Raw genomic sequence first — 116,883 nt, forward strand, 5'->3', positions numbered from 1 at the left:
TGCACCATCATCAGATTCATCACCCATTAAGGCTTCACCTATAAAGATGAAATATGGTTTTTAGGACCATGAACGTTAACAATCGTGATCGAAGCCCACACTATGAGAACGGAGAACATGGCCCCCCTAATTATTCTCTACGGAGGATATGGGGACCAGCATAACACCCTATTAAGTACATACTTCCTTCGTTTCATAATAGATGACACATTTCATTTAGACATGCTATTCAATGCATAATTTCTAATGCAAATATCCTTGATTACGTGATAGATGTTGAGACGGATCTAACAAGATCCCACCTGACTACTTTATCTCAAAACAAAATCATAAAATGAAGTCAAAGCAAGTTATGTGAATAGTGTACAAAGTCAAACTATGTCATCTAATTCGGAACGGAGGAAGTACATGACAATTCTATGTACCGAGGGGTCAAGTTTGAGAGCCTAAGCAAGCTCATGGTCCGCCCCTTGCATAGAAAAAGCCAAGGTGTTTTAGATAATTAAGTGGGTGATCTTTGGAGAAATTACATAAATCACAATAGCTTTTTATTATTTAGAATTTTAAGCAATTGGAAATTACTTTTACACCATAATATAATGCTCACGAAACACACACTACACACACACACACAACAATGGTACACAAACCATCCATAATAAGCAAGCGTAATTATTACTTAAGTGGCTCCAAGCATGCAGTTAATTATGCTTAAGTGGTCATTAATTAACCCCCCGTTTTCAGATTAGAAGAAGGATGAAGAGTCGGAATTACAAGCAAGTGATTTTTCCTCTTCATTGTCAAACCAAAAGATTCATCCATGTCTAGATCTTGTGGTTGCATTTCATCTGGTAACTTCCAATCGAAATGATAGAGCAACATAGCAAGTGGTAGCTCAACCATAGCTACACCTAATGCCATGCCAGGGCACCCTCTCCTACCCGCGCCAAAGGGAAGCAACTCGTAGTTGCTTCCCTTGTAATCTACCAATGAATCTTCAAACCTTTCGGGATAAAACTTCTCAGGCTTAGGCCAATACTCGGGATCCCTTCCAATAGCCCATACATTAATAATGACACGTGTTTTTGCTGGAATGTCATACGGATATATTTGGCATCTCTCCATCGATTCTCTAGGAGCTAAAAGAGGAACCGGAGGATGTAGTCGTAAGGATTCTTTAATTACATGTTTTAAGTACGTAAGTTGGTTTAACCTCGACTCATCAACTGCCCCTTGTATGTCTTTGTATACTCGTCGTACCTCAGCTTGTGCCTTCTCTAAAGTTGTTGGGTTTCTTAGGAGTTCCGACATTGTCCACTCAATCATTGACGATGAATTTTCAGTTCCTCCCCCAAGTAGCTCCTATAAATTAAACATGCGAATAAACATTATGAATTTCGACGTCAAGTAATCCAATCAATTAATAAGGTAATAAACATGAAATTAATGAACTTATTGGCTTGTATATATACACTAACCTCTAGTTGTTTAGAATAAATAATACAGTCAAACTTGTCGATGCAATATTTTGACTTTATTTTTATATAACTAGATGTTAATGAAAATTATTAAAAAAAAGTTTTATTATGAATCTTTATATCAATATATGTCTAACTTAGAATAAATAATGCAGTCAAACTTTATACACATGCTATATTTTGACTTTATTTTTGTATACTAAATATTAATGAAGATTATATATATATATATATATATATATATATATATATATATATATATATATATATATATATATATATATATATATATATATATATATAAAAGGTTATATTATGAAACTTTATATCAATATATGTCTAACAACATATTTTATGATAGAATATATTTTTATATGATAATAAAATATTATGTTAAAGTTAATATATAAATAGTGTAAAAAAAAAGTTCAAGGTGTTAGTTATTTAGGGTTGGAGGGAGTAACATTTTGCCTTTCTCAATTGTTTTGTATATTTACAATTTTGTACATTATTATCTCCACTTTTATTTACAAATTTGAACGTGATTATCTCCACTTAATTATTTGAAAAGAATAATGTATAATAGGTTGATATTCTATATAAAATACATATTTAATTAGTTAGATGAATCAAATAATTAAAAAAGAAAAGGATCACATGACATTTTCGTAAGTAAACCAACAACTTTATTCAATTGTGGAGCTCACAATAATAAAAAAAATGGTTGATTTATTCACGAAGATGCCTTCATGAGAAACAAATTTCGTTTCTCAATATGAGAAACAGAGAATTTCCCCCAAAAAAAAAATAACCACCCGTATAAATTACAAACGATGAACAAAGAAAATTAACAATTAGTTGTACTTACCATTATAACTCCTTTTATATTATCAGTAGTCATAGAAAATTGATCGGGATTATTGATATTATCCACATGATGTCTTAAAAGAACATCAACCAAATCTTCATCCTTTGGATCTAATGTTTTATAAGATTTATGTTCCTCAATAATAGGATCAAATATCCTATTTGTTTCCTGAGTAATTATTTGAAAACTTCTTTTCATTCCACTGATTCTGTGAAGAAATGGTATAGACGGATAAAGGTCTGCAATACAGAAACCCGTACAATGCTTCGTAACGCTTGATAATAATTTTCTGAATGGCTCTTGCTCGTTGCCTTTCGTACTGAAAGCTGACCTGATGTATGAATTGAAATAACTGATTAGTTGTATTATTGTATACTCGTATTCGGATATATGCAGCATGTGAGAAATATGTACTACCTCTGTTCTTATTACTTGCAACAAATTTAAGGATATCCTCTGTTGCAACTTAAATAATCAAGGGCGGAGGGAGAGGGGTATAAGGGGAGACACTCCCCACCCCCCACCCCCCACTTGTAAAAAAATTCAATTTGTAATTGTTTGATCATTAATTTTTTATATGTATGTATGAATTATTTTAAACTATTTAAGCTGTTTTGTTAAGATGTAAATCACACACTTGTTTTAAATAGAATCATAGAATTTATTACTTTATTAAAAAGGGAAATTCCTTGTTTCTTATATTGAGAAACGAAATTTGTTTCTCATGGGACATTTTCGTGAATAAATCAACAACTTTTTTATTATTGTGGGCTCTATAATTGAATAAAGTTATTGGTTTATTTACGAAAATGCCATGTGAAAAAACATATTTTGTTTTTCACTATGAGAAACTGAGGCACATTAAAAAATTAGGGTTGTTCAGTTGTAACTTTTTAATTTGTGTTAAATGTAGAATTTTTTTTGAAAGAAATATTATTTATAATTTCAATTGTATGATATGATGATTGATTATTGATTTATATTTTTTAATTCAATTATGACATGTCAAATGTTCACTCAATTCAAACGATTCTAAGACAATGGGAAAACTACAAGATCTTTGACAATTTGTGTTTAAAAGAATGGTATCCCAAAAAAATGATTTTCTTCATTTAATTTCCCACAAACTCAAAAAAAAATAAAATGATATGGAAATAAATGGTTCAAGTACTAATTAATAAGTACCATCGGAGGAGGAAGAATTGACTTATATGATGTTTAACTTCTTCCTCATAATCCGAGAAAAAAAAGAGTAAACATAATAGATTATCCCACAAATCAAAGAAATATTCTAAGGAGAATTTGATCCCAAAAAAAACCTTGCCAACCAAAAACACATGACTATCCTCATAGATAAGTGTCTAATTTATTAATTTTTTTTTTCATTGTTTTGGATTGTATGAGCAAATATATTGGATACTATTTAACTATCTATATGTCAAGATTTTTTATTTATTTATTTATTTATTTTGCTACATTTTTGTAAAAATTATACAATGTCCAATCCATTTGTCCCCCCAGTATGAAATTTCTGGCTCCGCCTATACAGAGTATTTTAGTTGATTTGTTTCATTCATCTCACTTGTCAATACAAAACTTTATTTATCATTAGCTTATTGTCATGAATCTAACAAGATTTCACATAAATATATATGTAATTAGTCCCTCCATCTCCTTTCCCCCCCCCCCCTCTCTCTCTCTCTCTCAAGTGATAGGGTTATGTTAGAGGACCAGCTCAACCAAAAGTTAAGCAGGTCGAAGTCAGGATTATGTTTTATACTCCATCATACTCCCTCATATGAGATCAACGGGCTTAAAGTGTGGATGCAGATTTCACTTAAAGGTGTTGGGGGGGTGGATGAGATTTGAATCTATGACCACTATGTCATGTTAACTCCAATATCATGTTAGAGGTCCAACTCAATCAAAAGTTTAAACTGATGGTGGACGTCCAGAATTATGTTTTATATTCTATCAAGTTCGATTATTTCTCACAACCCCTCATTCATATAATAGGTTGGGGGGCCGTCCTCGTAATTTATCGTTAAAAAAATGTAATTTATAAAAGGCAATCAAATGAAGGATGGTGAATATATATTGTAAAAGTCAAAGCGAGTCAAGTAATAATAAAAATAACAGAGGAAGAATATGATGTATACAAACCTTGTTAATGTATCACAAGAAAGAAAAAATGCTTTTCTGGTGAGATCAACAACCCGGCCTTGTTCGGAGGCTAAGGAGTTGATGAGATTAGTAACCTCTTCGACTCGAATGGGCTGAAACGACTGAACTCGCTTGGAGGTAAAGAGCTCGAGAACGGAGATCTTACGTACATTCCGCCAATACTCGCCGTAGGGAGCCAGTCCGATATCGGTGCAATCGTAAAACACTTCTTTGGCAATCATAATAATAGGACGATTACAGAAGACAGAGTCATGAGTTTTCATAACTTCCTTAGCCATATCGGCGGAAGACACAATGATGGTCGGCACTTGGCCTAGTTGAAGCTGCATCACCCTCCCGTATCGCTTCGCTAGCTCGGCAAAGCGGCGATGCGGGAGTGTGTGTTTGGATGCGACTTGGTGGAGGTTGCCTATCAAGGGGAGTTTTGGAGGGGATGGAGGTGATTTTGGTGATGTTTTTTGTATGGATTTTATCATATAATACATGAATATTATTATTGCTATTAACATAATAAACATTTGATTCTCCATGTTTATAATACGAGTAAGAGATTATTTTTCAAATTTTTTTTAGGAAATTGATTGCTGAAAATAGCTATGTTGTGTGATCTATTAATGGAATTTCCTGTCGTGTTTTATGGCAGAATTGGAGCAAGTGGGTCACATTAAAATATACTCACCATTTCCAAATTTATAAGTATGTAGTACTATACACCTATGTTAGATAATAAAAACACATGTTTGGAAAATTTGCAAATTGCAGCCATTTAAATTTCATATTTTGCAAATTGCAGCTATTTAAAAAAAATTGCAAATTGCGGCCCAAAAGTTCGTATAAATTGTAAAGCGCAGCCCAATTCAACTTCGAATCGGTTTACATGTCAAAAAAATTTCGGTTAAGATTTTAGGGGTCATTTTAGTCCTTAAAGATCCGAATCGAGCTCGAAATTAGCAAAAAAATAACGTAAGTGTCTCATTTTTACAGTTTCTCACTAATCGATACATTTTAATTATGCAAAACGAGGCACTTGGGTTATTTTTTTGCTAATTCTGAGCTCAATTCGGTTCCTTAAGGTCTGAAATGACCCCTAAAACCTTAACCGAAGATTTTTCGACATGTAAACCGATGAAAAAGTTGAATTGGGCTGCAATTTACAATTTATACGAACTTTTGGGCTGCAATTTGCAATTTTTTTTTAAATGGCTGCAATTTGCAAAATACAAACTTTAAATGGCTGCAATTTGCAAATTTTCCCACATGTTTAAATAAATGTTTTATAATACTCCTATAATAATTGACGCAGTTTGACTTTTTGCATTACTCATACGAACTCCTTTCATGTTTAAATAAACGAATGTGACCATATTAAATACTACCTCCGTTACATATTAGTTGCAACTTTGGAATATTTTATTTCTCACAAAATAATACTCAAAGTTACAACTAATATATAACGGAGGTAGTAAAAGAAACGTTTTCTTATTTTTTATGAATTTCTTTCTATTTTTTTAAATAGTATTCTCTCTACGCTTTTAATAATGTTTTACTATCTAATGTTCCCCACAAACCCCCCTTACTTTCTTGAGTAAATTAAAGTAAAAATACGTTTTCTAAATTTTGCCAAAAGTTTGATTTTGGTCCCTCAACCACCATTGACTTATCAATTGTGCTGGCTAGTACAATGAGTCAGCAAAGTTTAGGGACCTTGTCATAATTAATTGCTGACCGAATAAAATGTTCAGGGACTTTTATTGCTAACTAGACAAAAGTTTAGGGACTTTGCTTTTTTTTTTTTAATTATTATTTAATTGCTACTAAATATGTTAATCAACCATATATACTTTTAATTAGTCTAATACCATATGTATAGAGGTGATCAATGGGTGAGCCGGACCAAGATAAAAAATATGCCCATTTATCAGGCCGGGCCAAAAAATGTGTGCCCAAACCCACCCAAACTAGGCGGGCCATGCGGGATTTTCGGGCCGGGCCAAAAAATCAACTAAAATTGCATAAAATTGATTTCCCAAGTCTGTCCAAATTTTTAAAAAAAATCGGGCTTGGCTCGATTTCAGGTTGAAAAAAGTTGTCTGAAGCCAGACCAAAATCGGGTCGGGCACAACTTGATCACCTCTACATATATACCATTCCAATCTTGAATTTTAATAACTTTATGTTTCTCTCTCCTCAACTTCTTACCTTCCCCATTTTTAAAGCTCCACCACCTTACATATAAAACCTACTTCTACCGGCACCACCCTCTTCCACCGAAAACAACCTAAACCTCCATCGAAACCACCAAATTTCCCATCGTACCACTCCCACTGAAATCACCCAAAACCCAACCACTCCCTATGTTACTTTAGAAGAATACTACAAGAGGGGGGTGAATTGTAGTTTGGGAGGAATTAGCTAACTTTTTGCGGAATTGATAAAACTAAGCTAAAGGAACTTTAAAGTCACACAAAGAGATTTTACGTGAAAAAACTTATTGGCCCTAACAAGAAGAAAAACCACGACCACTTGGGATTTTAGGAAAGATTCTGTACTAAAATAGGGCAATCAACCTATTACAAGCTAAAGATTCTATCTTCAAGTTTCTCAATGAACTCGAAGTTCCCAGCAGCAAGTCCTTTTACTCGCTGCTATTCTCTTTTCTTTTTCTTCTCTCTCTTTCTCTTCTGACTTCACTTAGAGTTCACTCAAACTCCCAATCCCCAATTACAAGTCGTGAAAGAAAATACTCTAATGAAAGTAATTAAGAAAGTTAACAACTTAGGTAGAATGCGACTCTTGACTCTTTTAGAAAACAAAGAATATAGAAAGTATGATTGAGCAAGGGTGAAGTTTTTCCAGAAAATAACTTCAATATTTATAGAAAAACTTGGCTTGAAGAAAACGCCATTACTCCCTCCACTTATACCACTACTGCTGCATATCAACGCCACTAAACTCCACCACTTCTATTACTTTAGTCGTATCCTAAAACTCAGGGCACGTTGAACTACATAGAAATTAAGCAGTTTCCTTGTTTAGTGGGAGACTTAATTAAACACTGGTGGGGCAAGTATAGGAAGTTAGTTGCAATATTTTTGAAAGATATTTTCCGAAAAATAAAAAGATATTTATTTAAATATCAAAACAGAAAAGATTTTTTTCCAAAAACTGATTTTCCTATACTTAAGCAACCATAAAATTCTATCTTTAAACTCAATTCAGATCGCATTCTACTAGCCATCAACTTCTAATTATTTTCACTTACATAAAACCTAGACATAAAATATTCTAGACTTTATAGATCCCTTAGGAAGTGTCTGCTCCGAGCCTTCATTATCCAGCTTCTATTCCGAAACTTTTGTTCCTTCAAAGGAACACTGCAACAAGTCTTCTGTTTGTTTAAGCTCTTGTTCCTTTACCTCGAATTAATCTTGTAACTTGTCAAAACAAACTACACAACTTATCAAGGCATTAGTCCATTTATTTGACTTGTGTTATCATCAAAACATGAAGAGCAAAACCCTACGAAAAACCACCGAAAACCCTATCTACACCATCAATGAACCACCAACACTTTTCCCATCGAAAACGAACAACAAAAACTATCACTACCCCAATTGAAAACCACCAAAACCTCTATCACTCTCACTAAATCCATCACCAATCACATTGAGAATGACCAATACCCCCACGGCCCCACCAATCTTAGCGAAAACCACCTGCACTGCCACCACTCTCATTCAAAACCACCACCTTTAAATCTTCAAGCCTTAAAACCTAGGGCTGTCAAAAGCTGACACGACACGACAACTCGACACGAACCCGACACGAGATAAGCGGGTTTGGGTTAAGAATTCTCAACCCGTTTAAATAATTGGGTCAACACGAACCCGACACGAAATTAAACGGGTTAGGTTTGGGTTAAAATTTTCAACCCAAAACCAACGCAAATAACCTAATTATAATAATAGGTAGAGCGTCAACCCGTTCACCTGAATTCGACATGCTTGACTTGCCTATTAAATTAGTCAAGATAATTGAATTTTTTTAATGCCAATCTTACTAACACTCCTAACTACATAATTTAGTAGTATACATATATTAGCACAAACTTTTAGTGGGGAAGTTTTTTTATTTAGGTGGACAAATTTTAACTATTGTTCCCCTTTAAAGTCTTTTATAATTAATAGAATAAGTGGGTAAAAGGTTATACACATAACCATTTTAATAAGCGGGTTAAGTTTTGGTCAAGGGTTTCAACCCGTTTAATAAACGGGTTAGGTTTGGTTTGAGGGTTTATCAACCCGTTTAATATTGACACGATCACGAACCCGACACGACACGACAAGTTTGACAGCCCTATTAAAACCTACCAATGTGTCCAGACCTATAACCCATAAAATTAAAAGCATTATATTCTCCAAACTTCAAGGTGGTGGTCGTGAACTTGACATTGGTTAATCCTTTAATTATTTTTTTCTTAAATTCAAAACTAATTGGTTTCCAATTTGATATATATTTTTTTTTGGTTAAATTTGACTGGCTTTTTTAGATTTGTTTAAAATTTTGATTTTTTAGCTTTAAGATAGTTGTGGTGTTATGATGGGGTTGTTTATGTAGTGGCGGTTGCTATGGTGGTGGAGGTGACTATTGTGGTTATGTTTAGGTAATTGGCAGGGATAAATTATTGAGTGGGTTAGGTGATTAGAAAGGTCATGGGTTGGGTTATGTTTAGATAATTGGCAGGATGAATTATTGAGTGGGTTGGATACTCAAGTTATTAGAGTTTCCCTCCCAATTATAGGAGATTTTGGAATCGATTTTCACTTCCGTTCTTGTGGCTCTCTAAACACCAAAAATTATTAGATTTGAATATTTTAGGCTCTTACCTAGCGCCTTAGGGCGCCCGTTAACAATATCGATCGAACTAACATTAATCTAAGTGAATTAGGTGTATAATACAAAAAGTCAAGAAGTTTCACAAAAGAGTATGTGTATATGTTTTATTTTTTTTAATAATTATTCTTTATAACTTTACTAGTTTTGTGACCAGACGATGCCCAAATTGTTGATAAAATTTAGGATAAACTTTTTAGCTTGAATGTTCATTAATACGGTCATGTAATCCCTTTTGATAATGCAGAATATTTAGACATACAATATCCTATCGCTTATTTATAGAATAATGTAATTTTTGTAGTTTTGTTTATAAAGAGATATTTATATTATTATTGACTTGAAATTATTGTTATTGAACTCAAATTATTTTTACCGTACTAAAGTATTTTTGCCAAACCAAAATTATTTTTACTGATTAAAACTTACTTTTACTAATTCTATATTTTTTTAACTAAATTAAATATATTTTAAATGAATCTTATTTTGAAGAACTTTTTGGAACGAATTTTAGGATGGAAATAAATCGAGTTATAGTATATTTATTAAAATTTATGATTAATTTTGTATATGTGAAATATTAGAAGTATAGTGATAATAAAACTTTATACAACATTTTTATCATAAAAAATCTATCCAATCGCTTACTTAATATCATATATGTCACAATAATACCTATTTGGCGCCTACATAGCACGGCACTTGTGAAAAAATTAGAATGTCAAGTGTCGATATCTCGTGGTTTGGCTATGAGACGAGCTTAATTTATTAGTGATATGAATCATATGATTGCCAGCCATATTTTGTTTTTATTTTTATTTTTCCTTATAACTTTATTTCTAGTTGTATTTTTAATTTTTTATTATGTCACGTATTCACATGCATAGGCGCATTTACTATTTTTTAATTTATTTTAATTTAATAAATGAGAAGTTCACGTGATATTTTTTTTAATTAAATATAAAAGGTTGCACTGTTGCACATGCACATCACTGGTTGTAAATAGAGTATAATATTGGTAAATTAATTACTCTATTTGTCCATTTGAAAGAGAAGGGGACATGCATACACCTAAGTGACTCAATAATGTGTAGTTACTTTATCAAAAAGTAAAAAAAAAAAATTAAAAAAATAATAATAAAGTTACAGAAATGAAGATATGAATAATTCCGTAGAACTGGGCCGACTTAATGACGATGTTTATTAGGTGGATTTGACGGGATCATGTCGGGTATAATTCTACAATTATTTGATTAAAAATTATACTCCCTCCGTCCCCAAATGATAGTCCTTTATGGGCAAATATCACGGGAATTAAGAAACTTAAATAAAAGTAGTAAAATTACATTGAAAAGATAAATTTACATTGGGTATGTAAAATAGTAGAGAGAGAAAGTAATAAAAATACATTGAAAAACATAATTTACATGGGAAAGTTAAATTTGCACAAATATTGTTGTAGTTGGAGGAAATTTTGATAAAAAAATTGATATTAATGGTACTTGAAAAAAGCAAATGGGACTATCAATTTGGGACTAAAAATAGGCCATAAGGGACTATCATTTGGGGACGGAGGGAGTACTTATTAGTTAGTTCCTCTGTTTTTAGATACTTACTTCACTTTCTATTTTCAGTCGTTTTTAAATACTTGCTTAACTTCCTTATTTGAAAATCTTTTATAATATTAATTTATTTCTCTCACTAAATGAACCCAACATAAATCATATTTTATTAATTTTATATTCTCTCTCCTCCAATTTTGTCAACTACTTTTGTTTTTTACAATTTTTTATTTTTCCAACAAACTCACTACCTCCCAGTCAAAAAAAAAAAAAAAAAAAAAAAAAAACAAATCACTATCTCTATATTTTATTACTTTCTCCAATTTCTCCTAAGACTCCACGCATGGAGAAATAAAGCAAGTATTTACGAACAGAATGAGTATAACTAACCACTAAAGCACACTAGCACCCATGTGATGCATCATACGACAAATTAAACTTACTTGATTTAATGTCATGATATGACATAACATAATTGTCCTAATTAAAGTCGAATTTGTCTAATATTGTACACACGGACTCGTAGCAATCGACCTCTAAATTGAGAGCACTTTCGAACAATGCTCAAAGAATAGCGAAAGTGAAAAATCATTTTTTGTGAGAAAGGAATTTTGTTTATACTTTTCTCTTGTTTCAAAAATGAAGGAGGACGATTTATATAGCTGTAAGAGTGAATCAGATACAACGAATCTGTTCACAAATTAGACCAAAAATGGCTAGCATTTAAATCTCTCAATAGCAATTTGACTAATTGAGCATAAATCAAGGAATTGACTTAGGCCCTGTTCACTTCACCTTAAAAAAAATATTAAGTAAAAATAATTTCAGTTTAGTAAAAATAAGTTCAGTTCAGTAAAATTAATTTTAGTTCAGTAAAAATAATTTCAGTTCAGTAAAAATAAGTTCAATTCAGTAAAATTCAATTTTCTTAAAGAAGAATTATAATAGAAAATCAGTAAAAATAATTTCAGTTCAGCAAAAATAATTTCATTTTAGTAAACTTAATTTAAGTTCAGTAAAAATAATTTAAGTTCAGCAAATATAATTTTGTTTCAGTAAAAATAATTTCAGTTCAGCAAGATAAAATGAACGGGGCCTTAACTTAGGAAGCCATGAAAAATACTATATGCAATATTTAACAAAGGAGAAATTAATTTTTTTTGAAGCATAATTTATTCGGAGTTCTCTATTAAAACTCCAACATTCCCCTACATGATTTAAATGAAAGATAAATATAAAGAAATTGAGTATTGGATATATAGTTTTACAAGTATCAATGTTTTGTGGACTTGATTTGCTGCCCACTACTTACAATTATATGTTACAATCATGTCAGGTGGACTTTGCCTTGAACCTATCACAGTTGCGTACTAAACTTTTCTCAAATCAAAGGTGTTCTCGCGAAATTAAAAATGCTTCACATTACCTAGATTTTCATAAATGCTCTAGAGGTCCTAGCCTTTGGAACCTCGTAGGGGGTCGGGCGTAGCCTCTACGGGCCTGTTCACATTTAGTGAACTGAGCTGATCTGAACTGAATTGAACTAACTGAACTGAATTGATTGGAGCTGAACTGAACTGAAATGATTATTTTATGAGAGAAAAAATTAGGAGCTGAACTGAACTGATTGGAGCTGAACTGAACTGAAATTAAGCTGAAATAAACATGTCGTACATTCACATAGGTAAGTTCATCAAGTTTGTACTTCCACAAACACCTTTATTAAGGCTATAAACTTATTAAGAGTTCTTAAATTCAACCTTATATACATAACAACAGTAAAAAGTACCACATCTCTTTAGGAATGGTCGTGGTACTATACTTGAATTCTTTTGTGACTTCCTTTGTCCCATTGAACTTAGACATTTGTAAGATGGGTATTAATTACAATTCACTCCTCATAGACTTAATTAAGCTGATTCATTGTGTTGACTCCAGCACCAATTTTTTCTATAAAGGCCTTTGTCGAGGGAATCTTTAATATTCCTCTCACGCCACGTGATCATATTCACTAATAGAAAAAAATGCTATGTGTAACTAACAAGAACTAGCTTTTTGTAACCAACATTGGGGGTTACAACTGCTGGGGTTACAAATAGTCTAGTCATTTGTAACGGACGTTGTTCGTTACAAATAGTTACCTCCATTCTAAACTCCATTGAAACCCCCTCCCCCACTTCGGAAACCTCCAACCGCCACTTTCCTCACCTCGAAACCCTAGTGGCTAGGGTATTTGATGGCGGGGAAGGGGTTGTTGGGGGATTCAAGAGTAGGGGAGGGGTTTCAAGGGAGTTACGAATGGAGGAAAGAGGTTTAAAGGGAGTTTCGATTGAGGCGGAGAACTGAAAAAGGAGGGGATTAGGGGTAGGGCTGGGTCGCAACACCGACGTGGGGGATGGGGGGGAAACCGACGCACATCAGGGTAAGGGAAGGGAGGGGTGGGTGCGATCGGCCCGGGTGTCATGGGGTGAAAAGGGTGGTCTGATCCGATAGGGATAAGGGGTTTTCTGGTTTTTTTTTTTAAATTTTTTTTTGGATCAATTATAACTTGAGATGTGGCACATGACCTGTTATAATAGGTCATTGTCTTTTATTGATCGGTTTGGGATTGAAGAAAGTAAACAGCCTCTAAAGTTGAGATTATTCCAGAATAACCCATAATTGAGATTATTAAAAGAAAAATAGAGTAAAGTTTGGATTATTAATAGGCAGAATTGGCCACAACACCCTGAAGTATGGCTTAGGTGCACTGAGCACCCTGAACTATGCGTAGTTGCCAAAACACCACCAACTATGGTGTTAGGTGCGACGCGTGCCTTATATGAAAATTTTATGCCACTTATTTCATTGGAGGAGGTGAATCCATGCATGTTAATTGGATGGAATGCTACATAACTGTTATAGAGAGTGAAGATTCACCTCATCCCGATGAAATAAGTTGCCGGAAATTTTCATTTATGGCATGCGTTGCACCTAATACCATAGTTGGTGGTGTTTTGGCTACTATGCAAAGTTCAGGGTTCTCAGTGCACCTAATCCATGCTTCAGGGTGTTGCGGCCAATTTTGCGTTAATAATTCCTATTAAAAAAATATATTTGTCTTAGATCAGATGATATCATTCGTTGTTTGGAAGATATCAGTAATTACTTGGATGATATATATTAAGTATCTAGGTTAGATTATATATTTAATTGGTTGGATAACTTAATTCTTTGGATGATATGATGATTAATTGGTTGGATGACATTATTAATTGTTTGGATAATATGATTGTTATCTGGATGTTACCATTCGTTGTTCTGATGATATCATTTATTATGTAAATTTTGTAAAAAAAAACCTTTTATAAGAAATTTTTTGCAAGAAACCACCTTATATTTTGCAATGACATACCTTAATCAATTTTTTTTTTCACAATGACACACCTTAATCAATTTTTCCTTTTTTTTTTGCAATGACACACCTTTGGCCAAAAAAGACGGTTTGACCCTGCTTTCCGTCATTCCGACCACGTGCGAGACACGTGACCTCTTAAAACCACTCTCCAACTATGCCACCCACCAGAACGCCACCGAAACCGCCATACCCGCTCTCTATCTCCTCTAAAGGCGGTTTCGGTGGCGTTCTGGTGGGTGGCGTAGTTGGAGAGTGATTTTAAGTGTTCACGTACCTCACACGTGGTCGGGTCAACGTCAGAAAACAGGGTCAAACCCTCTTTCTGGCCAAAGGTGTGTCATTGCAAAAAAAAAATTGATTAAGGTATGTCATTGCAAAAAATAATAAAATAAAAAATTATATATATATATATATATATATATATATATATATATATATATATATATATATATATGGTTTCATGCAAAAACTTACTTATAAAAGGTGGTTTTTTAGCAAAATTTCCTTATTTAATCCATTATTCTATCTCTCTCTCTTTTTCTTTCTTTTTTTTTTTTTTTTTTGAACAATTATCTCATATTTAGTTTTGTCATTGGTAAAAGTAGATTATTAAACAACCTTTTCTTTGTCGTGGGATCGACCATGACTCACCCTACTACATAATTAAGAAGTCTAGTTAGGCATTATTTTTGGTAGGTGCGCGACACGCATATCTAATTTTAAGTTAATTTGACATCGGTCGAAGCTGTCAAAATTTATTTATTCTTGTAGTTTAATATGTGCATGTTAGTCAATCTATTATTTTATTATGTATTACATACCCTCTTCCTCAACAATATCTTATCTTCCTGTACACACAAAACCAAAATAGAGAAAAAAAAATCTTGTATTTGATGAATGAGAGCCTGTTTTGTACACCCGGGTTATTTACTCATTTTATAAATGAGCAAAAAAAAAAATTACTCATTTATTAAATAAGCAAATTACCCGGGTGTACGGTACACCCGGAGTTATTTAACAAATTCTATTGATGAATCACAAATTGTACTATTCTAACTAGGGGTGAGCAAACCGGGTACCCGGTCAAAATTTTAGGACCCGGACTTGGAATTGGTTGGAACCGGGTCCTAAAATTCGGAACCGGAATTGGAATTGGTTTAACCGGGTTCTAAAGTTTAGGAATTGGAATTGGAACCACCGGGTACCGGTTCCGGTTCCGGGTACCCACTTATGTATGTAATTGTTAAAATATAATACAAATTACAATTCTTATTTTAATTAGGTTCATTTTTAGCGTTTAATACTTATATTTATGTATGCATTAAGTTATTTGTATTTATGTTAGGTATTAACAATACTTTTTTATTTTACAAATTATATGCATTCAACATATTTTAATTATTTAAAATTTATTTAGTTTATAATATATTGGGTAACCGGGTACCCAACCGGTTCCGGTTCCAAAAAGTTGAGAATTGGAATTGGAATTGGTTATAACCGGGTCCTTAATTTACTACCCGGAATTGGAACCACCGGGTCCAATTTCAGTTCCGGACCCGCCAGTTCCTAACCGGTTCCAATTCCAATTCCGGGTACCCGGAATTTTTGCTCACCCCTAATTCTAACTTCGCTGTATTTTGTGATCAATAATACCAAAAAAAATTATTATATATGGAGTGAAACATGTGCACTTTTATAATTCATTATCGCAATAAAAAATTATATATAGCAGATCGAATATAGTGGTTATGTCATATGTCTGATTCAGTCTGATTTGCACTCGTTGTATGTTTGTATCCTTTTGATTATACTAATAATGTTGGGATTCCTTAGTCAAGAATCAAGATATATAATCTTAGAATGTGACGCACCTTGTTATTTTGAAATTAATAATTGAATACTCAGAAATTATTTTTATGGATTGAAAATAAACCTTTTTTTAAAAAAACTAAAAAAATCAAGATACATATTTTCTAAAATGATCTAAATCAATTTTATGTGAACTTTATAGTGGTTTTTGAAGTTGTAGGAAATGATTTTGTCTACACGTCGTATCTAACATGGACTTATTTTAGCTACTACCTCTGATTTTTTTTAGTTGCAACTTTGAGGTATTATTTGAAATATATAAAATATATAAAGTCATCAATATGGAGGTGGTATTTTTTTTCCTTAATTTGTTTAAATAAATCAAAATTCGTCAAAAAAATTGGTGTTAGATTACCCTACTAATATTATGGCTCTCAATTTTTTTTATTGGTTAAAAGGCTTACTTAAACATTGCTAAAAGTAGCAAATACAAGAGGAGTTATGAAGGCCCTCAATTATGGTTACTCAATGGTTGTTTAGTTTGACATAAAACAACTTAGATGACTTTATAAACTGTGGATTAATAAATTTATGGGAATTTAATATTGAAATATATGCATTGATATATGTTTAACAAGCTAGCTAGATCTTACTTGATAATTTTTATTTTATTTTATACATTGATGTAAAAATAATACGAGTAAGATTATTTTTTTCAAACAAAACCATTAGAGTAGACTAGGCTAAAATTGTATAAAAATAAACAAAACCATTTTTCAAGAATTAAAAGAGAACAAAATCCAAGTCTAATTACTCAAGGTAAATTTGTGACATGTATTATCAATTCCAAAGGATCGATTAATTAATACATAGTACACAATATAACTTATAGATCAAATTTATCCCTCAAACTTGCCAAAGATCACCCCTTTCTCTGGTCCGCGGTCTAATAGATAGATATATAATCTATAAAAGTTAATAAATTATGAAAAAATAAGTTCAGATAAGAGCTATCAATTCAATCAATTTAGAAATGAATAAATTTTGCGTAATAAGTATTGTTAAGCTTCTAAAAAAAAAAAGGAAGGTACTCCATATTGATGAAGTTTAGAAAAATTAGTAGTCCGTCGTATATTGTAGGTGAAAATCAACTAAAATTTAACTTGTAGCTAGAAATACTTGTAACAAAAGTTAACCCTAAATTGAAACAACTTCAATACGTCATAAATGATTGACTCAATAACTACTACTTCGGTACTTCCTACTTTTCGCCAAGTCATTGTTCCACTATAATTCATAGACCATGCAATGGCATGCATGCATAATTAAATTTAAAAATTCAGTTTTATTACAATCACATGCATTATAAATAGCCTCCCACTATTAATCACAAATCACAACTTCTTCAATTCTATTCATTTTCCTTTAACTCTTCCTAAACACTACGAGTAGTACATACCAACGTATAATATTACCTAGAATGGAAGCCATTCAAGCTAAAGTTGCTGCGGTTAGACCTCTTGCTTATTTTCCCCCTGACATATGGGGTGACCGTTTTGTTACCTTTTCCTCCGAAGACGTTTTGGTATTTATTTACTCCCTCTGTTTCTACTTAAGTTGTATTATTATACTTGGTTGAACACGTGCATATATAATTTTGTAAGAGTTTATTTTGTGGAGTATTATTTGGATCGTAGTACTGTGCATGCAAATGGGTAATAAATAAAAATGAATTATTTGTTATATAAAATTATAAGTACGTAAATTCCTAAGTTTAATACTACATCCAATACTATTTAGTTGCAACAAATAAATGTTTTATATCTCACAGATAATACTCCTTTGCAGAGCTAGTATATATGATTATGAAATCTCAATCAATTAATTTTTTTTTTTTATAGGTATCATAATCTTTTATTACATCTAATTTTCTACCTCTCTTATTATCATATTACACGATTCCACTTATACAATTATACTATATATCTTTCATGGATGAAAAGTAAAAAATAAATGAACCTGGCTACTTTCCACTAGATCCTTTGCTGGATTTATGTTAATTGCTACAATAATCAAGAAGAATAAAAAATAAACAGAGAAAATCATTTAAATTTTCAAATTGTTTTTTGTGGTTTAATTTGTTGAGTTTACTATTATTCCATGCAGAAAATGGAAAACTACAAAACACAAATTGAGCCATTGAAGCAAGAAGTCCAAATGATGATAGTAGATAAATCTATAGATTTGGAAAAGAAGATGATTTTGATCGATGCAGTGGAACGTCTAGGGATTTCTTATCATTATGAGAATGAGATTGAAGAACAATTGAGTTGCCTTTTTGCTCAACTTTCTCAAAATGGTTTCAATATGGAATATGATTTGAGCAACACTGCATTACAGTTTCGTGTTTTCAGGCAACATGGACATAAGATGCCTTGTGGTAAGTATCCGTGTTTAAATAAGGGAACATTTGGTATTTGCAGTACGAGTAAGCAATAAGATGTTTGTCTTTTTAAAGTGAATATAGAGCAATGTTTATGAAATGTTTTACGGAGTAGAAAGATATATCTTCAATCTATCTATCTATCTATTACATACTACTAAAAGCGAAATTAAGGAGACAATTGGCAACTTATTACGAAGTATATATTAAATAATTATGATTTTTACTTTATACAAAATCTAAAGTAAGCTTTCTAAAATATCAACTTGCACATTATAACTATTACATATTTATATATTTTCACTAAGATGTTACTATTGTTTTAGTATATTTTATGCATTTTAATTCCTGATGAATCAATTCATTATATTTGTATCTTTTGATATAATTATATTGTCATTATAATTATTTAATATCCGTGTATTGCACGGAATTAAACCTAGTGCAATATTAAAGAAACATAAGACGATATTGTTATTAGGAGATTTATTGTAAGTATTAATCCAAAGAGCTTACAAATTATTTGATCTGCAGATGTATTCAATAAATTCACTGAAACAGAAAGTAACAAGTTCAAAGAAACAACAAGCAACGATATAAAGGGTATGGTGAGCTTGTACGAAGCTGCGCACTTAAGGGTACATGGTGAATGTATCCTAGAAGAAGCATTAGCTTTTACTACTGATAACCTAAAAACAAAGGGGACTGAATCTGAGCAAGCTCGCCATGCAATGAAACAAGCTGTGCACTTTGGCGTTCAAAGGGTAGAGAGTCGCCATTTCATTTCTTTATACGAGGAAGACGAGTCTCGAAACGAGACGCTTCTAAGTCTTGCTAAGATTGATTGCAATAGGATACAACTGCTGCACCGGCAAGAACTGAGCCAAATTCTAAAGTCAGTTTCTTCATCTTTACACTATTTTTTCTTTTATAACCTTCATTAATTTTATATGTAACTTTTTTATTTTTTTTTATTTTTTTATATATATATATCTCACAAATAATACCTAACCCAAAGTTGTAGACAATAATTAACAGAGACAATAGTTGTTTTACATGCATAGCTTGGTTGATTTTGTTGTGGCTTAGTTTATATATATCATATATATGACAGGGTACACAGAATTGTTATTTGACTAGCACTAGTAGAAAAAGGGGTTGCGCACCGGTTCAAAACCAACTTTTCGTACCGGTTTTGAACCGGTTTAGATTTGAGGGATGCGAAAAAGTGAGATTATTAGCACCGGTTTTGAGCCGGTTTAGATTTAAAATAAATTTATTACGGAGCAGCTTGTGCAGTTTGTGCTAGTAAATATATGAACTCTTATATATTTTTTCTCTAATGTTGCTTACTAGGTGGTGGCACGACTTAGATTTCAAAAACAAGCTTCCTTATGCAAGACAAAGATGCGTGGAATGTCATTTTTGGTCGATAGCTATGTACTATGAACCTCAATACTCTCTTGCTAGAATCCTACTAGTGAAAGTTCTCCTAGTGATTTCGATATTAGATGACACATATGATGCATATGGCACGTTTGAGGAACTTATGCTCCTCACTGAAGCGTTTGAGAGGTAATTAATAATTCATAGAATTGATCAAGTATATCGAATAATGTGTTTGTTTCTTCAATATATATACATACCAGGGGCGGACCTTCAATGCGGCGGGTCACGGCCTGTCCCTTAATTTTTCTAAATTATTGGTTCAAAGTAATATAATATCTAATGGTTACAATTAAAAAATTATGACACAGTGATTAAGTATTGTTATTTTTGAATAAAAGGTTGGAGGATCAAACCTTGACCCCTCAAACTTTTTGGCCCAAGATCCGCCACTGATACAATAATATGTATGTAATGCTTTCACATATATTGTTATACAGGTGGGACTTGAACGCAATGGAGGAGTTTCCTCAAGATTATATGAAACTCGTTTTCCAATTCGTCTATGACATCTATGAAGACTTTGCAAAAGAGATGACGAGTTTAGGAAAGCCTTACGCTGCTGAGTTCGCTAAAGATCGAGTAAGGCCAACAATTTTAATAAAAACTTACACCCTACCTTGTTCAATAACGTTGCTCCCATCATGCATTATTCATGATATCAAATTAAATGAAGAAAATCTTTATTTTAAAATTTATTTTGATCAAGCATTTAACTTTTATAGTTTTATATATTAATGGTCAAAGTTGAGTAGTTTCTTAGAGACAATTATAATGCAAATGAGCAATATTTTTGCGGGATGGAGGAAATGCAACAAATGCCGCCCTTTTGGCTAATTGAACCTACTAGATACAAGTATATGATTCCATGGTTGGAACCTATATAACATATGACATAATTTAATTCAGGTGAAAGATTTGATAAGATGCTATTTTACGGAGGCAAAGTGGTATAACGCAAAATTTGTGCCAACGTTTGAAAAATATATGGAGAACGCAAGGATCACCGGGGTTGGTCAAATCATTGTTACCTCTTCCTTATTGGGAATGCAAGAAATTGTGGAAAAGAAACCATTTGAACAAATTATGGAAGCTCCAAAGGCCATTAGAGCATGTGAGATCATCGGTCGTATCATGGATGATATAGTTAGTCACGAGGTATGTTGTATGTATTTCAGTTATTTTTACTATACATGATTTGGTATGTTGTTGTACACTTGTATACACATGTTAAAGGTCAAAATTTTCAAAATTTGACCGCGTGACTATTAAATTCTATATTTATCATAATGATACGTACTATAAGTGTTTTACTTTTAATTTGAGCATCGAATTAAACATAATAATAGGAGGAGCAAGCTAGAGGGCATGTTGCTTCAGCGGTGGAGTGCTACATGAAGGACCATGACATGACTGGAAAAGAAGTGGTGCATATCTTTAACAAAATGGTTGAAGATGCATGGAAGGATTTGAATGAAGAGTTCCTAAGCGACGGTGATGAAGACCTACCAAAGCCGGTTCTTAAACGTGCCCTTAACCTTGCTCGAGTGCTGGATGCCTTTTACAAGATCATTGATGGCTACACTCACTCTGCTAAACTCATCAAAAATGAAATAAACGCAACTTACGTTCAACCTATTCCCCTTTGATTATGATTCTACTCTCCATTTTCATTCAACTATTAGTATGCTTGTGAAGGACTTCATATAAAGATGCACGCATACCCTTTACTTTTTAAGTAAGACCAAGTAAATAAAGCCTATATGGCTATATGTGTAATAAGGTTGATGTTGTTGGTATATTTCACGTTCTCCAAATTCTACTATTGTTGTTGCTATTGTAATGTTATCCTAGAGATGATGATTCTTAAAGTACAATCCCAAAGTTTTCCTAATGAAACATTATATTATTACTATTGTTAACTTTCAAAGCATCCGTATTTATTAAAGGACGTCGATAAATTATTGTTATATGCACAAGTTATAAACCTCCGTCAAAGGAAAGTCTTCTGCCCGAGTATAAGATTAATTAATCAGCATGGTTTCATCCTAATATCGCTTTTCAATTGTCACATAATAACTAATAACAGCAAATTAGGTTTTATCATTAAAAAATGTATACAAAGTATATACTTATCTAATAGGCAATAGATGTTTAATTATTAAATTACTATGTTAGAACCCGTGCAATAAAACCTATTTTTAATTTGTAGATTTTAAAAATAAATCGCTATTATACATGAATATAAATAAGAATTACGTATATTTTGTAATTTTAAAATTTTTTATTTTCATCAAAATTATGATTGAGTATCTGTTCAACGTTGTCTAATTCATAGTTCAATTTAGGAGGTCATTTATTAATGTGCTATTTTAAATTGTTTCAATTTCCTACGATAAATTGATGGGTTTTAGTTGTAATGTACAAGCTTCCAATATTTAAATTTCAAAAATGTTAAATATGATACCTCTATAAAAACAAAACAAAAAAAAATGACATCATCATTGCATTTAGGCGGGAAAATTTTTATTGAGAAAGTGATACGTGGGCAATGGTAATATTAACAACTTTTGTTTGAGTAATAGTTAATAGATTTTTTGGTGTTTTTTTTTTTTGTTTTTAATTACGGACTATTAAATAGTAAAATGAATCAAATCATAATAAATAAAATAAAAAAAAATAAATAATTAGATTTTTTTTTAATGTATTAAAAAACCATGCATCGCATAAAGCGGACATTTTTCATAAGCATTTAGCTCGTCAAATAAGCAAGACACTATTTCAACCATAGCTCGTCAAATAAGCAAGACACTATTTCAACCAATTAAGTTTTTTTTTTTTTTTTTTTTTTTTTTAAAAAAAAAAAAGAAATTCATACTCCGTATTTGAGTTTGAGATGTCCGTCTGACGTCTGTTATCCCTCACCAAAAAGTTTTTTTATTTTATTTTAAACATCTCTCACCAAAAAGTTGACATAATTAAGAAATAAGGTGCACTGTCTCCTCCTTAATTTACCATCAATTTAACGAGGGATTTGTAGTTAACACAAATATATTGAAGTAATTTTCCCCTAATCAATCAATTCTTCCAAAATGCGTCGGAATTTCTTATGATACCCATAAATTTATTTTTTTATGATCTGGATTTTGTTGACGGCCATTCCTTGGTGAACAAATCCTTCAAGGTATCCTGTTATTTTATATTTTTATTTTTTATTTCACTAATTTACCATTCATTTGATTTATGATTGTCATCAATTTGAAATTGAAATGAATGAATATGGTTAGAAATTTTGGTGGCACCTATTTTATCATCAATCAAAACTCTTGTTGCATAAAAATTGAAGGTGTTGAGCTTACAAAGATTTAATTTTTAGCTTTAAAATAAGTGATTAAATTTTAATTAAGATGGGAAGGAAAGAAGGAATTTTGGGGCTAATGAAATGTTGGTTTTTTTTTTTTTTTTGGTGCAAAAATTGATTTTATTTTCACTTTAAAGGTTATTTGATAGAGGCCAAGTCAAGTTATCATGTAAAAAATTAAGAAAACTTGACACTTTCAACATTCCAAGGAGCTCTTCAGCCTTAGCCTAAGATATCATTGGCATATAATGAGTATGGAGTTTGATCCCTAGATTCCTCTTGAAGTGCAAAATGGGATTTATTGGGTGCACACGCACTTATTTATTCAAGGTTGAGCGTCATACTTGTATATTCCTTTTGTCTCTTAAAGATTACCCCTTTAGGAATAAATTTACTTTTAAGAGCAAGACGATAATGCTATAGCATTTGGGTATGTGAGAGACAAAATTAGTGAGACCTCCAATTAATTAAGTTTGTGGTCCTCTATACCCATTTATGGTATGGGTCAAATTCTAAAAGACATTAAAAAATGGGAACCGGAGCACAATTTTTGAGGTACAGAGGGAATATTTCGTATATTTAAACACAAAAAGCCTTTACAAGGAGCTCTTTCACCTTGTGGTAGATTAAGATGGCTTAGACATAGTTTGAAGTCTTGAGATTAGTCATATATTTGGAGATCTTTGTGCAGATGGAAGCTTAAGTAATTGAACCAATTCATTAGTTTGAGAGATTTATATATCCTTTTTTGGTATCCATCGCGAACACCTCTAATTCTTTGCGTTGTGGAATATTTGGGGGTCAAAAAATAGCATTAGAACCTAATGTTATTTATTGTTTATGATGTTGCAATGTCGCTTGATGAACAAAATGCAATTTTTTCGAACTGAGATGCAACCGTACACGGTCTAATAGGGCTTATGTATTGAATAGAAGGTGTTATTCAGGAGTTAGCTTAGGATGGCTCTATGGTGCTGCATTGTGTGTTAAGTAAGTATATGAAGTTTATTATTGCACTGACTAGTATCAAGACTGGGTCTTGGCCTTGGTTACATTAGGTATTAACTTATTCTACTAGCGTGTACAACTCCTTTGGACCCCGAAAGGAAAACTTTAACCTTTATTAGATTTAGTATCCAAAATGATTGGCATTTTGTTACTAGCTGTATAATTAAGGAATTTCTTGAGGAGTATTCTTGAGACTATTAAATCTCATAGCAAATTAGACTAGCTTCCTTACTCAAGAATGGATTATTGTGTAGATTCCTGCAAAAGCAAATGAGGCGTTAAGGACTTAAGGGGCGAGGCTCATGGAGAGTGCTTTGATGCTTCTTTAGTGTAAAAGCCACACCTCTGCCTTAGAGAGCTTATCTAACTGAATGACTTATAAAGTTTCTAAGTTACAGTAGTGGAAATTGTGAACATTTGTGTTTGTGTGTGTGTGCGCGCGCGCGTGCACCTTAATATTATGTTGCTTGATACTGCATCTGAATATTGAACTCTGTACTGAATATTTGGTGAGTTGGTCTCATATACACTTCTTGTCTCCATCATTAAGGCCTCATTTTTCTCTTGTTCAGAGTTTGACTTCGCCTCCATTTGTTTCTTATAGGGGATTGCTTTAATTGTAAGAAGGCTGGCTTCCCACGCTTAATGGGACAGTGCTGGTCCTGCTGTAGCAGGGTAAATTTCTTATCTTGGATTCTTCATTGTATTGCTAGTTAGTCTTCGGCTCTTCACCAGCATAATAATTGTGATTACTAACTACATTATTGCCTTCAATTTTATTTTTTATTTTATTTTTTATTTTTTTTTTAAATATGCCAAGTAGTGACTCTGGCTATTATCGATTCACAAACGTTAAGGATTGCAAAGGGTCATTTTTTTTTAATTCTCCTTTATTCTCCTTCCTTAAATTAGAACACGTATGCAAAAGGGAAATGAAACTTGTAATTTTTATCTTTAGCAGATTTTATCATCTCTTGTATGTTTATAAAAGGAATTTATTTGCAAGTTCCCGAGTCATTTTTTCTTGTATAACTTGTCCTTCGTGCATTGTGAACACTAGCTTTAGAACATACTTCGTATTATATTAAGTAGTTCATTTCATTGTGATTAAGGCAAAAGTTCCTGAAATTGTACATACAATGGCTTTGTTTCTGTTTAGCAGTTTTTATCCTTTTTGATTATGCATCAAGTCATTAACTATGTATTATAAATGTACACCTTTTCATGAAAAATACTTAAATTTGATAGTTATGCAATTGCAAAGGAAATCATAAACTACGCCAAACTGGTGGAAAGGTTCAACATATAACCAAAGAAGAGAGTTGGGAAGAAAAAATAGCAGAGGCTAGGCGAGATGATAAAATTGTAAGTTAATTACTTTTCATCCTTTTTTAGTTTTTAAATCATCCTTGGAAAGCAGTATGACAGTTTACTCACTAGACTTACTACTAGTTATCTTCTACAAATTTGGCGTTGTTGGATAACCTTTTCCAATTCGCACTCAAACATTTTGTAGCAGTCTCTTCCTTGAGCTCTTTACATTACTCTTAGCTACACTACTCTTGGCTTTACTCAATGTGCTCTTACTGCTCTATTTACGTTTGTGGAACCTTTGTCACTTCTATGTCAGTAATGTCATTAGCCGATTGAGTGAAAATATAAAGAAGCGGGATGACATATAGTCATGTTTACCTTACATCATATGAGCTCTAGCATCTTACAAAGAGAGAACTCTTCTGAACTTTTCTTTGTATTGAGTTCCTAAGAAGTGTGGTATATGTATGTTAATCACTATTATTGCCATCAATATAAGTTGGATATATAACATAAGATGAATGAACTCTAGCCTAACCTTCTATAGTTTGAATTTGTGGCTAAATTTTTTCTCTTCCTCACTTAACTAGTAAAGATTTCATATCTAGATACATAACTAAATGCACCCTTGATTTCCTTTTTCAACAGGTGGTGGTTAAATTTTCTGCAATTTGGTGCAAGAACTGTAAAGAGATAGCATCAACCTATCGCGATCTTGCTGACAAGCATCCTTCTTTAGTTTTTCTCTCTGTAGATGTTGATGAGATGACGGTAAGTATCAAGTATGCCTTTCATCTTATTTTCTCGAATTTTAAAGACATACTATAAAAAAAAAAAAAAAAAATAACCCCCTTCTTGTCATCATACGACTATATAATTACTACTGTTATTTTCATGCATAGAATTGAGTTGTTTATTCAGTAATTGCTACTGTGTGTTTCATGCAGGAATTTTGTACATCATTTGATATTAAAGCCACCCCAACCTTCTATTTCCTTAGATCTGGTCAACCAATGGATAAACTAGTAGGAGCCAACAAAGTTGATCTTCGAAGGAAGCTTGCTACCATTGCTGAATTATCAGCGAGGATGTGAATGTCAGACTCCCTTCAGAAGTTTTCCTGAAAAACGGCGACTTGTAATCACATAAGTTATGGTGTGGCTTGCTTTCTTGCGCTATTGAAGTCTTTTCTATAATGGTGTGGGAATGTGGCTTGCTTTCTTGTTGCTATAGAATTGAAGTTGTTCCTGTAATTATAAAAGCTCTTGTACTTGCTTATTCTATAAATCAAGAGAGACGTAAAGCTTGACGGACTAAACAGAAGTTGATCTGATATCTCTATATGTCTACTTTGTCAATAATAATATGAATGTAAGAAGTGTTGATCTTTAGGGCATTCAAAATGATGAATGATAGAAATTTGAAAACTAGACAATATTAATTATTTGTTTTGTAGTAGTTTGAACAAATCAATGGTAAATTTTTTTTTGTATACATAATATGTATTGTATATAAGAAAAAAGATGAGCAATAAATTTGGCCATATTTGGTAAATGGCTTTTAAGTGTCTTTTTAGCTGACTTGTCTTTCTTATGTGGTCTAACAGCCAAAAAAATATGTTGGTTAATGACTTTTTAATTGGCTAAATAGTGGACTTTAAGAGAGATTTGAGAGATAAGGAAAGAGTTGGAGGATTTAATTAGTGAAGGGAATTCAACGTTGTTAGTTTCCATCATTAATTTGGACGTAATGGGTAAATAACTCAAACCTTGAGGTAACTCAAACATTTCCAAAAACACAATGGTATTTTGAAATATTTGTCAAATGTGACTGTGTGAGGGGTCCCTTGGGAAATTTCCCTTAATAATTACAGAGTAATTAGCTCATTGTTCAAGCAAACCTTGATTTTACCAAATGTATTTCTAAATAGCCAATAGTCAAGCAATTAGGACATATAACTAGTACAAACATTTCGTCAATTCCATTAAGTTAAACAACCAACAACCAATTACCAAACAAGACCTTTATTAAATCAACTCAATTTCTGTCAATAAAAACAAAATTTATAATATTTTCATTTCTTTACTTCCTAGGGAATTTTTCTTTAAGTATATTGTTGGGATCCTCTCCTATATCATTGAAGTCCAAAAAGCAATAAGCCAACAAGATAACCAGTGAAAGTGTGAAGTTAAAATGATCACCGATATTTGAAAAGTACTATCGCCTTGTTTGTTGCTATTGAAGTACAAAGTAATATGATTTAAACTAAATTGAGCTAAACTAAACTAAACTTAGGGCCTGTTCTCTCCAGCTTAATTTCAGTTCACTTCAATCACTTTAGTTCAGTTCAGCTCCTAATTTCCTTCTCTCAAAAACAATACTTCCTCCGTTTTATACCCTTCTTCACGCTATTTAAGAAAAGTGGATCTCATTTGATTTAAAACACTTAAAAATGGAGGAGAAAGACTGTTGAGAGTATAATTTAGTGGGCCATGAAATTATAATAAGGGTAATAGTACAACTTTTGACATAATATATTTTCCAATTATACTGTGTTGTAATTATTATGACATTTCTATTTTAGGGAAGTGGAGACGGAGAAAGTACATTTCAGCTCTAATCAATTCAGTAAATCAGAACAGACCATTAATGTTGATTGAGTAAATTACATACTGATAACTTGTTATTTGATATGATTTTAGGGTGATTTTGATGCCTTGTTTACTCGATATATTGGCATTTTGGTTCACTTCTATCCTATTTTCATTCAATTTTTGTGTATCCCTTGCTTCACGGGTTGTTAGTGTTTTTGTTGAGATTGTAGGTCTAAAAACGATCATTTGAGGCATATGGATGATAAACCAAGGATAGAAGCCGTGACAATGGAGCAAAATCAAGGAAAATGTGAAGAGAAGGGCGTAGAAGACCCTGCACGGACGTGCCATGCCCTGCACGGCCGTGCAGGACAGTCCCAGCCAAACCAAGCTACTGCCCGATTTGGCACGGACGTGCAAGGCTTCAGCACGTCCGTGCATCTCAGCCAGCACGTCCGTGCCATAAACTGCACGGCCGTGCAGTTAGCCTGGCCAAAACTGAGCTACTGCCCGAATCTGCATGTCCGTGCTTAGGGTGGCACGTCCGTGCCACCCCTGGCACGTCCGTGCGCACCTGCAGAAAATCCCGACTCTTGTTTTCTTCGTCCTTTTTATTTGAGGGTTATATAAATACCCCCTTAGACTTTATTGTACGGCAATCCAAGTTTTCAGAGCTTCCTCTTAGTTTGTAGTTGTAGAAACATAAATACTCTCAAATCATTAGTTAGATTTCAATTATTAGTTTGGAATTCTCAATCTCAATCATTGTAGAAGACAAGTTCCTCCATTGTTATTCAATTTCAAGCTTCAATTAGTAATTTCTCCAACCTTTTTCTACTTAATTTCTGATTTCATTTGCTTTTGCATGTCATTTAAATCTTCTTAAGTTCTTGGTAATTTGTTATTGGATGATAGTTATTTCAATCGTTAACCACTTTCCCCCAATTATTGAAGTAGTTAGAACCCTAATTGTTGATTGCATGTTGATAAATATGAGTTGTGAGTAGTCTTTTTGCTAGGGGTTGGGTGAAGCTCAACCTTTTGGGTTAGTTATGCAAATATGGGAGAAACATTGATGTTTGTATTGCAATTAAATTGATTATATGAGATTGCTTGTTAGTTCTTCATGATAGGATTAGCTACCCTTGACTTAGGAGCTTGATAGCATGATATGCCTAATTTGACATGGAAGTGTAAATTGAGTATGTCATTACTGATTGTAATTTGATTATGTATCATCTATTGCTAGACTAATGAGGAATCTAAGTTTAGTAGCGTGAGTTGTTTTCTTATTGCATGAGGTTGATTTTACATATAGTCCTTGCTATTGCTTGTCTATCTTACTCCCGTTTGCCTAATTGCCTTGGTTGAGTGGATCCCATTCCCTAGTGTCTTTAATCCATTGATTTAGAACCATAGTTTGTTTGTCTACTTGACGAAACCCAATTCACCATTGACTTCGAATTAGCTTAAGTGTTAAGATCTTTAGCAACCATATCCCGTTCCTTGTGGACCGAACTCTTACTTGTCATTATGCTTGGTTTGTAAGGTGTTTGTTAATAAATGTGTTTGATTGAGTGTGGAATGAGCGACCGTTTTAACCCCCATCACATACCTCATATCAATATCAATAAAAACCGAAAAAAATCTAAAAGACAGGGCCTAAGTCCATGATAATTTAAACCTAAACCTAAAGCCCATTACAAACATTAGTGTTCTTCCTTAAATTCCCAATTGAAACCCTACAACTTCATCCTTCGAACAATTTTTTTCGATTTCGTCAACAGTTCTATACAGAAGAGAAAAAGAACTTAGAAATTGAATTAAATCTATTTATCGAAAATTTGTAAGTTTTTTCTTTTTTGTTTTTAGATACTCAATGTGTTATCACTATTGCTACTGTTATTTCGAATAATTATACGTAGTATTATGTAATGAAATTTCTTAAAAAAAAAAAAATTGTAATGAAATTTGTGTCAATGTCAAAATTAATTGACCATTTAATTTATTTTCAGGCATTTGATTGTTATAATTAATTTACCTTTTTTCTTGATTTGCAGCTATAATGGCGTCAGAAGACACTAACTATGATATTCCTGAGGTTTGTGTTCCTCTTCTTGGTTACCCTTTGTTTCTTTTTCTTGTTTTAGTAATATTGAATTATTGGTATGTGATTAATAATGTTTTCAGCTTATATAAAAAAAATCTAAATATTGGTTTGTTCTGGTAAAAATTACTGACATTATATAAACAAGTATGTTTTTTTTTTTTTTTTTTTTTTTTTTTAAATTTTTATTTATTTGCTGCAAATTTGTTCAAGTTCTGTGGTATGCGGCATAATATCATTATGCTTATCAAAGTTCTCATATCGTATGGTGCAATAAATTAACTTTTATGTGTGATTTGAAGTGATTAAGCTTATTGTATACTGTATGATACACTCTTTGACATACTCCTCTTATATGGATATGAATATGAAGATTTGTTTTGTTACCTTTAAGTGGAATTAAAAAAATAACTAATGTTGTGTATCGCGCGATAAGTTAACTTTTGTGTGGTTTGAAGTGACTAAGCTTATGATCCGCTCTTTGACATACTCCATTTATATGGGTACGGAACTATCCATAATGAAAGATTTTGTTTTTACCATTGAGTGAAAGGGAAAAATATTATTATATTGTGTGAAAACCCTAATTTTGATTCGAGATGGCTCACATGGAATTGGTTTTCATATATGCTACTTAGTGTTTATAGCTAGGCTTTGTTTCACGGTAGTTCAGTTAAGTAGTTATATTTTTCTTAAATTCGTTGTGTGGTGTTAATTCTTTTTTTTTTTTAATATTTTTCAGTTAGGTTCATTTGATCCGACAAAGAAGAAAAAGAAGAAGAAAGTAACCGATGAAAACGTGGAACCCTTGGCTGATACAATGGAGAACATGACAGGTATAACCTGAATTACATTTGATTCATGTGTCCCATGTATATATAGAATATTTCCTTGGGTTTCCAATTTGAGATTGCTGAAAATTGTGTTTATTTTCTTAAAAAACATATAATTAAATGACATACAATGTAAGAAAATGAGCATGATTAGTGTTAAATAACAGTTTTCGGCATGTTAAATGATGCGGGTCCAGCAATACTGACTTTCACATTGTGTAGTTTCTGATGGAGCTGATACATCATTTGCTGGTTTGAAGAAGAAAAAAAAGAAGCCAGTAAGTTGCTCTCTAGGTTCTTGTTATCATTCACGTTCCTCTGATCTATTGTATTTTTTTGAGCTGCAAAAGTTTTTTAGCTTGTAGTTGTTATTTTCAGGTTGACCCGAATTTGTTTGATGATGATGTTGGTGAAGTAGAAGTGAATGATGGTAAGTGCAGTGGTGAGTGATTGAGAGTGTATTTTTCCTGTTGGTCTCAACTTGCCTTTAGCTAATGCGTATACATTCGTTCAGATTCTTATTGAATGTTGTTCTATAATTTAGGAGACACTGGAGAAGATGGACATGGCGATGAATGTGATGAGGTGCAACTACCTCAGTTCCGTTGGAAGGGGACTGACAAATTATGTTTACGAGGAAGTAAGTTTCATCACTTACTGTTACTGAGCTTCAGAGTACTTAATATGCCACTGCTAATCCATACTATAGTCTATCTGATAGCCTAGGTTGCAATGTCTATTGTAGTCTAGCCCCTTTAGCTGCAAAGAGGTTGCTTAGTGAAACTCTTGGTTGTTGGTCCAAGAGGTTGCTAACCAGTCCATAATAAAGAAAGACAATTTCAAATTTGGTTAAGGCCATGTTCTTCTCACCTTATATTTCATTTATTACAAGTCTAATAAGTTTAGGTAAGTTCTTATAATTATATTTAACAAGGTTAAGGTTAATATGTTTGATAAGATAACTTTAGTATTTATAAGTACAAATTATGTAAGTTTAGGAATCATATTTAACAAGAGTTTAGGAAAGCCAATTTTACGGCTAAATAAGTTTAGTTTTCCATTCTTCACACATTGTTTGCACTAATTTTAAATCAAATAAGTTTGAAATAATACTATTTTTGGTCGGTAAGTTTAGATCTAATAAGTTTGTAATAATACTATTTTTGGGTCGGTAAGTTTAGGGGTGATATCTTCAAATGAGATAAGTGAAATATTCTAGTGAAGAGTACCACCTTAATTTGTTATAGTCCAAAATTGTCCTTAACTCCTCATATAGGCTCTTTTTTCATATTTGTTGACAATGGATAATGACTTATATCTTATTTCATATTTGTCGCGGTGTGAAATTAATTTCATTTTATATCAATTGTCTATTATTTTTAAAGTCCCCTTATATTAATTATTATTTCGGCCCTTAATACCATTTACTTTTGCTCTCATATTGCAGCTTCTAGGAAGGGTGTTCAACATTCTCCGTGAAAATAATCCTGAATTAGCTGGAGACAGGCGCAGGACAGTCATGAGGCCCCCACAAGTCATGCGGGAAGGAACCAAAAAGACTGTTTTTGCGAATTTTACGGAACTTTGTATGATGTGAGTTTCTTGGATTTTTCTGTCCGCAATTGCTTCATTTTTCCTTTATTGTTCTTAGCAGATTATATTCCTTCCAGTGACTCACCATATTTTGTCAAATTATTATCATCACTCTTCTAAGAAAACCAAGAATATGAAATCTACTTTACACTTGCTGTTTTTTTGGGCATAAGTTACTCTTCTTTAATAAACAGTCCCATAGAATATTTTTGGTATCTATAATTATGATTTTTGTACAGGTTGGTTGATGAATGTTGTGCTAGCTAATAGCTTATTCTTTGTTATTGTCTTCCTTCACTCTGCTGGACCAGTGATATTCTGTAGTGACTTTATATAATTTACTCTAGTCATTTTTTTCGTTTGTGGTCATGCAATTTGTCACATGTGTCTCGTAGTAATTTTTTTGATTCCATGGAGTATAATTTTCTAACTTCAACCCTTTTCCAGGATGCATAGGCAACCAGATCATGTGATGAGCTTTTTACTATCGGAGTTGGCAACAAGTGGTTCTTTGGATGGACAACAACGTTTGGTGGTAAAGGGAAGATTTGCCCCGAAGAATTTTGAAGGGATATTAAGAAGTTATGCCAGTAAGTACTGTTTATTTACTTCTTATAAACACTATACATATGTTTGGCTGAATAGGTAATATAATTACGTTAATTTTGGCAGTTGGTTTATTTGTATACGAATATTATTTCGTACATAAAGGATCTTCAAATCTTCTTAATTGCCTGCAGAAAATTTTTCTAATTTGAAAAAAACTATTCTTTAGAAAGATTACCCTGAAAAGGCATTTACCTTGTTGCATTATGAGTCATATATATTGTTATAATTATCTGTTTCTTTATATTTCACACTGTCTAGAGGCTTTTATCTGTTTGTTTGCTTTACTATTGCAATTCCCTACTTTAATTGTTTTATTTTTCTCCTGTAGATGAATATGTTATTTGTATGGGCTGCAAAAGTTCGGATACCATTCTTTGTAAGGAAAACCGTCTATTCTTCCTCAGATGTGAACAGGTAAATTTTTGTTAATTAATGCTTTTATTCTTCGTTGTATTATAATAGTTTGTTCTTCCATAGTTACTTTTTATGTTATAATTTATTTAGTTTCTGCTTTCTTGTTTTTCCACTCTAATTATTGAGTATGGTTTTATGTCTTAGTCAATATCTGTCTAGTCTTCACTACTCATATTCTTTGATTCAACAAACTTGTGAAAATTCTGTGCCATTTAAGCCATTCTACTCAGCTGCAAATATATTTTCTTTTACCCAGTGTACTTTTGCAGTCTAGGAAGTCTTTGACAACTTGAGATGTATGTTTGTTTATAATTATGAAATGATTACATTGATGCCAGTGATTATCTAGTTAAATGGTTACCTAAACCGTATGAATATATCATGATATAAATTGACTTTGTTCAATGCCTTGTTATCTATGCTGCACAAATCAATAATTAATCTGTGTTTTTGAGGCCTTTGGATCAATTAGTATACTGTTAGAGATATTTTATAGGATTGTTGGTTAAAATGAAACTCAGTTTGATGATCTTTCCAAGAGAAGGGGGCCTGTGATGATCATTCAAAATTTGCCTACATTGTCTGATATAACAATGATAAAGCTACATTTGTGTCTGAGGCCTTAATTTGTCACATTTATTGGTCTGCCTGCTTTCTATCTGCTATCTCTTTTACATGTTACACCCATCTCAGTAGAAAGTAACTAGGAATAGAAAATTTTGTGTGTGGATTAACTTTTTTTAGTTTTCAAAATTAAATTGCTAAACACAGCATTTGAATATTTATCAAATAATGCCTGCATCCCAGAAAAAAAAAATGCCCATTTATACCACGAGCCTCAACTGGAGACTAAACTTTACTCTTATGGGATTAAGGGTTTGATTGATTGATATCATGAGCCTCAATTCTCATGGTGGCCAAACTATGGGGTAGATGAATTATTTTCAAGGCCTGTGATGATCTTTACAATAATTGCCTACATTTTATGATTTTACAATGATAAAGAAATTTCTGGGTCTGAGGCCTTGCTATGGCATTTATCTTGATGTGAACATTTTTTATCTGATATGAAAGTCGTTTTGGTGAGAGAATGAATTTGACTAAGTCCTTAAATTAAAGTTATTGGAATAAGTCGGGGTACTGGTGTTAAGAGAAGGCCTTTTTGAACAATTTCTCTCGTTTTCCATTCTATCTACCCCATCTGCTTTTAAAAAACAAAAATACAAAAATATTGGAAAAAGAATAAAAGGTTGTGCATGCAAGGAATGTCTTTAAAGGAGTTAGTATACTGTTAAAAGTATTGGGTTGGTTACAAGTGAAAGTTTGATGTTATGTCTAAGAAAGGGGCCTGTGAAGATCTTTCAAAATTTTTGCCTACATTGTCTGATGATACAATGATAAAACTATTTGTGTCTGAGGCCCTAATCTATCGTTTATCTTGGCTCACCTTCATTCGAGTTCATATTATTATGCTTCGTAATTTTGTTGAAGACAAATGTCATCTTTTTCATCGAAAAACTTAATTAATGCGCTGATTGGTGTTTCCAATTTTTCTCTTCGATTTACAACTTGATTTTTAAAAATCTAATAAATTCTTCTTTTCAATGCCCAAGTTCAGTCACTAATCTTTATGGAATTTAAAGAAAGATTACTGGACTTGAGCGTTAACATGAAGATTTAGATGGACTCTTCTAATTCTGATGGCTTTGAGATTAGTAACTTTAATGTTGTGTCACATTGTAGATGAGGCCTGTGATGATCTTTCCAAATATGTCTACATTGTTTGATTTCACAGTGATTAGAAATATAAAGGCTGAGGCCTTGGTATACATTGTTGTCTACTTTCAGTTGAGAGGGACTGTGATGACCCTACAAATAATTTGCTTACATTGAGTTGGACTGAAGTCGTGACTTGTTGCTTGAAGAGTCTTTGTTTTTATGGTTATTTTCTTTTTAACTCCCCGGATCCCAATAATATTTCCTATTTTAATAAGAAAAAAAAAAAGAATTGGTAGAATAAATTTTAGTTAAATATTTGGCACCTACTTGACTCCATCCAAATATTTGAGACATATGCTTACATTGTATTTATGTTTTTTTCACCAAATACCCCTATTCATCAAATACCCATAAAAATTTTCAGATTCATCACATACCATTTAGTTTCCCGAAAATGTCACATGTCTAACTCCGTTATTCATGTGCCACGTGACAGCTTCTAATAGGTTGATTATTAATTAATTATAAAAAAAATTAAAAAAAAAAAAACCACCCACCGCCAAACACTCTCTGCCAAAATACACTGACCCTGATCTCACCCTCCGATGGTGTCCTTCCACTAAACCACCTTCCCTCCTCACCCACTGGCCGCCCAAACCTCCTCCCTCGTACCGGCGAACCCAATTTGCCCTTCCCCCCTACCGTCTTCACCCTCTTCCCCCCTTTGAATCACCACGCCGAAACCCTAAAACCAAAATCTAGGGTTTTGATTTCGTGGTTTTAGGGTTTTGAGATTGGTGGTTGTGGGGGGCGGAGGTAGGTGGTTGGGCGGGGGTGGTTTTTTTAATTAATCAAATAATTAATTAAGAACCTATTAGAGCTTGACACATGGCACTAGTATCCCTTAATGACCATCGGAGTTAAGGAAAAAGGCATGTACTGACCTTTCGTGAAATTTATGGATATGTAGTGAATTTGAATATTTTAATGGGTATATGGTTAATAAAATGAAAATTCAATTAAGGGTATTTCGTGAAAAAACCGTTTTATTTATTTAGATTCAAGTTATGGTTAATTGGCTACTTTGAAATTTGTGGTCAATGTTATGTCACATTGTTGATGAGGCCTGTGATGATCTTTTGAAATATGTCTACATTGTTTGACTTAAAAATGATAAGAAAATATAAAGTCTGAGGCCTTATTGTTATATACTTCATTGTTTGATATCTAATTGAGAATTAAAGTTATTGATGGTTAAATTTTGGTAAAAATCAATTTGTACTTTGGTTTAAAGTGATTGCATGACATGTTTTTCTTTTGATGCAGTGTGACTCTGCACGGTCTGTAGCTCCTGTTAATCGTGGGTTCGTTGCTCGTGTTGGTCGCCGTAGTGCCTAGTGATGGTCGACGTTATTATTCTGGGTATAGTTAATAAAGTTCTCATTTTGGTCTTCTGGGTTTCACTTCATGTAAATTTTTGGCAGTAGTAGTGTGGTGGTGGTGGTGGTGGTGTTTTGTTGGTCAGTCGGTCAGTACAACTTAACAGATAGATTACAGATTACTCACAAAATTAGAATATCCTGTTAACTACCAGTACAAGATAATAAGTGGATTACTTTTGATTTGATACCATGTATATACATTTGAAATCACAGGTATTCAGTATAAAATTAGCTTTTCTATTTTGCATAGTTTTGTTTTATTGTCTCAATTCAGGGTTATTTCAACCAAATTGTAAATTTGCTGGTTGCAAAATGTGGTTGTAATGAATTAAAATTCGCTGCAATTGCAGCAATTGATCCAACTGCCCTTTCATCGATTCAAAGCATACTTAACTCTCCCACCCGAATTGAGAACTCTCACAGTTACAGTGCAAAATTCCTGATCTGATTACGAAAAACGTAAATGTGATGATCTGTTTCAAACCAGACATAAGTTCAAGAATTTGTGCAACAAAACTTGAAAGGATTGGGTGAATAGCTTTATTTTATTAATCTGAAATTTTGTGTCACAAATTTCAAATTCAACATTTATTAACACTTCTCAATTTTCTCTATGAGAGGTTCATAAAGTGATCTCAAAAAAAGTTGCCAAATTCTTTGAAGAGATTTTCATTCTCCTCCTTCGACCTTGGACTAGTAGCTGGCGAATCGACTAAAGACATTTTGGTCCATTCCTCTGCGATATTAACAATACACTCCTTCCCACCAACAAATGGTTTAAAGCTTGGTTGGATTTCTTTTTTTTCTAACTTCCTCCAATTGATGCACTTGAACCATTTATGTCTTCTTATCTCATCTTCCCCTTGAGGCCCACTTCCCAGCCGCTTGCTCGGTTCTTTCGTTAGCAGCTACATAACATAGAACTTTCAATGAGAACTTTTGAAATGCATATTAAGTTTAATATTCTACTAAAGTTATTACAAAAACTTACCCCTTTTATTAGAGAATGTGCTTCACTTGATAAAAAAGTAGGTAACTTGATCTTGTCTTTGATTATTTTCTGCTGTAATTTGAATCTGTTTCCGCCACTGAAAGGTAGCTGTTACAGCGGAAATACACGAAACAATTAGCTTATAAGGAAACAAAATTACATATGATTAAGTGAAAAAGGGTGGAAAATATGGTAAACCTTTCCAACGAGCATCTCATATAAGAGAATCCCTACGCTCCACCAATCTGCAGCCTTATCATGCCCTTTGCCAAGTATAATTTCAGGAGCCATGTACTCAGTTGTTCCGCACAAAGAGTTTGATCTTGTTGTGTCGTCGAATTGTTTTGCTAGACCAAAGTCAGTCAACATTATCTGATAATGGAAGGAATTGACAGGATTTAGTGCTTGAACTTTATTGTTTAAAGGGCAATGTGAAGGGGTTAGTTAAAGAGGAGCACATACATGGCCATCCGCGCCTAATAGAATGTTTTCTGGCTTAAGATCCCTATGCATGATGCCATTATCATGTAAGTATGCAACTGCAGAGACTATCTCAGCTGCGTAAACTCGAGCCAAATCCTCCCTGAAATACAAAAGTTAGCACATAACAAGCATTACATATTCTCCGAACTCTCTGTACAAGCATTAACCTTCCCTAGAGTTTTTGCATATACTCGGAAAATTCTTGTCACAATTCTTAACAAAGTACGATTAATGACTGATTACTAACATGTCCCGACTGAAATTGAAGTGACAAGGAGACAAGAAAAACTAAAACTAAGGGTGGTAGTGCTGTAAAATCATTTCATATCCTTAAATAAGGTTCGGAAATATATATTTCATGTTCTTATCTTGAACATAAGATTATTATATATAATCATGTTTGTATAAGACCACTATACAAAGTACAAGTATTGTATATTCCTAAAGACTAAGCACTAGCCAAAGTGACAAACTGCATTATTTCATAAACTAGTGGAAATTTTGCACTCTGAAGTCATAAAATTACCTGAATAAACCATGTTGAAGGAGCTGAAAGAACAGCTGACCGCCATTGACAAAATCTAGCACAAAATACAGCCTATATTTTGTCTGCATAACATAATAAAAATAAATCAGTTGTTAAAACTATGCAATGTTGTGATTAAAAAGTCGCGTTAAACAGTGAAAGAGTCCTAATCCCATACCTGAAATGTGTAGTTAAGCTTAACAATAAAAGGATGATCAATCTTCATTAGTATCTCCCTCTCAGATTTGATGTATTCGACATGATCCTTTTCGATTATCTTGTCCTTTGCAATCACCTTCATCGCGTAAATCTCATCAGATGATCTCTTCCTAACTTGATAAACTTTCCCATAAGTGCCCTTGCCTACAACTCTAAGCACTTCAAAATCCTTAACCCCAACAACACATCCTGATTTTTTGTCAAGATCCAAAGACGAAATCTCATATATTCCATTATCTATTTGAGGGTAATTCGAGTCCTTGGAATCGCGAAAATAAGGATCAATTGAGGGTTGCACTGATATAGGACCAAAAACATCAGCAAAGTTCTGAATTCCAACACAATCTGATGCTAATACCACCATTTTTTTGGGTTAAAAATTGTGAAACAAGGGCTTTGATGGGTTGTTTATAGTCTTGTTTCGAGTTCAAGTTAAACGAAGTTAAGGAAAGGGATTAAAGTGCCTAGGAAACTTGGAAGTGAACAAACCAAAACCCAGAAAATGCAACTGTTCTTGTTTCCCTGCTTGTGGGAAACAATTGATCTTGAACCACTTCTTGAATTCATCAACTTTACTATGAATATTTGATCAAATCTGCAATCATTGAAAACAATTATATTAAAATTATCAATACATAATGATTAAAACAATTTGATGACATTTAAAAAAAAAACCCCCTTTTAAACAGAATTCATAATTGAAAGAAATACAAGTATAAAAATCAACCGCCCAACAATTATTTCCAAATTTAAAAAGATCAAACCTTTATAAGTTTCTAAAATTTAAAAATAAAAAAAGATCAAACCTTCACAAGTGAATTCCCGGAAAAATTCAAGAATTTAAAATTGTGAATATACCCTTCCAATTGATAATTATAAGGAAACTAATAACTATTTTACAGAAATTAATCAATGGAACTTTATTTGGTAATAATTGAGAAAAACAACTAAGCAAAAAATAGTTGATCAAAGAAAAAAAAATACACACGCAAGTACGCAACTATAAATAAGAAAAATTCAAGTTGAAGATGATCAACTAAATGAAAACAAGCGATTAATCCAATATAATTCGAAAACAAAAATTCGTGGCGAATACGATATATTCGAAAAGTAATACGAAGTAAAAAAATAATTGAGAGAAGAAAAAAAAATTTCATACCTTTGGTAATGGCGCGGCGAAGGGGGGATGTTTGGAATTGGAATGAGAGTAAATAATCAGTGAGAATGCGTAAGCGTTACGCTGCTTAAGAAAAAGGGCACGTAACTGAATTAACGGAATTTATTGCCCACGTGTTGGGTTATGATTGGTTGTTTTTATCTTTTTATTTGGAAGGTGGGTTGTTGCAAGGGATTATTTAGAATAAGTAAATTTTTTTTTTAAAAAAAAAGTTTTTATTTTTTTTTATTTTTTATTTTTTATTTTTTAATTTTAATTTTATCTTTAATTTTTTGGGATTGGGGGGTGGATTTGTTGGGGAGATGATAAGATTTGATGAAATGATTAGCTGTCTTGGTTTGAAGAAATGAAAGTAGCAAGTGTTTTCATGTAGGTTGCCTACTCATCTTCCTGCCAAACCCTTAAAGGGAAGGTCAACTTGTAGTATCTAAGGGAACAATACAACTAGGAATAGAATCAATGATAATAAGCCATATTTATAATTTTACTTGATAAACGGTGATATAAGATCTTGTATTCTTGTTACATCCGTTTCAATGTGTAGGTCATTGTCATTGCTGAAAAGAATGTCCCTTAGTTTAGTGCCAATTATTCATGATCCAGATTGGGGAAACTTGTGTTTATGATAAGTTATTGATTTTAGATTGATATCTAAGCTCGAATAATTAATGCACATCAGCTACTCTCGGAGGTTGCTTGAGAAAATTACGTGCTTATGGTAGAATATATAAGTTAAGGTTTATATATACTTCATAGTATGTTGCTTCGGGTGTAAAACAATAATCTCTGATGAGATGATGAAGATGGGGGTTCAGATTAATTCGTTGTGATCGCACTTGAATTAAACAACTACAGTGCTACACAGTTAGCATGTAAGCTAGTCTCCGGAGTGTATTGAGGAAACCCCTCTAATGCTAGTTAGCATTTGAACAAGGTCGTGACTAAACATGAACATCGTGCCGTGCCGTGCCAGCTTCCCGACGGGCCGTGCCAATTTTTGGCACAACCCCAGCCCACGGCACGGCATGACCCACGTTCCTGGCGGGCCGTGCCGTGCCGGGCAGCGGGCTAGCCCAGTATTTTAATTATTTATTTAATTTTTAATCTAATATATATATATATAAAGGGGAGTTTTTTCCCGAGTTTTTAGAGAGCCACGTAGGATCTAATTTTCTTAGCGCGCCATGTGGATTATAAATCTTAGCAATAGCCAATTAAATAAGAGATTATTAATTTCTTTAGAATTAAATAATTCAAATGCCACGTAAGCAAAATTGGCGAATGAGATTTTTAAGTTTAAAATAATTAAATATTATCTTTTAATATTAGGAATTTTATCTAAATATATAACAAATTTTAGCTCATTAAAAAAAATAAAATAAAAAAATAAAAAAAAAATCAACCAAACCGTGCATCGCACGGGTTTCATCTAGTATATATATATAAGAAAATCGATATATATTTGTTTTGAACAACTTTAAAATTGAGTTTATATAAATAATGTTATTAATTTATGTTTATGTTTTTGTATTACTCCGTATTATATTACTGTGTATTATATAGAAAAAATCAACAATGCATATAATTAAAAAAAATTTACGAGTGTGATAAGCCGATAACACAAAAATTGATGAATAACTTATTTTATTATATACCGGTACGATAAATCGATAATACAATAATTTGTAATGATAATTAAAAATCGTACAATAATTGGTGAATAACTTCATTTTATTATACGGAATACGTGACGGGTCGTGCCTGGTGGGCCGCGTGCCGTGATGGACCGCGCCGGCATGCCGTCCCACGGGCCGAAGACAGTGCCGCCCGCCATGCTTGTGCCAATTTTCAAAATATTTGTTCACGGCACGGCCCACAATTGGGCCGCCGTGTCGTGCCGTGCTGAAATCATGCTGGGCCCGTGGCGCCCGCGTGCCGGCACGGCTCATGCCCACCTTTAGTCGTGACACAAGTCCAATTTTATAGTGCAAGTGCTAGGAAGTGTCAAGTGAATTGAATACCTTGGGATTTCCAAGTGACGACTAAGCTATTTATAAGCATCTACAGATCTACTATTAGATTAAGCGATTGGGCTTTACCTGATTTGGGCCTTGGAAGAGGAATGGTCATAGGACTAAGATGCTATTGTCATCCTAGATTGGGCTTTAGTAGTTTTAGGCCCGAAATAAGTGTCATTTTGGTACCCAAAGATATGCATATTCTTGACTGCATATTAGTGCAGCTAGAATAGCTGCAACAATGCTAAACGCAATGTGTAGTGCATGAAATGCAGCTCATTCCTTTCTTTTTTCTTTTATGTAGCTAACATCCTTCCGGAGTTTCTTTATTTCCTTTTTCTTAATTTTTACTTTCCTTTTCTCAAATTCTCTCTCCACTTTTCTTTTCCTGTAACAATTTTGATCAAAATTTTCTCTCTTTTAGTTTTTCTCTCTCCTCTGTTTTTTCTATTTTCCTCTTTCGTTCGACTTTTTCGATTGATTTTCTGAGTTTTTTATGCCATATGTTCACCTTCAAAACATTGATCATAAATTTACAAACATTAAATTGATCTAAAAAACTCAATTATATCTGACATAGCTTCCTTACACAAGAGGACAACTTAAATTAGAACTTTTTAGTCAAATTTGCATTGCTAGCACATTAACTAATCTTGACATAATTACTTAATAGAGTAATCTTTCCTCCATTACTAAGTGCACAATCTATCTTCTCTTATTTCTTTAATCATCAACCTATTCATGTGAACTTGTCATTGATCGATCATATAATATTGTAAGTAATTTTGAAATACATAATATACTCATACTTGCTATTTCTGTAATCAAATTTTCTTCAATTCTTTATATTATGTACTTAAACATGTAACAGGTCAATGAGTTTAATTTTACTACAATACAAGTTATACATTGTGAAGTTTTGAGCATTTCTTTATTATTTATCTTTCCTTAATCTCCGTCCTAGGAGCTTATAGTAGATTGATTGTTGTTCCGCCTTCTCTAAAAATGGCCTCCGAACAGGATTGTGATCGAGAGGCTGAGATCAAGGCTTTTGAAGACTCGAAAGCTGGAGTCAAGGGTCTTGTTGATGCTGGGATAACTAAGATCCCTAATATGTTCATACATGAACATCACAGCCTCAATAACTTATAACAATAACACCACCAATTATGGTATGTCATCTTTATTTGCATCCAAAAAGCCTATGATGAAATGCAAATTAAAGTTAAAATTCTTACACTAATTAGCTTTTTAATTTTTTTGCATTGGATGATTTGATCACGAATCATGATTATTAGGAGTGCACGTACTAGAAAAAACTTTCTTATGCAAGACTAGATTCACTATTAAGGACCTCACCTCAAATCGTAGAAGTATGAGGTTCAGAATGTATGGTATAAAATAATTTGAATCTTATTAACCGACAATATTTAGAGGCGTAGTGGGTCATGGATCCCATTACTTCTTTCTCCCAGACTTTCAAGTACATACCTCACCCTCATATTTCAGACCAAAAAAAACGTGAGGGTTAACTTTAATTAGGATTTTTATCCGTGCTTTATTAAGTCTCTTAAAGGTATACCTGAAATATATTTTCATAATATTGAGGATTTGAGGATGAAATTGCTCATATGAACCCTGCAGGGACATACAAGTCTTTTGATGATGACAACAAGAACAAGATCCCCTTGATCGATTTCAAGGGGATCAAGGACAAAGATGGAGGTCGACGTGAGGAGGTAATAGAGCAAGTGAAGATAGCATGTGAAAATTATGGTTTCTTTCAAGTCGTCAACCACGGTATTCCTCTTGAAGTACTAGATGAGATGCTAAAGGGCATACATAAGTTTCACGAACAAGATATTGAGAATAAGAAAGAGTATTATTCGAGGAGCCAGCCCCAATTAATCTTTATGATTGTAAAATTGTATAAACTTACGGCTTGACCTTTCATTAATCGAGGGCAAAACATATAATCCCTAGAATTACCTTAACTTAGGTTACTAAGATTAGGAAACAATATATAAGATAACTACCAAAAATATCGCACAAAATATATCCTCAATACCCCCCCTCAAGTTGGAGCATGAGTGTCATAAGTGCCTAACTTGGATAGAAGATAGTCAAACTGTGACTTTCCAAGCGCCTTTGTGAAGATGTCGGCCAATTGAGAAGTAGTAGGAACATAAGATGGAGAAATCAAGTCTTCAACAATCGCATCTCAAACAAAGTGACAATCAACTTCAATGTGTTTGGTTCTTTCATGAAAAGCCAGATTCTTTGCGATGTGCAAAGAAGATTGACTGTCACAAAACAACTTGATTGCCTTAGGGTGTTGCACACCCAAACTCAACAACAAACCTTTAAGCCACTTAAGCTCACAAGTAATTGCAGACATTGATCTGTATTCGGCCTCTGAAGAAGACGTCGCCACAGTGGGTTGCTTTTTAGTCTTCCAAGAGATAGGAGGATGCCCCAGAAACACCAACCAACCTATGATAGAGCGACGAGTTAGGGGGACAAGCCGCCCAATTTGAATCACACCAACCTTGCAAAGTGAGATCACTAGTAGCACTCAACAAGATACCTTGACCCGGGGTACCTTTTAAATAACGAATGACACATAGAGTTGCTTCCCAATGCTCAATGCGTGGCTCTTGCATAAACTGAGACAAGATATGAACGGAGTATGCTAAATTCGGTCTAGTTACCGCAAGATAGATCAAACAGCCAACGAGCCTACGATACACCTCCGGATCCGCAAGGAGATCACCTGTGGCACAATCGAGCTTGTGATTTTGCTCCATGGGAAGACCACTCGGCTTTGCCCCTAATAAACCTGCTTCAAAAATAATATCCAAAGTATATTTCCGTTGACATAAAAATAAACCCGAAGCACTACAAGCGACTTCTATGCCCAAAAAATACTTTAAAGGACCAAGATCCTTCATTTTGAAACAATCACTGAGATAAGCCTTGAAACCAACAAGTGCAGCGGAATGATTACCAGAAATAATAAGATCATCAACATATACTAAGACATTAATCTGAACCGTGCCTTTAGTATAAGTAAATAGAGAATAATCAAAGTAAGATTGAATGAAGCCATACCCTTTCAAAGCCGTTGTTAGCTTTGCAAACCAACACCTCGGTGCTTGTTTCAACCTATACAAGGACTTTCTCAAGCGACACACTAATGATGGATCTGTACCCTCAAACCCAGGAGGTAATTTCATGTATAACTCCACAGCAAGATCACCATGCAAAAAAGCATTATGCACATCCATTTGATGGAGTTCCCAGTACTTTGATGCTGCAATTGCAAGGAAAACCCGAACTATGGTCATCTTTGCAACTAGAGAAAACGTTTCACCATAATCTATGCCTTCCTGGCTTCCTGCTGATGGTTACCAAAAAACAACTAAACAAGATTTAAGTCGTTCAACATCACCATTAGACAAATATTTTGTCTTGTATACCCATTGGCTCCCTAGAGTATGTTTACCGGGAGGAAGGTGCTCTAAGATCCAAGTGTCATTATCTTCCAAGGCTCTAATTTCTTCCTGCAGAGATTGTCGCCAACCTTCATGTTTCATGGCTTCTTTAAAAGATTTCAGATCATGACCACCAACAATAGCTGCCAGAAACTTACAATAATTCACAGAAAACTTGTCACAATTTATATAATGTGCTAAAGGATAAGGCGTACCTGAAGATGGAGTGGAAGGAGACGGATTTTTAGCAAAGACCGAGTGAGTCACATAATCACGAAGAAGAACCGAGGGAATTTTATCCCAAAAACCACGCCCCAATGGCTGTTGTTCTGCCTCCCTTGTACTACTGCTGTCATCACAGGGCTGTTGCACAATGGCAGTTTCGAGCTGTGTTGCTGCCCCTGCGCCCGTAGCCATATCCTGCGGGGTGGCAGAAGCGTGGCCCTGTTGTGCTGCTGCCTCTGCGCCCGCAGCCACATCCCACGAGGTGGCAGTAGCATGGCCTGACTGGTCAGCTATGCCAATGCCCGCAAGGTCTCAAACACTAACACTACCCATATGCTCAGTGTCACCATTGTGCGTCTCATGCACCTCATTGACAATATACTCCCCATATTCCACAAAATCATCATGTACATCACAATTTAACTCAAAATCATGAGACTCAATATTAACATCTTCCGGGGTAGCATATGGAAACACATCCTCAACAAATCGGATCCTGAGACACAAAAAAAACTTTGGATTCAAGATCATATAATCTCCACCCTTTATTCCCAAACGGGTAACCCACAAAAATACACTTTCGACTCCGACTTGCAAACTTATCTCCATTAGTTTTTTTTATTATGTGCAAAACATAAACACCCAAAAGTACGAATGGCATCAAGCATAGGGGGTTTATCAAAGAAGATTTTGAATGGAGTTTTATTTTGTAGCAATCGAGTAAGAGTACGATTAATTAGGTGAGCCGCGGAAAGTACACACTCACCCCAAATATAAATAGGTAATTTGGCCTGAAATCTCAAAGCTCTCCCAACCGACAAAATATGTTCATGTTTTCTCTCAACCCTCCAGTTTTGTTGCGGAGTACCCACACAAGAGGTTTGGAAAATAATACTCGTAGTACCAAAAAAATCACGCAAACAATTAAACTCCGTACCATTATCACTTTGCACAATTTTTATGGTTTGAGAAATTTGTCTTTCCACCATAGCAACAAACATAAAAAAAAAAAAATACAAAAAACCTCCGTTTTATCATTCAATAAATAAATCCAAATGGCTCTAGAATAATCATCAACTATTGTCAAAAAATAACGAGCACTGCTTGACGAAACATGACTACACGGGCCCCACAAATAACAATGAATTTTTTCAAAAATTCTAGATGCTTTATTGTCACTCAAAGGAAAACTATCTTTATTGTCACGCATACATACTTCACATCCTTTATCTAAACAAACTTTATTACTAACTGTGGCACATGTGAGTAGTGTGTTGTCCCACATTGATTGAGTTTATAAGTGAGAGTTTGTATTGGGATGTGTATCTCACATTGAAGAAATAAGAAAGTTGTGTCCACTTTATAAGGTTAAGGGGCTACTCCCCTCATTGCCATATGATTTTGAGGTGGAACCTCCTTGGTCGTATAAAGTGGACAGTTGTGTCGGGTGTGGCCCAGGCTCGTTTATCGATGATTAACGAAATTTGTCAATCTAATGGCATTATTGTAATAATAGGGAACAATACTTGACGCCACATCATGAGCAAAGATAATGCCAACTTAACGATTTTTTCGCCGTTACTTCACCGACTACACCTCCATTGAACTCCTTGTATTAAAAAGCTTCTTGTTCTAAAGCTTCCCCGACCTCGAACACCATAGAAGCTTCCCCGACACCAACACCAATGAAGCTTCCCAAATCTCCACCTACCTTTCCTGGTCTTAAACGAAAAACCCTATGAATGAAGGGTGAAATTAAGGGCATGGTCAACCCCAAAGGGTAGGGGTGACCATGTCCTCCATTGAAGCTCCTTCAATTGAGCTTGATTTTTGAAAATGAAGTGATGTCGGCGACATAGGGGAGGTCGAAAATTTTAGTGTTGAAGCTCCATTGTTGAGTCAGAGGAATGAGGAGAGAGAAGGATGGGAAAGCAGTAGGAAAGAGGAAGGATATGCTAAAACTAACAACATCCTATTAAAATTACCAAATTATCCCAAATAATTCATAAAAATGTCAATTTTACCCCTATGATTTACATACCTTGTCAATCATATAGATTAACTTGAAAAATGATCCCAAGTAATTCATAGAAATGTCAATTTTACCCCTATGATTTACATATTTTGTCAATCATAAAGATTAACTTGTATTTTCTCTTATTCGAGGGATTATGACACTAATCATTTTTTGTACAATAGTAATTTCAACTTACTCCTAGTCAAGGTGGCTGCTTGGAGAGATACCATGACTTTTATTCGTGGATCTTCTCCTCCCAATCCTCAAGAATTACCCTTAGTGTGCAGGTACTATAAAAGTGCTTCCTTAGTTACTACTACTTCTTCCGTTTCTTAATTTTCTTCCTTTACAAATATACTATACATTTTTACAAATATGTACATTTTATCTATAAAATTGTAAGATATATTGATATCTATACGTTCATTGATCACAAATACAGGGATATATTAATCCAATACACTAATGAGGTGATGAAATTAGGTACGACAATCTATGAGCTACTATCTCAAGCTCTTCGACTTGAATCAAGTTATCTTAAGAACATAGGGTACGACGATGGTTGATAGGCCGTCATCGAGCCTACCAAATATAAAAACCTAACTTGGTCTCTCTAATGGATAGAAAGGGCAAGTAAGGGTCGATACCACAAGGACTAAAGGGAGCACTAACAAATATCGATTTGTGATAAGCTAAGTCAAGTCTTTTTGGGTTTTGATGTATAAAGAAAAACTACAAACAATAATAAAAAGGATCTTGGGAAGGTATCCACCAATTAAGTCATTCACAAACTACAATTTAACATACAAAACATAGCAATTCGGGGATAAATTAGGGGAAGTCATCAAAGGCACCCAACTACTCTCTCAAGCTAGAGGGATTACTTGAGTCATGATACAACCTACTCTCGTGGTTACAAAGCATAAAACAAGTGTTAAAGCATAATCACGATGACATAAACATTCCCTTGACTGGCAATTCCTATTCTCATATCATTGCAAGTCAATTAAGCATAAGGGAGCTAACTCAAGTTCATCTCTCGATCCTTCGTTGAGAAAGCTTAGATGAATAGTTCTAGCAATGACCACTTACAAGAACTAACAATTAAACCACTTTAGCTCAACTAATTAACACCCCACATTATCTAAATCAATAGATAAATTGCAAAACTAAAGGAGTTAACAACTAAGAAAATGAAATCAAAGACTAATTTAACATAAACAAGTAATAAAACTAGAAAAGATACAAAAATAAGCAATTAAAGCAATAAAATAAGAGAGCGAGTAAGAAATTCTCATTGATAATGCAAGAAATAATCAAATCTTCAAGTCTTCTTCCTTCAATTTTTCATATTCCAAGCTTTCAACAAGTTTTTTCCACTTTCTCTCTCTAGAAAATAAGAGTTTCTCTCTCTAAAAACCCTAACCTAAGCTAACTACACTAAGTAGATCCTCTCCTCCACAATCGGAGCTAAGAAGGTATTTATATTACCCCAAATAAAAAGGACGGAGAAAATGAGAAAAGCCCGAAAACAGGCTTGCACGGACATGCCAAAGTTGGCACGGATGTTCAATAGAGGTAAAACAGAGGCAGAACCTACTGCCCAGGTCTGCACGGGCGTGCAGCCTTGCACGGACGTGCCATTTTGTTGCATGTCCGTGCAGAAACCCCTGCATGAACATCTTGACTTTGAGAGGCTGTAACTTCTTCGTTTCTTGCCAGAAATGGACTTGTGACCAGTTGTTGGAAAGCTCTTGAGACGAAATTTAATCTCCAATTTGAATCACTTCAATAAGTTGAGTAGAAAAAAAGTTATGGTCAGTTGAAGTTGACCCTTGTGCAAATAACCCTTCAAGGCTTTCCAAAAGCTTTTCATTTGTCTCTAAGTCACTCATCCTTCATCCTCCACTGCTCCATCAACCAATTGTGCCCTTCTCCTTTCTCACTCATGCTTGATCACATTCATAGTGCTAAAAATAGCTACATTACATCAAAAACACAAACAACCCGTGAAGCATGAATAGTACAAAATTTGCATAAAAATAGGATAAATAATGAACTTTGATGCCGAATAATAACGAAAACAAGGTTCAAAATTACCCTAAAATCATACCAAATAACAAGTTATCAATGGCACATTTTCTCCATGCAATTACTACCCTGCTTGCCCCGAGCTAGAATTGACCATTGGCTCAGCTACTCATGTCGATAGTGGCTTCATAACTATACTCCTCGCTAACCACACCCCTGGCTTACAAGTTCCTATCAAGGTCATCAATGGCTCGACGTCATCCCTATTCTTGGCTCACTTGTCGCTAACATGGGAAATTTGATGCAGGTGATGATTCTTCTCATTCATTTTCACTTAGTTTACAAATTCTTTTCATTTGTTCCTTAGAATCGTTACATTGTCGCATTTGTTGGTAATGAATCAATAAAAACTAGCAATTTTAAACGGGAAATTCCTGATGATTAACATAATTTGTCACTCACAAGGGTGATGGTGTCTTTTCATTCTTTAAATCAAGGATAGTAATTTCATTTTACATGTAATGATGTGTTCATAGTGTCAGCTATGCACTACATATTTGTGTTTGATTGCGTAAACAACTAGCGTAAAACATCCGTTAAGAGCAAAGCCCCAAATCCCAAAATCACTCCTTCTCTCTCCTCTCTCTCAAGTCTCAACAATGACAAAAGTGTAATAGCTTCTGCGATGGAGGGTGTTCAGCGACAATGACACTGAAATTAGTGCTGGGCATAAGCTAGCCGTGACTCCGACAATGGGTAGTGATGGTGTCTGTGATTAAATCGATCATTCTCGTTCGCCAACGTCAGCAAGAATTATGTCCAAGAGCTCATTGACAAAGCTCCCCCATGTACGGCTGTTCATCGGTCCAAGACCAGGCCGGACCGAAGACCGAAAATTAGAATTTTAAGAACCGAAGACCGAACCGATTAAGCAAGGACCAAACCTGGACCGGATCGAAAGAATCGGTCCAAAACCCAGACCGGACCGCTTTGGACCGATTTAAGAATTTTTTAAAAAAGAATTCTAATTTTTTTAATAATTATATGAAAAACTCAAAAAAAAAATATAAAAAAAATTAAAAAAAAAAAAGGTAAAGGAAAATCTACATTTTAACGTCTTTTTTTTTGTATATTTAGTACAAAAAAGCTCATAGATTTAAAGTTTTCTAAGCTTATTAAGGATAATCTTAACCATTATTTAAGGTTTCACGCATATTTTTAATAAAAAAATCAGTCCGGTCCAAGACCGATTTTTATAGGGTTTTAGATCGAAGACTAGTAAAATAAATTCCTAGACCCGAAGATTGAACCGATTAATTTGGTTCTGGGTCAGTCCGAGGTGGTCCGGTCTATTTTTTTAGTTCAGATAGATTTATGAGCATCCCTATCCCTAGGTCATTAATTTCAAGGTGAAATAGTCACCCCTACCCTTTGGGGTTAATCAAGCCCTTAATTTCACCCTTTGCTTCTAAGGTTTTCGTTTAATTTGGCGGCAAAGACGCCGAAAGTGGTGGTGCCGGTGGACAGTTTTATGGAGGGAGATGATGGGTCAGTGGACATGATGAAGATGGTGTTGTTGGTGTTAAGCTTCAATGGAGGAAGTAGCTTGGACACTATTGTTAATTGATAAATGGAGTTAGGATCTAGGCCATGTGTTTGTGATGATTAAGCAGCTTACAAAGAAAAAGGCGGATAAGCTGGCTATTGAGTAAGCACTAGATTGACATAATATGTTGATCATCATGAAGATCATTTGGGACGAGCCCATTTTCAAGACAAGTTTAATTAGTAAAAGTAAATTAATTAATTTCAATAAAAATAATTTATTAATAAAAATTAAGTGAAGGTAATAAGGCCTTAATGCTTATGGTTATGTGATAAGATTATGTTAAGTATCAATATTATTAGAACATTACTTGTTATTAAAGAGTTGTTGATGCTACGTGTATGTGTTGCTATTGTATGAAAATAACGTTTTTTTAGGCTAAACCACAATTATACATTCATAAAAGAAACAAAATTAATTCTGCGAAAATTAGCTATGAGATGGGCTCTGTGTACTTGCTGTCGTTCCACTTTCCTGATATAACAGTAATCGAACTCCTGTGGTCGCTTCGCTATATCCTTCAAAGTCCATCTATTACTTATCAAATTACCATCATTCCTCTTTAACATTGTGATTAAGTGTGCACAATCTGAGTAAATTTCAATCCTCTTGTATCCTTTAATTGAAGCCTAGTTAAGAGCTCCTAAACACGCCCTAGCTTCACCGCAGAAAGCTGATTTTGCAATCCCATAACTTCCACCCCCATCAAACCTTGTATCTCTATTATTTCCAGCAAAAGCCCACCCAATTCCTACTCTCTTCGTGCTCTTTTCCCATGAACCGTCAACCCGGATTAAGAAAACGCCCTCCCCATTCGTATATCTCCCTAGCTGAACTGACAGAAAGCCAGGAGGGAAAGGTGGATTATTTATTCCACCAATACGTTCCTCTGTTGCTTCAAACCACTGTAATTGTTGTCTGCTTTGCTGTATAATTATTCTAAAGTGTCCGCGTTCCTTTCTTCTTCCCTGAACACTCTTTCATTCCTTGTAACCCAAAGGCTCCACATAGTTAGGATAAGAGTCTTGATTTGCTCACTTGAGATGCCATCCTTGCTATATAATAGCAGGATTTGGTTCTGAATCCACTCTGTTAAAGGAGTATCATCATTTAAATTTACAGTTTTAGCCACACTTCTACTACTCTATATTTCTGTTGCAACACTACAAAAACGAAGGAGAAGTTGTGTTGTTTCTTCCTCCCCACAAATGTCACAAGAAGTATCTAAATCCACACCTCTTACTGACAGATTACCTTGGTAGCCAATCCATCATAAAACATTTTCCATAGGAAAATTTTCCACTTTGGTGGAAGAGTTAAACGCCATAAAATTTTAAAGAAACTTACTTGCCTGTCGCATACTAGGTTTGTGTCTTCCACTATGTCTCTTAGGTATTTTATAACTTGATTTTATTGTGAATTTCCCAGAAGAGTTAAGTTTCCAGTATAAGAAATCCTGCTGATTAGATTTAGGAAGTTCCATTGCAACAATTTTCCTTGCATCCGAATCTTGAAACCACTTTGCAACCTCTTCTCTTTTCCAGGTCGTATTACTTTGATCAATAAGATGCGCTACTTTTAAACTCCTAGCACTGCTCAAAATATGATGGCATTTGATCTCTGGAATTTTCCCGTTCATCCACGGTTCTGTTGTTGCTGAGACCTTGCTTCCCTCTCCAATTTTCCAAGCAAACCCCTTTATGAACAAACCGATTACACTCTGTAAACCTCTTCTACCCCACAACATTGCCCCATTCCATCTTATATTTGCGCTGTCCACATTAGCAATAGTACTTCCCTGTTTCTTGTAAACCTGAGCTATTAGTAGTAGAGGGTTCACAAGAATTCTAAGAGCTTGTTTAAAGAGTAGTGTACTATTGAGATATTCTGCCCCCTCGAATGCCTAAACCCCCTTCCATCTTTGGTGCTTGTACAATACACCTTTTCACCCAATGCATAACCTTATCTATTCCATTCCCCCACCAAAACTTAGTAATGATGGAGTACGATCCATTCTATTAGTAATCCAGGTGGGGAGTTTAAGGCACTTCATAACACGAGAAGCTATACTCAACAATACTGTATTTATTAAGATAAGTTTTGCCCCTTGAGAAAGAGACATAGTACTCCAAGATTTTACCTTCTTCAAAATTGCATCCACCAAGTATGAAAAAATCACACTCTTCTTTCCCAACCGATCAACTAGCATGGGACCCTTAGATGTTTTCCAAAACATTGAACCTGGGATACTCTTAAGATTTCCTTCACCCTTTCTGCCAGTTTACCATTTATGTGCAGCGATAGCTTGATGAATGATTTAGCAAGGTTCAGCTGCTGCCCTGAGGCCTCACTGAATCTTACTAGTATGTCTTTGATCGTTGTGCATGATTGGTTCGTTGCTTCGAAGAAAATCATTACATCATCTGCAAAAAATAAATAGGTGATAGACGACGCTCTTCTAACCACCTTATTTCCTTTTAGATACTCGATATCTTGTGAAAGGGTGAGCATACGAGACAAAATATCCATACAAAATAGAAAAAGGTAAAGGGAGAGGGGGTCTCCCTGTCTAAGCCCGCAGCTAGGCTTGAAAGTTTCCGTTGTCTGGCCATTAACCAATGCTTTGAACGAAACTATAGTAACACATTATGAGATTAGTTGCAGCCACTTTGGGGTAAAACCATATGCTGTCAATATTTTGAGCAAGAACGTCCAATCGACCCTATCGTATGCTTTTGACATATCGATCTTAAGTGTTGCTAGCTTCGAAGAAGACCGAGTGTTAATAGTTGATGTGTCCAATTTATATAGTATTTTACCCCCGTCCCTTGGTCATAATTGGTAGTTTTTTTGGCTCTTTAGAGCCACTTTTATTACTAATATGTGTTTTCTAGTGTTTTTGTAGTTTTGGTTGAGTTTTATAGGGAATTGCACTCTTGGAGCATTTTCCCGAGATTTTATGGAGCGACTACGAGCATTGGAGGAGCACGACCATCTTTCATAGCCCAAGATCGGTTAGAGTCATCGAACCGGTGATTAAGGGCTCGACTTATGAGAAGATGAGGCATTGGACCGAATGATTAAAGCCCCAAGGAGGATATTTGGTTTGGGCCGAGGTACAAGCCTAAACAAGGAGTCCAAGTAGCCCGAAGGGTCTCCGCCCGATGGCGCGCCCGATCGGGCGCGAGAAGAGAAACATTCATTGGGAGTAAAAAGGCAGGCCCGATCGCCCGATCGGGCGCGTGTTGGCATTAGTAGATTTCTAATCGTCGATTAAGTTTGTTTAGTTTAGGATTCTTGCTTAATATAAATACTTTTCCGTTAAGCAAGTTTAGTATCTTTTTTTTTAGACTCTTTTTTTTTTACCTTCTCCTTTAGACTTTCTCTCTCTCTCCTCTTAAACTCTAGTATTATTTTCTCTCTCTGCAACTCTTTGTTTAATTCCATCTCTTGTTTCCTTCAACTTTGGTAACGATTTCTTCTCCTTTAATCTCGGCTATTTATTTTATTTCTTCCATCATGTCTCCTTTAATTGCTTTGATTAGTTTAGTTTTAATTATGTCTGAGTAGTTTTCTTTCTAGGGTTTATGGGGATCCATAAATAATATGAAGGGGTAAATTATTGTTGTTGATTTTCAAAGCTTGATTAATTTCCTATTGATTGATTTAATGCTCTGTGACTAGATTAGGCCTGATCTTTTATGCATGAGTTTGACAATATTGATTCGAGATTCGAGAGATGAGAATTGATGTTTAGGTCTAGTTTCAATAGGCAGACTAATTTATAAATGGTTAGGTCGAGATTCGAGAGATGAGATTTAATACCGGTAAATTAACTCTGTGATTGTAATACGTAGCGAAAGCCCTTTACGATCTGATTAATTGATGCATTGATGTTTGATTGTTATGTTTTACCTTGGAATATTATTTATTGGTGAACCTATGCCCTAGGTCTTTTATTATTTGATTCCTCCCTACTTTTATTTCTCCCTACTCATATTCTTCGTAGTATAGTTCCTTCAAATAACAACTTTTGGTTACTTAATAATTTAGATTATAATAATTAATTAGGAATAGAAAGACTCGTTTCCCTGTGGATTTGACCCTACTTCCCTATCTATTATTAGTTAGTGGTTTTAGGAATTACTTTTGATTAGGTGATACGACTTTAGCCTGTCAATAGTATGCAAGAGCTCGTGGCTTAGTAGAATGTTGTTTTCCATATGCCTTCCCGAAATAAAGGCATTTTGGTTGTCCGAAATTAGTTTTGGAAGCAACCCTTTTATTCTATTCACCAAGCATTTTGATATACACTTGTACATTGTGTTGCATAGGCTAATTGGTCTGAATTGACTAGCATTCTCCGGCGCTTCGACCTTTGGGATCATCACTAACAGGGACTGATTTCACGTTTTCAGCAGGAAGCCCAAGTTGAAGACATCTTTAACACTTTTCACCATATTGTTTCCAACTAGTTGCCATTGCTGTTGAAAAAATTCAGCAATGATCCCATCCGATCCCGGGGATTTGACTGAGTGACATGAAAACATGGCCTCCTTAATTTCTTCATATGTTAGAGGGGCAATGAATTTGTGATTTCAGTTGATTAACAACAACAAATTTGTGAGTGCATTACATAGGGTACTAGCAAGCAATAAGGGCCAAGGATTTTTCAATGGCATGCATTTTTAGAACTCACTATTATCCACAAAATTCCGCACGACTCTATAAACCAATCGAGGAGCTTTTATCTCCAGAAAATCCTCCCATTTACCGTGTTGTTACTGTCAAGGAAATCATCTCAAAGAAACATTCAACTAATCCGGCCTAGAAGCATTGGCAACGCTCTTGACAAATTTAAGCTATGATATTAGTCATCGTCACTTACATTACTCAATTGTATTTGAATCGAAGATGATGTTCTTCATTTGAATCAGAGGGAGAGAGGAAATCAATGTAACCGACCCCTTATGTACGTGGTGCTGATCACTTATTCACTTTCATATACTAATCCTGTGGGATTTTATTATAATATAAGAAATTCATTCGTGAGAATAATATAAACAATTTATTTCTGGTAATTAGTTTAGTATCTTGCCTTTTATATTTGTCAAATATAATGTATGAACACGTAGTAAACATGTCCTAAGGATTATAAGCTATATATATTTAATTAATATCGTATAAAAGAATATATAAATTAATCATGGGTATTAACCATAAACCTAATATTTTGGTTGTATGAGTTGATTCTCTGATGTGGTATCAGAGCTAACGTGATAAAGAAAGTCAAAGCTTTAAAATACAAAGTAGAAATCATTGAAAAGGAGTATTATGATGATAATGTATAAATTGATTTTATATCAACTTTGATCAATTAAATTCTCATCCCATCTAGAAAAACTAATTAAAATAATTGTATACGAGATACATACTCGTATTTAAAACTATAAATTAATATCTTCTTTTACATATGTTTGTAATCAAAACCCTTGAGGTTATTAATGGTAAAGCTAATGGCTTTCAAACTTAGTAGCAACCTTAAGAAGTAAGCCAAAGAGATGAGAGGGATTAGAGAACATAGGACAATGATCACTATCAATTTCATAAACATCAGACGGTGGCCATCTCTTGATCAACACATCTTGTTGCTCACGTAAGTACACTTTGTCATGCAATGTCTTGATGTAAACACGTGGCACCTTATCAGAGCCCTCACCTTCAGGAAACATGGCCCCATGAATGAGAGCTTTGATTGGGCATGGTCTCAAAAGCATTTTTGCCAATGTACAATCCTGTGGAGTATTTACATCACAATTTTAATTCTCTAATATAGTAATTAATGTGTTGTTGAAAGTTGATTAAATTAAATTATGTAAGTTTACCTCTAAAGGACTCATTTGGTACAATATCTCACGATGAACTTCCTTTTTGAAAGTGGCACTACTTGGAGAATTATTCGATCCCTGTTCATGGGTATAGTCAAATACATCCATGATTTTAGACAAATCGGGCGATCCCTACAAGATGACAATTCACAATACAAAATTATACTTTATAAAATACTTATTAAATATGATTGAGCTAAAAAATTATTCTGTCAATTGCCAATCATTTCAAATATATCATTTAATTTTTTATTTTTTATTTTGTTGAATAACATTTTAAAACAGGCTTAGGTGCAATACTTTCATTAGGACGTTTTATTCTTATTTATCCACATAAAATTAAAACGTAACAACAACCATTTACACAAGATTTGTGATAGTGTATAAAAACATATTCTTAGATCTCAACCATTAACTTAAGCTTTTGGTTGAAATGTGGATGTAGCACATGTCCTCCCATACACCGGTGCAAATTAATTCCACTTTGAAGTAGGGGTGGATGAGATTTGAATCCGTGACCTCTATGTCACGTTGGCTCCGATACCATGTTAAAGGACCATCTCAACCAAAAATTTAAGCTAATGGTTGAGGCCCAAGAATATGTTTTTATAAATTATCAATTTGACCAAAAGGCCTCAAATTTATACCAGTATACTAAAATCCTAAGATGAATCCTAACCACTAATTTGCTTTAATTAGCCTTTTTTTTTTTACAAAATTAATTAGTCCTTTTGCTTTCTAGTTAAATAAAACATTTAACACAAAATATGTTTTGCTAACACATTAACAAGCTAGAAGCTTATCAACGTAAATTAATCAAGGAAAATGATAAACATAGCCCTGAGGGCTATGTATAAGAAGCTAAATTAGGAAATATTGAGGATAAATTAACATTAATTACACCGATCTGCGCGTGATTTTGTAATGATTTCCCAACTTAGTTCCATTTTAGGAATTATATTTAATGCTTATATATAGCCCTAAGGGCTATATATATCATTACCCATTAATTAATTATGAAAAAACCCACAAGTAATAAATCCAACTTAAGCCTGCTTTTAAGAAAAACTATTGTTAGTTACACTAATTGACTGTACACTAAAATCAATAAAAACGGGTTTCAATTGATATTTTTTCCAAGTACATCTTACTAAAATAATCTTACAATATTGAAATGCACAAGAACGGAAGAAAATAACTTACCAAATTTCTATCTTGTTCGGTTTGGAAGCCATTTCGGAGCATAACAGCCCCAACAAATACCCCGACTTGGATTTTCTCTGGAAAGTTTTGTATGGCCTTTGTAACACTCAGTCCTCCTGCACTATGCCCTACCAATATTACCTAATTCAATAAAATCAAACCAATTTAATTAACAAGATAGATAGAGTATATACCAATTATAGTATCATACTCCTTTCGTTCTTTTTTTGTTGTATTCTTATTTGGAATGAGTTGTGCAACAAAAAGGAAAGGCGAGGGAGTATAGCTAATTAGCTATACAAGAGTATGCAAAAAATTTGCAAACACATGTGAATTTCAAGTTTGTTATTTTGTATTGTATAATGTATTAACAAAAGTACTCCGTGGTACAAATTAAATCATTTGGTACTATATCTCTAATTTGGTATTATACAAGCCCTTCATTTTATATTCTTTTTTGACTAATTAAAGAAGTAAAAAAAAAAATAGAGGGAGAATAAAAAGTAAATCTAATTTTATGAGTTAAGTGTTCAATATATAATTATACCTTTCATTAATTTTAATTGCAATATTTGAACTTTTACACCGTGACACTATTTACACAATTTTCAATCATCTTTTGTGATTTATACATAAAGAAAAACATAGTCATTTAGATCTAGTCAAATATCTCTCGGTATCTACTTTTAAATATCAACTTTTTAATTTTAATTAAAGTATAATTAATAAATCGCGAAATTACAAAGAGTGCAATTGAAAAGTTATTCCTTGTAACAATCACATTTAAACATGCATGTTAATGCAAAAATAAGTACTCATCGTACAACAATTAAATTATAGTAAAAAGAAGAGCAAGTATATAAGCATATATAGCTTGCATTGCTAACCTTGTCACCTTCTGGTAGGCTTGCCAAAAGATCATCGAGGGGCTTATTATACTCTTCAAAAGTAGAGATAGTATTAGCATCAACGGGGTGAACCCCGGAGCTACTAAGGTCCGGGCAACTAACCTTTTGCCCGATACTTTCAAGTAGGCATCGGATTTTGTACCAACACCAACCTCCATGGCTCGCGCCATGGACTAGGACAAAGTGCGCCGAAAAGGGTAAATTAGTCATTTTATATTCTTGTGTGTGAAAATATTGAGGGTTATGAAGGTGGATGATCAAGATATTAATAGAAGTTCATCAAGTTATTAAATTTTAAGTGAAACACAATTTGCTAAACAAATCATACAAAAGTGACAATATTGGGGACCCGTACTTTGAACACAAAAATGGGAAGACTTGATGGAAATGATAAGAAAGATGAAAATCCTAGAATTTTCTCCACTAATTTATTAAAATGTCAATTAATGAACGGTGATCTTAATTAGTAGTTGTTGAAATAACATTCTAGATTTATATTGATTGAACATTTTGATTATCTTTCCACATCGTTGGAGAAATTTCTTTGGTTGTATTATTTGTTTGTAAGTGTCCTTAATGTTTTACAACTTTACGTATGTTTGGTGTTGTCTTTTAATCATAAACTGTGGATATACACGACTATATAAAACAACGAATAATCTATATATATTTGTCCAAATTTGAAATGTATGTAAAATTCTCTGTTACGTGTCTTGATAAAACAACGAACAATCTATATAAATTTTGATGTTGATAAATGAAAAATATACATGTAGCCAATAAGCCAATATTGAGTTAGAAGTAGCAATTAAACATTGACTTGGCTTATTAGCTAAAAAAAAGAGGGTATAACCATTAGCTTTAACTTTTAGTTGAGTTTAATGATCCTTTAACATGATATCAAAGTCAGTGTAACACGTACTAAAGTCATTATTTAAACTTTTGGTTAAGAAATAAATGAATATACTTCGTATTAGTATATAAACTAAGGGGACTAGTTATATACATAGGAAACAAATTGAGAAGAGAAGGTTTTTAAAGTGGTCATATTAGCCATTACATAGGCCTCGCAGTTGAAACTGGACCAGAATTAAGGTAAGAGGCGGTGAAATAAATATAATATAATTTAAAATAAAATAAAATTTTGAAGAGGTAATAAAATTTAAAAGTGGTATTTTGAGGGTGGTAAAATGCAATTAAACATGATAATACATGATTAGTCATGTGAAAACTTGTAAGATCAAATTTCATAATATTAATTGTTTATAATTTTAACCTATCAATAACTAATAATATTTATAATTGAAAAATAACAGATTGGCAATCATAAGATGAGAAAAGTGTTGCAATTTAGTTAAACAAAGGAAGTATAATTTTTTTTTTTTTTTTTTTTACATCAGCATAACCAAAAGTATAATATTTGTTAATCAACATATAATCACGATAATAAACCGTTAAAACAAAATTTTTTTATGCATGTATCACGTACAATAATAAACAATTAACACAAATATTTTTATGCATGTATCGTGTACATATGGAGCTAGTTATATGTTATTGAAAAGCTGATATGGCATGGGAAGAAAGTCTTAAATTAAAACAAGCTAGATTACGCCGATCTTAAGAGATTGAAATTGAATCAGAAAAACTGTAATCAATAAAGAATTAGAAGATCGATCATATCAACCTCGTCTCCCCTAATACATGGGTTAAACACGTTTTATCTCACCTAGTGCCACTTAGTAGCTACCTTAACAAGTAACCCAAATAATTGAGTAGGGTTGGAAATCATGGCACAATGATCACTATCAATATCATAAACTTCAGACGGTGGCCATTTCTTGATAAACTCTTCATGTCTCTCAAGTGACATGAGATTGTCATTCAACGTCCTAATGTAAACACGTGGCACCTTATCGGAGCCCTCACCGTCGGGAAATGAGGCGTTGCCGATAGCTCTGACCGGGCATGGTCTTAGAAGCATCCCTGCTAGTGTGCAATCCTGTACCATAAAACATGTTCTAATCGATTTTATGTACAATATAAACAATATATCGTATGTATTGTAGATTTAGGCATTTAGCCGATCTAAATCACATAAAAAGAATCGTTTATGAAGAAAGCTTTAAGGAGATTTTAAAGTTACTAAACCTATTGTAAAGTACAACATGCCTAGCTATTGCCTAATACACACGAAGTGCACCCTTTTTTTTTTTAAAAAAAAAATGCAACAAGTTGACTTCACGCACTCTTTGTTTTTTTTTTTTTTTTTTTTAAGTGCAACAAGTTGACTTCACGAAAAGTTAGAATTCTGAGTTGAATTTGTTAAAAGGAAAATGATTCTGAAGAATTATACTGAGTAACAATTATAAAAAACAAAAGGTGGGTCAATAATTTGTTTAAAAGTAAGTGATATGAGAGAAAGGAATAGAAATTAAAGGTCATTTATGAAAAATGTTACACTTTAAAAAAACGGATGAAGTATACAAATATTTTGCCAATAACTGTAAGAAAAGCACCTCTAAAGGACTCATATTGTATAAATACTGACGCTGAAATTTTTTCTTGAAAATGGCACTAGTAGGAGGTTTGTCAGGTCCTTCACCATAAGTTAAGTCAAATACTTCTTTCCCTGGCAAATCAAGCATCACCTACAAAATTATAAACACATAACTATATAAGTAAATTTAGAAATTGATACATCGAGTACTTTGTAAAAACGTTACTCGTATTTGATAAGGATTATTTATGCATCGTACAATAAATAACTATATAAGTAAATTTAGAAATTGATACATCGAGTACTTTGTAAAAACGTTACTCGTATTTGATAAGGATTATTTATGCATCGTACAATAAATAAAGTTCTCTGTATAATCTTAGAATATGCCAAATACAGTAATCGATCAATTGAATAAGATTGAAATGGAATTGTTAATCCATATTAACCATCGATCTATCTATTTATATATATACTAAAATAACAACCGCTGATGTCATCATTGCCAACGTGTCACTTTTTTATTTAATTTTTTCCCATGCAAGGATGATGTCATTTTTTTTTTTTAAGCTACTCTATTTAACATAACTTTGAAAATATATTCCATTTGAATTTTTAAATTTTAAATTTTGGGTTTTCTACACATTATGCTATTTAGTTATTTACGAATTGTTAACAATAGTTAACAATATAATTTAATTGAAATTTCTTAATTAAATATGAAAATTATGCACTTTTGGGAATTGTATATTCATATTTAATTAGAAATTAGTTAGGAAAAATGAGGAAGTTATTTTCTTTCAATACAAGTTAAAAGTCTATGATTCAATTCTTATTTTAAAACCGTGCATCGCACGGAGTTAATCTAGTCTATATATATACTAAAATAACAACCGCTGATGTCATCACTGCCTACGTGTCACTTTCATATTTTATTTTTTCCCTCCAAAATGCATGGATGATGTCATATTTTCCCTTTACAAGCTACCCTATTTTGCTTTGAAAATTAAATTCCATTTGAATTTTTAAATTTTGGGTTTTCTACAGATATTATGTTATTTTTTAGTTATTTATGATTTGTTAACAATAGTTAATAATATAATTTAATTGAAATTTCCTAATAAATATGAAAATTATGCACTTCTGGAAATTGTATATTCATATTTAATCAAAAATTAATTAGGAAAACGGAGGAAGTAGTTGTGTTTCTTTCAATATGTGTTAAAAATCTATAATTCAATTCTTATTATAAAACCGTGCATCGCACGAGATTAACCTAGTCCATAACTAATACTAAAGTAGCAACCGCTGATGTCATCTTATTTTCAAAGTTGTACACGTGACGCTTTCTCATGTAAAGATTTTCCGCTCAAATGTTATTCTTTTTTTAAATAAAATGCTAATTAATTTTAAATAGGTCATAGCTATTATTTAGGTAATGAATTTAAAAAAGATATAATACCTATTATATTGGTAATTTATGTTGATATTAGGTTGTTGGAGTCTTTATAGAAGTTGTTAGCATAGTTGAGGTCAAATAAAGTGAACTTATGAACATTTTGAATTCAAAAAACATATGAAAACAAAAATTACAAAAATCCAAAGATAAATTACTGTGAAACCCGTGCATCGCACGGGTGCTATGCTAGTATATATAAAAGACACACCAGCAATGACATGTGTCATTTCCTAGTGTATCCATAGTTTTTTTTTTTTTTTTTTTTTGTTTAACAAAAAATTCTATTACATAGACAGACCTTATACAAAAATCATTCCCTAAACATATATAATATAATACTTAAAATAAAAAAATAAAAAAATTGACATATTTTAACACAAATATTTATATACCTAAAAGAGAGGAAAAAAAAACAGTCTTAACATAAGTTTGATAATTTTTTACATCATTTTATACCTAACAAATCTTTCCTAATCCTTTATTTTGATCAAAAATTTATCAACTATATTTTATATATACATATATATATATATATATATATATATATTTGTTTATAAAAAACTAATTATTATAATGATAATTCAAGAATGATTATTGAAAATTTCCATGCAAGGCACGGGAACTAACCTAATACGTAGCTAATTGATACTCCATAGTTAAATTCAATTATAACCGCCCTAGCTAATATTGTAAATTGGGATGTGCTGGCTTCCACATTCATGGGAACAAGGATCGAGGTGATTCATTTTAAATTTAGGGCAAATTTCGAATTTAGGGTTTAAAGTTTACTTCGTATAAATTATTAAGGGGGGAAGGGTGATAAATATGAATATGTAAAGTTAGATAAAATGGCATAATCAAGATGACTTAAGAGTTCTAATTTTAAAGTGTCGACCAATACTAGAAAAAATTTATATTTATAGAAAATAATAAATACTCCCTCCGCCCCTTAATTACAAGTAAGTATTTCATTTTATGTGTCTCAAAATCTTATGCCTATATTTAAAAATATCACATAGTCATCATTTACTTTTTATCATTCTCATATACACATCCCTCAAAAAAAATAAAATAAAAAATAAATAAATAAAGAAATTTTCATATACACATATACCAAAAAAATCATTACTTATTTTTTATCTTTCTCATATAATATACTCTACTTTTTTTTTTAAAGAAAATATTCTCTATTTTTTATTATTCTCATAAAACATTCTTTATTTTATTTTAATTTTTTTTTTTATCTTTTTCACGTAATATTCCTCAACTATTTCCATCCACTTTAATTCACGTGATTTTTGAGATATTTGCCTGTAATTAAGGGACGAAAGGATTGGATTATTTTTGAGATATTTGTCTGTAATTAAAGAACGGGGTAAGTAGATTAGACTATTAGAGTAACAAGAAAACCTTAATACTTCAATTATAATTTAAAATTTTGTCTACTTAATAAAGAGCATTATTATATTAAGGAACACCCAGGCAATCTAATCAAAGTAATTCTAATTAATAGGTCCAAATTTGATCAAATTAAAGTTTATGAGTGGTAGACAACTGGTAGTGAATAGAGGATTAGAGGGCCATAGGTGAGTTGTTCAGATCATTTTGTAAAAGGAGCAAAAGATCAGAAAATATTTAATATCACTAATGAATGCATTGTTCCACTTGGAAAAATTGTTTTAAACCCCTATACAACCAAAGAAAAGAAAATAGGATAAAATGGAAAATTAGTTTCTACAATTAAGGACGTTATATTTCACCGTTATTAAAATTGTACTCCGTATTAAACGCCTTTACAAACCAAACAAATGAAATTAGGATAAAATAAGAAAATTGTTTTCCAATAAAAATAATAATAATAATAATTTATATCAAATTAAACTGAGCCTAATGAAATCATGGGACGAAAATTGAAAAAAGAAATTAGGAACGTACATATTTTCTATCTTTTTCAGTCTGGTTTCCGTTTGGAAGCATTGCAGCCGCAACATATACCGCAGATTGGATTTTATGAGGATAGCTTTGGAGAACCTCTGTTATATTGTTTCCTCCTATACTGTGCCCCACCAAAATTACCTACATTCAAAATCGTTTATTGGTTAGAAACACGGAATAGTTAACACACATGTCAATCTAACCCGGGTTTAACACGTGAATATGTAACCAAAATTTCAAGCATATCTCTGTTTTCTATTATTTACAACAAAAGGATATAGAGTACTATTTATAAGACAGAAAATTTATTTGTTGTAAACAATGAAATTCGGAGGTTATAAATAGACAACTAACCTTTTCACCTGGTGGTAGATTAGCTATCACATCATGAAGGGGTTTGTTATACTCTTGAAAGGTAAACATAGTATTAGGAACCGAGGGCTCAATCCCGGAGCAACTTAGATCGGGGGAGCTTACCTTATGTCCGATGCTTTCGAGTAGGCATCGGACTTTGTACCAACACCACCCTCCATGACAAGCGCCATGGACTAGCACAAAGTGTGCGGGCGAGACTATATTGACCAACACAAATTCATCTTCCATTTTAATAGATGTGAAAAATGAATGGAAAGGTAACGTTGTAGTGGCCAAGATATACCTTACGTTGATAAGCCTACTAAAAATATGTGGTCTTCCTTTGTTGTAGTGGCCAAGATAAATTCACCGCACGGCCCACGCTAATTTTCTTTTTTTTTTTTTTTGTTAATAAGGCCCACGCTAATTTTCAATAATGTAAGACCATTGTCAACGATGAGGAAAATCACAAGGAAAATTAAATTTCCTCATAGCGTGAGGAAATAAATTGATGAATAGTAGCAAGTGGGCTCCACCACCACTTGCTACTCATTTTTTTTTTTTGGCTTATTGCACATTTGCACTTCTAAACGACGTGTTTTTTGTCGTTGTTAATTTAAACACCTCAAAATTCGTCGTTTTGAATGCTATCAGCAAAAATTACTGTCAAATAATTAATTAAACTAATAATTACTGACTATCCAAAAAAATAATAATAATAATTACTGTCAAATAATTAAACTAATATCAGCAAAAAAACTTGTCGTGTAAATTCTTAATTAAACTAATTCATTTTTTTTTTTTTTTTGAATGGAACATGGAGAGGTGATTTCATTAAATAATAATAATAATAATAGTCATTCAGCACTTACAGTGATCCCTTAAGAAATCTAAATTTACATTACAAGTAGTATTAAACACCCCTAAACTAATGGCATCGCTTCTGAACTACTCCTGAATAATTTTAGATGACTTTGCATCGTTCTTGACGGAGCTCCATTAATGTTTAGTTGCGAAAGTGATAAAACTTGATTTGTCATCAATATCGGCAAATTTACTTGACGGATCTTTTAAATCTGCACCCCTATATCAACATAGTACTCCATTAGATCCACTTCAAATAGACAATATTAAGGGTGTATTTGCTTCATAAAAGAAAGAAATATAGAGCAAGAAGAAGAATATACTCCTTTCGTTCCTAAATAATTGACACATTTGTCTTTTTTCACTATTTATATATATTAACTTTGACTATCATTTTTGAAAACATATATAAAAAAAAATAAAATAAAAAAAAAAAAAACATATATAAGTATGAATATATATTTCCATAATATCATCTTTTTTATGTTTTTTATTAATATTAAATCATATATATCTAAGGTCAAACTTATGTATTGTCATGTGTGCCAAGTTTAGCCGTGTTAATTATTCAGGAACTGAAGGAATATCTAACAAGATTGCGTGTTGAAAAGATGGAATTTTTTTTGTTACAAAGCCCTTTCCTACTAAATAAAAAAAAAAAAAAAAAAAAAAAAAAAAAAAAAAAACAAAACCATGGTCTTTGAACTTGTTGAAGCTTAAAGGTTTTGATGATGATGAACACAAAATAGCAAACTTCATTTAATAAGAATTTTCTAAGTGTTGAAATTAGCACAGGTTTATAGACTTTGGAAGTGGAAGAGAAACTTGTTTAATGAAGACTCAGGGACACTGCTAATTAAATTCGGTCAAATTGCGACCGTTTTTCTACGACCTTCATCAAAACGGTCGCAAAATATGAAATCTGCAACAGTCTTGAACGCAGTCGCAATATTGCGACCGTTTTTTGAAGCGGTAGCAGAATTGCGACCGTTTTTGCCCTTTTAAACCGTCGCAACGGTATTTGAACATTTAAAAAAAAATCTAAATTAAATAAAACCTTTTGCGACCGCATTTAGCGGTAGCTTTTTTAAAAAAAAATATTGGGTATAAAAGGATTACTCACCCTAACCCTAAATTCTCTTAAAACCTCACGCCGCTCTCTATTTCTCATGGCCTTCTCTCTCTCTTTCCTTTCTCTTTGTCGTTCTTCTCTTTCCTCTCTTCTCTCTCCTCTTTCCTCTCTTCTCTCTCCTCCCCTCTTTCCTTTCTCTTTCCTCCTCCTCCATCTTTACTGCTCCGCAACTCTTTTCTCCACCATCATCTTCACTGCCTCTCCTCCTCCCTCCTCCTTTTTTCTCCTTTTCTTCTTCATTCTTTTGTACTTGTTCAGATTATGGTATTCATGGTCAAACTCGACCATAAAAATTCCAGATCTGAAGTTTTCATGGTCGAATTTGACCATATAAAACCAAAGAAGAAGAAATATTGGGAAAGGTATGTTTATTTTTCTTAAAAATTTGTTTGCTTTTTGTTTGATTTTGTTTTTTGTGGGTTTAATTCTTTTTTTGTTCAATTTTCTGGTCGAATTTATACAGGTATTACTTTTTTTTCGAATTTATATATGTGGGTTTTATTTCGTTCGATTTTATTTATGTGGGTTTATTTCGTTCAATTTTATTTATGTGTGTTTAAATTTGTTCGAATTTATATATGCTGCATAATTTTTTTGTGGATTCAATTTTTTGTTTGTTTGTTGTTTATTTTCAATTTATGTGGGTTTATTTCTTTTTTGTTCGATTTTTTGGTCGAATTTTGTGGGTTATATTTCTGGGTTGAATTTTTGTTCGATTTTTTTTTTGTCGAATTTTTGTTCATTTTGGGTTTTGTGTTTTATCGTTAATTAAAGCATGTGTTTTGAAAACAACTATTGATTAAAAAAAAAAATTAAGAACTACCACAAAGTTGTAAAAAGTTTAAGTAGCACTACCACTTTAATAATTTTGGCTAAAATCTCCGGCATTTGAGTCTCACTTTTTATCACTTTTTACCTTTATGAAAGGTAATTTAGTCAATTAGATGGTGATTTTATGAGGTAAAGCGGGTAAAAAGTGGAACCTGCATGCCGAATATTCTACTTGGAATTATTAGTGTGGTAGTACTACTTAAACTTTTTACAACTTTGTGGTAGTTCTTTTAAAAAAAAAGTTTAATAGGTAGTTGTTTTCAAAACATGCTATTTAATTGGTAGTTCACTAGTTTTTGACAAAATTTCCGCACGATTATATATGAAATCTATTAGAAACGTGACAAAATCTTGCCACGCTTAAAAATAGGAAAGTTTAAAAGAGATAAGTTTTTGTGAAAAGATTTTCTAAAAATATTTTATTTGATAAAATCCGATTCCGTCAAAAGATATTGTTCTTTTTACAATTTATCTTTGATAAGTTTTCCTAAAAAGATTTTCCTTACAAAAGATTTATTTGACACGTGTTTTGTGAAAATCAGTAACTTGACTTAAGTTATCTTTTAAAACCCTACTTTCTATACGAGTAAATCTTGTATGAAGAGTAGAATTCACATTTCACATTTCTTAGTGAGTTTATGCATGAAGAATCTGAAGAGTGCTTAATTGTGTAAGTTTGCCAAGTACGTTCATACTTTGTCATGTTAGTTTCGGATTTCATGTGTAGCTTTCCTTTCATATACTAGAAATCAAGTGTTTGTATTGGTTGGGATTTGGGTGAGTAAATATATCTTTGCATACAGTATTGTAGGCTTCTAGGTTGAAACTGAGTGAGAAAGTACTCAGGGAGGGTGAATCTAAGTTAGAGACTTAGGTTGGGTAGAATAGGGTCCTACTGTGTAACAAGTTCATTTTGGAACTTGTGAGCAAGTCTGGTCTGATTTTGTAACTTAGCTTGTGTGTTTGCCCTATTATAGTGAATTGGTTTGATGTTTGAAATCCCTTAGAGGGTTGAGGTTTTACTTCCAATTGGGCCCTGGAAGGTTTCCTCGTAAAATCCTGTGTGCATTGCAAGTTCTTTTTACGTTCTGGTTTATATTCTGCATAAATAGTCAATAGGAACTCACATACAATTCACCCCTCCCCCCTCTTGTAGTATTCGTCTCAACTAACAGAACTATATGTAGCCATTAATGAGTTAGAGGTAGCAATTACATACCTCTTGGCTTTGTTTATTAACAAAAAATGAGGGTTTGTCTATTTGTACATATGATACTCCCTCCGTCCCATATTACTTGTGTAGACACCTAAAAATGTCTTCCCGAAACCAAACCTGATGATGAACAACCTTTCACCTCCATTATTGGGACGTTGAAGTGGATACGTAATTTAAGAAAATTACAAGTAGGTCCATTTAAAACATTTGTTTATTATATAAAAGATTCTCTTTTATACTTTTATATTGAAAGAAAATAACAAGTAGGGGTGGGATAAGGGTAGTGAGGGGAGAGAAAATGTGGGAAAATATTATTTTATTTGTGATCGATCCCATACCATATTTAAACTAGTAACATATCAATTATTGTGGGATGGACGAAAATGAGAACTGTGACAAGTATTAAGGGACGGAGGGAATCGAAGTAGATTATTGACAAGTTTGGATAAAGGTATAATAGTATTTTTTTGGTTATTATTCATCAATCAGTAGCATATTTTACAAACATAAGATAAAATAATTAAGATAGGAAACAATAATCAATCTTAATTCTTGGAACCAGAGGGGAATTCTAACTAATTGAACTTTTCCTCGCTCTCATAATATTATCAATATGTAAAATATATTACATATATATTCACATATATACATTTTCTGACATTTATTTATCTTAACATCGCTAAATCTCTAATAGTATTGCAATTAAAACATAACCATATAGATCATATAAACAAATTTGAGACTTCAATCACCAGCTTAAACTTTTAGTGGATGAGTTCATTTTTTAACACAGTATCACAAGAGCCACTGTGACACTAAAGTCATTGGTTTATATTCCATCCACCCCTTTTTGTAAGTGGAATATTTGACGTCGGGTATATAAATGCAAGTCCCATCATGAAATTTAGTCATCAGTTTAAATTTTTGGTTAAGTTGATCGGATTAATTTAACACCCCTCATTATCACCAAATAGAGAAGAAAAAAAAAATTGCATTATCGAATAACAAAGCAAATTTATTACACTATTCTAATTAAAATTTTCTTGAATATATGGGAATATATCAATCCCTAATATCTCTGATCTCTAACACCCTCTCCAGTCGTAATTGCAACTATATGGATCAGCAAATGAAAAAGTCAGTATATGTAGATAGTGGCCCAAATTTAAGGCCCATACTTTTAGAACGTTGTATCTATCCAGTAAGGATTATTTCCGGAAGAGAAGTAATGGCACCGAGAAGAGGAAAACCGTTGGACGGTTAAGAGGGCTTTGATGGAAGATCAAAGCAAAGACTCTCAAGGAATATTTCATTTTCTTTAAGGTTAGTTTGTTAGTGCTTTCTTAGTTTTCTCTTGGCTTACTAGCCAAGCGATAGATTAAATTTAGTTCATTAGTATATTTTGAACATTCTTCGATCCTTCCAATTGTATAAACATGGAGGTAATCTTCCATCCATTTTGTAATACGACTATAGCCCTGATTTTATACCTTTGTTTAATGGAAGACATTTGCATCATATCCTTAATCTATGTTTGTATGTTCATTTCTTCGATTGATCTAACTCTTGCTTAAGTTCTTCAAGTAGTACAATTTTATTCGTTTGTAGTTTATGTTAGCGACAGAAGCGGCAATCTCCTAACATCCTAGAACAATATAGATTACATGACTTGTTGATGAAACATAATATAATAGTACCTTTGAAAAATCAGGAATTTGTGCGTGGAATAGAATAATTGGTAAAAAAAAGAAATAAAAACAATAAATAAACAATTGAGAAACCATAAATGAATATATATGAAGGATGAAGATATAGATTTGGTCGAGTTTAATAAATTCTTAAATTATTACATAGTAGTATATGTTGGATATTAGAAAGCTGACGTGACATAGGAAGAAAGTGTTAAAAAGATCAACGACATCTCCTTTTATTATGCATTGGATAAACACGTCTTATATCATCTAATACCACTTAGTTGCAACCTTAACAAGTAACCCAAATAATTGAGTAGGGTTGGAAAGCATGGGGGAATGATCACTATCAATGTCATAAACTTCGGACGGTGGCCAGTTATTGATCAAATTTTCATGTTGCTCAGGTGAAAGGAGATTGTCATGCAACGTCCTGATGTAAACACGTGGCACCTTATCGGAGCCCTCGCCATCCGGAAATGCGGCGTCAGCGATAGCTCTGACCGGACTTTGTCTTAGAAGCATTCCTGCTAGTGTGTAATCCTGTACCATAAAACATTTTCTAATCTTACGTACAATATAAACTAACTATATAATGTATCGTAGACTCGTAGTAGATTTAATTAATTTAGCCATTTTAAAGATCACGTTCACTTCACTTTATTTTTGCTGAACTGAAATTATTTTTACTAAACTAAAATTATATTTGCTGAACTGAAATTAATTTTACTTAACTGAATTTTTTTTTTGCTGAACTGAATTTTTTTTTTTAATTGATTTTCTATTACTATAATTTTTCTGTAAAGTTACTGAATTTTACTGAACTGAACTAAACTTATTTTTACTGAACCAAATTTATATTTATAGAATTGAATTTATTTTTACTGAACTGAAATTATTTTTACTTAATATTATTTTTGTAAGGTGAACTGAATAGGGCCTAAATCACAAATAATACCCATTTATTACAAATAATTAAAAATCATAAAGTTAAAATAATTATTTATGAAAAAAGTTTCTTAAAGTTAGGCCCCATTCACTTCACCTTAATTTTGCTGAACTGAAATTATTTTTAGTGAAACAAATTTATATTTGCTGAATTTAAATTATTTTTACTGAACTTAAATTAATTTTACTGAACTAGAATTATTTTTGCTGAACTGAAATTATTTAACTGAGTTTCTATTATAATTATTCTTTAAGATAACATAATTTTACTGAACTGAACTTATTTTTACTAAACTGAAATTATTTTTACTGAACTGAACTTATTTCTACTAAACTGAAATTATTTTTACTGAACGGAACTTATTTTTACTCAACTGAACTTATTTTTACTAAACTGAAATTATTTTTACTGAACTGAACTTATTTTTACTGAACTGAAATTATTTTTACTTAATATTATTTTTTTTAAGGTGAAATAAACAGGGCCTTATTAAACCTATTGTAAAACACAACATGCCTAATATATACCAATGACTTGTTATCTTTAACTTTTTTCATACACTTAATAATTATTCTTAATAAATTCATATTAGATCACGTCAAATCAAAACTTTTAATTATAATTTACTTATTGAGAAATATCGTTAATTACTTATTAAATAAATTATGAAAATTACACATATGAAAAATGTATGCTAATACAAAGCTAACAAGATTCAATTGGAAACTGTTTTTAAAAAAAAAAAAAAAAAAAAAAAAAAAAATTAGTATCAAAATGCGGTCAAAATTTAATCAAATGTGTGTGAATAGTCTATTTAAAATAAAATACGGAGTAAAGTGATACGTTTTTTTTTTAGTGTTTAAAGAGTCACAAGGACAGGGGTGACGAGAATGAATCGTAACCACTTGAACTATCTCTACTCTCACGGAATATCATGTAATACTCCGTATAAAAGAAAGGATTTTAACATTGGTATGTTGATGAAGTATACAAATATTTTGCCAATAACTGTAAAAGAGTACCTCTAAAGGACACATTGGGTACAATAACGGACGCCGAACTTCTTTCTTGTAAATGCCACTAGTAGGAGGTTTGCCCGGTCCTTCACCAAAAATATAGTCAAATACATCTGCCCCAGGCATATAAGGCATCACCTACAAGATTATAAACACAAAAATTATATACGTAAATTTAGAGAGTACAATCTATTTAAAAACGTTACTCGTATTTAATAAGGATTATTGCATCATCCAATAAAGTACTTTGTATATTTTAGAGTTTGTCAAATACGATAACTAATCCATTAAATAACCCGAAATAAAATTGTTAATCCATATTAATATGTAGCTAATAATTGATAATAATAATAATAATAATAATAATAATAATAATAATGTCCAAACGGGTCCAATAAATATCAATATGTTAATCAGGTCTAATAAGTTTCAATAAGCTTTAATAAGTTTAATAAGGTTCAATAAGTTCAGTTCAGATTGTCAAAAAAAAAAAAAAGTCCAGTTCAGATAAGTTTAGGTCTAATAAGGTGAAGAGAATATATATATATATATATATATATATATATATATATATATATATATATATATATATATATATATATATATATATATATATATATATATATATATATAAAAATGCATTTAAATTGTTTGGAACAACTTGAAAAACGTCTCTAATAGTTGTAAATAATTAAAAAGGGAGATAATGAGTAGGAACGTACGGATTTCCTATCTGGGTCAGTCCGGATTCCATTAGGAAGCATTGCAGCCGCAACATATACCGCAGCTTGGATTTTATGAGGATAGCTTTGGAGAACCTCTGTTATATTGTTTCCTCCAATACTGTGCCCCACCAAAATCACCTAAATTATACAAAAATCATTACAATAATTAGTTAGAAACACGGGTTAAACATGTGTACATGTAACCAACCAAATTTTCAAGCACAAGTAATATTAGTACACTAACCTTTTCACCTTGTGGTAGGTTGGCTATCATATCATGAAGTGGTTTGTTATACTCTTGAAAGGTAAAGATAGTATTAGCATCCGAGGGATCAATCCCGGAGCTAGTTAGGTCCGGGCAGCTAACCTTATGTCCGATGCTTTCGAGTAAGCATCGGACTTTGTACCAACACCACCCTCCATGACTAGCGCCATGGACTAGCACAAAATGTGCCATTTTAGTTGTTAAAAATGAGTGGAAAGGTAAGATAAGTGACAAATGAATGATGATGAGCCTACTAACAAAACTCGAGTTTGTATTTAAAGGTCGTTGGCAGAAATAATAGATTCATAAATGTGTGGTCTTCTTGCACTGTAGTACCCAAGATAAGATTAATTCATTGATCGCACGTTTTACACAACAAACATATATATCAGGTTCGGTAAGCTAAAGGCTAGGATAACTTGACAATTCTAATTTGAATTATTGATCCTTTTTATTTGGCCCAATTTTATGTCGTTTTACTTGTTTTGTAATCTACATTGTGATTTATTTTTTTGGCTTCTTGAGTAATCCATGTGCTAGTAAGTAGTAACCCTTAGATGAAAACAAGGGAAATAAGGGCGAGTGAAAGCAACAACTAACACACACACACACAATGAGAAGACACAAGAGAGAGATTAGAATTTTAAAAGAGAATCTCTAAGCCAGGTTTTGTTGAACGGGACAACTTTCATTAAAGTGTTTGTTGCCAAAAATTCCATCGTTGGATCGAGCTGAAATTTTGTCAGCTTATTGAGGACACGTAAGGCCTTTATTTCGACAGTTGCATTGTTGTTTGTAGCTTTGGTTTATCAGACCATGTTTTGGTGACTTCTACACCTTTTATCTCTCAATTGTTCATCTCTTATTGTTGTTGTTGTTGGTGGTCATGGTGGTGGGTATATAAACATTTACTTTGGGTTTGTTTTACCTTCAGTTATCAATAAAAGAAGTTTAAGGTGGACTACTCTATGATCCCATGACTTTACTCTTCACATTGAAGGGGTTTTCCACCTAAAAATCGTGTATAAAAATATTTCCTATTTTATAATTCCTGTTCGTTATTGTTGTTTTGCTATAGCATTATTATTATTTTTAATGTTGTGTGTTGAACTGGTGAATTGGTTGTGATAGTAGTATTTGGGTTAATTAGATTGAGTTATTGACTTATTATTTTATGTGTGATATTATTTTTCGATCACTACAACCCAGTCTTAGTAATGTCACTAAAATCTAGGTTTTTGGTGCAATTTGATGGTTGCATGGAAATGAGAAACGAAATACAAAATGCGGACAGTGAAATCAAGAAATGCAAATTTTCAGTAAAAAGTGATGTTGTGATTATTCAGAAACAGACGGAGTACATAAATACTCCGTATTTAATTAGTTACATTGATATTTCTTGCGTTAATGACAGATTGATGACCGTCCTAATATAAATTAACACCTTTTTTTGGCAGCAAGTCAGCAACCTTCAGAAGTAAAAGCCAAAGAGATGAGAGGAGTTGGAGAATAGAGGACAAAGATTATCACCATCTTGTTGCTCACGTAAATACACTTTGTCATGCAACGTCCTAAAGTAAACACGTGGCACCTTATCAGAGCCCTTACCTTCGGATAACATGGCCCAACTAAGAGCTCTAATTGGGTATTTTCTTAAAAGTATTGCTGCCGATGTGCTATCCGGCCCGTTACAAATTTTAACATTACCCCAAAATCATTATCATTTAGGAGTGATTTGAAATGAAAAAAAAAAAAAAAAAAAAAAAAAAAATTATAAAGAAATACTTAGTTGCACAACATTATTTTGCTAATAACTTTAAAATTTTACCTGTAAATAACTCATTTGGTATAATATCTCAGGTTGAAACTCTTTCTTTAAAATGACACTATTTGGAGGATTATCATGTCATTGACCATATTCATAGTTAGGGTGGAGAAGGAAGATTTTAGTCGATGACTTTACGGGATAATTAAATTTGATTTATGTAGCCGACCCTACTTATGAGGTTTTGATAAGAACAACAATAATTCCATAAATTATAAATGCTAATGTTACATGTGGATCGGTGAAAATAATACAGTAGTATTGTAATCTAAAACTGAGGCAAATAGGTCTAGAGAGAAGAGAATAAGAGATTACATGGTGTATATATATATATATATATATCACATACATTGATATTTGAAGAAGTGAAGCAATTAATCAGAAATAATCGAGACAAATGATGTATATGGTTTTTTAAAAAAGAAGGTAGTACGTAAACGTTTAGTTACATTAATATATTACGTTAATGACGGTCTTAAAATAGATTAGAACCACTATTAGAAGCAACCTTAAGAAGTAAGCCAAAGAGATGAGAGGGAGTAGAGAACATAGGACAATGATCACTATCAATTTCATAAACATTAGATGGTGGCCATCTCTTGATCATCACATCTTGCTGCTCACGTGATAGGACATTGTCATGCAACGTCTTGATGTAAACACGTGGCACCTTATCAGAGCCCTTACCTTCGGGAAACATGGCCCCACTAAGAGCTCTGACTGGGCATAGTCTTAGAAGCATTGCTGCCAGTGTGCAATCCTGTAACAAAATTGTCGAATTTTTATGTGATTTGAAGTGATTAAACTTATTCTTTTAAAAAAAAAAAACTTACAAAGAAGTATTTAGTTATGCAATTGTTAATAATAACTTTAAAATTTACCTCTAAAGGACTCATTTGGTATAATATCTCACGTTGAAACTCTTTCTTAAAAATGACACTAGTTGGAGGATTGTCACGTCCTTGACCATATTCAGAGTCGTATATTTCTCCATATCTAGACAAGTCAGGTGCTCCCTACAACATCATACAAAAATTTAATAAATTACTTGAATCAAGTTCAAATTTTGTAGGTTTAACATAATTTAAGCAATGCCTTATTCAACAAAGGTACATATATATTTAAATAATATTTAAAGCATGCTGAAACCTATGGTTAATTAAATGGAATACATACAATTAATGGATACAGTATATAAAACCAATCATAAGCTTCAACCATTAATTTAAATTTTCTGTTGAATTGGTCCTGTAACAAAAATAATTTTTTTTGTTTTCTTTGAGAAAAATAAATAACCTATTTTGATAATTGGCTATTAATATAAGGAAAATGATATACATAGCCCTTACTAAGGGCTATGTATAAGAAGGTAAAAAGGAAAATATTAAGGATAAATTAACATTTATTACACCGATCTGCGAGTAATTTGATCATGAATTTCCAATTTAATTCCATTTTAGAAAGTATATTTAATGCTTATATATAACACTAAGGGCTATATATATCATTACCCTTAATATAATTCATTTTTGCACCCGCGCTCTAAAAGTTTGTGGTGGGATGTGATGGCTTCCACAATCCACACCCCGTCATGAGAGGGAGTTATATTTAAGATCAAATTAAAATTTTGAAATTCAATATGATCTAAAATGGTAAATGAGGTTGTATTGAGTCATATTAGAGGGAAAATATATGTAAATAAGAAAAAAAAAAAAAAAATTACATCAATTCTATCTTGTTGAGTTTGGAATCCATTACGGAGCATTGTTGCGCCAACAAATACTGCTGCTTGAATTTTATCAGGATGATTTTGAACCGCCTCTGTTACGCTGTGTCCTCCTGCACTGTGCCCCACCAAAATCACCTAATTTCACAAAATCATACAAGTACATAATTAAACTAAGCAAGTAAATTTTAAGAGCTAAAAAGTGCTTGATCACCGGTAGAATGTCGTGGATCCAGGAATTCTAACTAGCGGTAGCAAAAACTAATAAGTAAAAAAAAAAAAAAAAAAAAAAAGTTGTATATTATATTACTAACCTTTTCACCTGGTGGTAAGCTTGCTAAAATATCATCAACAGGCTTATTATATTCTTGGAAAGTAAAAATAGTATTAGCATCCGATGGATCAATCCCGGAGCTTCTAAGGTCCGGGCAGCTAACTTTCTGCCCGGCGCCTTCAAGTAGACATCGGATTTTGTACCAGCTCCACCCGCCGTGGCAGGCGCCGTGAACTAGCACGAAGTGTGCATTCGATGGCACTCTAACCTTATTATCACCTCCATCTGCCATTTTTGTAACGTTTTTGTGTATGACAAATTATGACTTAATTAGGTTGTATTAATACAAAGTATGCCGACTACCGAGTACAACATATAAATACACGTTCACATGTTACAAAGAATATAAAATTAATTTCTTAATTAAACGGAAATGATGGATGAAAGTAAGGGTGACAGCAAAATTACATCAAGTTATTCGGTGTACTTTCCCTTTGTCGTATTTTGCCGCAATTAAATTTGTGGGAGTTTACGAAAGATGGGATGTTCAGTAATTTGCATAAAATAATAAACAAGATAATGCAATTTGAGATTATTTAGATGAATTTTAAGCTCTCTAAACATTATAATATTTTAGCAATTGTTAATTGCTTGTTTGATGATTATAGATGGTAATACAAGATTAGTTCATATGATTCATTATTAGTCAAATATTACTTTAAAGAAGTAATATAATGTTTAGTAGTCAGATATTAACAGAGAATTGCACTAATTTAAGGTCGTATACTTGAAAATGAATTCACCCATTAATTACTTCACCGGCCAAAATGAGCTAGGTTGTCTAAAGGAAAGGATTATTAATCATCCAACTAATTAATTCGGACTTTGACTAATTAACCTAGTGCCTAGTGGTAGTATTACTTATTTACTTATAAATTAATAATTTCATTGTTATATATATAAGCAACGCATACATTTATGTTTATGATAGAGTATTTATTTCGCAACACATGCATAGTATTATTAGTATATGTAAAGAGTAAAGTTAAGTTGGCTCAATGGTTAAAGCTCTTTCTTGTATGATATAACTTTTCTTATTGAAAAATATGAGATTGAACACTGTTTCTACAAGTTTAGAATTTTGTGTCAAAATCACGAATTGATCGTTATATTTAATAATTCTTAGTTCTAGAGATTTATTCCCTTGGTCTCTATATATACCTCATAGTCTCATACATTAACAGCAATTGTCTAAGAAAAAATGTTTTAAAGTAGGATTAACAATCAGAGATGGATGTAGTTATACGCATGTAATAACCCCATTTGATTTGTGCAATTTTATGGAAAGCATTTTTCCACTCATCCAAATTTGTGTTGACAACTATACAAATAATCTCTAGCTTTTTGGATACAAGACGGTCCAATCCACGGTGGAAAAGCTAGGGCTGGGAAATAAGTTTTTCAAAATCCTTTCAAGTGTAAAAAATTTATTAGGTGGCTACTGGCCCATTTTATTTGGGGTGTTGTTATTTGTCGCTCCCATTTTACCGGGTAACGCTCCCTTTTTTTCTTGAAATTCCAATTTTACCCCTAATATATAAATACGGTTTTTCCTTCCCGACCAACATTTCTCACTTCTTTACTTCTCTCTCTAACTCTCTTACTCTCAAACTCTCTTACTCTCTAACTCTCTAAAACAATTTTTTTTTTAAAAAAAAAAATTCCAAAATTGTTCTTCATTTTTTAAAAAAACAGCAATCATCATAAACACAAAAGAAAATGGGTGATTCGAGGCGGATTAGGCTGAGATTCGGAGGGAGGACCTTCGGCGGCGCTGGTGGCAGGGGCGTAGGCGGCGGCGGCGGCGATGGTGGAGACGAGGTATTTTTTTTTTTTTTATTTTCGGATCCCAGGAACTTCCGCCCAAAATTTCCGGAAGTTCCATGGAGGATCCGCCTGGAATTTCCGGATCCTCCATGGAACATTTTTTTTTTTTTTTTTTGGCCCGTTAATAAAATTGTTAATTTTATTTTTTTTTTCGGACTTTGTTTTTTTTTTTTGTTATTTTGAAGTGTTATGGTGATTATTGTTGATATTATTATTGTTGTTGTTGTTATTATTGTGCTTATTATATTTTAAAAAATATGATAATTTTTATTATTTTGTTGATATTAGGTTTTTATTATTAATGTTAAGGTTATTGTTGTTGTTGTTAATTTGTTGTTAATCATGTTATTTTGAAGTGTTATGGTTAGTATTATTGTTATTGTTGTTATTATTATTGTTGATATTATTATTATTATTATTATTGTTGTTATTATTGTTATTATTATTATTATTATTATTATTATTAGTGTTATTATTTTTAAAAATATGATTAGTATTATTATTAAACTAATTTGATATTAGGGTTTTTATGGTTATTGTTGTTGTTTAATTTTTTTTTTTTGTTGTTGTTGTTGTTTAATTTTAGTAGTACATGGTTCTTGGTCACCACCACGTTGAGTGTGTTGACGGTTCACATGCTCGAAATAGCCACGATCACGCCTGGTGTTATTTCTTTTCGGTCGACCACGAGTGTTAAGGTTGATATGTGGTTCTTCAAGGTGTGAATGATCTGGATGTAGCTCCTCTTCAATGATTCACGTTACATTTCGACGTACGGCCGGGTCACTTTCCATGACTTCGTCGATCAGGGACCGAAAATGTGCAGCCTCCTCGGTCGAATCATTTACCACTTCAGGAATGTTAACACCATCACAACCAATAACCAGTGTCTTCCAGAAAGAATGAATTTGGCTGCTATACAATCCCGTCTGTGCAACTATCGATTCATGTATCTGGCAAGCACATGGAAGACCATGGGTCAGACGCATAGCACATCCACACCGTTCATGGACCTGGTAACTCAAATCCCGCATCCTTTTCGTCTCGTTATCCAGAACTTTCAAGCAATGTTGAGACACTTTGCCATTTATACGTGACAGTGGCAACTGTTTGTACATCTGACCAATTTTAGACCTTGATGCCTCCAAGTCATTACGAATTTGTAAGATGCGATTACCGATATGACAATGGACTCGGGCCCATACGGTATCCAAAGCACCTTCCAATGATTATAATTAGTAAATTCAAATACAATTACAATTAATACAATTACAATTACGTAACAACGAGAACAACTAATAAAATAATACAACTAACCTGTGGATGATTCTAACCAAGTTTTCACTGCTGAATGTTGGCTCTCAACTCTGCAGTTGGTGGTGTTACCAAAATGAAGAACCTGGTTCGTCCAACATTTCACAAATTTCTCCTTATGACAAAGCCAAGTTCTCTGAACATACTGAATCACTTCCGGATATTTTCCCCACCTCACTTGCATGGCAGTTAGAGCACGATCATACTCCGCCTGTGTTGTTGCATTCACGATTTTGAACCATCTCCCAGCTCTAAAACTGACACCAACCGTCTTGTTTCCAAACATCTTCGTCACCTTAGCCTCCACATCTCTGTTGATGTGCCATAGACAGAGTAAATGTGACGTCCCTGGAAAGACTTCTCTCAAAGCCGCACATAGCCCAAGATCACGGTCTGAAATAAATACAGATGGCTCTTTATCAAACCCAATCAACTCCCTTAATCTCTGCAACACCCACCGATAGCTAGCCGTGCACTCGTCGCGCATGAAAACATATCCAACTAGAAAATTCTGGTTTGTCGGTGTCACGCCTACTATCTCAAAGAAAGGCATGTTATATCGATTGGTCTTGTAAGTAGAATCCATACCTATGACATGTGGGTATGTGCGGAGTATGTTGACCATGATCGGGTGCACCATAAATGCATGTTGCAAAACGTTGTGATCATCATTCGTGAACCAGTAAATGTATTTACTCTCTCTCGCCAGATGAAGAAATTGCTGAACAACTCCTCTTCCTTCGGACATCTCCATCCTGAAGTCATTTCGGCAATTGTAAATGTGTCGGATGTTTGGATGATCATCAGGAAATTGCTCGGCAATAGTGGACATGATGTTACGGGGAGCAACCTTGGACTTTGTCATGTCCCGCACAACCTGTTTTGCACCCGGACTCAATCCGCTCACTTTACGGTGACCCTCTGGGTACACAATCATTGGGTGGTTATGTGTCCCGGTGTGATCATTTTTCGCAATGATCTTCCAACTTTCGGTGCTGACATCAAAATATATCTTGATGTAGAATGGACAACCATTAGCTTTGGTTTTGGTGTCCTTCGGTATCGCGTTCTCCAAATCTCTCGGCTTGCTCCTTCGTGACCGATCGCATCGCAAATACCGATACGGCCGACCATATCTGGTTTTGTTATAAGACGATTTCACCAATATAAATCCCAATTTTATGGAAACACCATCAGCCCATGTAACAGCATCGTCAAATGTAGGAAAAAACGTATCGGTGACAAAATTCCCACTATAATTCACACCGTCACCGCCTTCCTCAGATTCCATATCCTATACAAATTAAACAAAACATGCTTTATGTCAAAATAATAATAATAAAAACAATAATAATAATAATAATTATAATTAAAATAATAAAAATAATAAAAACAATACTAATAATAATAATAATAATAATAATAATAATAACAATACTAATAACAATACTAATAATAATAACAACAAATACAAAACAATAACAATATTAATGATAATAAAAAATTATAACAACAACTACAAAACAATTTATAAGACCATAACGTTAATTAATAAATAAATAATAATAATAACAATAACAATAATAATAATAATAATATTAATAATATTAATATTAATATTAAAATTATATTTCTACTAATTAATAATAACAATATTAATAATATTAATATTAAAATTAAAATTATATTTCTACTAATTAATAATAACAATATCAACAACAACAACAACAATAAAAATAACAGCAACAACAACAATAATAATATCAACTACAACAACAACAATAATATCAACATATTACTACTAATAATAATAATAATAATAATAATGAAACAAAAAATAAACATATTACTAATAATCATATTAATACAACAAAATTACATTAATTATCAAATACTAAATCACAACAATAATCACAAGACCACGAAAAAAAAATACATAAAAAAAAAACTTAATAAACGCACTTAAAAAAAAAAAAATATAGGGACATCCGCCTAAAATTTCCGGATGTCCCTAGGTACATCCGCTTGAAATTTCCGGATGTTCCTTGGTACATCCGGAAATTTTAGGCGGATGTACCTAGGACATCCGGAAATTTTAGGCGGATGTCCTAATTACCGAAAATAAATAAAAAAATAAATAAAAAAAAACTTACAGAATGATCCGACGCATTCTCCGGCGCACGTATGTTCCACTCGCCGTCCATGACCCAAGACCCGTCGGCAAATTTAACGATTTTTGAAAATAGAAAATTTAGGTGGTCGTGGGGACCGATTTGGTTGCAAGGTCGTGGGGACCGATTTTGGGAAGCTCGGGACAACAATGTCGTGAAGTAAGGGGACCGTTTCATGTATTGTGTCCAAATGGGGAACAAGGTCCTTTTTATAACCCAAATTGCATAAAGGGCATAGTGGTCCATTCAAGTCAAAAAGGGAGCGTTACCTGGTAAAATGGGAGCGACAAATAGCAGTTGAGTTTTATTTGTCACAACGTTTTAAAGGATCTAACTTGAATCTTCAAATTTTTTGAATTTGGACTAGAGTGAACCACTAAGAAAGTGGTAATGGAAGACAATATCTAGATTTTTTTTTTTTTTTTTTTAACAATATCTAGATGGTTTCTAGATAAGAGTTGACTCTCTATATATGATGATGGATTATTGCATATTAACAGTAATAGCACATCCAAGATTATTGGTATTAGGTCATTTTTGGGTGCTTCTCTGGTTCTCTTTACTTGGATCAACTATGTAATGTCTAATGAGTTACTCCGTTTATCTTAATGATGTGACATGTGATGAAGAATGAAGAAAATCGAGCTAAGATGGTTAGTGTAAGTGGTGGTAGTCTTACTTTTCTATTATATTCCATTAAAGAGTTGATTCATCATTGGCCTGTTTGATTAACGTAGTTAAAAAATGTGAAATTGAGCGTTAATATAATATATCATGTTTTAAAGAGTGATGTTAGTTTGAATAGTCCAAAAATACATTTTTAGGCCAAAGATCAACATGGCCTTGTTATAAACCCTCAATAGCCCTGCCCTATTTTAAAATGAATGTTTAGAAATGTTTTTTTTTTTTTTTTTTTGGGCTCATAAGCTAGCTAGACTCAGTCACTTGGCACATATTAAGCCACAGTTAAGCCAAAATCTGAACGGTTCTGGGTTTGTTCTCTTCAATTTAATTTCAGTTCACTTCAGCTTCAACAATCAGTTCAGTTCCTAATTTCCTTCTCTCATAAAATATTCAGTTTAGTTCAGTTCAGCTTTAATCGGTTCAATTCAGTTCAACTCATTTCAGTAAACTAGAATAGGCCCTCAGTCTATGAACAACTTTACTTTTTTTTTTTTTTTTTTTTTTTGAGAACCTTTACCCAGCCCCGTTCCTGATATATTTTGGGCCCTAGGCATAATATTAGAAAAGGGCCCCTCACCTAACTAATATTTTTTCTTTAAATATAGTTAAACAAAAAATCGACAAAAAATGAAAAAATTATTTTATTTAAAGTATACTTAATAATACCGTTCAAAAAAAATTATATACTTAATAATACATTGCATAATCCCCACTTCATAAATAAATCAAAAAAGGTGATTTGTTCAAGCATTTTGTGGCACAAGTGTTTATACAATTAACTCAAGGTTGATTGTCAAAAAAAGGTTGATTTTCTATTATATCCTTCTCAATTGACAATTTTGCCAAACAATTCAACATCTCTTGCCAAATATACATTATTCATTTATTCAAACGTATAAAAGTATACTAATAATGATTATACTAGCTATGACTAATTGACTAGAGTTTAGTATGATAAAATCATATTGATAATTACTCCGTATATAATAGTTATAGTACTCCGCTGAGACTCCGTACTAATGTACTATATAATTAGAGTAAATCAAATCCCTTAAATCATGGCACAATACTTAGGCTAGTATTTACAATTGAATATATCTACAAGTAATAAACAATATAAATAGAGTAAGAGCTATATTGTGTTACCTTTATGCAATCATCCAAGGAGGATCGGACGTCAAGGATGAACAAAGAGCAAGCCGCCAATGTGAAATTGATCGAAATTAAAACAACCAATAACATAAATAAGATGGGAGTTGAATAATTTTTGATAGATTTTTTATTATTATTATTATTGTCTTGTTAATTTTCTTAACCATTGCCATAATCTAGAGAACTTGAACTCTTGAATATGGGTAATTGAAGATAAAATTTAAATGATATTATACGAATGAATATTATACCAATTGATAAAGGGGTAAATTAGAATCCATTAAAGAAAAAAAAAAGTGGTAAATTGGAAAGCTACTGATAGCTATTCAATTAATGAAATTAATGGGGTGCATTGTGATTCTAACCAAATCAACTAATAGCTATTCAATTAATGAAAATAAGTAATTAAAGCTAATTAAACAATCACATTTCCCGTGTAAGTAGTATTTGACTTTTAAAATTTACTTACACTACACTAATGGGGCAAATTAGAAGGCCATTTATACTTTATTATTTTTTTTAATATAAAAATTTTGGGCCCCTTTACCCCGTGGGCCCTAGGCGGTGGCACTCTTGGCCTACCCTCAGGGCCGGCCCTGCCTTTACCTTTGAACACTTCAAGTACATCATTATCTTATATATGTAGATAATTACTCCATGTAATAATAATAGTCCATAACTTAGCTCAATTTTAGGTTTGGTTATGTTGGTTAATTATTTTTTAGTTATTTACTACAAAGGGTTTCCTATTTTGTTTATTTTCTTTATATAGATAAAAAAAAAAAAAAAAAAAAAAAAAAAAAAAAAAAAAAAAAAAAACTGTATACTGTATGATGTACATTTAATTTAATTTAATTATTCAATATACTGTATAATACATAATTTATATATCAAACCCGATAAATTACAAATACATGAATATTATTCAATTTACTTACATGATCCAAAATAGACCTATTCACATTATATATATATATATATATATATATATATATATATATATATATATATAGCTAGAGAGATATATTCTTTAAACAATTACCAAACAAACAACCCATGTGAGAATTATGCTAAAAGTAAAGTCCAATATATATGAGTCATTTACATAGGTAGAGGTAGTACTCCTAAAAACTAAATTTAGTAGTAGCAACTTTAAGGAGCAAGCCAACGAGCACAAGTGGGTTAGAGAAAAAAGGGCAATGGTCACTTTCAATCCCATAAACTTGTGTTGGTGGCCATCTCTTTATCATTGCATCTTGTTGCTCTGCCTTTATCACTCGATCTTCCAATGTCTTGATGTATATCCGAGCTACCCTTTCCGAGTCTTTCCCTTCCTCCGATTGTGCCTTTGATACGGCTAGTGGAAATGGCCGTAACAACATCGCCGCTAGTGTACAATCCTTTAATGTATATACAACAAATGGTAACGCTACCAAAAATATGTATTGGATATATGTAGCGAACATTTGCTCTCACACATATTATGAAGGGTCTGTTCTATTCAGCTTAATTTCACTTCAGTTCAATTTAGTTCGGTTCAGTTCAGCTCGGTTCAGTTTAGTTCAGTTTCTAATTTCCTTCTCTCATAAACAATTAAATTCAGTTCAGCTCAGATCAGTTCAGCTCAGTTCAACAAATAAGAACAAGCTCTAAGTTAATTTAGGGCCTGTACTATTCAGATTATTTTCAGTTCAGTTCAGTTCTTAATTTCCTTCTTTCATAAAATATTCAGTTCAGTCAATCAGAACAGACCCTTATATGTGATATGGTCAATGTGGATGATTAAGCTTCCTAAAATACCTTTATCCCTTGTCTTCTTATCGAGAAGATATGAGACTAACTCTATTAATACTACCTCCATTTTTTATTAGTTGACACGTTTTGACTTTAGCACTATTCACACACCTTTTTTTGACCATATTTTGTGATTTATATGTAAGGAAAAATATAGTCAAGTAGGATCTTATTAGATTCGTCACAATGTATATTTTCATAATATCAACTTTTTATAATTTTTGCTTGTCGGTAATTAAAGATATTAGTGTTTTAATTTGTGCATTGACAAACGTGACTAAAGAAACATGTCACTAAAAAGAAATGGAGGAAGTATATCTTAAAATACTACTTCCTCTATTTTTTTTAATTAACATCTTTCTATTATCACGCTTACCAACGCAAGTTTTTAACGATTAATATCTCTAATTATCAACATTGTAAAATTATAAAAAGTGGATATTAATAAAATATACATTGAAACGATTCAAACAAGGCCCCGCATGAATATGTTTTATCGTATTCATAAACCAAAAAAGCGAGTCAAAACGTGTTATATAAATAGTGTAATAGTCAAACGGTGTCAACTAAAAAAAACAGAGGAAGTATAATTTTAATAGTGCTTTGGTGTGAATAAGGAGTTTTTTGCTTGTACGTCATTCACGCATTACACGAGTAAAAATTATTGACTTTGTTGAAATTTAGTATGTTCGATGATGCAATTCTTAGGACTATGTGGATCCCTGCATGTGATCGATGCACCAATTGTATACTTGTATATCATAATACCAAAGGGACTTACAAGGTTTTTTTTTTTGTTTTTTTTATTTTATTTTATGTTCACATTTCAAAAGAAAATAATGCGAAAATACCTCAATAGTGCTCATTTGATACAAAATTTTCCGTTGCAATTCTTTTTTAATAATAGCACTTGTTGGAGGTTGATCCATTCCTAATCCAAATCCGAGATCAAGTGCTTCGCCATATTCTGATAAATCTGGAGCTCCCTATTATTCATCACCGGCAAACATATCATGCAATATACTTTTAAAGAGGTTATACATCAAGATAGGTTTTATACCTTGTCATGCTCTCTATATTTGGGTTTCAAGTTTGGATATAACATGATTCTTTTTATATACAACATGACCCTTTTTAAATACTCTATAAAGGGGCGTGAATGAGATTTGGACTCACAACTTTCTTATCACATTAGTTCTGATACCAGCTAGATGATCAACTTAATCAAAAGATTAAAGAGCTCATGAATGGTTTTATATTATTCGATATATCACTTCTAGGTTAATCAAACATATATTTTGAATGAATGATTAAATTATGTAAGACAAGGTGACTTAATTATTGGCTACCATATTCAATCAACATAAAATAAATTTGCTATTTTCAAATTTTAGACACAAGCAATAGTTTTAAATGACTAATAATGACTTTCTCAAAAAAAATTGACTAGTTTTGAATGACTTAATTATTGGCTACCATATTCAATTTCAGTAATGACAATATTTATAATATAAAGTAAAAAGAAATGGTCTTCTGTTTCGGTATAAAAAAAATCTTAGAATTTTATAAACGAATATCTTTTAGGTAAGATAGCATAATCCACAAAAAGTTAGTGCAAAAGTTTCTAATAGCTACGTCAAGAAAATTAAACACTTTTTCTAATGTGGTATTGTCCAAGGAGACATATTACATTAGCCCCTTAAACATTCTTATTATGATAAAATGATTATAAAATTCTAAAAAAAAAAAAAAATCAAAATTAAAATTCAAAGTGAAATTAAAGTTTACACACTTTTGATAGTGTAGATAAAATAAAACTAGAAAAATAAAAATAAATCATGTCCATAATTAAAGGGGGAAAAAAGTACTAGAGCATGAAAATAATTAATAGGTCAATTCGAACAAAGTGCTTTTTTCTCAAGTGAATAAAAAGGGCAGAGATGCTTCTTTTTACAGTGATTGTACCTTCACTTCCAGCTAATCATTGGGGGTTTATTAGATTTACGAAAATCTAGGCAGTAGATTTTATACTTTTATCTCGAAAATCTTTGAACTCATTTTTTTATTTTTGCAAGTAGTACTACTTGGTAATTAATTTTGAGTTAATTAACATAATTAAGTCAATGGACCACCAATTTTACAGCTAGTCTTCTCTGTCTATGGAAAATTAAGCAAATTACCTAATTTCTGACATAATTTTGACTATTTTAATTAAACATAAGGAATTTAGGGTCTAAAAATGAAATAATGACTTTTGGGGTAGATTTTTTAGGTTTGTTAGGATATGGTGTGGTCCACATCTATTCCACGATTGTGCATATATTTGTGCTTATATAATTGTATACAGAATAAATGTTACATATTGTATTTTGTCGTGTAATGAGATCTTGTACAAAACCTGTTTATTATCCATTATTATTACTTTATTAGTACTAATTTGTCACCATTTGTCTTTTGATTGGGTTAGTTTATCTTTTAATTAAGGTTTTACAACGTGTGTACGAGGCTATAAACGGCTACTCTAAAGTAAAATTACTTTTTCGTACATATATACTAATAAAATCCGTAAAAATAAAATAAGAAGATAGTAAGAGTTATTGTATAGTAGTGAAAGCTTAGATTCAAAACATTTACTAAGTACTTGTATGTATAATATTATACCTTTTAGCTAGGTTAGATTCATGTTCATTTTAAAAATGTTGTAATGTATGTGTTACTATTATCATAGTACGTTTTATTAATTTTTTTTATAAAATTCACAATATTAAATTACCAAACTATAAAAGTAAAAATATATACTCGGTATACGTAACTTATAGAAGAATTATCATCACTCTTATTTATTAATTAATTAGTCATAGCTCCAGGTTAATAATGGAAACTCATTTTCGTCACTACGATACAATTAATAGTTATGAAATATTCATTAAAGCATAATATACTTCCTAAAATATTTTCTATTTTAATTTAGTACTCCGTACTTCATAATTTACTTTAAGCTTCAAAGCTTAAACCAGCCCTTTGCATGTCTTGTATGGAAACAAATGGTATACAAGTACAACTAATATAATAGTCTAATACATACAAGTACGGTATAATACTATGACGACTCGCCGTATCAAATACGGAGTACGGAGTACTATTCTTGGTTTAATTAACATAATAAGTTAATTACTAATTAATGATAAAAGCACAAAGCATAATTAGGAACTCACATCTTTAACATCTTGATCAGAGTGAAAACCCAACTTAAGCATGGTTGCTCCAACATAAACAGCAGCTTCTATCTTTTCTGGAAACTTGTGTATGGCCTCTGTCACGCTTATTCCCCCCGCACTATGCCCTACCAATATCACCTGCAAAATTCATCCTTAACATAAATTAATATTATACAGTGTATTAATAAAAATACGCACTATTTAAACCTAATTAAAGATATTAATGATAAAAGACATAAGCGTAAAAATTACTCGTTCTTTTTATTGTTATGGATGGATTACCTTAAAACATACCATAAGTAAAATAAGAAATTAAGACGAATTTAGATATCATACCATGTTATTAATGTTTAGTATTAGTAGTAATATTCATGACGATTACGACTACGTTTAGCATTTTCTTAATCAAGTAATAAATAGATTAATCACTCTCAATTATTGTGGTTCCATTTTTAGTAACTACTAAAGATCAGATGCACTAGACTTACCTATTAATTGTGCCACGAAAATGACTAGGAAACCAAAAAAAAAAAAGAATAATGACCAATCTAACCTTTTCTTGATTAGGGAGTGAAGTCAAGAGATCAACCAAAGGCTGGTTGTAGTCATGGAAGGAAACCACAAGGTTGGGATCGGATGGTTCGATACCGGAACCTTTAAGGTCGATACACGTGACCGAGCAACCGGAAGTCTCTAGGAGGGCTCGAACCTTGTACCAACACCAAGCACTATGGCTAACACCATGGACTAAGATAAAGTGTGGTGATAGTGATGATGATGAGGAGGATAGTTTTGACATATTATTATCCAAAACTTCTTCACCCATGGTTGGAAATTGTATAAAATAAAGTTGCTTTAATTTGGTTTTAATTAAGTTTGGTAAATAGGGAAAGACTGCTGAATGAGAAATAATGCTAGTTTTGGGTGGCTTTTACTGGTTATAAAAGTTGTGTATTTATAGGTAGGTGGGCTACAAAAACAAAACAAAAGGGTTTTATATGATGGAATCATTGAAAATAAATAATTAAATAGATAGATAGATTGTGGAATAATTTACAAAATAAAAAATTTTAAAAAATCGAAATATAAAAAGTTTAATTGTCAGGCAGCCACAATTATTTTTTTTAAACTGTCTGCCACCAATAAATTAGCTAGAGGCTATATTTTGAGATGCGTTTGTACATTAAATACCTCTTTAGGTTCTCAAGTAATAAAAAAAAAATTAAAAAATAAAAAAAAAAATTAAAAAATAAAAAACTTCCTTCGTCCCTAAGTATAGTTCTCATTTGACAAAAAATTATGGAAATTAATAGCTCATCTTCCTTAACAATAATGGGATAATGAGAGTGAAGAATAACTTAGTTAGTTAGAGTTTTCCTCCCAATTTCAATTAAATCCCGGAATTGATTCTCATTACATCTAGAATTTGTTATATACATACATCTGCATGTACCGTACACTCGGGTAATTTGCTCATTAATTTTTGCTCATTCACACCCGGGTGTATAAAACAGGCCACCTTGTGGCTCTCTAAACACACACAAAAAAAAAAAAAAAAAAAAAAAAAAAAAAAAAAAACTGGGATAATACTCATTTTAAGGGTTATTGTTCATATGGATTACGCCTTACAAGTTACTCCGTTTGATTTTGTTAGCGCACGAAAAAAAATGAAAATAAAATATGTAGTATGATTTTGTTATACGTAGTAAATTACTTTCTCTATTTTTTATACTTGTAACACTTCTCTTTTCACGCTTGTCGATACATGATTTCAAACGTTAATTTCTTTAATTACCAATGTGTAAAAATTACTTCATCCGTTCTTTTACTATTGCACCATAGAGGTTGGCACTCTTTTTTTTGGTAGTGGGAAAAGGGAAGAGAGAGAGGGTAAAATTACAAAGTTATCCATGTAATGTAAGCATAAACTAAAGAATCAAGTGGCAAAAGTAAGGGTATATTGGGTATTTGTAGTGTGAACATAGATATTTTGTTTCCTAAGATAGAAATGGTGCAATATTTGTGAAACTTTCTTGAAAGGCAAGTGGTACAATAAATAAAAAACGGAGAAAGTATAAACATTTGATATTAAAATAGTATAAATCTAGACAAATCTAACAAGATTCCACAAGACTATATTTTTACTTATGTAAAAATCATCTAATATAATCAAAGTAAAATACATAAATAATGAAATATCAAACTATTACAACTATAAAAAGACGGAGGACGTATCAAATAAGAGGTAGTATTTGTCTAAGGTATAATGGGGTTGGGCCATTGGGCTAATTAATTGGGTTTGAACTTGTTCTAGCCTAGATATCGAACATGATGTATATCTTTTCTCTTTTTTTTCCCCTTATCTACTTTTTTTTTTCTTTTTCTTTTTCGTTTTTTCCTTTTGCGTGATTGGTTAAATAAATTGATTTGGCTCATATTTACTCATCATGTTTAGAGTGTCTTTACTTACCTAAATTTTGACTTATTTTTTGTTTTTTTGAGTCAACTAAGCTTATATTTCGTATGTCTTAATATTTGATGAATTGATTCAACGTGTATATGTCTTAATTATCTTATTTGAGCATATGCCTCTTCATATGAAGGTAGGTTTGGGGAGATTTTTATGTCATAAGCACGGAAGCACCATATCTTAAGTCAACTTAGAATCATTGCCCAAAAGGTCATTATGTGATATCATAGAATATACCTAAGGGTCTGTTCTCTTTAGCTTAATTTCAGTTTAGTTCATCTCCAATCAATTCAGTTCTTAATTAAATTTCCTTCTCTCATAAATAATTAATTTCAATTAAGTTCAGTTCAATTCAGCTCCAATCAGTTCAATAAACCAGAACAGACTCTAAATCATCCAATAAAGTACCCACGAAATCTTGTTATAGGGGTGTAAAGTCAAAAGTCAACGTTAAAAATGTAATTTTGGGGTAAAAGAGATTCAAAATGAAGTTCATGCATGAATTCATCTTGCACTTTTACAATTGTCTGCAACCATTAATTAGAGCAAAGATCTTATATTGATTTACAATACAACTATAAGTAGTTTATTTAATTAAACTCATACGGTAGTAGACTAGTAGCTAACAGTCATGTTACGGTGTAGTATTCCATGGACAACACTATGTTGCTCCAAGAACAACTACAAGTAACAAATTAAAAGCTTGCCATAAAATTCGATTTTGTTAAAAGCTCATGACTTGATCTAGTATCCCTAGGCCAGAGGAATGTAAGGTGGAGGAGCGATGTCACTACTCCTCTAGTCCACCACCTCAATCTCGTGTAAAACTATAACATGAGTATTTGGTATTTGACTAAAATTTGTACCAAGTACGGAGTATACAAAAACCCCTATTAAAAGGAGAATTGCCATAGAATTTAGAGCCAAGGAGATAGCTTGCTTAAAGAATTGATACTGCTTAGGTATGTCTGTCGAGTGTCGACAGTACTTCAATTTTCAAGCATTGACATTGCAAGATTACAACTGTCATGCTTTTTTACCAAATTAATTAATTGATTAAATTAACAATTTACAAATCAGATTTTTGGGATTTTTTGTTTGTTTGGTTGTGACAGCAGGCTGATTAGCCCGACCATATTTCCAACGTTTAATAGCTGTTCTCAGCCATCTTTCAATACAATTTCTAGTGTTCCCCGGCTAATGTACAATGTATATTTTGGGAAGTCAAGTTTTATTAGTGTAATACTCCGTATTTTAAATTGAATTGATGTTGAAATTGTTGATTGATTATACAGAGTATTTATTTATTTATTTATTTATTTTTTTTAACATTATTCTTATTTGAATTTAACTAGAGTTGATTTGAAATTCTTATTTGACTAATAAGACCAATTATGAGTGTGAGAGATAGCTCAAGTGATTAGTATTTTCCTTCCGATTTCAGAAGATTTTAGGATCAATTCTTAGGGTCTGTTCTCTTACGTTGAAATTCAGTTCAGTTCAGTTCAGCTGAGTTCAGTTCAGTTCAGCTCAATTCAGTTCAGTTCAGCTCCTAATTTTCTTCTCTTATAAAATATTCATTTCAGTTCAGCTCCTAATTTCCTTCTCTTATAAAATATTCATTTCAGTTCAGTTCAGTTCAGTTCAGCTGAGTTCAGTTCAGTTCAGTTCAGTTCAGCTGAGTTCAGTCAATGAGAACAGGCCCTTACACCCCGCCATTTGTGGCTCTCTAAACACCCAAAAAAAAAAAAAAAAAAAAAAAAACTACTAGGACAAATCATTGGTGTTAATTGTTTGTTAATTGTACAAATTACTCCGCCATTTGTGGCTCTCTAAACACCAAAAAAAAAGTACAAAAAAAAAAAAAAACTACTAGAACAAATCATTAGTGTTAATTGTATTAGTAAGTTGATAACATTTGTTGTACATACATGCAAGTGATGCAAGTATGAGTATACTGGTAATCTGGTATGGTGAGCACATTTTCACCCAAAAGGGCAGCAAAATTTCCAATTTGTATCTGCAATTAATTTTCATTTTATTAGCGTACTACAATAAATTAATGGAAACTATACATATTAGGGTTATATATAAGGAGCTAAAAATAAGGGGAAAAAATGAAAATATAACATTAATTACATTGATTTACGTGTAATTTTATCATGCACTTCTAAATTAATACTTCGTACCAAATTAGAAAAGATCTTAATTGTTTAATCATAGCTCTAAGGGCTACATATAACATTACCCTAAATAAATGAATAAATAACTAACATTGTGATAGAAATCTTAGCTCATTAGCCCACTTGAATGAATTAGCTAAATCAATCAAATCCAATTTGTGTGTATATATTTGGACTTGTCCACAACGTTAGCTTAAACATTCAAATGGACTTTGTAAAGACTTCCAAGTCGCAAAATTAGGCCAAGCCCACACCTATCAAGTCCAAATAGGAAATATAACCATGCTTCTTATCCTCCAATTGAAGAGATGACAAATTATTATTCCCAATAATTCATAAAATTCTACTACAAAAATTCTTTTTAAAAATTGTCGATGAGCTGATAATTTTCTGACTATCACTCAAACATATTCGAATGATTTAAGTTTCACAAGCTCTCATGTACTAATTTAGGTGTACTCAAATAGCTTAATGTCAAAATATATCACTTTATAATTAAGCTTTACATTAAGTAACATACACATGGTCTTAAATTGTAACTGAAAAACAAATGATCTGGTTTATTTTTTAAACTATGGAGTACCATACTGAAAATATATCCAAATCCTCCAAATTCATCTACACACAAAATGGATAAAAATAAATAAAAAAAAAACGAGAATGAAAATAAATACCAAAAAATAGATAGAAGCTCTCTCATACGTATGGCTTGTTCACATTTACTGAACTGAGGTGAACTGAACTAATTAGAGCTGAACTGAACTGAACTGAACTAAGCTGAAATGAGTATTTTATGAGAGAGGAAAATTAAAAGCTGAGCTGAACTGAACTGATTGCAGCTGAACTGAACTGAACTGAAATTAAGTAAATGTGAATAAATCTGTAGTATAAACAAAAGGTTGGGAAAATACTGGGAAATCAAAACTCATAACAATAATAATTGAATCCAAGGATCAATCCATCCACTCCACTACAATCTCATTAATGAGGATTAATATAAATACTTAGATCAAATTCAAAAAGTAGATTGATCATAAACCCCTCTTGGTCCAATTGACACCCCATTTTAAACTTTAATTTGCATTATTTTTCCCGCCTGACACAAAGAAAGCAACAAACCCATCATTTTCATGTAAAATGCTGGACACATAATTACAAAAATACCCTTTGGAACTTAGCATTTGAATTTTGAAATGAAGGGTAAATTTGGTCATTTTAATTGACATAAAAGGCGGCAAAACATGTGCCCTTAAAAACTGGGACCCTCCCCCACACCTTTAACTCTTCTTATTATTCACCTTTTTCTTGTTCTTCTTCACTTTACAACCTTTCTTTCACCTCTCTTTCTCTCTCCTCACCAATTCATTTTTCTCATTCAACCCAAAAAAAAGTATTGGAAAGAAAAGGTAATCATTTTTTTTTTTTGAAATGAATTTTAATTTCTGTTCTTTAATTTAGTTTATAGGTTCAAAATTGTAGTGGAAAATTTTGTGTTTTAATCGTGTTTTTTTTCAAGTCGTCACCCCAAATCACATAGAAGTCTAGTTAAGAAGTTAAAGTATATTAGCTTAGTTTGGTTTTTTTGGTTTCAATTCGTTTAAAATCAAGGTAGATGTTTGTGTTTTATATCATTTTGTTCAAGAAACAATTAAGTCATTCCAAATCACGTACTTCAGTCTTTCTTTGCAAAATTAAATTATGAGTTACCTCAAATTATATAAAAGTCGTATCTTTGATAAGTTATTGGAATATGTAGGAATTTTAACTCCGAATTCAGCCAAATTTTGCATTGTACGGAGTATTTTTGGGAATTATTTTTTGAATTTACTTAAAAGTTGGATTCAGGGAATAGTGTGCTCAAGTTCCAAAAAGATCATCGGTTTTTCCAATTCTGAAATGGGTTTTTGAGTTTTATCCGATTGATTCTTTAGATCTAAGAAATAACTTGAAATTTGATGGCTATTTAAAGCAATTTCTATAAATTTGATTTTGGGTATATCCTGCAACACAAAATAACACTACTCCCTCCATCCCTTCGTTAGATTCCTACTTCTAGCATTTATTCCTCACATAATAATAAAGAATATAAGTTATATCAATTTGTAAGAATATAAGCTCTTTCTATAATTCCTAGTTTCATCATTTGTACTAATTATGTCTAGTTTGTAAGAAATTGTTGAATTAGTGATTGCCTTTCTGTGTGCCAGTGTTCCGTTTACTCGAAGGTAAATGTATAGTTGATTCATTTACGAATCATCTATTAAGGTGTGGTCTTGTTGTTTATGTCATTCATTTGAATTCTTTTTCACTTGTGTAGTTATATTTGTTGTCAATTAAGTAATACACCTATTTTATGTTGTCATTAGACTGTTTTGGTATCTTTTGAGGCTGGTTGTTCCTGAATATAGAGCAACAGCTTTAGAAGAATTACAATTTTGAAGCTTCTGTATGTAGTTTATAAGTATAATGTACGTGAATTATTGTTCTGCAAGAGCAACATAATCTGATAATGTACGCGAATTATTGTTCTGCAAGAGCATGATAATCTGATAATGTCCGCGAATTATTGTTCTGCAAGAGCATGATAATCTGATAATGTACGCGAATTATTGTTCTGCAAAAGCAGCACTCAGTACATAACTTGCCAATCAACATCCACTAGTATCATTATGTTGCTTGATAGCAGAACATTTAGTTCCAGAACACCTCACAATACATTGATTAGATAGTAAAGTCGTGTTGGTTGCATTCTTTGTCATTCATCTTGCTTGTAAGTTTTACAGATGTAAAAGATATATTGATGCCAAAGCTAAGGTATAGTGATGAATGTTTTTGAAGTTTCATTTGCATTTGAATCAGTGATCTGAATTTCTGATATTCATTGCAGTTGTGCTGTACACCACAGAATTGTTCGCGATGGCAGAAAATCAGTCTCCCAACTTGCAGTTGGATGATCTTTCACCTGAAATTAACGGCCTTTCTAAAGTTGATGGTAAGCATCTTACCTCATCTCCTTCTATCCTATGTAAAAGCACATTCTTGTAATCGCGGTTATAGAATTATAGTTCTCTTCCTGCTCGGTTTAGTCTATCATATACTTTTGTAACGAGTCTGCTACTGTATCTGGCTTCATCCTGAAGTGACTTTTGACATGCTTGGGTCTGATGTAGATAAAGAGTCCGCTTTCCAAACTCCGGAACAAAAGCCTGGTTCACAGAAATACAACACCCCTAATTACACTTCAGAGACATTTCTAAGCTCAGTTAGTGGAAGTTCTGACGTCTATACAAAAGAAAGTTCTGAAACAGCGTCTTCCCCATCATCATCGGATGCTGAGTCTGGTACATATGACTTGCCTAAAAAGAACTATTTACTCCAGCATGCCAACGGCGATGAGGCCCTTCAGCCTAAGGTGATTGATTTGGAGTTTGACACTAATGGTGTGGAAGAAAATCACCACATAGCCATCGAAGAAGGTAAAGAAGGTATGCTCGAAGAGAAGGAAGTGCTCTATGAAGAATTGCTAGAAAAAGTGGCTAATTATGAGGTTGAGCTCAAGCTCACAAAGAAAAAGCTTGAATCTTCTGAAGAAGAGATTTCTAAGTTGACGTTTGAGAATTCGATTTTGGTTGAAGAGCTAGGAGGGGCCATCGAAAAGATTCGGATTTCTGAGGTGAATGCAGAAGAAATGGAGAAAACACTCAGAATTGAACATGAAGAACATAGGAAACAGTTTCAAGTTCAGCTTGATTTGGCCAACCAAAGCATTGGTATCATACAAACTGAGCTGGTTTCAGAGAGAAGGCTGGTTTCTGAATTGCAAGAGACAATTGATAAGACCGTGAATGAATTAGAAATTTATGTTTGTGAAGTTGAGGAGCTCAAAGTGGCCTTAAATGATGCCCAAAAGGATTTCTCTAAGGAGAGGTCACAGTTCCAATACAACATTACTTGTTTGAATGAGCAAAACGATGCCTTAGAATCGAGAAACAAATCGTTGGAGGAGCAGATAAAGCAATACGAGGTTGAAATGAGTGAAGCTGGAAAGTTACTGGAAGCACGAGAATCAGATCTGTTGATTGTAATCAAACAGTTGAAAGAAACCCTTGATGCTAGTAAACTAAAGTATGACATGCTAATGGTAGAGAAAGATGAAGCATTGGCTAAGGTGCAGAATCTAGTTGCTGAATTGAATGCTCGAGACACTAACATGCTACAAATGGAGGAACGGATCAGCAAATTAACTGCAGAACATTCGAAACTGATTGATGAATCAGAAAAGACACAGAAGCTACTGGAGGAATTCAGGTTGAAGATAACAGATCAGGAGAAAGAACTAGAGAAGCAACGAGAACTTATCTATGATAGATCAGAAGAAAAACGAGAGGCAATACGACAGCTTTGTTTCTCATTGGAGTATTACAGAAATGAATATCATGAACTCTGCCAAGCTTTCAAGTACAAGCGTCCTGCTGTATTGGCTGCATAAGGAAACTATTATGAAACAATCTTCGTTCTAGTTTTATTGCTCATTGATTTTCGTAGTGTTGCTTATTTTGTTCAATCTATAATGTTGGTTTTGTGTAAGGCATGTTTTCGAGATTCAATTTTAGTATAGGTAAACTTTCATTCATCATTAGGATCTCTTTATTGACAGTCATGTATTATTATTGTGTTCTACAATTGCAAAAGGTGGTATCACATTGGTGTAGTTCTTGTATATACCTACTTCCTAAAGTCATTTTTAAGATTTTAATAACCTACTTCTTTTGTTGTACTGAATTCGAGACCTTTAAATTAAGGCTACACTTCTTTACTATCTAGATTAAATAATTTCAGTAAAAATAATGACCGATAACAACCATTTTGATCCTTTGTGAGGAACTAGTTTTCTATACTCTCATCTCATAAGAAGTGCCAAATTTAATCTAAGGTGTGCTAGAATTAATTTTCGTGAGACACCTTCCTTGAAAGAAATATTATCCAAACCAAAGTATTTGTTGTTTTCTTTGAACTATAGAAATTAGAATTAGGGCTTGTTCTCATTGACTAAAATGAGCTGAACTGAACTGAACTTATTAGAGCTGAACTGAACTGAACTGAACTTATTAATTAGTGATTTTTAACTACGGATTAATGATCTTTGATTATTTATTATTATATATGTGTGTATATACAAATATACATATTAAAATATTTAAGAAAAATATACTATATAATTAAAATATTTATGAAAAATATACGTAGTATTAAAACATGAAACCCCAAAACATTTAAAAACATATACTATATAATTAAAAAAAAATAAAATATTAAAATGACAAAAGAACACAAAAACACTTTTAAAAAAATTCTCAAAATGAAAATAATAAAATAATAAAAAAAAAAGTTAAAAAAAAAAAAAAAAAACAACAACAAAGAGTTAGGCCGGTCTAATTTAAAAACTAACTTGATCCTATTTTTACTCCTAGCTCGTCAAATAATGAAATATGGTATAATAGTCATTAAGTGAAATATGGTATAACCGTATAATAGTCATTATTATTATTATTATTATTATTATTATTATTATTATTATTATTATTATTATTATTATTATTATTATTTTCATATGATTATTATTATTGGTGTTGTTGTTGTTGTTGTTGTTGTTGTTGTTGTTGTTGTAATATAAGCTTTAAAGTATGAAATTTGGCTTTATATCATTAGAAATATTATTTTTTTTTATTTTTTTTTATTTTTTATTTTTTTTGAAAACCAAGTAAGCATACTTATATTAAATCGATTTCCGCCAAAGTAATAAGGCTTTGGGGAAAAGAGTCCGTACAAACAACTTCTGAATTAGGAACCGTAGCCCATCTAGCAACTAGGTGAGCCAAGGAATTACCACTACGCCTAACATGCTTACATTGGAAAAAACTAAAAGCAATACTCATGGAAGATATATCTTCATAAAACAGGAACACAGGTGCACGTCCTCTCTGATTTGACTGAATAGCTCGAACCACTTGCAATGCATCGCACTCAAGAACAACCTCATCAAACCCCAATCTTCGACCCAGCTCCATGCCATATCTGGCAGCCCCAGCTTATGCCATCAGAGGTGTCCAACTGGCAGCCTCGTGCTTCACTACTGCCACTAGAAGCTGCCCCTTAGACCCACAAATTACAGCACCAAACCTAACCCACCAGCCTGCACCAAGTGTGCATCAACATTGATCTTCACCTTTCCATTGGACGGAGGGCGCCACGAAGCTCTCAATGCAGGACCAGCCCCTCTACCTGGAGCATGCACCTTGGAATTATAAGTACAATAATCATAGAAAAGCTTCACAAACCCAGCCCCCATACGCACTGCAACAATACCATTTCCACCCTTGAAAATATGGCTGTTCCTGCAATGCCAAATTGCCCAAATTAAGGAAGCAAACACACTCAAACGCTCCTTGTTCATCTTTGTTGCCATCCACCGAAGTCTCACAGCAAAAGAACTTGCAGGGGCAGCAACTAGGAGATCCCCAAACCACTTGTGTTCCACACAGCAGCTGCATAAAAACACTCAAAAAGAGTGTGCATAATTGTCTCGTCCCCACAACCACAGATGCTACATTGTTGTGAGGCACTAATATGACGCTTATACAGCACCCCCATCACAGCAAGGGATCCCTTGCACGCACTCCACAAGAAATGGTTAAGTTTGGGTGGCCCCTTCACACTCCACACTAATTTCCACAACAATTCCGAACTATCACCATGAAATAAATCCCAAGCTCTCAACGACCCTATCCTACCCAACCAATATCCACTTTTCATAGAGAAAATCCCCTCCTTCGAAGGCCACCAATATCTAGTATCTTTTTGCCCCGAAATAGAAAGTGGAATACCCATAATAGCCAACTTATCAGCAGCACAGAAGTTGGCATCCAGTACTTCCTCCTTCCAACAATGCAAAGTATTATCAATTAGATCACATACCTTAAGCTCAGGATTGCAATTCCCAATAGGCGTGGGAACCAATTGTGAACCATCTCCAGGAAGCCATGATTCCTCCCAGACTTTTATACTTGTGCCATCCCCCACTTGCCACTTTAAACCATCTAGCAGCAAATTCTTTGCACCCCAAATACTTCGCCAGCTATAACTTGGGTCGTACCCTCTTCGAGCTTCCAGAAAATCAGAATGCTTAAAGTATCAAGCCTTTAAAACACTATACAGTAGAGAATTACTGTCATTTAACAATCGCCAACCTTGTTTTGCCAATAATGCTTGATTGAACACACGAAGATCACGAAAACCCAAACCCCCTTTCGATTTTGGAAGGCAAAGATCCTCCTATTTGTGCCAATGCATTTTTCTCTCCGAGCCACACGAACCCCACCAAAACTTGGCAAGCAAAGAGTGAATCTCATCAATTAAAACATCGGGAATCTTAAAAATGCTCATCATATAGGTAGGGATGGCTTGTGCCACCGCCTTAATGAGAATCTCTTTTCCCGGCCTAGAAAGGAGTTTTTCCTTCCACCCTTGTAGCTTCTTCCATATACGATCTTTCAAGCAAGCAAAAATGGCCTTCTTTGATTTTCCAATAATTGTTGGCAATCCCAAATACTTCTCATGTTTATCCACCTCTCTCACACCAAGAGTTCCAATAATAGCGTTCCTTCTCTCCACACTCACACACTTACTAAAAGCAACCTCAGTTTTGCTTAGAATGATTTTCTAACCCGATGCTCTTTCATACCTACTAATAATATCAGCAATTTTAGAACATTCTTGCAAAGTTGCTTTCGCAAAGAGGATACTGTCATCAGCAAAAAACAAGTGAGATACTCTAGGAGCACCCCGGCACACCCTCGCCCCGTGAATCACATTCTCTCTAGTCGCCTTCGAAATCAGAGTAGAAAACGTATCAGCACATATTAAGAATAAATACGGGAAATAGGATCACCTTGCCGGAGTCCTCTTGAAGGAACCAAAGAGCCCAAAATAGCACCATTACACTTGAAAGAGAAAGTGACACTCTCCAAACATTTCATCACCCGATTAACCCAAGCTATTCGAAAGCCCATCCTAAGCATGACCTTCTCCAGAAACCGCCACTCTACTCTATCGTACGCTTTGCTCATGTCCAACTTAAGTGCAATCAACCCATCACGACCCTCACCTTTCCTCTTCATAGCATGAAAAATCTCAAAAGCTATAAGGGCATTATCAGAAATCAACCTATTCGGCACGAAAGCACTTTGGTTCACCGAAATAGCCGACCCCAACATAGGCTTCAATTTATTCGCTAGAGTCTTTGAGATGATTTTATACAACACATTGCACAAACTAATTGGTCTAAACTCTGTCATTCTTTTTGGCTCGTTACATTTCAGAATGAGGACAATGCAAGTACGATTAACATTTGTTAACTCCACCTCTCCACACCACCACCTTTTCACAAAATTAATCACACCACCTCTAATAGTACTCCAAAATTTCTGAAAAAATAAGGCATGAAGACCATTCGGACCCGGAGCTTTATTGGGGTGCATTTGAAACAAGGCTTCTTTAATTTCCTCCCCCGAAGGTTCTTTATCAAGAGACAAATTCATATCATCATAAACAAGAGCCTCGATACCCTCCAGCGCCTCATCAAGATCAACAGGATGATTGGACGTAAAAAGACCATCAAAATATTGTGAGATAACATGTAATCCCCCATATTTTAATTTAATTATAATTTATTTATATATTATTCTTACAATTATATTTATGGTAATTTCATTAAATAAATTATTATAAATTATTTTTATGAAAGGATTTAAAATAAACTAGTGTATTTTATTAATTTACAAATAATTCTAATTTAATTAGAAATACTACTCCTAATCTAATTAGGAAACTAAAGCCCAAATAAAAACCCCAAAACCCTCAAACCCTTTTCCTCCTTCTCACGTAAAAAAAAAAAAAAGAAAAGCCTCCTCTCCTCCTACTGTTTCACGAGCAAAGAAGAGAAAAAAAAAACACAAACCTGCTGAACGCTGCTGCCCTGCCGCCGTCCACCACCACTGCTGCCGCCAGCCGTCCACCACCACTACTGCCGCCAGCCGAGCCACCTGCTGCCACGCAGTTTGCCTTCTTCCTTCTCCTTCCCCTTATTTCTCCTTCTCTTATTCTTGTTTTTTTTTAATTAAAGTTTCAATTTTTATTGGTTTTCAATTATGAAATTTTTGATATTAGGCTTTAATAGTATGTATAAATTACAAAGATTATAAATTTATGGGTTTTGTATGTTTAAGTTATTATATAAATTTTCAGATTTGGTTATGTATGAATTTAGGGCATTAAAGTGTTGATTTTTCATGTTTAAAGGCTTAATTATGTACTAAACTAGTTACTTAATTATTCTATGTTCAAAGTATGTCAAAATATGATTATTTTGGTTGTATATAAATTTTCAGATTTAATAAAGTTTCAATTTTTATGGTTTAGTAGTGTTGATTTCATATTTTTATGCTTCTAAACCTATAAAATATTTATTGTGGGTATTTTGTGATTGAAAAAGCTTTGAACTTTATATTCTAATCTTAATAATAATTTTCAGATTTTGTATCTTTTATTTTGAAGCCTCTAATTGCATTGAATTGATGTATTTTTGAGTTTTTAACACACTAATTTGCTATATAGTGACTATTTCAAATAATTATGCTTATGGGATTATTTTATATGCTTAAACCAAATTTTCAGATTTATTTAACCACTTTAAAGTTGCTGTAATTTGGTATAAAACACTATATTTTCATGATTTTAACACATAAACTTGTAGTTGGGATGTTGTACTACTAGTTTTGGCTAATGGGATTAATTTAAGGGCTTTATTTTAATGGTTTGAGAGGTTTTTAAATGCTTTAGTATTGCTGTAATTTTAATTGCTTTGGTATTGATTTATTCCTTATTATTTGGTTTAGGAGAGGACTTTGTAGAAGGTGATTTCTAGTCTCTAAAGTGGCCAATCGAATTGTTTACTCAAGGTACGTACAAGTTATAAAACCTTGCTTTTAGGTGCATGTTTAAGGATGGATCGAGAACTTAGTATCATGTCTAGGGATGACTGGGTTAAATTGTTTGGTTATACATTGTGAATTTCATTTGATGTGCACTATTCCTTATTGCAATTATTGGTTATGTACTAATTATGCAAGGTGCGCTTAGAGGCAAAGGTATGTGATTGGTGAAATGATTTAATTATTACTCATTCATGATTTAATGAAATAGGATGAGTAAAGGAATGGTTCATGTCTTATAAGACAAGGTTAAGAGTTTGGGGTGCCTTATGCACTCAAGGTGTTTAACACCGAGGTAGTAAAGGAATAAATAATAAATGTTGCTTGCCACTAATAAATCAAGAATTGAAATTGAAAAGTTGTTTTACTTGATTGAATTGATATTGGATTGATTGAATTGTTATGCATATGAGTCATCACCAAGTCTAAACCTGTAAATCACGTAAAGTGCAAGATGGATGAGCAATAAAACTCTGGATTGGTGCACTTCTGGAGTAATGACAATCAGGGGTTGGGGTACATGGGGTATTAGCCGTGTACTTTTCTCGATGCCGTCTGATCTACGAGTCTCTTATTTCAAATATTTTTCAAAACTAGGAGTTAGGTGAGATCTCATACTAACTACGGTCACGGAGTCGCGCCCGTGGTCGTTGGATGTTTATTGATGTTTCCGAAAGGAGGCATGGGGTTTTTCTTTATTGATGTTCCAAATGGGACATGGGTTGGACAACCTTGTCTATTGCTAAATCCAATGAATAAATTGAAATGAGTTAGCTACTATCAACTAGTGGAGTCTTAATAAATTGGATAATCGAGTCGTGTGTCGAGTTTGTTATTAATGATGCGTATGATTGATTAATAGTAGCATGTTAGGTATTTCCTTATTTTACTTTGCAGCTTGTATGTACTCAGCTTTGCTGATTGCGTGCTTTTGTGTGTGTGTCCTTCTTTGGTCATGGCCTTCGCCTTTCAATGACCCTGTGACGATCCAATTTTTACACTTGTAATATTGGGGAGCAGAATAACCGCAGGTTCTCTCACATGCAGCATTCATCAGGGTTGTGGGATCTTGAGTAGAGAGTTGGTTGCTTACATTTCATTTCCTTTGCAAGTTTGATTTTATCTTAACTCGATTTTATTTGACACTATTTCTTTTGGTTAAGTTTGTTTAAACACTGAATTTAATCACTTACTATTTCTTTTGGGTTTGAATAAGGGCCTTAATGGTTCCAACTTGTAATGCTTATTTTGATTTAAATACTTTGTTTTGAGGTTTATTTAAAACTGTTTTGGTTTTCCGCTGCTAATTTCTGAGATAGCCTTAACGTTTGAACACGTGGCGGTAGCACACCAGTAATTCTCTTGAATTTGTTCAGGTTATATACAGGTTTCTCACAGGTTTTCAAGAGAGAATTATTGGGGTGTTACATAACTAAATCGATAGCTGAAGGAGAAGTCTGCCAAACATCATTGTCATCAAATAACCCCATAATTGAATTTTTTTTCCTTCTTTGACTAGCTTTGTGATGGAAGTAATTCGTATTCTTATCTCCATCACGAAGTTCCGTCGCTCTAGACCTTGCATACCAATACGATTCCTCGAGGCGCCTCAACTCATTTAGCTCATTACTCACATCCCTACATTGCTGCAAAATCACATTGTCCATACGGCCCCCCTGCAGCTCACACAACTTGCTCTCAACTTTCTTAATTTTTTTCTTTAAGTTGGCCCATGACTTTAATCTCTCCTCCATGATGGTAATTCGATCAGTAATAACAGTCGCTTCACCTTCACTCCAAGCGTCCCCCACCACCTGGATACACTCATCACTTGATAACCAAAGCGCCTCAAACCTAAAGACTTTTTTCCCCTTAGCATTATCATCATGGTCACCATATTTGAGTAAAATAGGGGCATGGTCTGAATGACACATTGGCAAATGGATCACCTTAGAGCATTGAAACAAAGCACACCACCCCGAGTCAGCCACATATCTATCGAGCCTTTCACGAATAAGAACATCGATCGAATTCCCACGCTGCCAAGTATAGATATTCCCTTTATAACCAAGGTCCCTAAAACCGCAATCATCCAGAGCCCCTCTAAAAGTATCCATTAATCTCTCCTCCCGCACCGTCCCACCACTCTTCTCATTCATCCCCAATATTTCATTAAAATCCCCAAAGCAAAGCGTAGGCATATTTGAGTCCCTTTTCAAACTACGAAGCAAGTCCCATGTCTTATATTTGCATGCCGTGTCTGCCCAACCATACACTCCAATGGCCTTCCATAATGGGGTATTATCACTACTCCGTACATCCACCGCAATATGATGCGCAGAAAAGGAACTCACTGCCACATTCATATCTCTCCACCACAAACCCAATCCACCGGAACGACCCTCACTACTAAAACACAAGCCATTAACGAAACCACACCTATTTCGAATTTGCTCCAACCTATGACTGTCAATTTTTGTCTTCGATACAAACACCAACTCTGGCCTGTCCCTCCAACACCAATCTTGGAGGGCTCTCACTGTCAATGGGTTGCCAAGCCCATTGCAGTTCCGAGCTAGTATTTTCATTGCCCTTTGCGGGATTGGTCACCACCAATCGCCGCTACTTGAGTTGTTTCTGCCCAACCCGATGTGTTATGATCATACTTCACTCTTTTTGCCACATTTCCCTCAGTCCCCCCTTCACTCTCTTCACCCTTCATCATCACCTTCCTTTTTCCTTCACACAACGCCCTTACCCCCTCTCCCGCATCGTGCTCCATCATGTCATTAGAGCCCGTAGCTCCCTGCTCCAATTCACCCCCTCCAAATCCCCTCATACCCTTCAATTTGTCAATCACTCGAATCACTTTTCTCTGCTTCTTAGGTTGTTTCGGTGGCAAAGAGGAACCAACAGAGAAAGGTAGGCTTTGCATAAGCACTTCGCAAGGCAGCAGGTTCTTTTCAATATGAGCAGGAGCAAGCATTATGCTCGAAAGTCTAGAACTCTTCTCAGCAGTGCTGTCACTCTCGACCCGTTTATTTGGAACACTTTGAGAATGGCTTTGCACAATTTCAGCAGCATCAGATGCATCAGTACACCCCCCTTGTCCAGACTTACACACACTTCCAGCAAGTTTATCACCATTATCACTCCACCCTTCGATCAACACTATATTATTCACGTCCAATTCGTTCCCATGAACCTTCTTATTAACATTCTCACCCATAGTATCTTTCTCTTTTGTAATAAAGAGCTGGCGTCTGCTTTGAGTAATATGACTCACCTCTTCATTCATCTTGCTAAAACCTCTTATAGGAGAAGCTTTAAGGAAAGTGCCCTATCCCAGCTTCTTCGATTTATCATCCTCAGAAATTGTCACACAATCTCTTTCCGAATGTCCGATCGTCCCACAAGCAAAACGGAAGAATGGAAGCCGTTCATACTTGAATTCAATCTTCACCATTTCCCCCTTCTTATCCTTCATCCATTGATATCGTCGTAAGGGTTTTTCAACATTTAATAAAACACGAACTCTACGGTATCTATTGAGCCCTTACATCTTCTCTATCTCCATAAATTCCCCTAAATTCAAGGATAAGGCTTTTCATAGGCATCAGTGCGACAGTTAAAGGGTAAATTCATTATTCGAACCCAGAACGGTGAGTAGGTAAGTTTCACTTGATCAGGTTGTTCATTCCTATCAATTTCATTCAAAAGCAATAAATTATTCTCCCAACACCATGGTCTACCCTTTAATACCTTTTCCTTATCCTTCCAGTGGAAAAATTGAAAAGCATACAGATTGGGGCTAATAACCCTAATAATCATATCATGCGCAGGAGACCATACCTTCAACATCGTTCGTTTAAAAGCTTCAACATTGTAAGGACGCTCAGTACATAATCGCCCTACGATCAGTAAGGATATATTATCTTCTAATTCCGCACACTCGATCTCACCAGCATCAATTAGATCACCATCCTCATCTTCGATTCTGAGTGAAAAGTATTTGTTCACCAAATCGTCGGCCATCGCCGGAGAACCACGCTCAAAACAACAGCAAAGAGCGTAGCAAGGTCGTTCGAGACGGAGAGAAGTCTTTCTTTCAAGGAGTTTCGCCCTTTCTTTCAAGGGAGTATTTTTTTGTTATAGCATTAGCAATATCATTAGATATAAACTGAACTGAACTACATGATATATGCTTCTTGTTTTGATTAGATTACTTGATCTTGATTGAGTCAAATTTTTATTCGTCAAAAAAGTGTGTTCAGGCTATTTGCATTCTTCTTAGTTCTTATGAGTTGTTTGATACGTTAATTCACTCAAGGGTAAAGAAATGAAATCAAGAAAAAGGGAAATACTACTAACAAATATAAGGTATGGTATTATTGTCTAAGATGGGTTTAGCTTTCGTTACGCAAAGTGTTGCAGTTAATCAAAAATTGATGAAAAAGGTAAATGTTGTAATTAATCTAAAATGGAAAAAGTAAATATAGAGTAAGGTCTAACTAGATTAAGTAAAGTGAACTAAACTAAATGTAGCAAATACGAGTCTAGTAAAGCAAAACTTGGTCAAAATCAAACTAAATTCATTAAATGTAAGTTAATGGTTGATAGACAAGAAAAATCTCGGTGTTTTTTTAAACGTATTAGTTATTAACTTATTATAAGTGTAAATTTAGACAAGTGTATCAACTTATTTTAATTTGGAGGGCATTCATGAGTGTTACATATAGTGCTTTTGCTATCAACTAGGAAAAGTTTATACTCTCCCATAGTCCCATCAAAATCTTTGTTATAAATTCAGCGTTCAAATTTGATTGAAGACTTCTTTTTTTTTTTCCCCCCCGACAAGAAATTTGATTGAAGTTGATTATAAAGGTTCGTTAACTACAATTCCTAGTGAGATCGATTATTATAGCGGGTCCATTATACAAATTACCCTTGATTTCACGGTAGAGGATGGAAATGAATTCTAAAGAATGTATCCTTTGCTATTCCTTATGTGTTGGGGTAGTGCCTTATAAATTACATCGTTGTTTAGAAAAGTATTGATTTTATAATTAATACTTCATACTTTTTTATGTTCTTTCAGTGTCTTCTCATTGTTTATGTGGTTAAATTTAAATTTTTAATTAACTTTATATCGCCGTGTTATTAGATTTGTTTTCAATGTGTGTTTTCATATCTAACAAAAATATAAATTGTAAGAAAAGTAAATCTACATAGAGATTTTGAGGAGTACTAAATACAACGAGAAAGAGAATTTTTTTTTTAATGTCTCATTCACACCAGCGTATTTGTCAACGTGAAACTTTGACCAACGATATCTTTAATTATCAATGAATATAAGTTTTATAAAATAGATATTAAAAATAAATATTGAGACAATTTTAACAATTACTTGTATGATTATGTTTGATCTTATTGTATGCATAAAACACTAACGTTAGTCAAAGTGGTGTGGTGTATAACTGTAGTGAAAATGTCAAATCAAGGTACTTAAAAAAACGCATAGAGTACTTCATTTTTATACTATTATTAATTTATTACTTCTACTAAAACTCTCAAATTAAAATATTAAATCAAGCAATCTAATACTTATAATATAAATATTGAATTTATGTTTTGGAAAACATGTGGAGTTCTTCTTTAAAGGTGTGTTCTATTCACCTGATTTTCACTTATCTGAACTTATTAGATCTATTGAAATTTATTTTAGTTTTAATTTGTATTTGGGTAACCCTTATCAGAACTTATTAAACATAAACTAAACTTATCTGAACTTATTACATCCGAAATAAGTGAAAATAAGGTGAACAGAACATACCTTTTTTTGTTAATCAATATATTATGTATTATCCATAATTAGGGGTGTTCATAAATCGATCCGGACCGAAAAAATTCCAGTCTTCGGGTCTAGAAATTTATTTTTCCTGTCTTCGGTCCGCTCCGGTCTAAAACCCTATAAAGACCGGTCTTGGACCTGACCACCGGACCGATTTTTTTATTAAAAATATGTGTGAAACCTTAAATAATGGTTAAGATTATCCTTAATAAACTTAGAAAACTTAAAATTTATGAGCTTTTTTGTACTAAATATAAAAAAAAGACGTTAAAGTGTAGATTATCCTTTACTTTTTTCGAGTTTTTCATAAAATTAATAAAAAAAATTAGAATTCTTTTTTAAAAAAATTCTTAAATCGGTCCAAAGCGGTCCGGTCCGATCCGGGTTTTGGACCGATTCTTTCGATCCGGTCCGGGTTTGATCCTAGTTTAATCGGTCCAGTTTTCAGTTCTTAAAATTCTAATTTTCGGTCTAGTCCGGTCCGATCTTAGACCGATGAACAACCCTAACCATAATTACACTTTTGCGAATTCAAATTTTATTGGTCCGATCTAGTCTATTTTGATTTGATTTCCTTCCTAAAATTGATGAAATTAGTAAGCATATGAGTGTGAATTCATAATTGAACAAACTCAAAAGACCTAAAATAACTTTTGAAATCAATCATAAACAAACCTCTAATCCTAATCCTAAAAGCTAAGCCATACTATGATTCTTAGGTGAACCAAAATACAAAAAGTGAACCATTATGTCATGAAACGGCACCAATTTCGTCATATACCCCGTAAGATTACGTAACCTTTTATTTTCTTCTTATCATTTCACTAATGGTCTTTGTTTGCCCATTAAACAAGGCAGGCGAGAAAATACGCAGGCCAAGTATTAGGCTTTGGGCCCACTTTTTACTTACCCCTGGGGCCCACTAGTCTGGACCATAATCTCAGCAGTCAATGTGATTGGGGCCCACATTCCTATGGCTTGGACAAATTTCTCACAGTTGGCGCCACGTGGCATATGCTTTATGGTTAAGGTGAGATTTAAATTCAACGACTATATTTTGTTGTTCTCACGTGGCAGTTTTTTAATGAGGTTGACTTTATTAAATTTTATACCCTTTGATTTAAACTTACGGCAAAAGATAATAAGCGTTCGGGGTTAGATAAAATAATTAAAGTGAAAATATTAGAGTAAAATTAACATTAATTACATCGAACAACGCATGATTTTGTCATGCATTTCACGCCCCGAGGAGTTCGTTAGCAAAATCCTAAATTTACATCTTAAAAAGGGTTAAAAGACTCATTAGAGTCAAGATTTAAGTTCTTTCATACGACAAGTCTTGTATTGTCAACAGTCAACTAGTATATCATATGGTGTTTGTATGTCTTGCTTGATTTCATAATTCTAGAATAACTTTCAATGAATTTATTTTATTTATCTAATTTTTACTTAAGAAAAAAAAATTTGTTTTAATAATTTCAATGATATTATCAAATGAATTTGTGTTATTATTGATTAATTGAACCAAATGATCATATGGTTTAGTTTTATCATTGCATTGATTGACTCATTACAAAGTTGAAAAATTCACTTTGAAAATATAGATTACACCAATACACATAGATATGTGTATGTAATCCTTCAATAGGAGTTTCATGTACTTATATTATCTGATATTGATTAAATTATTTTCTTTCTAAAAAAAATGTATTACCAAGGCTTGACATAATGAATGTTAAAGCATTTGATTGATCACGTTACAGTTTGAAGGTAGTAATTTTGTGATTGAATTTTGGGTGGGATTTTTTTGGGGATGATGTTTCGCTTATCCTAATTCATCACTCTTAACGAGTCTGACTTACAAAGTTTAATTGCATTGACAATTTTCGTTGCTTTCAGTGAGTCTACCAACAGAGTTAGATTTCATCAGTGCGACAGAGATGCTAGTTTAGTTGTAATTAGTGCCCGTATTAGTCAACGTTACACTAAATAATCTATTGCAATACCTAATTTGGTTGACTTTTAAGTCTATTTTTGTGTTTATAATTTAATTATTTCTATTATTAAAGATAATGATTATTACTCCCTCCGTTCCCAAATGATAGTCCCTTATGCGCAAATTTTAGTCCCAAAATGTTCACCCCATTTGTTTTTTCCAACAACCATTAATATTAATTTTTTACCAAAATTCCCTCCAATTTGCAACAATATTTGTGCAAATTAAATTTCCTATGTAAATTTTGTTTTCTCATGTACTTTTATTACTTTCCCTGTCTACTTTTTTGCATACCCAATATCAATTTAGTTTTACTATTTTATTTGTGTTTATTAATTCCCGTGAAAAATGCCATAAGGAACTATCAATAGGGGACGGGGGGAGTATTATATCTTTAGAAAACTAGTTGTTGTATAAAACATGAAAATTTGTTGTTGTCTTACTTCTTACTGATAGAGAATATCCATAGAATATTCTCATCCTAGGTTTAGGATATATTTTGTATAAGATTATCTTTGATATTTGTACATATCTTATAGTTACCTAATATGATTGGGTTTCTCATTGTAACCCTATAAATATTGATCAATGAAAATCACTCTGATTAAGGAGTTTATATGATCTGACATGGTATCACAGCTTAGGTTAGATCTTGGGATTGTTTAGATCTAAAATTTTCTCTTCCCCTGCCGGTGGGTTAGAAAATTAAACCCACCGGCGGGATTCACAAACAATTACACAAAACACATTGTTTTTTTTTGGCTTCCGCGATTTAATTATAGAGTATGATGGTTAACCATCATCGGCAACCCCTTTTGTGCTCCAACTTCCCACCACACACAGGAGCTCTATGATCTACCTCTACCTCTTGGTTCTCCACCTAATACGCCATCTAGATCACTCATAGTTCTCCTTCTTTAACCTAATCTGTGAGTGAATTGCAATCTTGCGTAGTGTATCCAATGACTGATATAGTAGTCTTGGATGAGCCAGACCCACGAGACAAACCACCCCTTTGATAGTCTTCTTTTTCTCAATGTCGTTGTTGGCCTCCACCACCTTAGTTACGTTGTAGTCTTGCTCCTGACCCCTTCCCAACGGAGGTCTTCTACTTGGCTGGAGCCTTGAACAACTACACTATAATAACTTAAAGGGAGTGTTGGATTTTTGGCACTAACAACACTTTTTCTTACCTTTTCAATTTATTGTCAATTTTAATTATCACAAGTACATGCGGTGGAATTTCTTATTCTCTAAATCCAGCCACTACTTAGCTTGTTTTAATTTGGTGGAATTTATCTTGTTGTGTGGGTCAATTTTTTTAGAGGTAAATAGTTTCTAGTGGTTAAGTGGTGTGGAATTTAGGCTATCTTATTTGTTTTTTTCTTCAACTGTGATTTCCCGTAGTAGTGTAGTGTCTTCTACCCGATGATGGTTTGATCCCTTAGCTTCTTCTTTTTTGGATCTGCAACTTAGCTCAAGTCTGTGCGGCTCCTCTCCTTCTCCTCCGGCTTAGCAGTGCTTATCTCTACTCTACGTAGGTCGTGGCTGTTGCTTCTCATCATTGTCATCACCGGCACATGTCTACTACTTCTCTTTTGATCATGGGTTACCATACTATCCTTACCGCTTGATGCGTGATTCAGATCCAGTCTGAGCATCCGATTTTCTCCCTCTCCGACTGCGGGGGTGTGATAGAGAATATCCATAGAATATTCTCATCCTAGGTTTAGGATATATTTTGTATAAGATTATCTTTGATATTTGTACATATCTTATAGTTACCTAATATGATTAGGTTTCTCATTGTAACCCTATAAATATTGATCAATGGAAATCACTCTAATTAAGGAGTTTATATGATCTGACACTTACAATCTGACATAGTCAGACAAGACCATATATTTTTCTCATTTTAAACAAAAATGTTATTACGACTACAAAAATATTTTTGAAAATGGAAGCTTCTAATATTATCATCTCACACGATATACTTTTTTAACGGTTCAAGATATTCCTGTATTTGCTTAGAATATTGACTGATAGGCAACTAGGCATGATAGATTGATAATTAATAAAGGGTAAATTAGGACGTTACTATATTACCTTGGGAGTGAAGTTTGTGGAAGCATCGAACTTTTAATGTGTGTAAAATGCACCAAATTGAATTTTAAATTGATGATTTCTCCTAGTTGATATCAATGATTTTTTGGAAGATTTTATTAAAGGTTATTAGTTATGAATCTTATGATGTACTGAGTTCAATAATCTAGTGATAATCAATAGATAATTTTTTAATACGTACTCTGTAATAGTGTAATACTCGTATTACCTAAGGACATAAGATTATTGGTAAATGAGTATAAAATTCCAATGTTAACATCAAAATAAAACGATAGTAGTATTAATCTTGGAATTTATGACAAAATTGTGCGACGTTTAATTAATACGTAGTATAAGAGCTAGATTACTAATGTTTCTGTCTTTACTTTATGAATTTGACCTACAATTGAGTTGCATTTATCATTTTCATTAAAATTAGTGTTGTATATATAAAGTTCAAAAATTTGTAGATAATATAAGTTCAAATAATTTCTCGTGCATATACAATATAAATTTAGATAGTTTAAATTCATTTTATATAGTTTTAGGCTTAGTAAATGCTAAAACGAATCAAACAGAGCCCAAATTCAAACAAGATTAGTTTATCAGATAAATTCTAACAAATGGAGTATTCCTCTCCCCAACCATTATAGGGGTGGGGTGGGGTGGGGTGGGGTGGGGTGAGGGAGATAACTGTCATTTTGATCCCTATATCAAGATAATCGTCATTTTACTCCCTAATCCCTATACATCACTTTAATCTTGAAAGAAGATTTTTCTAACTTTAATTACCTTTTTGGGTCAGCTTATTAAACTTGAACTTATTTGAATTGAGCTTATCTAAACTGAATTGAAATTATTCGAATTTAAGGGTGTATTCTATTCATCAGATTTTTTACTTAACCCGATTATCAAAACTTATTTTAGTTATTAAAACTTAAGGGTGTATTCTATTCACCTAATTTTTATATATTAAAACTTATTTTAATTTGATTACTACTAAGGGCCTATTCACATTTACTAAACTAAGCTGAACTGAATTAAACTGAACTAAATGGAGTTGAACTGAACTGATTGGAGCTGAGTTGAACTGAACGAAATAGAGCTGAAGTGAATATTTTATGAGAGAAGAAAATTAGGAGCTGAACTGAACTGATTGGAGCTGAACTGAATTGAAATTAAGCTGAAGTGAACAAGCCCTAATTTCGTTCCGTAATAATTGAAATAGTTTGAATTTTGCACTTTATATGCTTAGTTTGAATATGCATTTTACCTATATACTTCATATTAAAAATATATGTTTTTTCCTTAAAAAAAAAAATGTTGCCATGTAAAAACATTTTTAGATAAGTCTTTATCTATATTTTTATTATATTAATTTTTATACTT

General features: G+C 32.9%; 12 protein-coding genes, 5 non-coding genes and 2 pseudogenes across 19 annotated transcripts; 10 read left to right on the forward strand and 9 right to left on the reverse strand.

Annotated features, from left to right (window-relative positions):
- Positions 1 to 608: 608 nt before the first annotated feature.
- LOC145584704 (desmethyl-deoxy-podophyllotoxin synthase-like) lies at positions 609 to 5,060 on the reverse strand. The gene is made up of 3 exons (XM_081641512.1): positions 4,510 to 5,060; positions 2,347 to 2,677; positions 609 to 1,362 (listed from the first exon to the last, which is right to left on the reverse strand). Exons 1-3 carry the CDS (start codon positions 5,058 to 5,060, stop codon positions 727 to 729), a joined length of 1,518 nt encoding a protein of 505 aa, XP_081497638.1. The 3' UTR covers positions 609 to 726.
- A 12,611-nt stretch (positions 5,061 to 17,671) lies between these two features.
- Positions 17,672 to 21,729, forward strand: LOC145584705 (valerianol synthase TPS8-like). Its single transcript, XM_081641513.1, has 7 exons — positions 17,672 to 17,776; positions 18,358 to 18,631; positions 19,169 to 19,529; positions 19,991 to 20,209; positions 20,521 to 20,662; positions 20,990 to 21,238; positions 21,430 to 21,729. The coding sequence occupies exons 1-7, from the start codon at positions 17,672 to 17,674 to the stop codon at positions 21,727 to 21,729; spliced, it is 1,650 nt and encodes a 549-aa protein (XP_081497639.1).
- Positions 21,730 to 25,057: 3,328 nt separating this feature from the next.
- On the forward strand, positions 25,058 to 26,857 carry LOC145584706 (thioredoxin H4-1-like). Its single transcript, XM_081641514.1, has 4 exons — positions 25,058 to 25,124; positions 25,698 to 25,814; positions 26,412 to 26,534; positions 26,711 to 26,857. The coding sequence occupies exons 1-4, from the start codon at positions 25,095 to 25,097 to the stop codon at positions 26,855 to 26,857; spliced, it is 417 nt and encodes a 138-aa protein (XP_081497640.1). The 5' UTR covers positions 25,058 to 25,094.
- A 3,203-nt stretch (positions 26,858 to 30,060) lies between these two features.
- LOC145584707 (eukaryotic translation initiation factor 2 subunit beta-like) lies at positions 30,061 to 37,323 on the forward strand (annotated as a pseudogene). Its single transcript, XR_014100397.1, has 10 exons — positions 30,061 to 30,203; positions 30,418 to 30,458; positions 31,207 to 31,300; positions 31,520 to 31,575; positions 31,676 to 31,727; positions 31,842 to 31,937; positions 32,745 to 32,890; positions 33,338 to 33,480; positions 33,828 to 33,913; positions 36,959 to 37,323. The product of XR_014100397.1 is annotated as a eukaryotic translation initiation factor 2 subunit beta-like (transcript).
- Positions 34,457 to 34,538, forward strand: LOC145587136 (small nucleolar RNA SNORD34). Its single transcript, XR_014101165.1, has one exon. It is a non-coding gene; the product is annotated as a small nucleolar RNA SNORD34 (small nucleolar RNA).
- On the forward strand, positions 34,859 to 34,941 carry LOC145587134 (small nucleolar RNA SNORD34). The gene has a single exon (XR_014101163.1). It is a non-coding gene; the product is annotated as a small nucleolar RNA SNORD34 (small nucleolar RNA).
- LOC145587137 (small nucleolar RNA SNORD34) lies at positions 35,256 to 35,337 on the forward strand. Its single transcript, XR_014101166.1, has one exon. It is a non-coding gene; the product is annotated as a small nucleolar RNA SNORD34 (small nucleolar RNA).
- Positions 35,658 to 35,737, forward strand: LOC145587135 (small nucleolar RNA SNORD34). The gene has a single exon (XR_014101164.1). It is a non-coding gene; the product is annotated as a small nucleolar RNA SNORD34 (small nucleolar RNA).
- On the forward strand, positions 36,753 to 36,833 carry LOC145587133 (small nucleolar RNA SNORD34). The gene has a single exon (XR_014101162.1). It is a non-coding gene; the product is annotated as a small nucleolar RNA SNORD34 (small nucleolar RNA).
- A 284-nt stretch (positions 37,324 to 37,607) lies between the features above and the next one.
- LOC145584709 (serine/threonine-protein kinase AtPK2/AtPK19-like) lies at positions 37,608 to 40,486 on the reverse strand. Its single transcript, XM_081641515.1, has 7 exons — positions 40,453 to 40,486; positions 39,253 to 39,888; positions 39,075 to 39,157; positions 38,528 to 38,648; positions 38,264 to 38,437; positions 38,066 to 38,173; positions 37,608 to 37,982 (listed from the first exon to the last, which is right to left on the reverse strand). The coding sequence occupies exons 2-7, from the start codon at positions 39,655 to 39,657 to the stop codon at positions 37,710 to 37,712; spliced, it is 1,164 nt and encodes a 387-aa protein (XP_081497641.1). The 5' UTR covers positions 39,658 to 39,888; positions 40,453 to 40,486; the 3' UTR covers positions 37,608 to 37,709.
- Positions 40,487 to 43,493: 3,007 nt separating this feature from the next.
- On the forward strand, positions 43,494 to 56,729 carry LOC145583763 (1-aminocyclopropane-1-carboxylate oxidase homolog; annotated as a pseudogene).
- Positions 56,730 to 57,199: 470 nt separating this feature from the next.
- LOC145584710 (methylesterase 17-like) lies at positions 57,200 to 60,070 on the reverse strand. The gene is made up of 4 exons (XM_081641516.1): positions 59,840 to 60,070; positions 58,953 to 59,093; positions 57,747 to 57,881; positions 57,200 to 57,656 (listed from the first exon to the last, which is right to left on the reverse strand). The coding sequence occupies exons 1-4, from the start codon at positions 60,068 to 60,070 to the stop codon at positions 57,375 to 57,377; spliced, it is 789 nt and encodes a 262-aa protein (XP_081497642.1). The 3' UTR covers positions 57,200 to 57,374.
- A 1,424-nt stretch (positions 60,071 to 61,494) lies between these two features.
- Positions 61,495 to 66,392, reverse strand: LOC145586108 (methylesterase 17-like). Of its 2 annotated transcripts, none has more exons than XM_081642849.1 (4): positions 66,109 to 66,387; positions 65,755 to 65,895; positions 62,380 to 62,511; positions 61,495 to 61,862 (listed from the first exon to the last, which is right to left on the reverse strand). In XM_081642849.1, the coding sequence occupies exons 1-4, from the start codon at positions 66,355 to 66,357 to the stop codon at positions 61,590 to 61,592; spliced, it is 795 nt and encodes a 264-aa protein (XP_081498975.1). In that variant the 5' UTR covers positions 66,358 to 66,387; the 3' UTR covers positions 61,495 to 61,589. The 2 variants fall into 2 exon arrangements, with proteins under 2 accessions (XP_081498975.1, XP_081498976.1); XM_081642850.1 differs by having other exon boundaries at positions 61,723 to 61,862; positions 62,412 to 62,511; positions 66,109 to 66,392.
- Positions 66,393 to 71,977: 5,585 nt separating this feature from the next.
- On the reverse strand, positions 71,978 to 75,075 carry LOC145584711 (methylesterase 17-like). Its single transcript, XM_081641517.1, has 4 exons — positions 74,777 to 75,075; positions 74,530 to 74,670; positions 73,814 to 73,945; positions 71,978 to 72,385 (listed from the first exon to the last, which is right to left on the reverse strand). The coding sequence occupies exons 1-4, from the start codon at positions 74,987 to 74,989 to the stop codon at positions 72,113 to 72,115; spliced, it is 759 nt and encodes a 252-aa protein (XP_081497643.1). The 5' UTR covers positions 74,990 to 75,075; the 3' UTR covers positions 71,978 to 72,112.
- A 2,020-nt stretch (positions 75,076 to 77,095) lies between these two features.
- On the reverse strand, positions 77,096 to 78,914 carry LOC145583764 (methylesterase 17-like). The gene is made up of 4 exons (XM_081640741.1): positions 78,663 to 78,914; positions 78,346 to 78,486; positions 77,504 to 77,638; positions 77,096 to 77,382 (listed from the first exon to the last, which is right to left on the reverse strand). Exons 1-4 carry the CDS (start codon positions 78,912 to 78,914, stop codon positions 77,098 to 77,100), a joined length of 813 nt encoding a protein of 270 aa, XP_081496867.1. The 3' UTR covers positions 77,096 to 77,097.
- Positions 78,915 to 86,902: 7,988 nt separating this feature from the next.
- On the reverse strand, positions 86,903 to 91,769 carry LOC145584712 (methylesterase 17-like). The gene is made up of 4 exons (XM_081641519.1): positions 91,396 to 91,769; positions 90,840 to 90,980; positions 88,476 to 88,610; positions 86,903 to 87,230 (listed from the first exon to the last, which is right to left on the reverse strand). Exons 1-4 carry the CDS (start codon positions 91,666 to 91,668, stop codon positions 86,955 to 86,957), a joined length of 825 nt encoding a protein of 274 aa, XP_081497645.1. The 5' UTR covers positions 91,669 to 91,769; the 3' UTR covers positions 86,903 to 86,954.
- Positions 91,770 to 96,828: 5,059 nt separating this feature from the next.
- On the forward strand, positions 96,829 to 100,254 carry LOC145584713 (protein NETWORKED 4A-like). Its single transcript, XM_081641520.1, has 3 exons — positions 96,829 to 96,901; positions 98,383 to 98,487; positions 98,666 to 100,254. The coding sequence occupies exons 2-3, from the start codon at positions 98,412 to 98,414 to the stop codon at positions 99,982 to 99,984; spliced, it is 1,395 nt and encodes a 464-aa protein (XP_081497646.1). The 5' UTR covers positions 96,829 to 96,901; positions 98,383 to 98,411; the 3' UTR covers positions 99,985 to 100,254.
- Positions 100,255 to 101,266: 1,012 nt separating this feature from the next.
- LOC145583765 (uncharacterized) lies at positions 101,267 to 104,092 on the reverse strand. The gene is made up of 6 exons (XM_081640742.1): positions 103,469 to 104,092; positions 103,237 to 103,379; positions 102,869 to 103,155; positions 102,136 to 102,658; positions 101,666 to 102,040; positions 101,267 to 101,570 (listed from the first exon to the last, which is right to left on the reverse strand). The coding sequence occupies exons 1-6, from the start codon at positions 104,090 to 104,092 to the stop codon at positions 101,267 to 101,269; spliced, it is 2,256 nt and encodes a 751-aa protein (XP_081496868.1).
- A 2,876-nt stretch (positions 104,093 to 106,968) lies between these two features.
- Positions 106,969 to 108,132, reverse strand: LOC145583766 (uncharacterized). The gene has a single exon (XM_081640743.1). The coding sequence runs from the start codon at positions 108,130 to 108,132 to the stop codon at positions 106,969 to 106,971; it is 1,164 nt and encodes a 387-aa protein (XP_081496869.1).
- Positions 108,133 to 116,883: the final 8,751 nt, after the last annotated feature.

The sequence above is a fragment of the Chenopodium album genome, chromosome 16, assembly GCF_948465745.1.
Source record: "Chenopodium album chromosome 16, dcCheAlbu1.1, whole genome shotgun sequence".
Lineage (NCBI taxonomy): Eukaryota > Viridiplantae > Streptophyta > Magnoliopsida > Caryophyllales > Amaranthaceae > Chenopodium > Chenopodium album.

Excerpts from the sequence above, each read along its gene's own strand:
- LOC145584704 (XM_081641512.1), bottom strand. The coding sequence starts at position 5,060 with ATGGAGAATCAAATGTTTATTATGTTAATAGCAATAATAATATTCATG. Across the intron at positions 2,678-4,509 it reads TCTTGTGATACATTAACAAG|GTCAGCTTTCAGTACGAAAG; the intron begins GTTTGTATACAT and ends TTCATACATCAG. Across the intron at positions 1,363-2,346 it reads ATATAAAAGGAGTTATAATG|GAGCTACTTGGGGGAGGAAC; the intron begins GTAAGTACAACT and ends TTTAATTTATAG.
- LOC145584705 (XM_081641513.1), top strand. The coding sequence starts at position 17,672 with ATGGAAGCCATTCAAGCTAAAGTTGCTGCGGTTAGACCTCTTGCTTAT. Across the intron at positions 17,777-18,357 it reads TTTCCTCCGAAGACGTTTTG|AAAATGGAAAACTACAAAAC; the intron begins GTATTTATTTAC and ends TATTCCATGCAG. Across the intron at positions 20,210-20,520 it reads CTCACTGAAGCGTTTGAGAG|GTGGGACTTGAACGCAATGG; the intron begins GTAATTAATAAT and ends ATTGTTATACAG.
- LOC145584706 (XM_081641514.1), top strand. The coding sequence starts at position 25,095 with ATGGGACAGTGCTGGTCCTGCTGTAGCAGG. Across the intron at positions 25,125-25,697 it reads GCTGGTCCTGCTGTAGCAGG|TTATGCAATTGCAAAGGAAA; the intron begins GTAAATTTCTTA and ends TAAATTTGATAG. Across the intron at positions 25,815-26,411 it reads CTAGGCGAGATGATAAAATT|GTGGTGGTTAAATTTTCTGC; the intron begins GTAAGTTAATTA and ends CTTTTTCAACAG.
- LOC145584709 (XM_081641515.1), bottom strand. The coding sequence starts at position 39,657 with ATGGTGGTATTAGCATCAGATTGTGTTGGAATTCAGAACTTTGCTGAT. Across the intron at positions 39,158-39,252 it reads AGCTTAACTACACATTTCAG|ACAAAATATAGGCTGTATTT; the intron begins GTATGGGATTAG and ends TATGTTATGCAG. Across the intron at positions 38,174-38,263 it reads ATGAGATGCTCGTTGGAAAG|CTACCTTTCAGTGGCGGAAA; the intron begins GTTTACCATATT and ends CCGCTGTAACAG.
- LOC145584710 (XM_081641516.1), bottom strand. The coding sequence starts at position 60,070 with ATGACTAATTTACCCTTTTCGGCGCACTTTGTCCTAGTCCATGGCGCG. Across the intron at positions 59,094-59,839 it reads GCCTACCAGAAGGTGACAAG|GTAATATTGGTAGGGCATAG; the intron begins GTTAGCAATGCA and ends TTATTGAATTAG. Across the intron at positions 57,657-57,746 it reads ACCAAATGAGTCCTTTAGAG|GATTGTACATTGGCAAAAAT; the intron begins GTAAACTTACAT and ends AATACTCCACAG.
- LOC145586108 (XM_081642849.1), bottom strand. The coding sequence starts at position 66,357 with ATGGAAGATGAATTTGTGTTGGTCAATATAGTCTCGCCCGCACACTTT. Across the intron at positions 62,512-65,754 it reads CTGAAAAAGATAGAAAATAT|GTGATGCTTGATTTGCCAGG; the intron begins GTACGTTCCTAA and ends ATAATTTTGTAG. Across the intron at positions 61,863-62,379 it reads ACAATATGAGTCCTTTAGAG|GATTGCACACTAGCAGGGAT; the intron begins GTGCTTTTCTTA and ends TTTATGGTACAG.
- LOC145584711 (XM_081641517.1), bottom strand. The coding sequence starts at position 74,989 with ATGGCACATTTTGTGCTAGTCCATGGCGCTAGTCATGGAGGGTGGTGT. Across the intron at positions 73,946-74,529 it reads CTGACCCAGATAGGAAATCC|GTGATGCCTTATATGCCTGG; the intron begins GTACGTTCCTAC and ends ATAATCTTGTAG. Across the intron at positions 72,386-73,813 it reads ACCCAATGTGTCCTTTAGAG|GATTACACACTAGCAGGAAT; the intron begins GTACTCTTTTAC and ends TTTATGGTACAG.
- LOC145583764 (XM_081640741.1), bottom strand. The coding sequence starts at position 78,914 with ATGGCAGATGGAGGTGATAATAAGGTTAGAGTGCCATCGAATGCACAC. Across the intron at positions 78,487-78,662 it reads GCTTACCACCAGGTGAAAAG|GTGATTTTGGTGGGGCACAG; the intron begins GTTAGTAATATA and ends TTGTGAAATTAG. Across the intron at positions 77,383-77,503 it reads ACCAAATGAGTCCTTTAGAG|GATTGCACACTGGCAGCAAT; the intron begins GTAAATTTTAAA and ends ATTTTGTTACAG.
- LOC145584712 (XM_081641519.1), bottom strand. The coding sequence starts at position 91,668 with ATGGGTGAAGAAGTTTTGGATAATAATATGTCAAAACTATCCTCCTCA. Across the intron at positions 90,981-91,395 it reads CACTCCCTAATCAAGAAAAG|GTGATATTGGTAGGGCATAG; the intron begins GTTAGATTGGTC and ends TGAATTTTGCAG. Across the intron at positions 87,231-88,475 it reads ATCAAATGAGCACTATTGAG|GATTGTACACTAGCGGCGAT; the intron begins GTATTTTCGCAT and ends TATACATTAAAG.
- LOC145584713 (XM_081641520.1), top strand. The coding sequence starts at position 98,412 with ATGGCAGAAAATCAGTCTCCCAACTTGCAGTTGGATGATCTTTCACCT. Across the intron at positions 98,488-98,665 it reads CGGCCTTTCTAAAGTTGATG|ATAAAGAGTCCGCTTTCCAA; the intron begins GTAAGCATCTTA and ends GGTCTGATGTAG.
- LOC145583765 (XM_081640742.1), bottom strand. The coding sequence starts at position 104,092 with ATGAATTTGTCTCTTGATAAAGAACCTTCGGGGGAGGAAATTAAAGAA. Across the intron at positions 103,380-103,468 it reads GTGCTATTTTGGGCTCTTTG|GCGACTAGAGAGAATGTGAT; the intron begins GTTCCTTCAAGA and ends CTGATTTCGAAG. Across the intron at positions 103,156-103,236 it reads ATTGCTGATATTATTAGTAG|GAACGCTATTATTGGAACTC; the intron begins GTATGAAAGAGC and ends TGTGGAGAGAAG.
- LOC145583766 (XM_081640743.1), bottom strand. The coding sequence starts at position 108,132 with ATGAAAATACTAGCTCGGAACTGCAATGGGCTTGGCAACCCATTGACA.